The 141625-nt window shown below is 44.3% G+C and overlaps 2 protein-coding genes across 5 annotated transcripts; one reads left to right on the top strand and one right to left on the bottom strand.

The window, feature by feature from the left end:
• Nucleotides 1-22897: 22897 nt before the first annotated feature.
• On the bottom strand, nucleotides 22898-50674 carry LOC140728814 (sialic acid-binding Ig-like lectin 15). 2 transcript variants are annotated; one of them, XM_073047783.1, is made up of 5 exons: nucleotides 50544-50674; nucleotides 44676-45092; nucleotides 35349-35708; nucleotides 31421-31804; nucleotides 22898-24617 (listed from the first exon to the last, which is right to left on the bottom strand). In XM_073047783.1, exons 1-5 carry the CDS (start codon nucleotides 50590-50592, stop codon nucleotides 24610-24612), a joined length of 1218 nt encoding a protein of 405 aa, XP_072903884.1. In that variant the 5' UTR covers nucleotides 50593-50674; the 3' UTR covers nucleotides 22898-24609. The 2 variants fall into 2 exon arrangements, with proteins under 2 accessions (XP_072903884.1, XP_072903885.1); XM_073047784.1 differs by having other exon boundaries at nucleotides 44916-45092.
• A 7388-nt stretch (nucleotides 50675-58062) lies between these two features.
• Nucleotides 58063-134765, top strand: slc5a6a (solute carrier family 5 member 6a). 3 transcript variants are annotated; one of them, XM_073047788.1, is made up of 16 exons: nucleotides 58063-58228; nucleotides 85691-86426; nucleotides 89107-89172; nucleotides 100123-100174; nucleotides 105197-105264; nucleotides 107362-107516; nucleotides 109425-109565; nucleotides 110674-110803; nucleotides 113214-113302; nucleotides 117364-117476; nucleotides 123750-123817; nucleotides 123906-123992; nucleotides 126159-126337; nucleotides 127220-127323; nucleotides 130654-130769; nucleotides 132192-134765. In XM_073047788.1, exons 2-16 carry the CDS (start codon nucleotides 86079-86081, stop codon nucleotides 132366-132368), a joined length of 1893 nt encoding a protein of 630 aa, XP_072903889.1. In that variant the 5' UTR covers nucleotides 58063-58228; nucleotides 85691-86078; the 3' UTR covers nucleotides 132369-134765. The 3 variants fall into 3 exon arrangements, with proteins under 3 accessions (XP_072903889.1, XP_072903887.1, XP_072903888.1); XM_073047786.1 differs by lacking the exon at nucleotides 58063-58228 and adding an exon at nucleotides 79174-79310; XM_073047787.1 differs by lacking the exon at nucleotides 58063-58228 and adding an exon at nucleotides 79205-79299.
• The last annotated feature ends 6860 nt before the right edge of the window (nucleotides 134766-141625 follow it).

Below are 141625 nucleotides of genomic sequence, written 5' to 3'. Positions count from 1 at the left end.
CGGGGCCTGTTAGGATGGGAAACAGCCTCTCCCCCCCCAGGCCGTGAGACCACCAAACTCCCTGCCACCTCCCGGGTCTCATCACGTGTGAAGCGCCAGTAACGTTATACTGCGTACATTTTAACTTGTATCTTTTATACACCCTAAGATTTGTTTATTTATGGTAAGGTTACTTTATCTGTTTTGTGTGCGAGTTATACGTTGTGTGCATAGGTTCGGAGGAACGTTGTTTCGTTTGGCGGCGTTCAGTTGAAAGACTTTGAAGAGAAGATTGCTCTCCAGAGCGCATGTAAAAGCGTTCAATGGCAGCGTGCCTGTGTCTCATAACGCGAGGGCGCCAGGTCGGGAACTGTTTGTGGGCAACACTCTGCGCCTCCAGCAGTTGATGACATTCCCCGTTAGAAGAACTCCTAATCTCGATCTGCCGGTTTCCTGATTGCTTTTGTTTGGCGTCGCGACTCCCGAGTTTGGCAAACACTGCATGAGACACGCGGCGGGGCGCGCCTGAATGGGGAAACCCCAGTGAGGGGAAACCCCACTCATCAGCGACCCCAGCTTGGCTTCTGAAAGGCAAGCGGCGTGGATTCCCACCACTGCCCTCTCCCCCAGTTCCCCCGAGCCCAGGCGGTATTTTTTGTGTGTCAAAACCAATCTCAACAATAACATTATCCTCCCATGTACGTTCAGCTCGCCGCCTAACATTCAAATTTGGGTAAGTCCAGACAATTCATAGGCGTTAAGAAGTTTCTACAGACTTCAAATCACTTAAGAATCAATCAAATTTCTCTCGCAATATAGAAAACCAACAGGAAGCTGTCAGGTCAGTAGAAAAGGTCACTGCCTGCAGTCTACCGCCACTGAATGCTCAGGATAAAGAAACAGGCAGGAAAAATAATTACCAACACTGCACATCCAACAAGCTGCTTTTTCCAAATGCTCCCTATGGGAAAGTACTGTAGGGCTATTAAAATAAAAACTTTAAAAGTTTCTCCCTCAGACAGTTAATCTGAACAACCATTCAACTTCTGTACTTCACTGTGAATACTTTAAACCACTTCTTATTATGTTGTTTACATTGTAAACACAGTACATACTGGTATTTATGAAAAAAAATTCCATGTCTGTGGTTTATTGTCTAACTTTATTTTATATATTTTTAATATAATTGTTGAAAGTTGCCTTTGATGCATGTCGGGCCCTGACCAACACAGCCTGTCGGGACGGTACCCAGCCGTCTCTGACAGATAGGAGAGATGCCCGCGGGAGATATGGTGGGAGAAACGTTGCAGTGAGCACAGAAGCCGAGGCCCGAATGGAGCTTCTCTGCTATTTTATCATGGCTGATCTAATTTTCCTGTCAACCCCAATCTCCTGCCTTCTCCCAGTATGCCTTCAAGCCCTGAACAATTAAGAATCTATTCAACCTCTGCCTTAAATATACATAAAGACTTGGCCTTCACTGCAACCTGTGACAAAGAATTCCACAGATTCACCACTCTCTAGTTAAAGAAATGCCTTCTCATCTCCATAAAATGTCCTCCAATCTGGGGCTGTGTCCTCCCACCATAAGAAACATTCTCTCTTCATCCACTCTATCAAGGTCTTACACCATTAGATAGGTTTCAATGAGGTCCCCCTTCATCCTTCTGAATTCTAGAGAATACAGGCCCAGAGCCATCAAATGCTCTTCATATGACAAGCCATTCAATCCTGGAATCATTTTCGTGAACCTCCTTTGAACCCTCTCCAGTGTCAGCACATCCTTTTTAAGATAAAGGGCCCAAACCTGCTTATAATACTCCGTGAGGTCTCACCAGTGCTTTATAAAGTTTTAACATTACATCCTTGCTTTTATATTCTAATCCTCTTGAAATGAATGCTAACATTGCATTTGCCTTCCTCACCACAGACTCAACCTGCAAATTAACCTTTAGGGAATCCTGCACAAGGACTCCCAAGTCCCTTTGCACCTGTTTTTTTTTGTATTTTCTCTCCACTTAGAAAATAATCAACCATTTCATTTCTTCTACCAAAGTACATGGCCATACACTTCCCAACACTGTATTACATCTGCCATTTCTTTGCCCATTTTCTTAATCTAAGTCCTTCTGTAGTCACTACTTCCTCATAACTACAGACTTCAAATCACTTCCTCATAACTACCCGCCCCTCCACCAATCTCCATATCATCTGTATGCTTTGCAATAAAGCCATCAATTTCACCATGCAAATCATTAATATAAAACAGAAAGAATCAGTCCCAACACAGACTCCTGTAGAACACCACTAGTCACCGGCAGCCAGTCAGAAAAGGTTCCCTTCATTCCCAGTCTTTGCCTCCTGCCAATCAGCCACTGCTTTATCCATTCTAGAAACTTTCCTGCAATACCATGGGCTCATAGCTTGTTAAGCAGCCTCAAGTATGGCACCTTGACAAAGGCCTTCTGAATACCCAAGTACACAACATGAAGCGATTCTCCTTTGTCTAACCTGCCTGTTATTTCATCAAAGAATTCCAACAGATTTGTCAGGCAAGATTTTCCTTTAGGGAAACCATGCTGACTACAGCCTATCTTATCATGTGCCTCCGTACCCCATCATTAATAATCGATTCCAACATCTTCCCAACCACTGAGTTAAGACAAACTGGTCTATAGTTTCCTTTCTTCTGCCTTTCTCTCTTCTTGAAAAGTGGAGTTCCATTTGCAATTTTCCAGTCTTCTGGAACCATTCCCGAGTCTAGTGAGTTTTGAAAGATCATTTCTAATGCCTCCATGATCTCTTCAGCCACCTTTTTCAGAACCCTGGGGTGTACAGCATCTGGTGCAGGTAACATATCTACCTTCAGACTTTTCAGTTTCCCAAGAAAATTGTATCTAGTTTTGGTAACATCACACACTTCATATCCCTTGGCACCTGGAACTTCCACCATACTGCTAGTGTCTTCCACTGTGAAGACTGATGCAAAGCACTTTTCAGTTCATCCGCCATTTCCTTATTTCCCATTAATACCTCTCCAGAATCGTTTTCCAGCAGTCCAATATCCACTCTCACCTCTCTTTTACACCACATGTATCTGAAGAAACTTTTTGGTATCCTCTATTATTATCGGCTAGCTTACTTTTGTGTTCTATCTTTATCTTCTTAATGACATTTTTAGTTGTCTTTTGTTGGTTTTTAAAAGCTTCCCAATCTTCTACTTGTCACTATTTTTTGCTCTATTATATGCCCTGTCTTTGGCTTTTATGTTGGTTTTGACTTCTCTTGTTAGCCACGGTTGTATCATCTTTCCTTTAGAATTCTTCTTCCTCTTTAGGATGCATATATCCTGTGCCTTCTAGATTCATTTCAGAAATTCCAGCCGTTGCTGCTCTGTTGTCATTCCTGCCACTGTTCTTTACCAATCAATTCTCATGCCTCGGTAATCCCCTTTACTCCACTGTAATACTGATACATCTGATTTTAGCTTCTCCTTCTCAAATAACACCAAAAACTGGCAAATTTCTACAGATGTTCCATGGAGAGCATTCTGACTGGTCACGTCACAGTCTGGTATGGAGGGGCCACTGCATTAGATCGAAAAAGCTGCAGAAAGTATAAACTCAGCCAGCTCCATCATGGGCACTAGCCTCCCCAGCATTAGTCCCACTATTCAGGACATTTAGAAAGACAGGTGTGTAAAAAGGGCCTGAAGGATCATTGGGGACCTGAGTCATCCCAACCACAAACTGTTCCAGTTGCTACCACCCAGGAAATGGTACCACAGCATAAAAGCCAGGATCAACAGGCTCTGAAATAGCTTCTTCCACCAGGCCATCAGCCTATTTATTTCATGCTGACACAACTGTATTTCTATGTTAAAAGACACAAAATGCTGGCAGAACTCAGCAGGCCAGACAGCATCTATGGGAGGAGGTAATAACGATGTTTCGGGCCAAAACCCTTCATCAGGAGGGTTTCCTGATGACTCCTGATGAAGGGTTTCGGCCCGAAACGTCATTATTACTTCCTCCCATAGACGCTGTCTGGCCTGCTGAGTTCTGCCAGCATTTTGTGTTTTTTATTTATTTCCAGCATCTGCAGATTCACTCGTGTTGTATTTCTATGTTATATTGACTATCCTGTTGTACATAGTATTTATTATAATTCACTATAAATTGCACATTGCACAGTTAGATGGAGACATAGCATAAAGATTTTTACTCCTCGTGCATATGAAGGATGTAAATAATTAAGTCAATTCAATTCATCAAAAGGTGATGCCTGAAAAGGGTGGCATCCATCATCAGGGACCCAAACACCCAGGACTTGCCCCCTTCCTGTTGTTACCATCGGAGGGGAGGTACAGAAGCCTGAAGACACACAACCAATGATTCAGGAACAACTTCTTCCCATCCACCATTAGATTTTTGAATGGTCCATGAAACAATCCATACTATCTCACTATTTTGGTGGAATACAGCAGGCCAGGCAGCATCTATAGGGAGAAGCACTGTTGACAGTACTTCTCCCTATAGATGCTGCCTGGCCTGCTGTGTTCCACCAGCATTTTGTGTGTGTTGCTTGAATTTCCAGCATCTGCAGATTTCCTCGTGTTTGCTATCTCACTATTTTGCTCTCTTTTTACACTACTTATTTATTTTTAAAAATTATACAGTATTTCTTATTGTAACTTAGTAACTTGTTATGCATTGTATTATACTGCTGCTCAGTCATTATACTTTCTCATTTCATATAGACACCACTCTTTGTCTAAAAGGTTTGCCCCTCAAACTCCTAGAATGGTGGTTAGCATAACACTTCAGAGTACTAGTGACCCAGGTTCAATACCCACCACTGTCTGTAAGGTGCTTGTACTGTACATTATCCCCATGACCGCACGAGTTTTCTCCAGGTGCTGACGTTGCATCCCACAGTTTAAAGACGTACTGTTTGGTGGGTTAATTGGTTATTGTAAATTGTCCCACGATTAGGTTAGGGTTAAATTGGGGGTTGCAGCCAGTGTGGTTTGAAGGGCCGGATAAGACCTACTCCAGCTGTATCTCCATAAATAAATAAATAAATAAATAAGAAGAAATCTTTCCCCTCTCACCTTAAACCTATGCCCTTTATTTCTTTTAATTCTCCAGAGTGCAGCTTAGAAACATAGAAACATAGAAAACTTATTCCCAAACTTACTCAAGCTCAGGTGGCAAGAGTTACAGTCTTACGATGGTATGTAAGAAAGTTCAATTCAATGCACAGGTTAATTAATGTGAGATATTTGTAATCCAAAGGCGCATGTTGTGAGAAGGCAATTAAGTCAATATTCCACAGATTCCATGACAGCAATACAAAATAACAATGGCAGTAGGTTTTATCTCCAAAGTTGTTCCACTCCATACACGAAGTATCACCAACAGTGATCTTCAATGAATATCCTTTCAACACAAGTGGTATCACACCCGAATTCAGCTACAGGACATCCCACAGGATACTCAAACTGAATCCATGTATGGATTATCACAAAGAGGACCCTCTTCCAGGGAAAACTACCACCCAGGCAAGGGTAGACACACTGGTAGATTCCACAAGGTTACCCCAACCACACAACGTGATAGCCACTTATCACAGTTCCATGACACACGAAATAACTCCAACAGTGATTTGCCACAGGGGTGCCTTCTTCAGTGAAATACCACACCCAGACAAGGGTAAACACACAAGTGCTATTCACAAAGGTTTCCCCCTTACCAGAAAACCCACTCCTGTGGATTAACTATGTGACAATCACACTTTCGTATTCGAATGGAATCAAATTCACCCTTACGGGCTACTTGAAGAGAGCCCAAATAGTGATCTCTTTGTCACTAGGTTTCTTCTGTTTCAGACCTTCCTCTCCTCTCCTGTCTGCAAACTTCTTCTAGTTGCAGCACTTGTGAGAGTCATTTATCAATACTCTGGATCGATCTCAACTCACCCCTTTGAGCTACTGGAAATTTAAACCAGTGACCGACTCACTGGTGTCTTTCATTGACTGAAACCATCTTGACTGTGACTAGCAACACACACAAAATGCTGGTGGAATGCAGCAGGCCAGGCAGCATCTATAGGGAGAAGCACTGTCGATGTTTCGGGCTGAGACCCTTCGTCAGGACTAACTGAAAGGAAAGATAGTAAGAGATTTGAAAGTAGGAAGGGGAGGGGGAAACGCAAAATGATAGGAGAAGACCGGAGCGGGTGGGATGAAGCTGAGAGCCGGAAAGGTGATTGACAAAAGGGATACAGAGCTGGAGAAGGGAAGGGATCATGGGACGGGAGGCCTAGGGAGAAAGAAGGGGGGAGGGGAGCACCAGAGGGAGATGGAGAACAGGCAGAGTGATGGGCAGAGAGAGAGAAAAAAAGGGGGGAGAGGGGAAAACACCTAAATATATCAGGGATGGGGTAAGAAGGGGAGGAGGGGCATTAGAGAAGTCAATGTTGATGCCATCATGTTGGACACTACCCAGCTGTAGGAAATGGACCAGATAAATTTGAGGGCGGGGTATCAGGTAAATTTGAGGGCAGGGCTGAGGCCACACTCAGCTTGGAGGAACAACACCTTATATACCAGCTGGGTAGCCTCCAACCTGATGTTCCACCAGCATTTTGTGTGTGTTGCTTGAATTTCCAGCATCTGCAGATTTCCTCGTGTTGACTCTGACTATATGTGTCTCTCTGTCTGTGAGAGAATCATCTGACCTTGCTTATTCAAAACAAGCTGTGAACTTGTATAAACAATCAACTGTCCATCAAATGACTCCACCTCTCTTCCACCAAGGCAACCCAGAAGCCAACAGCAGTTCTGTAGTGCCCTTGTATAAGTCCAAACATGAGCTGCTCACCATAGCAACCCAGCAATTTTATATTCAGTAGAAATCCAACAGTGTCCAAAAGTCAGTCTCATTCCCTTAACATTTTAAAGTGACAGCCCACAGAAAAAACTGAACCCGAGGGGTATTTAACATTTTGAAACTACTAGGCTTACCCACAGTCCTCTATTATTCTAAGCTCCCTGTACCGATCCAGGAGTCTCTTACAAGACCCTATCGTATCCGCCTCCACCACCATTGCCAGCAGTCCATTCCATGTATTCACTATTCTTTGCATAAAAACTTACCCCTGACATCTCCTCTGTACATACTTCCAAGCACCTTAAACCTATTCCCTCTTGTGGTAGCTATTTCAGCCCAGGGGAAAAGCCTCCGACTATCCACATGATCAATGCCTCTCATCATCTTATACACCTCTATCAGGTCACCTCTCATCGTCCTTCACTCCAAGGAGAAAAGGCTGAGTTCACTCAACCTGTTTTCATAAGGCATGCTCCCCAATCCAGGCAAAATCTCCTCTCCACCCTTTCTATGGTTTCCACATCCTTCCTGTAGTGAGATGACCAGAACTGAGCACAGTGCTCCAAGTGGGGTCTGACCAGGGTCCTATATAGCTGCAACATTATCTCTCGACTCTTAAACTCAATCCCACGATTGATGAAGGCCAACGCACCATAGGCCTTCTTAACCAGAGTCAACTTGCGTAGCAGCTTTGAGTGTCCTATACACTCGGACCCCAAGATCCTTCTAATCCTCCACACTGCCAAGAGTCTTACCACTAATACTACATTCTGCCATGATATTTGACTTAACAAAATGAACCACTTCACACTTATCTGGGTTGAACTCCATCTGCCACTTCTCAGCCCAGTTTTGCATCCTATCGATGTCCCGCTGTAACCTCTGACAGCCCTCCACATTATCCACAGTACCTCCAACTTTTGTATCATTGGCAAACTTATTAACCCATCCCTCCACTTCCTCATCCAGGTCATTGATAAAAATCACGAAGAGTAAGGGTCACAGAACAGATCCCTGAGACACACCACTGATCACCGACCTCCATGCAGAATATGATCTGTTTACAACCACTCTTTGCCTTCTGTGGGCAAGCCAGTTCTGGATCCACAAAGCAATGTCCCCTTCAATCCCATGCCTCCTTACTTTCTCAATAAGCCTTGCATGGGGTACCTTATCAAATGCCTTGCTGAAATCCATGTAGACTACATCTACTGCTTTTCCTTCATCAATGTGTTTAGCCACATCCTCAAAAAATTCTATCAGGCTTGTAAGGCACAACCTGCCTTTGACAAAGCCATGCTGACTATTCCTAATCATATCATACCTCTCCAAATGTTCATAAATCCTGCCTCTCAGGATCTTCTCCATCAATTTACCAACCACTGAAGTAAGACTTACTGGTCTATAATTTCTTGGGCTTTCTCTACTTCCTTTATTGAATAAAGGAACAACATTCTCAACCCTCCAATACTCCGGAACCTTTCCTGTCCCCATTGATGATGCAAAGATCATTGCCAGAGGCTCAGCAATCTCCTCCCTCGCCTCCCACAGTAGCCTAGGGTACATCTCATCTGGTCCTGGCAACTTATCCAACGATGCCTTCCAAAAGCTCCAGCATATCCTCTTTCTTAATATCTATATCCTCAAGCTTTTCAGTCTGCTGCAAGTCATCACTCCAATCACCAAAATCCTTTTTCATAGTGAATACTGAAAAAAAAACTAAAGTATTTATTAAATGCCTCTGCTATTTCCTCCGGTTCCATACACACTTTCCCACTGTCACATTTGATAGGTCTTATTCTTTCATGTCTTATCCTCTTGCTCTTCACATACTTGTAGAATGCCTTGGGGTTTTCCTTAATCCTGCCCACCAAGGCCTTCTCATGGCCCCTTCTGGCTCTCCTAATTTCTTTCTTAAGCTCCTTCCTGTTAGCTTTATAATCTTCTCAATTTCAAACATTACCTAGTTCTCCGAACCGTTTGTAAGCTTTTCTTTTCTTCTTGACTAGATTTATTACATCCTTTGTACACCACGGTTCCTGTACCCTACCATAACTTCCCTGTCTCATTGGAATGTACCTATGCAGAACTCCATACAAATATCCCCTGAACATTTGCCACATTTCTTCCGTACTTTTCCCTGAGAACATCTGTTCCCAATTTAAGTTTCCAATTTCCTGCCTGTTAGCCTCAGAAATCCCCTTACATCAATTAAATGCTTTTCTAACTTGTCTGTTTCTATCTCTCTCCAATGCTATTGTAAAGGAGATAGAATTACGATCTCTATCTCCAAAATGCTCTCCCACTGAGAGATTTGACACATGACCAGGTTCATTTCCCAATACCAAATCAAGTACAGTCTCTCCTCTTGTGGGCTTATCTACATATTATGTCAAGAAACCTTCCTGAACACACCTGATAAACTCCATCCCATCTAAACCCCTTGCTGTAGGGAGATGCCAATCGATATTTGGGAAATTAAAGTCTCCCATCATGACAACTCTGTTATTATTACATCTTTCCAGGAACTGTTTCACTATTTGCTCCTCAATATCCCTGTTACTATTGGGTGGCCTATAAAAAACACCAAGTAAAGTTATTGACCCCTTCCTGTTCCTAACCTCCACACACAGAGACTCCATCGACAATCCCTCTATGATATCCACCTTTTCTGCAGCCGTGACACTATATCTGATAAACAGTGCTATGCTCCTACCTCTTCTGCCTCCCTCCCTGTCCTTTCTGAGCCATCTAAAACCCGGCACTTGAAGTAACCATTCCTGTCTCTGACCCATCCAAGTCTCTGTAATGGCCACCACATCATAGCTCCAAGTACTGATCCATGCTCTAAGCTCATCCACTTTGTTCATGATACTCTTTGTGTTAAAATAGACACATCTCAAACTGTCCATCAGAGCGCATCCCTCCTCTATCATCTGCCTATCCTCCCTCACACACTGTCTCCAAGCTTTCTCTATTTGTGAGCCAACCGCCTCTTCCCCAGTCTCTTCCGTTCGGTTCCCACCCCTCCAATAATTCTGGTTTAAACTCTCCTTTGCAAACCTCCCTGCCAGGATATTGGTCCCCCTGGTATTCAAGTGCAACCCGTCCTTTTTGTACAGGTCACACCCGCCCCAAAAGAGGTCCCAATGATCCAGAAATCTGAATCTCCGTTCCCCGCTCCAATCCCTCACCCACGCATTTATCCTCTACCTCATTCTATTCCTATTCTCACTGTCGCGTGGCACAGGCAGTAATCCCGAGACTACTACCTTTGTGGTCCTGCTTTTCAACTTCCTTCCTAACTCCCTGTAGTCTTCTTTCAGGACCTCTTCCCTTTTCCTACTTATGTCATTGATACCAATATGTACCACGACCTCTGGCTTTTCTCTTTCCCACTGCAGGATATCTTGGACGTGATCAGAAACATCCCAGACCCTGCCACCTGGGAGGCAAACTACCATCCGAGGAACTCAGCAGACCAGGCAGTATCCATGGAAAAGAGTAAACGGTTGAGATTTGGGCCCAGTTTCAGTCAACGTGGCCCAAAACATTGACTGTTCACTCTTTTCCATAGATACCGCATGGCCTGCTGAGTTCCTCCAGCACTCTGTCTGTGTCATGTATATTGCTGGTTGCCATTGTGTTGTCTGTTATGGTGGTGTCCCATGGTTTTATGCCTGGCACTGAACCACAATCAACTCTGGTATGTTTCACATACTGGCAATAAAGTGATTCCGATTCCCTGAGAGTGCATCAACTTCCTCCAACATTTCACCTAACTTTAAAACTTGTTCTGCTACATTTTCCAAAGAAAACAGCCAAAACCTTTCTGATGGGAAACAGTAAATATGATGATTAGCACACACAAAATGTGCTGGAGGAACCCAGCAAGGCAGGCAGCATCCACGGAGAGGAATAGAGTTGATGTTTTGGGCCAAGACCCTTCATCAGATTGTGAAAAGAAGGGGTCAGAATAAGAAGGTGGGGAGAGGGGAGGGACTGGCGGGTGATAAATAAGACCAGGTGAGGGGAAGGTGGGTGAGTGGGGGAAGGGGATGAAGTCAAGAGCTGGGAGGTGATAGGTGGAAGAGGTAAAAGGCTGAAAGAAGTTGAATCTGATAGGACAGGAGTGTGCACCATGGGAGAAAGGTAAGGATAAAGGGAAAGAGGAGGGGTTCCAGAGGGAGGTGATGGGCAGGTGAGGAGAAAATAACTAGTAAGAGGGGAGCCAGACTGGGAATTGATAATGAGAGAAGTGAAAGGGGAGAAATTCTCGGAAGTTGGAGAAATCGATGCATGTGCCATCAGGTTGGAGGTTACCCAAGTGGAATATGAGGTGATGCTCCTCCAACTCGAGTGCAGTCTCATTGTGGGAGTAGAGGAGGCCAAGGACCGACATGCTGGAATGGGAATGGGTGGCCACCAAGAAACCCTCCATGGTGCCTCTGTTGCTGGAAGTTAAAAGCCCAGAGGTGGGTTTGCCAACTAGACTCTGACATAAAGCTCTGATCCTGTTGCATCCCTGATATCTTCATTCACAGTTGGCAGGGAAATCATTGTGAAGTGCATAAAGGGGAGGCTGGTTGTTGTGGGCGCTGAGCTGTGACCACAACTTCTGCAGTTTCCTGCAGTCAGACACAGAGCAGATGGGAAGGACTGGAGGACATTGTGAGAGGCGGGTTTTTGTTACGCAGAGAATGGTGGGTGTTTGGAACAGGCTGTCAGGGGTCAAAGCAGATTTGACAGAGGTGTTTAAGACAGAGGCCAAATCATCGAGTATATTTAAAGCAGAGATTGATAGGTTTTTGATTAGTCAGGACATCAAAGATTACAGGGAGAAGGCAGGAAAATGGGTTTGAGAGATACAAGAAATTAGCCATGATGGAATAGCAGTGTGGATTCAATGGACCAAATGGCCTAATATGACTTTAATGTTTTATAGTGTTAAGAGGCTTTTAGACAAGACACATGGGGTGGGGGATATAGGTCATGTGCAGACAGAAGAGATTTTAATTTGGCATTGTGTTCAGCAGTGTTATCACGAGCCCAATGGCCTGCTCGTGTGCTGTAGTGTTCTGTGTAACCTCGGTAGACCAGAGTGAGGAAACCAGCACCCTAGTTGGTACTTGTGATGTCAGAGCTTTCCAGGGGCACGTTAGCACACAGCAAGAAAGTGGTTTCTATGGGACTAACAGTGGATTTAGTGACGCTGGCTGAGGTCAGGGTCACATGACCAGAAATGGGTACTCTGGGAGAGTTACATGGGAAGGAGCCACTAATCTTCTCTTTCCTCTCGACTATTGGTTCAAGCTTAAGATTGAAATTAGGAGAGCCAGAAGCGGCCATGAGAAGGCCTGTCAGAGGTTACAGCGGGGCATTGATAGGATGCAAAACTGGGCTGAGAATTGGCAGATGGAGTTCAATCCAGATAATTGTGAAGTGGTTCATTTTGGTAGGTCAAATATGATGGCAGAATATAGTATTAATGGTAAGACTCTTGGCAGTGTGGAAGATCAGAGGGATCTTGGGGTCCGAGACCATAGGACACTCAAAGCAGCTGTGCAGGTTGACTCTGCGGTTAAGAAGACATACGGGGTATTGAATTTAGGAGCTGAGAGGTAATGCTGCAGCTAAATAGGACCCTGGTCAGACCCTACTTGGAGTAGTGCTCAGTTCTGGTCACCTCTCTACAGGAAGGATGTGGAAGCCATAGAAAGGGTGCAGGGGAGATTTACAAGGATGTTGCCTGGATTGGGGAGCATGCCTTATGAAAACAGGTTGAGTGAACTCGGCCTTTTCTCCTTGGAGTGAAGGAAGATGAGAGGTGACCTGATAGAGGTATATAAGATGATGAGAGGCATTGATCATATGGATAGTCAGAGGCTTTTTCCCAGGGCTGAAATGGGTGCCACATGAGGACACAGGTTTAAGGTGTTGAGGAGTAGGTATAGAGGAGATATCAGAGGTAAGTTTTTTATGCAGAGAGTGCTTAGTGCGTAGAATGGGCTGCCAGCAACAGTGGCAGAGGCTGATATGATAGGGTCTTTCAAGAGACTTTTGGATAGGTACATGGAGCTTAAAAAAATAGAGGGCTATTTGTAAGCCTAGTAATTTCTAAGGTAGGTACATGTTCGGCACAACTTTGTGGGCCAAAGGGCCTGTACTGTGCTGTAGGTTTTCAATGTTTCTATGTTTTTGTCTGTGTTGCTTGGATTTCCAGCATCTGCAGATTTTCTTGTGTTTGTGCATTTACAAGACAAAAGTGCAAGCAGCTATGAGCAATTGGCAATTCGCAGAATGGTCACATGAACAAATGTTAACAATCAGACTTAAATAAATGTGAACATATGAACAGACTCAATAATTATCAACAGAACAAGGAGGGCAGGAGAGACGATTTAACGGATATTGTGCAGGGTCAGTTAGGGTATTACACCTGAGCGAGTTTTGTGAAGAAGCTGGATAGCTACAGGAAGGAAGCTTCAGAGATAATGTGTAGTCCTGGTGGTAATGGACTTGTAGCATCTCCCTGATGGCAATTTGATGAATAAGTGACTGCTAGGATGGGTGGAGTCAGCAGTAATTTTTTCAGCTCTTTTCTTGATGAACAGGTCTAATGTCGGTAGCTGACAATCAATGATCTTCTGCACTGAGTGGACCACGCACTGCAGCCTGGACTTGGAGAGGAAGGAACTAAACTTCCTGGATGTCATGACTCATGAACTAAAACTGACAGGCAATGAACCTTTAACGAAGGGGATATTTATAGATTAACAGACTTCACAGTGCACTCGTACAGCAGCAGTGAGCTGATGCTGTAATTAGGCAATCAGCTCGGTTTTGAACTGTAACACTTTTAGCATCAACTTTGTCAGTAACAGTCCTCCCACCACAGTCCACTGTTCTCCACCCCGTCACTAGATAGAATGTATGCTAACTGCAGGTCAGTGCCCAGGAGTGGTCTGCAGGGAGCTGCTCTGGGACCTCTGCTCTTTGAGAATTTAATCAATGACTTGGATGAGGAAGTGCAAGTGTGGGCTAGTAAGTTGCAGATGAGATAAAGGTTGGTGACGTCGTGGATAGTGTAGAAGATTGTTGCAGGCAACAACAGGAGACTGATAGGATGCAAAGCTGGGCTGAGGAGCAGCGGGTGGAGTTCAGTCTGGAAAAATGTGAACGTTGGAATGTCAAAAGATGACATGGTTGAGGTGTTTATGAATTTAAAAAGACATGATAGAGCCCAGAATATACTTAAAGTTTGAATCAACAAAGAATATCTTTGCAAGGCTGGTTAGGACCTTAACAGAATCTCAGTCGGTGCTTTAGACTGTAACGAGTTCCCCAGGATGTGAACAGATATGGTGCCTGGGGAAGGAATAGAGTTGGGATACAGCTCAGCCATCATCTCAATGGACAAAGGTGTGATTCGATGGCCCGAGTGGCTTGCCTTTAAGTTCCAGCCCTTACTCTGGCCTTTCTTGAGTTCCCTTTCCTACTCCTGTCAATGGCTGGCTCTATTTAACATTCAACCAGCAACCGTTATGGCTAGGAAATGTCCCTTACATTTAAAGTAATTTGGTTAAATGAAGATTGTACAGCCCAGTTTTTATTTTATTTTTTATTTACCGATACAGCACAGTAACAGGCCCTTCTAGTTCAATGAGCCTGCACTGCCCAATTGCACTGACGTGACTAATTAACCAACTAACCTGTAAATCTTTTGACTGTAGGAGGAAGCCAAAGCACCCAGAGGAAACCCAAATGGTCACGGGGAAAACATACAAACTCTTAACAGGCAGTGGCAGGGACTGAACCCATGTCACTGCCACTGTAATAGCATTACACTACCTGCTAGGCTACCGTGCCACCCGTTAAAAGGACTTTCTTAAAATCAAGGCTTTGCTTGGTATTGGGAAGAAGTATAATTATTACAGAGAGTGAGGGGTCGATGTGGAGTTGGGAGATAGTCACCACTCAGTGTGCGAGATTCGCATTAAAGAGCAAACGTGTTTATCTTCAGTTCCTGCACATTATGAGTCAGGACGTCCTGGTGCACAAGGGGTGCACGAGATGCCTGACAGAACTAGTAACCTGGAAACCTGGACTGAAAATGAACCCAGAGAACTGAGTTCAAGTTTCAGCTGGGCCGCTGTGGAATTTTCATTTACATTACATGGAATTTACAAAGGTCATCAGCATTAGAACCTTCACACAGGGGGATCTCTGAGTCACTGATCACCTGATTTACAAAAACCTGACTTTAGGCAAATTCTCTGATACATATTCAAAGCATTTTTCAAGCTTGTATTAATAATAAAAATGTTTCATGGTGTTTGTTAATGACAGGATATATTCTGTTAGGTTAATTATGGGGAGTGTTCATATGTTTTTTAAGTGAGAGATTTATAACATGTGTGTAATTTGATATGATAACAGTTACTATAGAACATGGAACACTACAGCCCTTCAGCCCACAATGTTGTGCTGACCCTTTAACCTACTCTAAGATTAACTTACTCTAAGATCCCTCCCATGTCATCAAAAATATATGGGTGAGTTGTGGGCAAGCTTTGTTGGCATTGGAAGCATGGGAAGACTTGCAGGTTCCCCCCCAGTAAAGCCCCAGTCTAGATAGATAGATAGATACTTTATTCATCCCCATGGGGAAATTCAACTTTTTTCCAATGTCCCATACATTTGTTGTAGCAAAACTAATTACATACAATACTTAACTCAGTAAAAAAAATATGATATGCATCTAAATCACCATCTCAAAAAGCATTAATAATAGCTTTAAAAAGTTCTTAAGTCCTGGCGGTAGAATTGTAAAGCCTAATGGCATTGGGGAGTATTGACCTCTTCATCCTGTCTGAGGAGCATTGCATCGATAGTAACCTGTCGCTGAAACTGCTTCTCTGTCTCTGGATGGTGCTATGTAGAGGATGTTCAGAGTTATCCATAATTGACCGTAGCCTACTCAGCGCCCTTCGCTCAGCTACCGATGTTAAACTCTCCAGTACTTTGCCCACGACAGAGCCCGCCTTCCTTACCAGCTTATTAAGACGTGAGGCGTCCCTCTTCTTAATGCTTCCTCCCCAACACGCCACCACAAAGAAGAGGGCGCTCTCCACAACTGACCTATAGAACATCTTCAGCATCTCACTACAGACATTGAATGACGCCAACCTTCTTAGGAAGTACAGTCTGTGTTGGTCATTGATGCAATTTTACTGTATGTTTTGATGGCTCAGTGTTCCAATGTGACAAGTAATCTTTAATACCTTCTGAGGAGGAAACCCGGCAGTGATGAAAGTTCAGAGTAAATTTCACTATCAGAGTACATATATGTCATCACATATAACCCTGAGATTCATTTTCCTGTGGGGATACCCAGCAAATCTATAGAATAGTAACTATATCAGGATCAATGAAAGATGGTACATGGTACATGGGAAATGGTAGGGCATTAAGGAATGCAGTAGAACAGAGTGATCTAAGAATAATGGTGCATAGTTTCCTGAAGGTGGAATTGCATGTGGATAGGGTGGTGAAGAAAGTTTTTAGTATGCTGGCCTTTATAAATCAGAGCATTGAGTATAGGAGTTGGGATGTAATGTTAAAATTGTACAAGGCATTGGTAAGGCCAAATTTGGAATATTGTGTACAGTTCTGGTCACTGAATTATAGGAAAGATATCAATAAATTAGAGAGAGTGCAGAGACGATTTACTAGGATGTTACCTGCTTTCAGCACCTAAGTTACAGGGAAAGGTTGAACAAGTTAGGTCTTTATTCTTTGGAGCGTAGAAGGTTGGGGGGGGACTTGATAGAGGTATTTAAAATTATGAGGGGGATAGATTGAGTTGACGTGGATAGGCTTTTTCCATTGAGAGGACATGAGTTGAGAGTTAAGGGGCAAAAGTTTAGGGGTAACATGAGGGGGAACTTCTTTACTCAGAGTGGTAGCTGTGTGGAACAAGCTTCCAGTAGAAGTGGTAGAGGCAGGTTCGATTTTGTCATTAAAAAAAAATTGGATAGGTATATGGACAGGAAAGGAATGGAGGGTTATGGGCTGAGTGTGGGTCAGTGGGACTAGGTGAGAGTAAGCATTCAGCACGGTCTAGAAGGACTGAGTTGGCCTGTTTCCATGCTATAATTGTTATATGGTTATATGTTATATCAACCAGGGTGCAGAAGACAACAAACTGTGCAAATACAAATATAAATAAATAGCAATAATTAATGAGGACATGAAATAACAAGATAAAGAGACCTTAAAGTGAGATCATTGGTTGTGGGAACATCTCTATGAGTGGGCAAGTGAGTGTAGTCACCCGCTTTTGTTCAAGAGCTTAATCGTTGAGGGGTAGTAACTGTTCTTGAACCTGGCGATGCAAGTCCTGAGGCTCTTGTACCTTCTACCTGATGGCAGCAGCAGGAAGAGAGCCTGGCCTGGGTGGTGAGGATCTCTGACAATGGATGCTGCTTTTCATGTAGATGTGCTCAATAGCTGGGAGGGCTTTACCCATGATGTACTGGGCTGAATCCACTATCTTTTGTAGGATTTTCCATTCAAGGGCATTGGTGTTTCCATACCAGGCCATGATGCAGCCAGTCAATACACTCTCCACTACACATCTGTAGAAGTTTGTCAAAGTTTTTGATGTCATGTTGAACCTGGTGGGAGCTCTCTTCGACTTTAGACCCACCAGTGCGGTTGTCTCTTAGTGCCATCTAACTGGCCAGCAGCCACTGTTCAAGGACCAACTTTATTCAGCATATAGATTTATATGTAGTGTCAGGAATTTGCTGTGGTGTGTTGTCAGGGCGTGACATGCAACAAAAATAGCATTCAGTGATTATACAGAATAAATAACTATAAAAATAAACATAAAGTACAGATATTGGAATAAAATGTCCATAAATACATAAATTCCAACATGTATAGAAACAGCATTACAAAAAGTAGTTTAAAGTGCTTCCAGTGCAGTGGTTGAGGTAATAGAGAGGGTAGGAGCTCAGATTAACTGCCTGGGAGAAATTTTTCAGATGGTGTGAAGTTTTTGTTTTAATTGCCCTGTAAAACTTTCCAGAAGGAAACTTTTTGAAAAGATAGTTTGCTTGGTGGGTAACAATGAGCAAAGAGCATTAATTCCCAACCTTGGAAGAGGTGCCAATGTCCTGAACAATGAGTAAATAAAAGAACGTGGCAGTGAAACATCACTCTTAGTGTCAATTGGGACCAATGGGGGTGTGTGGAAATCCAATCAATAAATAATAATATTAGCTATGGACAAAATTACTTGTAACACTAAGGCTGAGTATACGCGCCATTTCAGCAGCTGACAAATTTAATTTGCTCTTATTCCCCTCACTTCCCTTTTAACACATTACTGCAATTTGTCCCACTCACTTGGAAACCACTTCCACTTTCCCACTAAAACTTAGGTTAAGAGGTAAAATTCTCAATTCCTCTTTGGGACTTTTGGTAAATGTTTTTCCAGTGCCTGGTCTTGGAAACATTGAGCAATTATTAATCAATTCTATTGTTACCTTCTTTTATGTCCTGTTATTCTCTCAATAAAAGGCGTAAAAGTGACACATGATTGGACAAGGTGTAAAAACTACACATGATTAAACAAAAGTGTAAGAGCTACATGATTGGACAAGGAGTAAAAACTACACATGACTGGACAAAGATGTAAAAGCTACACATGATTGGACAAAGATGTAAACACAACGCATGATTGGACAAAGCTGTAAAAGCTGTACATGATTGGACAAAGGTATAAAAGATACACATATAACCATATAGCAATTACAGCACGGAAACAGGACATCTTGGCCCATCTAGTCCGTGCCGAATGCTTACTCCCACCTTGTCCTACCTACCTGCACTCAGCCCATAACCCTCTATTCCTTTCCTGTCCATATACCTATCCAATTTTTTTTTAAATGACAAAATCGAGCCTGCCTCTACCACTTCTACTGGAAGCTCATTCCACACAGCTACCAGTCTCTGAGTAAAGAAGTTCCCCCTCGTGTTACCCCTAAACTTTTGCCCCTTAACTCTCAACTCATGTCCTCTTGTTTGAATCTCCCCTACTCTCAATGGAAAAAGCCTATCTATGTCAACTCTATCTATACCCCTCATAATTTTAAATACCTCTATCAAGTCCTCCCTCAACCTTCTATGCTCCAAAGAATAAAGACCTAACTTGTTCAACCTCTCTCTGTAACTTAGGTGCTCAAACCCAGGTAACATTCTAGTAAATCTCCTCTGTACTCTCTCTATTTTGTTGACATCTTTCCTATAATTCGGTGACCAGAACTGTACACAATACTCCAAATTTGGCCTCACTAATGCCTCGTACAATTTTAACATTACATCCCAACTCCTATACTCAATGCTCTGATTTATAAAGGCCAGCATACCAAAAGCTTTCTTCACCACCCTATCCACATGAGATTCCACCTTCAGGGAACTATGCACCATTATTCCTAGATCACTCTGTTCTACTGCTTTCCTCATTGCCCTACCATTTACCATGTATGTCCTATTTTGATTAGTCTTACCAAAATAGACAATAGACAATAGGTGCAGGAGTAGGCCATTCGGCCCTTCTAGCCAGCACCGCCATTCACTGTGATCATGACTGATCATACACAATCAGTACCCTGTTCCTGCCCTCTCCCCATATCCCTCGACCCCGCTATCTATAAGAGCTCTATCTAACTCTCTCTTGAATGCATCCAGAGACTTGGCCTCCACTGCCTTCTGGGGTAGAGCATTCCACATATCCACCACTCTCTGGGTGAAAAAGTTTTTCCGCATCTCTATTCTAAATGGCCTACCCCTTATTCTTAAACTGTGGCCTCTAGTTCTGGACTCACCCATCAGCGGGAACATGCTTCCTGCCTCCAGCGTGTCCAATCCCTTAATAATCTTATATGTTTCAATCAGATCCCCTCTCATCCTTCTAAATTCCAGTGTATACAAGCCCAGTTGCTCCAATCTTTCAACATATGACAGTCCTGCCATTCCGGGAATTAACCTTGTGAACCTATGCTGCACTCCCTCAATAGCAAGAATGTCCTTCCTCAAATTTGGAGACCAAAACTGCACACAATACTCCAGGTGGGGTCTCACCAGGGCCCTCTACAGCTGCAGAAGGACCTCTTTACTCCTATAGTCAAGTCCTCTTGTTATAAAGGCCAGCATGCCATTAGCTTTCTTCACTGCCTGTTGTACCTGCATGCTTGCTTTCATTGACTGATGTACAAGAATACCTAGATCTCGTTGTACTTCCCCTTTTCCTAACTTGACTCCATTTAGATAGTAATCTGCCTTCCTGTTCTTGCCACCAAAGTGGATAACCTCACATTTATCCACATTAAACTGCATCTGCCATACATTTGCCCACTCACCCAACCTGTCTAAGTCACCCTGCATTCTCATAACATCTTCCTGACATTTCACACTGTCACCCGGCTTTGTTTCATCAGCAAATTTGCTAAAGTTACTTTTAATCCCTTCATCTAAATCATTAATGTATATTGTAAACAGCTGCGGTCCCAGCACCGAACCTTGCGGTACCCCACTGGTCACAACCTGCCATTCCGAAAGGGATCTGTTAATCGCTACTCTTTGTTTCCTGTCAGCCAGCCAATTTTCAATCCATGTCAGTACTCTGCCCCCAATACCATGTGCCCTAATTTTCCCCACTAATCTCCTATGTGGGACTTTATCAAAAGCTTTCTGCAAGTCCAGGTACACTACATCCACTGGCTCTCCCTTGTCCATTTTCAAAGTTACATCCTCAAAAAACTCCAGAAGATTAGTCAAGCATGATTTTCCCTTCATAAATCCATGCTGACTTGGACTGATCCTTCTACTGCTATCCAAATGTGTCATAATTTCATCTTTTAAAATTGACTCCAGCATCTTTCCCACCACTGATGTCAGGCTAGTGTAGCACCTCACACTTATTAGCATTAAATTCCATCTGCCATCTTTTAGCCCACTCTTCTAACTGACCTAAATCTCTCTGCAAGCTTTGAAAACCTACTTCATTATCCACAACACCACCTATCTTAGTATCATCTGCATACTTACTAATCCAATTTACCACCCCATCATCCAGATCATTAATGTATATGACAAACAACATTGGACCCAGTACAGATTCCTGAGGCATACCACAAGTCACCAGCCTCCAACCTGACAAACAGTTATCCGCCACTACTCTCTGGCATCTCCCATCCAGCCACTGTTGAATCCATTTTACTACTTCAATATTAATACCTAATGATTGAACCTTCCTAACTAACCTTCCATGTGGAACCTTGTCAAAGGCCTTACTGAAGTCCATATAGACAACATCCACTGCTTTACCCTTGTCAATTTTCCTAGTAACCTCTCAAAAAATTCAATAAGATTTATCAAACATGACCTTCCACGCACAAATCCATGTTGACTGGTCCTAATCAGACCCTGTCTATCCAGATAATTAATATATACCATCTCTAAGAATACTTTCCATTCATTTACCCACCACTAACATCAAACTTACAGGCCAATAATTGCTAGGTTTACTCTTAGAACTCTTTTTAAACAATGGAACCACATGGGCAATACGCCAATCCTCTGGCAACATCCCCATTTCTAATGACATTTGAAATATTTCTGTCCGAGCCCCTGCTATTTCTACACTAACTTCCCTCAAGGTCCCAGGGAATATCCTGTCAGGATCTGGAGACTTATCCACTTTTATATTCTTTAAAAGCGCCAGTACTTCCTCTTCTTTAATCATCATAGTTTCCATAACTACCCTACTTGTTTCCCTTACCTTGCACAATTCAATATCCTTCTCCTTAGTGAATACCAAAGAAAAGAAATTGTTCAAAATCTCCCCCATCTCTTTTGGCTCCGCACATAGCTGTCAACTCTGATTCTCTAAGGGACCAATTTTATCCCTCGCTATCCTTTTGCTATTAATATAACTGTAGAAACCCTTTGGATTTATTTTCACCTTACTTGCCAAAGCAACCTCATATCTTCTTTTAGCTTTTCTAATTTCTTTCTTAAGATTCTTTTTACATTCTTTATATTCCTCGAGCACCTCATTTACTCCATGCTGCCTATATTTATTGTAGATCTCTCTCTTTTTCCGAACCAAGTTTCCAATATCCCTTGAAAACCATGGCTCTCTTAAACTTTTAACCTTTCCTTTCAATCTAACAGGAATGTAAAGATTCTGTACCCTCAAAATTTCACCTTTAAATGACCTCAATTTCTCTATTACATCCTTCCCATAAAACAAATTGTCCCAATCCACTCCCTCTAAATTATTTCGCATCTCCTCAAGGTTAGCCTTTCTCCAATCAAAAATCTGAACCCTGGGTCCAGTCCTATCCTTCTCCATAATTATATTGAAACTAATGGTATTGTGATCACTGGACCCGAAGTGCTCCCCAACACATACCTCCGTCACCTGACCTACTTCATTCCCTAACAGGAGATCCAACACTGCCCCTTCTTTAGTTGGTACCTCTATGTATTGCTGCAAAAAACTATCATATGATTGGATAAAGGTGTAAAAACTGCCCGATTGGACAAAGATGCAAAAACTAATCATGATTGGACAAAGGTGAAAAAGCTATACGTGATTGGACAAAGGTGTAAATGCTGCACATGATTGGACAAAGGTGGAAAAACTACAAACAAGAAAAAATCTGCAGATGGTGGAAATCCAAGCAACGCACACAAAATGCTGGGGGAACTCAGCAGGCCAGGCAGCATCCCTGAAATGTCAACGGAACTTTTCTTCCATAGATGGTGTCTGGCCTGCTGAGTTCCTCCAGCATTTTGCGTAAAATCTATTCACGATTGGACAAAGGTGTAAATGCTGCACGATTAGACAAGAGTGTGAGAGCTATACGATTGGTCAAAGTCTGAGCAGGTCTCTGAAAAGGGAGATAATGCTTAAAGAATCTACTAGAACATTTTGAAGCTATATAAAGTTCAAAGTTCAAACTAAATTTATTATCAAAGTACATATATGTCTCCATACATTACCTTGAAATTCATTTTCTTGCGGAAATTTATGGGAAAAAATAAGTACAATGGAAAAAGCTATACATGAAGAGGCAAGGATTGATAAATATAAACACAGGATATTCTGCAGTTGGTGGAATTCCAGAGTAACACAAACAAAATGCTGGTGGAATTCAGCAGGTCAGGCAGCATCTATGGAGAGGAATAAACAGTCGACATTCCAGGCTGGGACCTTTCATCAGGACTGGAAGAGAAGAAGGAAGAGGTCAAAATAAGAAGGTGGGGGTGGGTTGGGAAAGAGTATAAGCTGGCAGATAAGTGAGACCATGTGATGGGGAAGGCAGTGGATGGGGATAAAGTAAGAATCTAGGATTAATAGGTGGAGGAAGGAATCTGAAAGGAGAGGAAAAGAAAGAGAAGAAGGGGAACCAGAGGGAGGAGATAGGCAGGGCAAAGTCAAAGTTGGGCTTTGAGAGGAAGATCATGTCAACACTAGAGCATTTTGAATCTGTACAAAGTTGGGAGTAAATTGGTAATCAAACTGCACATATATTACCATATGAACCTTGAGATTCATTTTCAGTGGGTGAACATGTTGTCTCTCAGATTTCTATTAAATCTCTCCCCTCTCACCTTAAACCCATGCTGTTTGGTTTCAAAAGCGAGTGTGTGCATTCACCCTATCCATAGCACTTGTGATACTCATTCATTTGTCTGTGGTCATTTACACATATCAACATGAGAACTGCAGTCATTTTGATGACTGAGTAACACAGGAAAATGCATGGCAGGGACAAGTTAAAGTGGATCAATTTGTGGTTATCCACTTCTGTTTTCAAAGTGGAAAGCTATTATTCCCAAAGAATTCCTTCTGATGAGTCCTGATGAAGAGTCTCAGCCCAAGTTATTGACTGTTTATTCCTGACATGCTGAGTTCCTCCAGTATTTTGTGTGTGTTTCTCAAGATTTCCAGTATCTGCAGAACCTCTTGTGTTTCAAATATTATTCTCTATGTGGTGGAAAGGGGAGGTACAACATCTGCATCAGGCAGAAGGTACCACAGTATAAAAACAAGGAGTGTTAGGCTGGGTCACAGCTTTTTCTTCTGGGCTGCGAGACTTCTGAACACCCTGCTGGGACTCAGAGAGCCCCTGTATGTATACTTGAATTTACAAATGCTATGGCAGCTTGTTCATAAGTATGTCCATAAGGTGTCCATAAGTCAATTATTTATAACCTAAGAACAATCTGTACAAAAAGGTGATATTCTTTTACATAGTGTCCTTATGCCAGGACACTTTTCAAAGTTTTGGTAAACATAATTAAAGTTCACTTGGAAAAGATTATACCATTCACAGTTACACACACAAAATGCTGGAGGAACTCAGCAAGTCAGGCAGCATCAATAGAGAGGTACAAAGAAACAGGCTGAGACCCTTCATCCAGACTCAATCTTCCAAACTTTTACAACATTTTCTAAAGTAAAACCCCTAAAATAGGTCAAAACGGAATTGCTTGTGTTCCAATGGATACTGTGTTTTCCATGGTCCGGAATTGCCAAGTCTTTTCAATTATGGCACGTCAGTAAGTAGAATCATTCCGTCAACATACAAGAAGCTGCTCTCCCCAGGTGTTCAAACTCACTGTGAATGGGGATTGTTGTAAATGTACACATCTTTCAGTTCTCTGGCAGGGAAACAAAAATTGGAAGACCAAGAGTTAATCAGTTAAATAAGGTGAAGATCTTACCTTCAAGACTAAAGATTAGCTTTATTTGTCACTTGTTCTTCGAAACATCAAACATACATATTGTACTTTGGTACCGGCAGCAGGGCGGCATTTGGTAGTTGCCTCCAGAACATGTTCAGACAGTGCTGGACGTTGATGCAAAAGGACATACTTCACTGTACGTAAAATATGTTGTTTTGCATCAATGATGAACACAGTCTGAACATATCCTGGAGGCAGCCAGCAAGTGTTGCCATGTTACCAGCATGACCAGAACTTATTTACCCTGACCTGTACGTCTTTGGAATATGGGAGAAAACTGGAGCACCTAGGGGAAACAAACATAGGGAGAGCAAACAACCTTAGAGGCAACGGACAATATTGACTGCAATCAGTTGCCATGTAAAACGGGTAAAATTGTGATAATCATGGGGATTTCAGTATATAAGTAGATTGAGAAATCAGGTTGGTGTCAGATTCCAAGAGAGGGAATTTCTACGAGATAGTTTTGTTAAAGCAATTTGTGGTTGAACCCACTGGGGGGAATGGCAACTGTGGACTGGGTGTTCTATAATGACCTGGATTTGATTGGAAAGCTTAAGGTAAAGGAACCATATGGAGTGTGAACCATAATATGATAGAATTCACCGTACAGTTTGAGAAGAAGAAGCTAAAATTGGATATATCAGTATTACAGTGGAATAAAAGGAATACGGAGGCAAGAGAGAGGAGCTGGACAAAGCGGTTGGAAGGGGGCAGGAGTAGGGATATCAGCAGAAAAGCAATGTCTAGAGTTTCCGGGGACAGTTTGGTTGGTGCATGATAGTTACATCCAAAACACGCTGCACACAAGGCTGCTTAACAGGTTAAGAGTCAATGGTATTACAGGAAAGATACTAACATGGATAGAGCATTGGATGATTAGTGGGAGGCAAAGAGTGCGACTAACAGGGTTTTTTTCTAGTTGGCTGCCAGTGACTAGTAATGTGCTCAGAGGTTGGTGTTAGGCTCACTTCTTTTCACATTATATGTCAATGATTTGAATGAAGGAATTGATGGCCTATTGGCTAAGTTCGCAGATGATACAAAGATAGGTGGAGGGACAGGTAGTGCTGAGGAAGCAGGGAACCTGCGGAAGGACTTGGACTGATTGGGAGAATGGGGAAAGTGGCAGATGATATATAACGTAGGGAAGTGCACGGTCATGCACTTTGGTAGAAGGAATAAAGGCATGGACTATTTTCTAAATGGGGAGTATATTCAAAAATCAGAGGTGCAAAGGAACTTGGGAGTCCTCGTGTACGATTCCCTAAAGGTTAACTTGGAGGTTGAGATGGTGGTAAGGAAGGCAAGCTCAATGTTAGCATTCATTTAAAGACAACTAGAATATAAAAGCAGGGATGTAATGGTGAAGCTTTTTAATGCATTGGTCAGACCTCACTTGGAGTATTGTGAGCATTTTGGTGTCCCTTATCTAAGAAAATATGTGCTGACATTGGAGAGGGTCCAAATGGAGAAGAGGATAATGAGAATGACCCCAGGAATGAAAAGATTAATGTATGAGGATTGTTTGATGGCTCTAAGCCTGTACCTATTGGAGTTTAGGAGAATGAGGAGGATAATTGAAGCCTATCGAATATTGAAAGGCCAAGACAGAGTGGATGTGTAGAGGATGTTTCCTATAGTGGGTAAGTCTAGGACCAGAGGGCACTACCTCAGCATTGATGGAGATCCATTTAGACCATAAGACAAAGGAGCAGAAGTTGGCCATTCATCCCATCGAGACTGCTCCACCATTTCATCATGAGCTGATCCAATCTCCCCTTTAGTCCCATTCCCCCGCCTTCTCACCATAACCTTTGATGCCCTGACTACTCAGATACCTATCAATCTCTGCCTTAAATACACCCAATGACTTGGCCTCCACTGCCGCCCGTGGCAACAAATTCAATAGATTCACCACCCTCTGGCTAAAAGAATTTCTTCTCATCTCTGTTCTGAATGGGCGCCCTGCAATCCTCAAGTCATGTCCTCTCGTACTAGACTCCCCCACCATGGGAAACAACTTTGCCACATCCACTCTGTCCATGCCTTTCAACATTCAAAATGTTTCTATGAGGTCCCCACTCATTCTTCTAAACTCCAAGGAGTACAGTCCAAGAGCGGTCAAACGTTCCTCATATATTAACCCTCTCATTCCCAGAATCATTCTAGTGTATCTTCTCTGAACCCTCTCCAATGTCAGCACATCCTTTCTTAAATAAGGAGCCCAAAACTGCACACAGTATTCCAAGTGAGGTCTTACCAGTGCCTTATAGAGCCTCAACATCACATCCCTGCTCCTATATGCTATTCCTCTAGAAATGAATGCCAACATTGCATTTGCCTTCTTCACCACTGACTCAACCTGGAGGTTAACCTTAAGGGTATCCTGCACGAGGACTCCCAAGTCCCGTTGCAAATCAGAACTTTGAATTCTCTCCCCATTTAAATAATAGTCTGCCGGTTTATTTCTTCTACCAAAGTGCATGACTGTACACTTTCTGACATTGTTATTCATTTGCCACTTCTTTGCCCATTCCCCCAATCTATCCAAGTCTCTCTGCAGACTCTCTGTTTCCTCAGCACTACCGGCCCCTCCACCTATCTTTGTATCACCAGCAAACTTAGCCACAAAGCCATCAATTCCATAATCCAAATTGTTGATATACAACGTAAAAAGAAGCAGCCCCAACACGGACCCCTGTGTAACATCACTGGTAACCAGCAGCCAACCAGTATGGGATCCCTTTATTCCCACTCTCTGTTTCCTGCCAATCAACCAACGCTCTATCCACGTATGTAACTTCCACATAATTCCATGGGCTCTTATCTTGTTTAGCAGCCTCACATGTGGCACCTTGTCAAAGGCCTTCTGAAAATCCAAATACACAACATCCACTGCATCTCCCTTGTCTAGCCTACTTGTAATTTCCTCAAAATATTGCACTAGGTTTGTCAGGCAGGATTTTCCTTTAAGGAAACCATGCTGAGTTCTGCCTATCTTGTCATATGCCTCCAGGTACTCCGTAACCTCATCCTTGACAATCGACTCCAACAACTTCCCAACCACCGATGTCAAGCTAACAGGTCTATAATTTCCTTCTTGCTTCCTTGGCCCCTTCTTAAATAGCAGAGTGACATTTGCACTCTTCCAGTCCTCCGGAACCAGACCAGAATCTATCGACTTTTGAAAGATCATTGCTAATGCCTCCGCAATCTCCACTGCTACTTTCTTCAGAACACGAGGGTGCATTCCATCTGGTCCAGGAGATTTATCTACCCTTAAGACTATTCAGCTTCCTGAGTACTTTTTCTGTCGTAATTGTGACAGCGAATATTTCTCTTCCCTGATACCCCTGAATGTCTGGTATATTGCTGATGTCTTCCTCAGTGAAGACTGATGCAAAATACTCGTTCAGTTCCTCTGCCATCTCCTTATCTCCCATTACAATTTCTCCAGCATCATTTTCTATCGGTCCTATATCTACTCTCATCTGTCTTTTACTCTTTATATACTTGAAAAAGCTTTTAGTATCCTCTTTGATATTATTTGCTAGCTTCCTTTCGTAGTTCATCTTTTCCCTCTTAATGACCTTCTTAGTTTCCTTTTATAAGCTTTTAAAAACTTCCCAATCCTCTGTCTTCCCACTAATTTTTGCTTCCTTGTATGCCCTCTCCTTTGCTTTTATTTTGGCTTTGACTTCTCTTGTCAGCCATGGTTGCATCCTTTTTCCATTCGAAAATTTCTTCTTCTTTGGAATATATCTGTCTTGCACCTTCCTCACTTCTCGCATAAACTCCAGCCACTGCTACTCTGCCGTCCTTCCCGCTAGTGTCCCTTTCCAGTCAACTTTGGCCTGTTCCTCTCTCATGCCACTGTAATTTCCTTTACTCCACTGAAATACCGACACATCGGATTTCGGCTTCTCTTTCTCAAATTTCACAGTGAACTCAATCATGTTGTGATCACTGCCTCCTAAGGGTTCCTTCACTTCCATCTCTCTAATCGCCTCTGGTTCATTACACAATACCCAATCCAGTACAGCTGATTCCCTAGTGGGCTCAACAACAAGCTGTTCTAAAAAGCCATCTCGTAGACATTCTACAAATTCTCTCTCTTGAGATCCAGTGCCGACCTGATTTTCCCAATCCACTCGCATGTTAAAATCCCCCACAATTATCATAACACTGCCCTTCTGGCAAGCCTTTCCTATTTCCTGTTGTAATTTGTAGTCCACATCAATGCAGCTGTTTGGAGGCCTGCAGATAACTGCCATCAGGGTCCTTTTACCCCTGTGATTTCTTAGCTCAACCCATAAAGATTCTGTACCTTCTGATCCGATGTCAACTCTTTCCAATAATTTAATATCATTTCTTATCATTAAAGGCACGCCACCCCCTCTACCTACCTGCCTATCCTTCCGATACACCATATATCCTTGGACGTTCAGCTCCCAGAGACATGCATCCTTCAGCCACGTCAGTGATGGCCACAATATCATACCTGCCAATTTGTAACTGTACAACAAGATCATCCACCTTATTCCTTATGCTGCGTGCATTTAAGTATAACACCTTAAGTCCAGTATTTGGTACTTTTTGCATTGATTGCACTGCAACTTTATTGCACTGCAACTCATCTCAATGGCTGCAAATTTGCTCCATCATCCGCCTGTCCTTCCTGACATCCTTACTGCTCACTACCTTAGATCTATTTCTGTTTTCCCTCTCCTCCGCTCCATCATTCTGGCTCCCATCCCCCTGCCAAATTAGTTTAAACCCTCCCTAACAGCTCTATTAAACCATCCTGCCAGGATATTGGTCCCTCTAGGATTCAAGTGTAACCCGTCCTTTTTGTACAGGTCACACCTGCCTCAAAAGAGGTCCCAATGATCCAGAAACTTGAATCCCTGCCCCTGCTCCAATCCCTCAGCCAGGCATTTATCCTCCACCTCATTCCATTCCTACTCTCATTGTCGTGTGGCACAGGCAGTAATCCCGAGATTACTACCTTTGCGGTCCTTCTTCTCAACTGCCTATATTCTCCTTTCAAGACCTGTTCCCTTTTCCTATCTATGTCATTGGTACCTATATGCACCACAACCGCTGGCTCCTCACCCTCCCACTTCAGGATATCTTGGACATGATCAGAAACATCCCAGATCCTGGCACCAGGGAGGCAAACTACCATCCAGGTCTCCCGACTACATCCATGGAATCGCCTATCTGACCCCCTAACTATCGAGTCCCCTATTACTACTGCCTTCCTCTTCCTTTCCCCTACCCTTCTGAGCTACAGGGCCGGAATCTGTGCCGGAGGCACGGTCACTGTTGCTTCCCCCAGGTAGGCTGTCACCCCCCCCCCCAACAGTACTCAAACAGGAGTACTTATTGTCAAGGGGTACAGCCACTGCAGTACTCTCTAGTACCTGACTCTTTCCCTTCCTCCTCCTAACCGTGACCCACCTGTCTGCCTCCTGTGGCCCTGGTGTGACTACCTGCCTGTAACTCCTCTCTATCACTCCTCACTCTCCCTGACCAGACGAAGGTCATCGAGCTGTAGCTCCAGTTCCCTAACATGGTCCCTTAGGAGCTGCAGCTCAGCGCACCTGGTGCAGATGTGGATGTCCGGGAGGCTAGGAGACTCCAGGAACTCCCACATCCGACACCGAGAGCAACAAGCTGCCCTCACACTCATGCTTCCCCTTTCCTCAAATAACAGGAAAAACTGAAACCTAAACCTACCTTGCCTCACCCATTTCTGCCTAAACCCGTTAAGCCAAAGCCCTTAAGCCTTCACTCTGCTCCTGGCTCACTCCGCTGCCCGCAAACGACACTGCCCGCTGTTTAAGACTGTGTCCTTTTTAAATCTTCCCCGCTTCACTGCCTGACGTCACACACCTGCGCAGTCCCGCCTCTCTTAACTTCGATGAGAATAAGAAAAAAATCAAAATGGTTCCCGCCGCACTCCCGTTCTGATCCTCCGACTTCCTACTCCAAAATTCTCCAAATTTAGAAGGGAGATGAGGAGGATTTTCTTTTGCCAGGGCATGAATCATCTGTGGAATTCATTGCCACAGGTGACTGTGGAGGCCAGGTCATTGGGTATATTTAAGGCAGAGTTTGATAGGCTCTTCATTAGCAAGGACATCAAAGGTCACAGAGAGAAGGAAGGAGAAGGGGCTGTGAGGGATAATAAATCAGACAGAGGGCATGTCCTGGGTGACAGGGATCCTCAATGATGGATGCCGCCTTTTTGAGGCATCACCTCTTGAAGATGTCCTCGATGCTGGGGAGGCTTGCGCCTGTGGTGGAGCTGGCTGAATTTGCAACTTTCTTCAGCATTTTCCGATCCTGTGTGGTGGCCTCTCCTGCATACCAGATAGTGGTGCAACCAGCTCTCTACAGCCCATAGGAGGGGGCATGATTTTAAGGTGATTTGTGATGATAGAGTTAAGTTTTTCTACACTTGCATGAAATGCCCTGCAGGGGGTGGTGGTAGAGGCAGAGACATTAGGGGCATTTAGGAGACTTAGGCACATGGATGATAGGGAAATGGAGACTATGTGGGAGGGAAAGTTTAGATTGATACTAGAGTAGGTTAGAAGATCAGCACAACATTGTGGGCTGAAGGACTGGTTCTGTGCTGTAATATTCTATGATGGTTAACTACCTCACTTCTCACTTGCTTTAAAACAGATAGAGAAGGCCTGAGGTACCTTTTATCTTAATGAAGAGAATGATGCCTGTTATCAGAAGGAGGAGAAACTTAATCAGTGGAATCAGGCACAGCATTCCGATGATGAAATTCGAGTAACTGTTATCGGTGGCGGACAGGTCAATCTCGCGCGTGTCTCTTCCGTGTTCATTCTCAGCCACGCAGCTGTAGCTCCCTCCCGTCCTGGGGTGGAAAAGCTTTCCAACTATCTGATGCCGCTCTGGATCTCGCGTGAATCTCATCTCACTACTGTTGAGGGGCAGTGCGCTGTTCTCAGGGCCGATCCACGTGATGCTTGCAGGGGGCTCTCCTTCAGCCCTGCACACAAGGCTCTCTTTGGTTACATCATCAGTCACAAGAGATAGCTCCAGGATGGTGGCTGGGACTCGAGGAGAAACAGAAATAAATTAAATTAGTGTGTGTGTGGTTTTAAATGTATTCAGTTTCATGTTCTCCAAACCCATCCATGGCAATGAATTCTACAGACTTACCACCCTTTGTCTAAATAGGTTCCTGCTCATCTCTGTTCTAAATGGACGTCCCTCTATTCTGAAGCTGTGCCCTCCACCACTGCAGGACACATCCCCTCTATGTCCACTCTATCTTGGCCTTTCAATATTTGATAGATTTCAGTGAGATCCCCCATCGTTACTCTACACTCCAGTGAGTCCAGGCCCAGAGGCATCAAACGAACCTCATACTTTAACCCTTTCATTCCCAGAACCATTCTCGTGAACCGCCTCTGGACCCTCTCCAATGCCAGCACATCTTTTCTCAGATAAGAAGCCCAAAACTGCTCACAATACTCCAAGTGTGGTCTGTCCAAAGCTATCGGAAGCCTCAACATTACATCCTTGCTTTTATATTCTAGTCCTCTCAAAATGAATGCCAACATTGGATATGTTTATAACTACCATTAGGGTCTTTTTACCCTTCCAGTTTCTTAACTCTACCCACAAGCATTCTACATCTCCTGATTTCACGTCTCTTCTTTATAAAGATTCGTTTTCAATTTTTACCTACAGAGAGAGTCCACCCCCTCTGCCTTCCTGTCTGTTCTTTCGATGGAATGTGTATCTTTGGATGTTAAGCTCCCAGCTATAATCTTCATTCAGCCATGATTCAGAGGGATTCAGGTTTATCATCCCCCTGCCAAGTTCATTTGAACTCTCCCCAACAGCTCCAGCAAACCTGCCTGCAAGGATATTGGTCCCCCTTGGGTTCAGGTCTAACCCGTCCTTTTTGTACAGGTCACTCCTTTCCCAGAAGGGGGAATCCTCATACTGTATATATCACATACATGTCTCACGATATACAAAAACTACAGTGATCTGTCAGGTCAGCAGTGCAGGTCACTGACTGCAGTCTATCATCACTGTAGGACTTGTACGTGTCGAGGACAAAGGAGCAGGCAGGCAACATTATTGAACACTACCCATCCTGCAAACTGCCTTCTCCAAAAGCTCCCTTCTGGAAAGCACCATAGGGCTAGTAAAACTTCACACCGTCTTAAAAGTTTCTTCCCCCAAGCAGTTAAACATTGTAGTTAGCACCTGTGGGTATTTATGTATTTATGCACCTTTTGTTCCATATGTTGTTTCTTTGTTGCATGTTGCGCCCTAACCAACACACCACAACAAATTCCTAGTATATATAAATGCATATGGCAAATAATGTTGATCCTTCACGCACTATCCTCTCGCTACGCCACTGTGTTAGTCAGCCTGAGGGAGCTGTGTGAATCTGACAGGTAAGTTTCCTGTTCATGCGCCGCTCCACAGCTTGTGGGAAGGAGAAGGAAACCCATCTGCTGAAGGGAGAATGAGCAAACTCCTTACGGATAGTGGTGGGAATTGAACCCTGGTGATCTTTGGCACGGTCAAGTGATTGCGTTAACTGATGTGCTACCATACAGTTTGTTTCTCCACCGTATCTCGGTTCAGTTCAGAACGCTATTTGCTTGTGTTTATTGCTTGCATGATTTGCTTTTCTCTCTGCAGTGTTTGACGGTCTGTTTTTAATGGGCTCTTTTGGGTTTCTTTCTTTCTTTATTTTCAGTATTTTTTTTCTCTCTTTTTCCCTCCTTGCCTGTTCTCCATCTTCCTCTGGTGCTCCCCTCCCCCTCCCACTTTCAAATCTCTTACTATCTTTTCTTTCAGTTAGTCCTGACGAAGGGTCTCGGCCCGAAACGTCGACAGTGCTTCTCCCTATAGATGCTGCCTGACCTGCTGTGTTCCACCAGCATTTTGTGTGTGTTGTTTGGGTTTCTTTGTTTAGTGGCTGCCTGTTAGGAGTCGAATCTCAAGGTTGTATAATGTATACATACTTTGATATAAATATATTATGAACTTTAAATCAGGTCAGAATCACTGATATTGTCATGAGATAAGGTGACAGTAAATTTGATCTTTATCTTTATGCCATTAGCTATGTGCTCAATGGGGAATGATTGTGGTGCTCTGCAGATGAAGCAGGGAGTGAGCAACACTTTCTAAAGGGCAACAGAGATAAACAACAGGCCAGATGGCCTTGCTCTGTGCTGTGAAATTCCACTATCTGCACTGAGGCTGCGGTTAACACCTTGCACAGTTTCTTCAGCAGCACCTGTCTGACCCATGACAACCTTTTACCACCTTTGAATGACAGGCACAGAGAAATACTGTCAAGTTTCCCAATTTCCACTATCCAGGCCAGGCCCTCTTCTTGCTACTACCATCAGGAAAGAGGTACAGGAGCCTTAGACCCCTCACACCACAACACTGAACTGGTTCTACGACCTACAGATTCTCTTCCAAGCACTCTTTACAACTCACATTCACAGTATTGTTTTAATTTACATAGTCTGAATTCCCTTATGCAGTGATTGTTTGTCAGTCTTCCTTTATGTCTGGTATTTAATAAATTTTATTGTATTCTTACAAACTTACGAGAAAATGAATCTTAAGGTAGTACAGTTTGTTTTCTTTTGCACATTGAATATTTGCCAGTCTTTCCGGGAGCCCACGGCATCCAATTACACCCATGTGACCAACTAACCTACTAACCGGTACATCTTTGGAATGTGGGAGGAAACTGGAACACTCGGAGGAAACCCACACAGTCACAGGGAGAACGTACAAACTCCTTACAGACAGCAGCGGGAATTGAACCCGTGTCACTGTAATAACGTGATGCTAACTGCTAGGCTACCGTGACCCACCCCACCCCCACCACTACCATTTCCTCCTGGAGTCCTCTGGGGCCCCTCCATGATGTTTATTTGGAGATAGAGCAGGGTAACAGGCTGCTCTGGTTCAAAGACCCAGTATCACCCGTTTACACCCATGTAACCAATTAACCTATTAATCCGGAGGAAAATGACATGGTCACAGGAGGAAGGTAGTAACTCCTTACAGACTGTGGCGGAATTGAACCCTGGTCACTGTTGCTGTAATAGTGTTACACTAACTTGCATAAAGTATTTTTTGTAAAATTCTATTGCATTTCTTTTTTCCTGTAAATGTCTGTAAGCAAATAACTCTCAAGTTAGTATACGGTAACATATACGGTTTTTAATGGTAAATTTACTTTGAAAGTTGAAGTTAAGTGAAATTAACTTAAAGTTGATGTGAAATTTGAAACTGTGTAACTTTGAAGTTCCACACCTCCCTGACTTGGAAGTAAAATGCTTCCAATTCGATCTAAATCATGGAAGCTTCTGCTCAGACATGCTGGGGGTGCACCGTCACCATAGGGACAGCAGCAGTTCAAACAAGGAGTTTCCCACCACTCTGCCGAGCAGAAGGGAGTACAGATGGGTAAGAAATGTTGGTGATAGCCACAATCTCCTTATGAATAAAGAGAAGCACCACCAAATCCACTCCAGGACAAATTATACTAAACCTCAAGAATTATGGCTGCTGTTCTCATAGACAAAGGTGTTTCCTTACCTATAACCTGGAGTCCTGTCTCATCCTGAATCACCGTTTCCCATGTGGAATTCCTGACCCAAACATAACAGAAATAATCGCCAGTGTCGTTCATTCTGAGGTCCGTCACCCTGATGGAGGCATTTCCCTGCTCTGGATCTCCCACCAGCTCATATCGGCCTCCTTCGGTTACAGTGATGGTGTAGGGAGGGCTGGCGGAGGAGAAACGAGTCTGATTGAAGAGAATGGACCCTTTCCAAGGATTCCCCTTCATCCAGAGGACAGTGATGGATGTAACTTTCGTCGCAAGGGGGCTGAAGGAGCAGAGCAGTCTGGCAGAATCTTCCCTCTTCCCAATCACCGATGTTGCTTTGAAACCACCTTGGATAGAGAGGTGTTGTAAAGAATTATGTTATTCAGTTATTGACTGTGCTGTCTTTGCAGTAAAACTGTTACAGATTACCATAAGACATAGGAGCAGAATTACACCTTTCAGCTGTTGAGTTGGTTCTGCCATTCCATCATGGATGATTTATTACACCTCTCAACCCCAGTCTCCTGCCTCCTCCCCATAAACTTTGCCACCCTGACTAATCATGAACCTACATCCGCTTTAAATACACCCATCCACAGGCATCTGCGGCAATGAATTTCTCAAATTCACAAACCTCTGGCTAAAGAAATTCCACCTCGTCTTAGTTCTAAGCAGATGTCTTTCTATTCTGAGGCTGTGCCCTCTGATCCTAGACTCCCCCACTATAGGAAACATCTTCTCCACATCCACTCAATCTAGGTCTTTCAATGTTAAATGGATACCAATGAGATCCACCTCTCCCCTCCGTTTTTCTAAACTCCAGTGAGTACGTGCCCAGAAATATCAAATGTTCCTCATGTGTTAACCCTTTCATTCCTGGGATTATGCTCATGCACATCCTCTGGAGCCTCTCCAATACCAGCACATGCTTTCTTAGATAAGGGGCCGAAAACTGCTCACAATACTCCAGTGCATCTGATCAAAGCCTTGGCAATACATCCTTGACCACAGTCCTTGAACCTGACAGGGACATTCGTGGTTCGGCTCAGAAGTCCTGAAGTAAATGCCAATGAGTAGGTGTGTAGATGTAGCCAAATGTCTCTACACAATCAAAGAAAATAGCCTGGACTGATTTGAATGTAAGGAATTGACATCATGACTTCACTGTGAGTTACTGTGAACATCTTTCTCCAAAAGGTCTTGAATTTGTAATCACTTAGAAACTATCAGAGCTTTGGGAAGCTACCTTAAGTAATTGGACTGCAAGTTATTTGCATAAATACATTCAAAATTGAAATAGAAACACAGGAGATCTGATGAAGGGTTTCAGCACAAAATGTGGGCTCTTTATTCTCCTCCACAGATGCCGCCTGAGCTGCTGAACTCCTCCAACATGTTACTCTGGATTTCCAGCATCTACTGAATCTCGTGTTTAAAATGATATTTCATTCTCTTTATCTGTGATATTGTGTACTTCATATTCATTTTTCAGAATGCATTTCTCAGTATCCCTTAGTAATTCAAGCGTTCACACGAAAGTTCTGTAAATGTTGTGACAGTCTCTGCCTCCGGCCTCCCTCAGCCAGTGCGTTCCTGATCCCAAACTGCCTCTGGGTGAAATAATTCTTCCTCGGATCCCCTGTAACCTCACCTTAAACCCATGCCCTCAACCTTAGGGGAACTGCTTCTACCCTGTCTAACTTCTTCTTAAACCTGTCACCTCCTACACCAGCTCACCAGAACGTTCAGTCCTAGGCCGATAGAAGCTTGATCAGCCCTGCGGTTTCTGCCTTCACCACATGACGTCGTATGTCTTCGAGGTGAAGATTCTCCGTCTCCCAGGGATGAGCTCTTTGGAGCTTCTGTTGGAATTTCTGTAGCTCTGGGGTGGGGTTGCTAGCCCCACCTCCTCCTTTTGCAGCTGAGCCTGGGAACGTCCGTGGAGGAGTTTTCCTTATCCCTGTATCTCATCATTTTGTACACCTCTCTCAGGTCTCTCCCCCTCCACCCAAATCGGTGCAGTCTTTCATTGATTCTATTTTAGTTTTTATTCTATTATGGATTTACTGAGTATGTCCGCAAGAAAATGTATCTCAGGGATGTATATGGTGACATATATGTACTTTGATAATACATTTACTTTAAACTTTGAATTCTTCACCCTCTTCTGCTCCAAGAAAAACAAACCAAGCCTCTCCGGTTCCTCTTTATAACTGAAATGTACCATCACTTTACTTCCCCATCTTCTTAATCCAGCTTCTTCCCCTTTCCTTCCCAATCCTGAATGGGGCGAGGGGGGTCTCAGCCCAAATCATTGCCTATTTATTTCTCTCTATTGATGCTGACTGACCTGCTGAGTTCCTTCAGTATTTTGTGTGTGTTACCCCAGGCAATATCCAGGAGTATCTCCTCTGGATCTTCTTCAGAACATTTAAGTCCATCCTATAGTTCTGTAACCAGAAGTGTGCACAACAGGTAATACGCCACTTACTCAATACTTTGATTTTGTCCTCATACCAGTCCTGAATTTCTTGTCTTGTAGTCTGGGATTGTGACACCTCCCTCCCCAACTATGGATTCCCCACTCAGGAGAAACATCTTCCCTATTATGTCTAGAGTGTAAGCTCTTGCTGGAATCTTGTAGATAAGAGATTTCTAGATGTTACTAAACTCAGGAATCAGTGTGCTGAACTGAAAGGAAAGGAGAATAGACCATACACCATAAGACATAGGAGCAGAATTAGGGGCCATTCAGCCCATTGTGTTATTGGTTGCAGAACCAGGACTTGTGATATGCACCACCTGCTCATATGACCATCTACTAGTGCAAGGTGCAGGCACTACTTGCCCAAAGGTGACCTGCAGGCTAGCAGAGGGAAGGAGCACATTACACTTCCTTTGGTAGAGATGTATCTCCATCCCACCACCCACCACTCTGTCTAGGCCTTCCAGTATTCACTATGTTTTAATGAAATAGCCCCTCATTCTACTAAACTCCAGTATTCAGGCACACAGCTGTCAAACACTCCTCATGTTTAACCCTTTCATTCCTGGAATCATTCTTGTGAACCTCCTCTGGACCCTCTCTATTGCCAGCACACCCTTCCTTAGATAACGGGACCAAAACAGCTCACATACTCAAAATGAGATTTCAGCAATGCCTTATAAGGCCTCAGCATTACACCCGTGTTTTTATATTCTAGTCCTCTCGAAAAGAATGCCTTCCTCACCACTAACTCAGCCTCCAAGTTAACCTCTAGGGGCAAGTTTCCACCAGAGATATCATTAGAACTTTGTGATTGGCTCTGCTAGAGGCGAGTAGCAAACACTGCCTTCGCCATAAAACCAAAAGTTCCTGTCAGTGTTTGTCTGAAACTATTAACTGAAAGAGAAAATGAGATCATTTCACACCTGGCAGGATGGTTATTCAACCTACTAACGAATAAAGGACCCTGAAAGCTGCTACTGAAAATCTTTGCAAGTACCGTCACTCTTTTCCTTATTGGTGGAAGAAAGTTGTCCCACCAGGATACAGGAGGACAGGACAAATCTGTTGGGTTTGGGAAAAATGGGAACTGAGCTCATTGAGATCTTCTAATTGCCTACCAAGGTAGATGGTAAGAGGATGTTCTCCTTGTCTGAAGGGTCTTGAATCAGAGTGTGGGGTCCCCCAACAGATGGGAGGATTGTTTATAACCAAAGACAGGAATAGTCTCTTTACTCAGGGAGCTGTGAAATCAGGGATACTGAGTATAAAATGAATAGATTTTTGGAGTCTGGAGGAGTCGATGGATATGAAGATCAGAAAATGATGAAGAACATTGAACAGTACAGTACAGGCCCTTCAGCCCACTTCATTGCGCTAACCTTTTAACTACTCCAAGATCAATCCAATTCTTCCTTCCCACATAGCCCTACATTTTTCTATCATCCATGTGTCTATCTAAGAATCTCTAAATGTCCCTAATTTATCTCTCTACCACCACCCCTTGCAGCACAGTCCACGCACTCACCACTGTCTGTGTAAAAATACCTTACGTCTGACGTCCCCCATATACTGTACTTTCCTCCAAAATCCCTTTAACATTATGCCCTCTTGCTTATCCATTTATGCCCTGGGGAAAAGACTCTGGTTATATACTCTACTTATGCCTCTTATCAATTTATTTACCTCTGTCAAGTCACTTTTCATCCTCCTTCACTCCAAAGAGAAAAGCCCGAGCTCACTCAACCTGACCTCAAAAAAACATACTCTCTAATCCAGGCAGCATCCTGGTGATTCTCCTCTGCACCCTCTCTAAAGCTTCCACACCCTTCCTATAATGAAGCGACCAAACCGAACACAATACTCCAAAGTCTAACCAGAGTTTTATAGAGCTGCAACACTACCTCACAGCTGTTGAATTCAATACCCTGTCTAATGAAAGCCAACACAACGCACACCTTCTCAATCAAACCTATCAACTTGCATAGGAACTTTGAGTAGTCTATAGACGTGGAACCCAAGATCCATCTGTTCTTCCACACTGCTAAGAATCTTGCCATTAACCCTGTGCTCTGCCTTCAAGTCCAAGCTTCTAAAGTGAATCACTTCGCACTTTCCTGATTGAACAGCATCTGCCACTTCGCAGCCCAGCTCTCTGTCCTGTCAATGTCCTATTATAATCTACAACAAACTTCTAAACCATCCACAACCAATGTACCATAAAGATGAGGCATTATATCATTGAATGGTGGAGCAGGTTCCAGGCTCCGTTAGGTTGACTCCTGACCCTCGATTTTATGATCTAAGGGACCAAAAAGCACAGCAGACTTTCAGAAAGTTTCCACATATAGCAATAAAGCAGCAACCCACGAAAAGCTGGAGGAACTCGGTGAGTCAGGAGGGAAACAGACAGGTGGTGTTTTGGGTTGAGACCCTTCATCGGGACTGGAAAGAAAGAGGAGAGATAGTCAGGATAAAGAGGAGGGGGAGGGATGGAGCAAGAGCTGGTGGGTGACAGATGGAAAGAGGTGTGATTGGCAGGTCATGATGGATATCACTGGCAATGATGCAAGAAGCTGGAGGTGAGAGGTAGAAATAATAAAGGGTTGAAAAGGATGGAACCTGTCAGTCAAGGACAGTGGACCAGGGAATCTGTTAGGAGAGGACAGTGGAGAATGGAATCTGTCAGGAGAGGACAGTGGAGAATGGAATCTGTCAGGAGAGGACAAAAGGAAGGGAGTGAGGAGGGGAACGGAAGAGCGGAATGTGCGAGTAGGCAGGAAGAGTGATGGGGTTAGTAAGGCTACTGATAAAAATGGGACAGAGGGGAGTGGTTACCAGAAGCTGAAGAAGATGATGTTCATGCTTCAGGTTGGAGACTACCAAGGCAAGATATGAGGTGTTTGTTCCTGGCAATAGTGGAGGTGATGAACAGACATATTGGTGTAGAAATGGGAATTGCAATTAAATTCTCTGGCTGCTAAAGGATCCTGGTGTGTCAGTAGTAGGGAAGAAAGTTCAGTGAAGTGGACCCCAATCTACGTTAGGTCTCCTCGATATAGAGGAGGCTGCATTGGATACAAGACATGATATTGATGCATTGCCATGTGAGGGACTGTTTCACCATCTCACAATAAAGTAAGGACAATATCAACTGTTTTATTGATGTTGCTTGAGATATTGGCCAAGTCGTCAGGAAGAAACCCTCTGCTGCTTTTGCGGATGGGGCCTTTCCTGATCACTTTAGTGAGCTAACTGGACCATAGTCTATTATCTCATCTGAAAGAAGTCACTTCCAATGGAGCATGACTCTGTTAGTGTCTTTCATTAAAACATCAGTGTTGAGAGTGGGGGTAATTCTTTAGGGCAGGATTTGACGATACGATAGCCAGTGTTCAGTGGTAGGACATCTTGAGTTGCATCATTTGTAGGGTGGGGATAGATAAGGGTAACTACAACTTAGCACTTTCAAAACAACTGGCAGCATGGTGGCATGGCGGTGAGCATAACGTTTTACAGTGCCAGCCAGTGGGAAACTTTGTCACATGGTGCGAGTAGAATCATCTGCAGCTTCATGCGAAAAAGACTAAGGAGCTAGTGGTGGACCTGAGGAGGGCTAAGGCACCAGTGACCCCTGTTTCCATCCAAGGGGTCAGTGTGGACATGGTGGAGGATTACAAATACCTGGGGATACGAATTGACAATAAACTGGACTGGTCAAAGAACACTAAGGCTGTCTACAAGAAGGGCAGAGCCGTCTCTATTTCCTGAGGAGACTGAGGTCCTTTAACATCTGCCAGACGATGCTGAGGATGTTCTACGAGTCTGTGGTGGCCAGTGCTATCATGTTTGCTGTTGTGTGCTGGGGCATCAGGCTGAGGGTAGCAGACACCAACAGAATCAACAAACTCATTCGTAAGGCCAGTGATGTTGTGGGGGTGGAACTGGACTCTCTGATGGTGGTGTGTGAAAAGAGGATACTGTCCAAGTTGCATGCCATCTTGGACAACATCTCCCATCCACTCCATAACGTACTGGTTAGGCACAGGAGTACATTCAGCCAGAGACTCATTCCACTGAGATGTAACACTAAGCGGCATAGGAAGTCATTCCTACCTGTGGCCATCAAACTTTACAACTCCTCCCTCGGAGTGTCAGACACCTGAGCGAATAGGCTGGTCTTGGACTTATTCCCACTTGGCATGATTAACTTATTATTTAATTATTTATGGTTTTATATTGCTATATTTCTTCACTATTCTTGGTGCGACTGTAATGAAACCCAGTTTTTCTCGGGATCAATAAAGTATGTCCGTCTGTATTCGCAACTACAGTTCAATTCCTGCCACTCTCTGTAAGGAATTTAATGTTCTCCCCTTGATCACCAGTGCTTCCTCCTGGTGCCCTGGTTTCCTCCCACATTCCAAAGGTGTTCAGGTTAGGGTCAGTAAGTTGTGGGCACTGTACTGTTGATGGTGGAGGCATGGCGACACTTACAGGCTCTCCCAGCACATCTTTGGGCTATGTTGGTTGTTAACAAATGTTACGAATGTGCCGCAACTCTGAGGGGCCGAAGGGTACAAAGTCACCCCCTCCTTTTTGAGAATCGCAAGATTGCTATTAATTCGGGTCTGAGACCCAGGAAATGAGAGAGAATCCACATGGTTTGGAATGTGTCCTGGCCTCAGCGAAACAAAACCCCTGATAACGGCTATTGTCTCTTGGAGACGGAATTGTGTATTGAGTACTGTACTATTCATTGAAGCCCCTCAGGGGACGACCAGAGTGGGCTGGTTGAGGGATTGCATCATCCCAACCTGATTGACATCTGAGACCCCGTGAGTAAGGATAAAAGAGGGTCTGGGGAACAACCCCTTCAGACGCACCAGGAGAAACGCTAGAAATCCTGTGACAGCGTTTAATAGCGACAACCGGTGGGGGGCTCGTGTGCGTCCTTCCCTTGCCTGGGATTGGCGGGCTCACCACGGAAGAACGGCTTTGCTAAAGGAGAGGCCACGAGTGAACGGCCACACCAACGAGACTCCGACGGATCGAAATCATAAAATTAATCGGCAAGTTTTTCTCCAAATCTCTCTCTCTCTCCAACCATTGCAAACCCAGCGGTCCCCAAAGGCTGCAGCCTACATGAACTGAGTGACTTTTATATTTCCATCGGACAATACATTATCCCCTAGACAACGATAGAGCTATTTCTTATTGATTATTATTATACCCGCACTTTTAGATTTAGTATTGACGACGTATATTAACTGTATATTTGCATTGATATTGTTTTTGTGTATTTTTACTAATAAATACTGTTAAAAATAGTATCATCAGACTTCAACAGACCTCTCTATCTTTGCTGGTAAGTGACCCAGTTACGGGGTTCGTAACACAAAATTAGGACAATTGGCCCATCAAGTCTGCTCCACAATTTCACCATGGCAAATCCATTTCCCTCTCAGCCCTAGTCTCCTATTTTCTCCCCGTAACCCTTCATGCCCTGACTGATCAAGAATCTATCAAACTCTGTCTTGGTGTTGGCCTCCACAGCCAATTATGGCAACAGATTCACCACTCTCTGGCTTAAAAGATTCCTCCTCATCTCTGTTCTAAAGGGATGTCCCTCTATCTTGAGGCTGTGTCCTCTGGACCTAGACTCCCCCACTATAGGAAATATCCTATCATAAATCCACTCCATCGAGGCCTTTCAACATTTGATAGGCTTCAGTGAAATCGCCCCTCATTCTTCTGGATTCCAATGAATAGAGGCACAGAGCCATCAAGTGCTCGTCATATGATAAACCTTTCTATTTCGCTGTATATTTTGACAAATTAAGTTAATCTTCTTACTTATGAACTGTTGGCAGCATTCCAAAGAAAAATGTTAAAGTGGTGTACAATGTACTGTGTATGTTAATCAAACTGGCTTCTTTGTTTTGTTAAGAGTAGGAATGCTTCTTTGTATGATAAGTGCTTTCTCTCGCAGTTGTTTAGTTTTAGACTTGCTGATATGGGGATTGTATTCATTTGTTAACCAATGGGGAATGTTATTTTGTCTTGTGAGGCTGGGAGCTTGGGGGGGGGGTTTCGCGGTCTTTTCAGGGAGTCGGGAAGAAGACGTCGAGGAAGATGGACGTGCTCTGCACTGCTCGGTCGACCACCAGGGGTGGTCCCAGGTGCGAGGATGTGGAGGTCGGAGGAAAGTGACGAAGGGTCGAATGGTTTGATGGTTGAGCTCCAACGATGTGCACTAAACTGACTGAACTTTGATAAGTTGGCGCCTTTTACTTTATTTTCTTTTCCTTCATATATACTGTATTGCATAGTACACTTTTAGTTTTAGTAAAATCTTTAAGGTGTATTCCATAACGGTATCTGGTGTGAGTTTGATATGGTGTGTGTACGCGCGGTATAAACTTGATTCTCACAGCATCTGCATGTACGGGAGGCGGGGTTGGTGAGTGGCTGGATCTCCTTTTCCCCTAGACATATACCAGCCTGTTGGGTAAGTGTTACAGTGGGATAGGAGACTTCACAGAGGATTGGACAATAACCCTAAGGAGAATCCTTAAAGAAGCTGGACATTACAGAATGCCTGAAGCAGAACTGGACAAAGGACCAGATAAGGAGGGAACAAAAAAGCAGGTGGCAGCTCAAAGAAGGGTGTTCCCGTGATTGGGTTTGGACTTGGATGGGTTCCAATCCAGGGGAGGACAATGGGGATGTGAAATTAATTGTATACTTTCAATGAATCAGTGCAAGCTTGTTGTTAAGTGATCCTTTGTACTGAATAATCCACAGGCCAATTAAAACAATTCTTCACCTGTTACCATGAGAAGTGTTTGGGAGAAGTTTTGGGCTGTTTGATTCCCGTGCCCCTGCAGCTCCACAAGGCAAGTATACTGCGTATGGTCATCACAAGGTCTCAAACTCCTGATGATTATGGACACGTCGTTCTGCCGCGGGCTCCCCAATAGTTGGTAGCGCTCCCCTGCACTCTCATGGACCCAACTGGCAAACCCATTGCCCGAAGGGTAATTGGTGTAATTGAGAAACCACTTGCCCGTCTTCTCTTCCCTCCAGCTGACGCTGATGTTGCCTCTGTATCCATGGTGAGGGTGAGTGAATGTGCAGAATAGAACCACTGGCTTCCCTTCCCTCCCTATCACCATGTCTGGGCTCTCCACACTCCCTGTCACCACATCCGGTCTCTCCAGACTCCAGCCATTACGATGGAGGCCTGCAAATTTTAAAGTAAATTAAATATTGTCAAATTATATATATATATATGTATATATATTATATATTTAATTATATATATGTATGTCATCTTTATTAACCTGAGATTCTGTTTGTTTAATTTTATTTAGAAAGACAGCGTGGAACAGCACTTTCCGATTTAGTGAGCCACACTGCCCAGAAATCCATCCATTTAACTCTAGCCTAATCACAAGACAATTTACAATGACCAATTAATCTACTAGCCAGTATGTCTTTGGAATGTGGGAAGAATATTCTTACAGGCATTCTCAGTGAATACAAAGAAGCAAAAGAGAATCAATGAAAAACTACAAACAACCAACTACATGTATGTCACCATATATGATCCTGAGATTCATTTCCTTGCAGGCATACTCAATGTCCATAATAGAATAATAATCATAATTGAAACAAAGAAAGAGCACACAAATTTGAGTGTTCCACCAGTGTGCAAAATACATAAATTATTCAAATACGAAAAAGAAAGAAATAATTATAAATAAGCAACAAATATCAAGAACATGAGATGAAGAGCCCTTGAAAGTGAGTCCATACTGTAAGTTGTGCAAACATTTCAAAGATGAAATGAAATTGAGTGAAGTTATCCCCTTTGGTTCAAGAGCCTGATAGCTGAGGGGTAATAATGATTCCTAAACCTGGTGGTGAGAACCTTGACGCCCTGTACCTTCTTCCTGATGGAGCAGTGGGAAGAGGGCATGTCCTAGACAGTGGTGACCCTGATGATGGATACTGCTTTCCTGCAACAATGTTTCATATACAGTAGATGCGCTCAATGGTGGGGAGGGCTTTACCCGTGATGGACTGGGCTGTATCTACTTTTTGTAGATGTTCTGTTCAAGGGCATTGATGTTTGCTCACCAGGCTGTGATGCAACCTGCCAATATACTGTCCACCACATATCCATAGAAGATTGTCAAAGATTTAGATGTCATGCTGAATCTTTGCAAACTCCTAAGGAGGTTGAGGCGCTGCTGTGCTTTCTTCGTAATTGTACTTCCGTGCTGGGTGTAAGACAGGTCATCCAAGATAAAAACACCAAGGAATTTAAAGTTGCTGACCCTCTCCACCCCTGAACCTCTGATGGACATTTGGTTTCCTCCTCCTCAAGTCAATGATAGGTTCCTTGGTCTTGATGACTTTGAGTAAGAAGTTGTTGTGCTGGCACCACTGAAACAGATTTTCAGTCTCCCTCCTATATGCTGGTTCGTCACCACTTTTCTTTTTGTGCAAGTACAAAAAGATGAACAAAATAAGAATAATAATAGTTAAATAAGGAATAAATAATATTGAGAACATGAGTTGTAGTGACTGTGAAAGTGAGCTCATAGTCCTTCGGCAGAGCAGGAGAGGATTGGCACCAACTTTCAAACCATTGAGTTGAACTTCAAATGATGTACTCCACCCTCTGCACAGTGTCCTGGAATCAATGCCATCCATTGCTGCATCAGATAGTCGTCCCAGAGTCTCTGGTGGGGCACTTAAACCCACTGCATTCAAACTCAGAGGCAAGAATGAAACCCACTGCTCAGAACTAACTTCCTCTTATAACAGCAGCAAAACACAAGAGGCTGTTGGTGCTGAATCAGCAGCAGGAACTCAGCATTGGTGGGGGTAATCAAAGTTCAAAGTGTATTTATATCAAAGTCTCCATTGTGTATACAATCTTGAGATTCACCTCCTTACAAGCAGCCACAAAGCAAAGAAACGCGATAGAACCTATTGATATGAAACTGTCAAACACCCAAAGTGCAAAAAAAAGAAATCATGCAAACAATAAAAAGCAAATAACTGAAGTTCACAAAAATGAGCAACACACATAAAATGCCGGAGGAACTCAGCAGACCAGGCAGCATCTGTGGGGAAACTCTTTGGGCCGAAACCCTTCGGCAGGACTGAAGCATGGTCTCAGCCCAAAACATGAACTGTACTTTTTATCCACAAAGGTTGCCTGGTCTGCTGAGTTCCTTCAGCACTTTGTGTGTTGCTCGGCTTTCCAGCATCTGCAGATTTTCTCTTGTTCACCACAGTGAATTCACAGCCACAAAGCCAGTTGTCACTGCGGTTGGTCCAATGAATTGACCATAAGGCCATAAGGCATACTGTAGGAGCAGAATTGGGACATTGGGCCCATCGAGTCTGCTCTGCCATTCCATCATGGCCGATTTATTATCCCTCTCAAACTCATTCTCCCAATAACCTTTACTAATCAAGTACCTGTCAAGCCCCTCTTAGAATATGCCTCTTGACAGCCTCCACAGCCATCTGCAGCAATGTGTTCCACAGATTCATGACCATCCGGCTAAAGGAATTTCTCCTCGACTCTGCTTTATGGGGACACCCTTGTATTCTGAAGCTGTGCCCTCTGGTCTCACCCACTATAGGAAACATCCTCTCCACATCCACTCTATCTAGATATTCGGTAGGTTTCAATGAAATTTCCCCCCTTATTCTTCTAAACCAGCAAGTACAGACCCAGAACCATCAAATTAACACTTTCATTATCGGAATCATTCTCGTGAACCTCCTGTGGATCCTCTCCAATGCTAGCGCATCATTTCTTAAATATGGGGTCTAATACTGCTCACAATAGTTGAAATGCAGTCTGACCAATGCTTTATTTATATATAAACACACACACACAAACACACACACATGCACACGCACACACGCTCGCGCACATGCACACGCACGCACACACTCACTCTTCTTCTTCGATTGTCCATTGAAATCTGATGACAATGTCCACTCCTTTAACGGTGAGATCTTTAATGACTATACAGTCCTATCCTGGACCCACAAGCTCTATTGCAGATGGGACATGTACATGTGGTAGTGGTGGCAACCATGGCTGCATTTCTCCTGGCTCTCTTCTGTTGTCTTCTGGTTGTTCTTTCCATCTCCAGAATACGAATACTGTCCCTACACAGCTGTCGCGAAGTGTTATGGTCAGCAGCAACATCCTCCAGGTCCTCGGGTCTGATCTTGCAATTCCTTAAAGCATTCCTCATCTGATTCTTATAGTGCTTCCTCGGCCCTCCAGCTGAGTGTTGACCATGATGTAGCTGGCTGTATAACACTTTGCGGGGTAGCTGACATGGGGGCATCCTTATCATGTGCCCCAGCCACTGCAGCTGACGCTGGGTGATCATGGCCTCAATACTTCTGCAGTTGGTCTTTACAAATATTTCAGTGTGAGGCACCCGCTTACGACAGGTAATTCCCAAGATGCGCTGACGGCAGCTTATGTGGAAGCGCTCCAAGGACTTGATGTGATGACTGTAGGTTACCCAAGCTTCACAGCTATAAAGGAGGGTGGTGACACTGATCGCTTGGTATACGGTGACCTTAGTGGAGGGACAAAGGCTCCTGTTCTGAAAGACTCTACGCCGAAGTCTCCCAAAGGCAGCTGATGCCTGTTTAATGCGGCTCTGGATGTCGTCGTCAATGCTGCTGTCCTCATAGAGAATGCTCCCCAGGTATTTGAAAAATGGCACTACTGACAGCTTTTCATCACCAACAGTGAAGGTAGGTAGGGTGGGTGGGACACTGATACTCCATTGGCAAACCACTTCTGTCTTGGTGGTATTGACGGTCAGCCCCATCCTGCCTAAGAATAACAAGTCCCCTGGCACTGACAATATCCCTGCTGAGTTACTGAAGAACAGAGGGTACATGTGTATGCGCACCCTCCACCAGTACATCACCAAGGCCTGGTCTGATGAGAACATCCCACAGCAATACAGAAATGCTAACATCATTGTCATTTAGGAGAACAAGCATGACAAGGCTATCTGCGGCAATAGTAGGGGCATATCGCTCCTTTCTGTTACTGGAAAGGTCTTGGCTAAGGTGATGCTTCAGAGGCTCATCAGCAACATCACCGAGTCAATGCTGCCTGAATCGCAGTGTGAACTTAGGAAGAACGGGAGCAAGATCGACATGATCTTCACAGCCCAGCAGCTTCAGGAAAAGTGCCGGGAGCAACATCAGGACCTGTTTATGGCCTTTGTTGACCTCTCCAAAGCATTCGTCGCTGTGCAAAGTGAGCTCTTATGGGATTTCCTCCTCAGGTTTGGCTGTCCCAATAAATGTATTAACATCCTTCGTCCAGTTCCACGATGGGATGACTGCTCGGGTGACCATAGGAGGACAAGAGTCCGAGCCCTTCCTTGTACGCACAGGGGTGAGGCAGGGGTGTGTGCTAGAGCCAGTTCTCTTTAATATCTTCCTCTTGTGTGTTACCAAGCTTCTACACACACACACACACACACACACACACACACACACACACACACACACACACACACACACACACACACACACACACACACACACACACACACACACACACACACACACACACACCCCCCCCCCCCCCCCCCCCCCCCCCCACCCGATACTGATCCTGATTTGGAACACTGCGGGTACTGGGTGTATGGAAAGAGCTGCCAGAGGAAATGGTAAAAATAGATACAATTACAGTGTTTAAAAAACACTTGGACAGGGACACGGGGACAGGAAAGGGTTGGAGTGACATGAATCAACTGCAGGCAAAAGCGACTAATTCAGACAGACATCTCAGTCGGCTAGAACAAGTTGGACCAAAGGGCTTGTTTCAATGCTGTTTGCTTCAGGGAGAAAAGGAAAGAAGATTCTGTGATTGTGTTTGATGAAACTAGTAGAGCAATGACTGAATGGTTTGTTTCATTGCTGTTGTTCCCCAGCCCCTCGATTATCAGTCATAAACCATTGTGGATTCCTCAGCCTGATTGCCAGTGAAGCAGGGTGTATAATCATTAACCGGCTCCCAGTACGTTTATCGCTGGTTTGTTACCAGAATGCTGTCAAACAAAAGGACACGAGAGAAACAAGAACCTGAAGTGCGAATAACCTTTCCATCCCCTCGATTCCGACCTCCTGTTCAATAATATCATAGCCCATCTTTTATTTCTGCCCCGCTCTCTTGCTCTAGCCCCATACTTCTTAATTACTTCCACATCCAAAAATCAATTCATCTCTCTCTCTAATGCTCTTGAATCCCTCTGCCCTCTGGTAGAAAGACTTCTGAAGTTTCTTCCCACTGGGAATGACGGAGTTTCTTCTTACCCCATCCCTGTAAAGTTGAGACCCTTTCTCGCCTGCAGCTGAAGGTCTCTGCAGTATCTCAGTTTTCCCTCCACTGCTGCATTAGAAAGGCAAGAGACTTTCAAATCTCAGCACAGATTTCAAACGTTGGACTGCCCAGCTCGCCAAAGGGATTTGATCGGACCCAAACACAGGAGGTTCTCAGCAAGTGAGTGAGCTGATGGGTGGGCTCAGTGCTAACATAGTCTAGGATAAGAAGGTGAAACTCTGACCAAATTCACTCTGGAGTGGAATAAGTTTGTGCCTCACACCGTGAGATACTCACCCCCAGTAGAAAAATCACAGATGATTATGCAGAGCAGGACAGCCAGCATTGTCCACTACCGCCCACCTCCAGGAGTCTGATCCTGGCTGCATTCCCTCTGCTTCCACCTGAGCCACTCCGTCAGTCATTTCTCCGCCTCTGTAACCCTGTAAGTGCCAGGCTGATGTGTGAACCGAACGCTGTACACTTCAGCACCCATAGCTTCTATGTACAGATGCACCACCGAAAGCTCTCTGTCTGGATGCTGGCTTGGTTCGACAGCAGCTCTGCCCGAGACCACAAGAAACTGCAGAGTTATGGCCACAGCTCAGCACATCACAGACACCAGCTCCCCTCCATGGACTCTCTGTTCAAGTTTACTGCCATCTGACTACATGTATACAACCAAACAAAACAATGCTCCTCTGGACCATAGTGTGCCCACAAAACATAGATCGCACACACAGCACATAAAATAAAATACTACCACAAATGTGTTCATAAAATATATTTCAAAATGCATGTAATGTGCAACACAAGTTTACATTAAACATCTCACTGTCCCAGTGACAAGACCTCGATGGTGTCAGGATTTTCGTTAGTCTCACAGTCTGAGGGAAGCAGCTGCTACCCAGTCCAGAAATCTAGGTCCTAATGTCTAGTACCTACTTCCAGATGTAAAAGAGATTGTGGGATGGGTGGTAGGGATTCTCAACAATTCTTCAGACCCTTTGATTACAATGCTCCCGGAAAATGTCCCAAACTGGGGGGAGGGAGACCCTGGTGATCCTCTCGGCAGTTTTTACTGTCCTCTGCGGGATCTTCCAGTCTGATGCCTTGCAGCTCCTGTACCACAGACTGGTGCAGCCTCGATGGTGCTTCTGTAGGACGTTGTTAAAAAGGGGTGGGAGCCCTGCACACCTCAGTCTTCTCAGAAAGTATAGATGCTCCTGTCCCTCCTTGACTAGTGAAGAGGTGTTGTGGGTGGTGGGTCAAGGTTAGATTGTCCATTATATGCATGTCGAGGAACTTCACTCTCTCCAGGGCAGAGCTATTGATGTGCGATGGAAAATGGTCAATCTGAGCCTTCCTGAAGTCCACGATCATCTCTTTTGTCATGTCCACGTTGAGACTCAGATGGTTGTTCTCACACCATTTGAGCAGTCTCTCTACCTCCTCTCTGTAAGCCTCCTCATCGTTGTTGCTGACCACTGCTGGTTGCTGGCACTGTAGTAGTGTTACTCTAACTGTTGCACTACCTTGCCAGACCAAGATGTGTAACATTTTAGATGGGTTTGACAAAATGGCAGCAGGGCAGATGCTCCATATGTCTCCTTTAAAGTGGGCAGGAGGCTTGTGGGGGGATATGGACAGGTGAAGTGAGTGTGCAAGAGCATGTCAGATGGAATACAATGTGGAAATATGTGGGGTTATTTGTCTGAGTGAGCAAACCAGAAAAGAGGAGTGGTGAGAAACTGAGCACTGGGTGTATCTGAAAGTCACGATGCAGGTACAGCAGCCACTAAGAAAGCAAATGGTATGTTAGCCTTCAGTACACAAGCAAATGAATGCAGGAGTAAGACACCTTTTCGGCCATTTGATAGGGCTTCGCTGAGAGCCTGCCAGGATATTGTGTACAGTTTTATTCCTTTAGGAAGCACTTTCTGCAGAGGAAATGCAGCGAAGTTTCACAATCCTTGTTCTAGGGATATTGGGTTCACTGCAGGAAGAGAGAATGAGTAAAACAGCAATGCATTTGTTAGGATCAGCCTTTTTAATGCCATAGACCCCTACCATTAACCAAGAGGTCCATGCACCCCAGGGTGGGAAACCTTGGTTTAGAAGAATGAGAAAAGGTCTCGTTGAAACGCACAAAGATCAAATTCAGATTCAGATTAACTTATTTATCACATGTATAGTAAAGTGCTTCATTTGCATTAACAGCCAACACAACCTCAGGATGTGCCGGGGGCAGCCCACAAGTGTCGTCACACATTCCAGTGCTAACATAGCATGCCCACAATGTTCAGCAGAACAGCACAAGCAAGAATACCCATAAGAACAACAGCAACACAACAACAACAGTAAGACAAGTCCTTTTCTCTCTCTCACACACACACACACACACACACACCAGGACAAGCTGCCTCCAGGTCTTTGACCTCCGGTTTATGGCCCAGAACTCATAGGTGTTGAGCCTCCAATTTCCTGAGACAGCAACCTTGGTGCTTTGACCTCCTCTGGGACCTTCAGACTCGCCAACTTTGATCTTCAACCTTTGATATTGAACCCAGGACTTGCCAGTCACAGGATTTTGCACTTCAGGCTTGCATAGACCTCCAATCCTGAGACTCAAGTTCAGGCTGAAGTTTATTGTCATCTGACTGTACAACCGAACAAAACAACATTCCTCTAGATCACGAGTCCAAAAACCATATAACCACAAAATTACCATAAATAAGTTAATAAGATATAATTCACTCACTCACCTATGGCTCAACAACCCTTTGTCCTTGGAACCCACTGACCACTGTCCTTAAACACCAGAATCACTGGTTTTGAACTCCGTGCCTGCAGACCAGACCCTCGGGTGTCTGTAGCCTTCAACATCACAACACTTCTGCCTGGACTCTGAAAACTGGCTCCTGCCCCTGACTCTTCATTTATAGCCCCTGACCTCCAACTCCCCCTCATCCCTGCCCCTAAACCCCACACTTCATAAACGGCTTGGCAGGTGGAAGCAGGAAAAATGTTACAAAAATCCATAAACACTTCTGTTAATGCCATCCTTTTATTCCTAATTAAAATTAATTCAAATTCCCCAGTTGCTATGGTGGGATTTGACCTTGTGTCAATTGTTGTTCCTGCCAGGGAGAAATAATAACACCAGTAACTTTGTTTTATTGTACCTGGCCTGGGAGTAGTCACTCAGTAACTTTTATTAGCTTTCTCAGCTTAAAGCAGGTATTTCAAAGGCTTGCTGAGTGTTAGAAGGTTCAGGCAGAGGCCATTATGCCCATCAATACTATGGCAGCACAGTGATAATTCCAACCAAATTCCATTGCGTGGGTTTCCTCCCTTAGTCTGCTCTATCTCTTAACCACCCTTGCACACCCAACTCCTTATTCAACAATGAGTGAATCAGATGGGATGGTTCCCCACTCAACTCAGTTTCCAATAGGTGGGCATGCCAGGGAAAGCAGACACGGAATCATAATATTGTTACAACATAAGGAGAGGTTCCAGGTCATCGAGTCTGTCAGTTCCCGATAGAACAGCTCTTTGTCTGTCTCCATTACCCTGCTAATGACTTTCACCCGGATCTATCTTATCCGCTAGGAATTTGCAAACCCCTCTTGAACATTCCTTGAATCACAGAGTCACAGAGCAATCCAACATGAATACAGGCCCTTCGGCCCAACGAGACCATGCTGACCACCCTTCTAATCCCAACTTCCTGCATTCAGCCCACACCTCTCCAAGCCTCGCCCTTCTCTGTACTAAAGTGCTTCTTAAATGACTCTACTGCAGCTGTTCTAACCATTTCCTCTGGCAGCTCGTTCTATATACATCAACCTCTGGGTGAAAACATGACCCCTCATCTTCCCCCTCTCACCCTAAACTGATGCCCCACATTTACAGTCCAGCCAGAGAAGAACTTTCCAAAGCATGTTGTAATTGTGGATACCAGAATCACTCAGTGTACCCATCCCTAACACACCCACACATTCATCTGCATCCACACTGGGCAAGAAGCAAGTTTCTGTTTTTATGTTAACAATTTAAAAGATTAGCTTAATTTGTCACGTGTACATTGAAACATATAGTGAAATGCGTCGTTTGCATTGACGACCAACAAACCCCGAGGATGTTCCACAGGGAGACCACAAATGTTGCCATGTTTTCTGCATCAACTTAGCGTGCCCGTAACTTACTCACCCTGATCCGTACGTCTGTGGAATATGGGAGAAATCCAGAGCACCGGAAGAAAACCCATGCTGTCTTGGGGAGAATGTACAAAAGTTCATGTTATCGTGTGTTTCTGCTGTCTGATCGCTCCTTGTTTTGTTGCTGTTTTGTGCGATTTTGATCGGGGCGGACGGCCGCTGTCGCCTGCAGATAGCGGTGCGAGATTGAAGTGAACTGAATACACCTGGACTCTCTGGATGTCTTTGTGGTTTCGTGTTTTGTATTGTAAAAGCGTGTCTCACTCTTTTTTTGCCATTTGCGCGACTTGTTCTTTTTTTGCGCATGGGGGTTTGATGGTTTTCTTTAAATGGATTCCTGGGTTTTTTTGTTCCGTGGCGGGGAGGACGAATCTCAGTGTTGTATACTGAATACATACTTTGATAATAAATGTACTCCTTACAGACGGCAGCGGGAATTGAACCCTGATCAGTGATCACTGGCGCTAAAACTGGTTGCCCTAACCACAACACTCTTCAACACAACTCTGGGTCTTTTTGCTGGACTGTGGCAAAAATGGAACCCGGGTCGCTGGCGCTGCAAAGTGCACCCTCGCTACTATACTCGCGTGCCATCAATCATTCGGAGAGTGGCAAACGTTGGTCGGTTAAGGTACAGTCTGTTCATACAGTTCGGCTGCCTCTAGTTCTCCGCTTGTTCTCAGGACATTGACTCAATGTTCTGCTGCACTTGAGTCACATGTCAGACCAGGGCAGATCAGGCAGTCACCTTCCCTGAAGGACACTTAAAAATCACCGAGGTTTTACGGCAATACCACAGATTCACATGGTTGCTTTTTTTTTTAAAATCAGATATCAGCGGACGGACGGGTTACTGCACTATTTAGTTTTAATAGCAGTAGTAAAATGCACACCTGGATTGTTTAAGATTAGCCGAGAGCACTTCCACAGGTGACTTGGTCTGACTTAAAGGGTTACGTTCTCAGCGGACTGCAGGAGAAGCTGAGACAAACCCGTTTTGGAAACAAAGACCTGTACTCAAATAATTTACCAATTCCTGATGAAGGGTCTCGGCCCGAAAAGTCGACTGTTTATTCATCTCCATAGATGCTGCCTGATCTGCTGAGTTCCTCCAGCATCTTGCGTGTGTTGCTCTGAATTTCCAGCATCTGCAAAATCTCGTGTGTTTCTATCTTGTACTCAAATGGTGCCTTTCAGGAATTTCCCTTGCATACTCCAGCCAGTGAAATAATTTACAAAGTGTACTCATTGTAAATACTGGAATTGTTCTGCATATCTGACCATAATCCCAACCTCAATAACCTTTATACAAATAATCTCTCACCCCTTCTCTTCTCCTCACCTGCCCATCACCTCCCTATGGTGCCTCTCCTCCTTCCCTTTCTCCCATGGTCCACTGTCCTCTCCTATCAGATTCCTTCTTCTTCAACCCTTTACCTCTTCCACCTATTCCACCCCTCCGCCCCAGTTTCTTACATCATCCTCCCTTCTCCATGTTATATTTTGTAACTTATATTTATATCTTCCAATCTTTTTTTACGATTGCTATGAGGAGTTGTAATTTCTTTCTGATCATTGTATATATAACAGCATAATATATTACCTATTTGATTTTGATATTATATACCTTCTGTTTTTACTACTGGTGTTTATATGTCTTTTATATTATCTACTTGTTAAACTCCTCTTTCGATTTGTATATTCTTTATTTGAAAATCAATAAAAAAGATTGAAAAATGAAATGGAGAGATGGGTGAGTAAATTTGCTTTTGACACAAAGGTTGGGAGTGTTGTGGATAGTGTGGAGGGCTGTCAGAGGTTACAGTGGGACATTGATACAATGCAAAACTGGGCTAAGAAGTGGCAGATGGAATTCAACCCAGGTAAGTGTGAGGTGGTTCATTTTGGTAGGTCAAATATGGTGGCAGAATATAGCATCAATAGTAAGACTCTTGGCAGTGTGGAGGATCAGAGGGATCTTGGGGTTCGAGTCCATAGGACACTCAAAGCTGCTGTGCAGGTTGACTGTGTGGTTAAGAAGGCATCCGGTGCATTGGCCTTCATTGATCGTGGGATTGAGTTTAAGAGTCGAGAGGTAATGTTACAGCTATATAGAACCCTGGTCAGACCCCACTTGGAGTACTGTGGTCATTTCTAGTCACCTCTCTACAGGAAGGATGTGGAAACTGTGGAAAGGGTGCAGAGGAGATTTACAAGGATGTTGTCTGGATTGAGGAGCATGATAGTAGGTTGAGTGAACTCGGACTTTTCTCCTTGGAGCGATGGAGGATGAGAGGTGACCTGATAGGATGTATAAGATGTTGAGAGGCATTGACTGTGTGGATAGTCAGAGGCTTTTCCCCAGAGCTGAAATGGTTAATACAAGAGGGCACAGGTTTAAGGTGCTTGGAAGTTGGTACAGAGGAAATGTCAGGGGTAAGTTTTATATGCAGAGAGTGGTGAGTGCGTGGAATGGGCTGCCGGCGACGGTGGTGAAGGCGGATACTATAGGGTCTTTTAAGAGACTTTTAGATAGGTACATCGAGCTTAGAAAAATATAGGGCTATATGTAACCCTAGGTAATTTCTGAATTAAGGACAAGATTGTCACAGCTTTGTGGTCTGAAGGGCCTGTATTGTGCTGTAGGCTTTCTATGTTTCTAATATTATTCACATATTAATGAAATGTTAAATACACTACCCAGCTCCCCTCACCTGCTTTTACATACCACTTCCCAGGTTGTAGTCCCCACCCCCAATCTTCTTATTTCGACTTCTGCCCCCTTCCTTCCCATTCTGAAGAAGGTCCCCTGCCCCTATAGATGCTGTCCGACCTGCAGAGTTCCTCAAGCATTTTGTGGGCGTGTTCAACATGTCTAGCATCTTGTATTTATTGCGGCTTCACTGTCCCATGCAATACACTGAACTCAGTGGGCCAGGCAGCGTCAGTGGGGAGGAGGAACAGAAACCGTCGACATTTCACGTGGAAACCTTGCACCAGGTTTGAACCAGATAGTGGATAATTCCTTTTCCCACCGCGCTCCGCTGTGCTTGTTAAAGGCACAAGATTGGGCATTGTTTGTCATACCTACATGGAAATTTGTAGTGAAATGCTTCAGTTGTGTCAATGACCGACACAGTCCGAGGATGTGCTGCGGGCATGTCACGCTTCCAATGCCGACATGGCGTTCCTCAACTTTTAACCCTCAACCCACCCGTCTTTGGAATGTGGGAGGTGCCGGGGCACCCGGAGGAAACTCACGCGGTCACGGGGAGATGTTGTAAACACTTTACAGATAGTGGTGGGAATTGATTCCTAGACTGGAACTGCTGGCGTTATGCTAGCCGCTACTCTACTGTGCCATTCCGTACTGGTGCTGACTTCTGTGTTTATATTCGAGGCTCTGAATTCCGGCCTGTTCAGAGCTGGATTAATGACAAAGGCGGGTCGGACACCCGAATGCTTTTGCTTAGCAGGTTTCTGTAATAATATCGGTCTGGCACTAGAGGGCGCCGTCTGTCTAACTTCACTCAACACGGGCTGAGCGCAGAATGGAAATGCAAACGGCGGATTCACCCCGGCAACACCACAATCTCACCGCAAAATCTCATTCATGTTGGTTCTCGCCTTCATTGACAAACACAACACTTCAGGTCACACCCATCGGAGGAGAAACGGAGACACAAGAGATTTCTGCAGATACAAGAAACTTCGAGCAACAAACACAGAAATGTTGGAGGAACAGAGGAGATGTCAGGGGTAAGTTTTCACTCAGAGTGGTGAGTGCGTGTAATGGGCTGCCGGCGACGGTCGTGGAGGCGTATATGATGGGGTCTTTTAAGAGACTCTTGGACAGGTACATGGAGTACGGGTAACCCTAGGTAATTTCTAAAGTAAGGACATGTTCGGCACAGCTTTATGGGCCGAAGGGCCTGTATTGCGTTGTACGTTTTCTGTGTATCTATGAATAAACAGTCGACGTTTCGGGCTGAGACCTTTAACAGCACTGGAAAGGAAAGGGGCAGAAGGTGGGGGGAGGGGAAGGAGTACAATCTGGTAGGTGGTAACTCAGACCAGGTGACGGCGAAGAAATAAGAATTGGGGAGGTGTTGGCTGGAAGAGGTAATCAGGTAAAGCAGGAATCTAATAGCAGAGGACAGTGGACCATGAAAGAAAGTGGGGCACCACATTTTTGTTCTGGCTTCTGCCTCTCTCCTTTTCAGTCCTTATGAAGGGTCTCAGCCCAAACTAACAACTGTGCCTATCACCACAACAGGTCTACAGTGGACAGAATCTCAATGGCTCTTTACACGGCCTTGGATCACCTAGACAATACAACCACCTATGTCAGGAGGCTTTTCATTGACAGGTCGTTACAGGTCCCACAGACCTGATTGATAAGCTACAGAACCTTTTGTCTCTGCAATTGGATCCTCAACTTCTTAACTAGAAGACCACATTCTGTGCAGATTGGTGATATGTCCTCCTTGCTGACGATCAACACTGGTGCACCTCAGGGATATATGCTTATCTCACTGCTCTGCTCTCTCTATACCCATGACTGTGTGGCTAGGTATAGCTCAAAAGCCATCTATAAATTTGCTAATGATACAAAACACATTAACGAAGGTAGAGCAGTGGATGTGGTGTACATGGATTTCAGTAAGGCATTTGACAAGGTACCCCTTGCAAAGCTCATTCAGAAAGTAATGAGGCATGGGATCCAAGGAGACCTTGCTTTGTGGATCCAGAATTGGCTTTCCCACAGAAGGCAAAGGGTGGTTGTAGATGGTTCATATTCTGCATGGAGGTCGGTGGCCAGTGATGTTCCACAGGGATCTGTTCTGGGACCCTTACTCTTCGTGATTTTTATAAATGACCTGGATGAGGAAGTAGAGGGGTGGGTTAGTAGGTTTGCTGATGACACAAAGGTTGGGGGTGTTGTGGATAGTGTAGAGGGCTGTCAGAGGTTACAGCGGGTTATTGATAGGATGCAAAACTGGGCTGAGAAGTGGCAGATGGAGTTCAACCCAGATTAGTGTGAAGTGGTTCATTTTGGTAGGTCAAATATGATGGCAGAATATAGTATAAATGGTAAGACTCTTGGCAGTGTGGTGGATCAGAGGGATCTTGGGGTCTGAGTCCATAGGACGCTCAAAGCAACTGTGCAGGTTGACTCTGTGGTTAAGAAGGCGTATGGTGTATCGGCCTTCATTAATCGTGGAATTGAATTTGGGAGCTGAGAGGTAACGTTGCAGCTCTATAGGACCCTGGTCAGACCCCACTTGGAGTACTGTGCTCAGTTCTGGTCACCTCTCTAGAGGAAGGATGTGGAAGCCATAGAAAGGGTGCAGAGGAGATTTACAAGGATGTTGCCTGGATTGGTGAGCATGCCTTATGAAAACAGGTTGAGTGAACTTGGCCTTTTCTCCTTGGAGTGAAGGAGGATGAGAGGTGACCTGATAGAGGTGTATAAGAAGATGAGAGGCATTGATCGTGTGGATAGTCAGAGGCTTTTTCCCAGGGCTGAAATGGTTGCCACAAGAGGACACAGGTTTAAGGTGCTGGGGAGTAGGTACAGAGGAGATGTCTGGGGTGAGTTTTTTACTCAGACAGTGGTGAGTGTGTGGAATGGGCTGCCAGCAACGGTGGTGGAAGTGGATACGATAGGGTCTTTTAAGAGACTTTTAGATAGGTACATGGAGCTTAGTAAAATAGAGGGCTATAGGTAAGCCTAGTAATTTCTAAGGTAGGGACATGTTCGGCACAACTTTGTGGGCTGAAGGGCCTGTATTGTGCTGTGGGTTTTCTATGTAATCCACAGAACATGAGCTGCAAAATGCACAGGCCAGGGTCAGTAGGGTACTGTGTTCCCCTAGCAGAACTCTGCAAGGATCCTGTGCACTAATACATCCTGTTTCTGTGGACTGGGTGCTAAATATGGCCTCCAGCTCATAACCACATACACGCAAATTCTCTGAAAAGAGGCGACCTGTGGTTTTGGCTTCATTCAAGGTGCCAGTGCCAGTGGCCACTTTAATAGGTACACCTGCTCATTAATACAAACATTTAATCAGCCAGTCAGGTGGCAGCAACTCAATGCATAACAGCATGCAGACACAATCAAGAGGTTCAGTTGTTCAGACCAAACCTGAGAACGGGGAAGAAATAAGTGACTTTGTCCGTGAAATGGTGCCAGATGGAGTAGTTTAAGTATCTCAGAAACTGTAGATGTCCTGGGATTTTCACGCACAACCATCTCTGGAGCTTACAGAGAAAGGTGTGAGAAAGTAAAAACACCCAGTGAGCAGCAGCTCTGTGGCAGTTCAGGTGAAAACGCCTTGTTACTGAGAGAGGTCAGAGGAGAATGGCCAGACTGGTTCAAGCTGACAGGAAGGTAACATTAATTCAAATAATCACAAGTTACAATCGTGATGTGCAGAAGCGCATCTCTGAATGCACAAGTGTTGAACTTTGAAATGGATGGTCTACAACAGCAGAAGACCATAGCAGGTTTCATTCCTATAGTCACTTTATTAGGTACACTCCTGTACCTAATAAAGTGGCCACTGAGTGTATACTACCTTGAGATTAATTTTCATGCAGGCATTTACAGGAAAATAAATAAATACTATATAATTTATGAAAATAATTCATAAACAAAGACTGACAACCAATTTGCAAAAGATAAATTGTTGAAATAAAAAATAAATAAGTAATTAATACTGAGAAGATGAATTATAGAGACCTTGAAAGTGAGTATATCAGTTCAGAGTAGTGGTGAGGATAGTTACCTATACCGGTTCAAAGCCTGAGAGTTGTAAGGTAGTAACTCCTGCTGACCTCAGTCCTTCCTGACTGATGGTGGTGCTGAGAGGAGAGCGTGGCGTGGATGGTGGGGATTTTTGATGATGGATGCTGCTTTCCTGTGGCAGAGCTCCATGTAAACGCACTCAATCGTAAACGTCGCAAGCGAGTCCACGGCCACGAAGCCAGTTCAGCGCTGATGCGAGCGCAGCTGGTCAGGACTCCTGCACCTTGCACCCAACGGGAGTAGTGAGAGGAGAGGCAGATGGATGGGCTCCGGTGGGGATCCTGCCTGACACGGAGCAGGGAGCTCAACACCCGCTTGTCGTCCTCCATCAGCTTTGACACCTTAATTTTTAAAATCTGAGTTGGCCCTTCAGTCAGCTGAACATCATTTCGTTTTCACTCTCGGGCCTGGGCCGTGCCACACACGGCTGGGATTCGCAGGAAACACTATCCAGGGGAAACCCTCACAGTCACAGGGAACCCTCTCCCCTCTCACAGTTCCAGAGGACACAGCCTAAAAATATATTGGCAAATAGATAAGGAGGAATATCTTTACTCAGAAGATGATGAATTTGTAGAATTCTTTGCTACAGGCAGCTGTGGAAGCCAAGTCTTTATGTATGTTTAAGACAGAGGTTGATAGATTCTTGATTGGTCAGGGCATGAAGGGAATTCGGGGAGAAAGCCGGAGATTGGGGCTGAGAGGGAAAAGGATCAGCCATGATGATACGGCAGAGCAGACTTGATGGACCAAATGGCCTAATTCTGTTCCTATATAACCTATGGTCTTGTACTAGTGAAGCATTTAATAGTCTTACGACAGCAGGGAAGAAGCTGGCTGGCACTTGCCTGGTGGTAAGAATCTGTTCTGGACACACTTAACAAATTCCATCCTGTCTAAACCCTTTGCTCTATGGGTGGGCCAAGTCAATATTAGAGAAATTAAAATTCCATGTGTTCCTACTGCTTCATAACTGTAGATTCTTTCAAAACCCACATCCTCTAACTCATTGGCAAGGCAAACCCATTTTATGTAGAAACAGAAAACCTACAGCACAATACAGGCCCTTCGGCCCACAAAGTTGTGCCAAACATATCCCTACTTTGGAAATTACTAGGCTTACCCATAGCCTTCTATTTTTCGAAGCAACATGTACCTATCCAAAAGTCTCTTAAAAGACCCTATCGTATCCACCTCCACCACTGTTGCTGGCAGCCCATTCCACACACTCACCACTCTCTGAGAAAGAAACTTACTCCTGACATCTCCTCTGTACCTACTACCCAGCACCTTAAAACTATGTCCTCTTGTGGCAACCATTTCAGACCTGTGAAAAAGCCTCTGACTATCCACATGATCAATGCATCATCCGTCGCTCCAAGGAGAAAAGGCTGAGTTCACTCAATGTGTTTTCATAAGGCATGGTCCCCAATCCAGGCAACATCCTTCTAAATCTCCTCTGCACCATTTCTATGGCTTCCAAATCCTTCCTGTAGCGAGGCAACCAGAACTGAGCACAGTACACCAAGTGGCGTCTGACCAGGGTCCTATATAGATGCAACATTACCTCTCGGCTCCTAAATTCAATTCCACAATTAATGAAGGCCAATACACCGTGTGCCTTCTTAACCACAGAGTCAACCTGCGCAGCTGCTTTGAGCGTCCTATGGACTTGGACCCCAAGATCCCTCTGATCCTCCACACTGCCAAGAGTCTTACCATTAATACTATATTCTGCCATCATATTTGACCTACCAAAATGAACCACTTCACACTTATCTGGGTTGAACTCCATCTGCCACTTCTCAGCCCAGTTTTACATCCCATCAATAACCCGCTGCAAATGCTGACAGCCCTCCACACTATCCACAACACCCCCAACCTCTGTGTCATCAGCAAACCTACTAACCCATCCCTCCACTTCCTCATCCAGGTCATTTATAAAAATCGAAGAATTAGGGCCCCAGAACAGATCCCTGAGGCACTCCACTGGTGACTGACCTCCATGCAGAATATGACCCGTCTACAACCACTCTTTGCCTTCTGTGGGCAAGCCAGTTCTGGATCCACAAAGCAAGGTCTCCTTGGATCCCATACCTCATAACTTTCTCAATAAGCCTTGCATGGGGTACCTTATCAAATGCCTTGCTGAAATCCATATAAACTACATCTACTGATCTTCCTTCATCAATGTGTTTAGTCACATCCTCAATAAATTCAATCAGGCTCTTAAGACACAATCTGCCCTTGACAAAGCCATGCTGACTACTCTTTATCATATTATACCTCTCCAAATGTTCATAAATCCTGCCTCTCAGGATCTTCTCCATCAACTTACCAACCACTGAAGTAAGACTCACTGGTCTATAATTTCCTGGGCTATCTCTACTCCCTTTCTTGAATAAAGGAACAGCATCTGCAACCCTCCAATCCTCCAGAACCTCTCCCGTCCCCATTGATGACTCAAAACTCATTGCCAAAGGCTCAGCAATCTCCTCCCTCGCCTCCCACAGTAGCCTGGGGTACATCTCATCTGGTCCCAGCGACTTCTCCAACTTGATGCTTTCCAAAAGCTCCAGCACATCCTCTTTCTTAATATCTACATGCTTAAGCTTTTCAGTCTGCTGCAAGTCATCACTACAATCACCAAGTTCCTTCTCCATAGTGAATACTGAAGTATTCATTAAGTACCTCTGCTATTTCCTCCAGTTCCATACACACTTTCCCACTGTCACACTTGATAGGTCCTATTCTTCCATGTCTAATCTGCTTGCTCTTCACATACTTGTAGAATGTCTTGGGGTTTTCCTTAATCCTGCCCGCCAAGGCCTTCTGATGGCCCCTTCTGGCTCTCCTGATTTCCTTCTTAAGCTCCTTCCTAGTAGCCTTATAATCTTCTAAATCTCTAACATTACCTAGCTCTCTGAACCTTTTGTTAGCTTTTCTTTTCTTCTTGACTAGACTTATTACAGCCTTTGTACACCATGGTTCCTGTACCCTACCACAACTTCCCTGTCTCATTGGAACGTACCTATGCAGAACTCCACACAAATATCCCCTGAACATTTGCCACATTTCTTCTGTACTTTTCCCTGAGAACATCTGTTCCCAGTTTAAGCTTCCAATTTCCTGCCTGATAGCCTCATAATTCCCCTTACTCCAATTAAACGCTTTTCTAACTTGTCTGCTCCTCTCTCTCTCCAATGCTATTGTAAAGGAGATAGAATTATGATCACTATCTCCAAAATACTCTCCCACTGAGAGATCTGACACCTGACCAGGTTCATTTCCCAATACCAAATCAAGTACAGCCTCTCCTCTTGTAGGCTTATCTACATATTGTGTCCAAATCCTTCCTGAACACACCTAACAAACTCCACCCCATCTAAACCCCTTGCTCTAGAGAGATGCCAATTGATGTTTGGGAAATTAAAATCTCCATTCACAACCTTTCCAGGATGTTTCCCTATCTGCTCCTTGATATCCCTGTTATTATTGGGCAGCCTATTTAAAAAAAACACCCAGTAAAGTTATTGACCCATTCCTGTTCCTAACTTCCACCCACAGAGACTCCGTAAACGATCCCTCCATGACGTCCGCCTTTTTTTTGCAGCCGTGACACTATCTCTGATCAACAGTGCCACACCCCCACCCCTTTTGCCTCCCTCCATCTTTTCTGAAAAATCTAAAACCCGGCACTTGAAGTAACCATTCCTGTCCCTGAGCCATCCAGGTCTCTGTAATGGCCACCACATCATTGCTCCAAGTACTGATCCACGCTATAAGCTCACCCGCTTTGTTCACAAAACTCCTTGCATTTAAATAGACACATCTCAAGCCATCGGTCTGAGTGCGCTCCTTCTTGATCACCTGCCTATCTTCCCTCTCACACTGTCCACAAGCTTTCTCTATTTGTGAGCCAACCGCCTCTTCCCCAGTCTCTTCCGTTCGGTTACCACCACACAACAATTCTCATTTAAGCTCTCCCTTGTAGCCTTAGCAAACCTCCCAACCAGGATATTGGTCCCCCTGGGATTCAAGTGCAACCCGTCCTTTTTGTACAGGTCACACCTGCCCCAAAAGAGGTCCCAATGATCCAGAAATCTGAATCCCTGCCCCTGCTCCAATCTCTCAGCCATGCATTTATCCTCCACCTCATTCTATTCCTATACCCACTGTCACAGGCAGTAATCCCGAGATTACTATCTTTGCAGTCCTGCTTCTCAACTTCCTTCCTAATTCACTGTAGTCTTTTTTCAGGACCTCTTTCCTTTTCCTACCTATGTCATTGATACCAATATGTACCACGACCTCTGGCTGTTCTCACTCCCACTGCAGGATATCTTGGATGTGTTCTGAAACATCCCGGACCCTGGCACCTGGGAGGCAAACTACCATCCAAGTTTCTTTCCTGCATCCTCAGAATCGCCTGTCTGACCCCTCACTATAGAGTCCCCTATCACGACTGCCTTCCTCTTCCTTTCCCTACCCTTCTGAGCCACAGGGCTAGACTCTGTGCCAGAGGCACAGCCACTGTTGCTCCCCCCAGGTAGGCTGTCTCTCCCCACCCCTCCAAACAGTACTTAAACAGGAGTACTTATTGTTCAGGGGGACAGCCACAGGGGTACTCTCTAGTACCTGACTCTTCCCCTTCCCCCTCCTGACTGTTACCCACTTGTCTGTCTCCCGTGGCCCCGGTGTGAGCACCTGCCTATAACTCCTTTCTATCACTCCTCGCTCACCCTGACCAGACGAAGGTCATCGAGCTGCAACTCCAGTTCCCTAACACGGTCCCTTAGGAGCCGTAGATTGACATACTGGGTGCAGATATGGCCGTCTGGGAGACTCCAGGACTTCCCACATCTGACACCGAGCACAGAAAACCGGTCTCATACACATACGATTAACACAGGTAAACCTACCTCGCCTCATTACAGCCTAAGCCTGTTGAGCCAAAGCTCTATCACTCTGCTGCCCGCTGGATATGACAGTCTTCTTTTCAAACTTTTCCCGCTCTGCTGGCTGACGTCATGAGCCTGCGCACACTTGCCTCTCTTTTACCCCGAGAAGTAAAATGCCTTCGCTCTGGAAATCCTTAGCCATTCCACTCTCAGCCTTCTTGCTCCGAATCTTACAATGAGGCATAGTGTTTGACAGTGATTTCTTCATCCCTTTACACTGTTGGTGTTAGATAGATAGATAGATAGATACTTTATTCATCCCCATGGGGAAATTCAACATTTTTTCCAATGTCCCATACACTTGTTGTAGCAAAACTAATTACATACAATACTTAACTCAGTAAAAATATGATATGCATCTAAATCACTCTTTCAAAAAGCATTAATAATAGCTTTTAAAAAGTTCTTAAGTAGTTTACTTAAATACATTAAATACAATCAACCCCGGCACTTTAACATATCTTACTCCTGGCGGTTGAATTGTAAAGCCTAATGGCATTGGGGAGTATTGACCTCTTCATCCTGTCTGAGGAGCATTGCATCGATAGCAACCTGTCGCTGAAACTGCTTCTCTGTCTCTGGATGGTGCTATGTAGAGGATGTTCAGAGTTATCCATAATTGACTGTAGCCTACTCAGCGCCCTTCGCTCAGCTACCGATGTTATACTCTCCAGTACTTTGCCCACGACAGAGCCCGCCTTCCTTACCAGCTTATTAAGATGTGAGGCGTCCCTCTTCTTAATGCTGCCTCCCCAACACGCCACCACAAAGAAGAGGGCGCTCTCCACAACTGACCTATAGAACATCTTCAGCATCTCACTACAGACATTGAATGACGCCAACCTTCTAAGGAAGTACAGTCGACTCTGTGCCTTCCTGCACAAGGCATCTGTGTTGGCAGTCCAGTCTAGCATCTTGTCTAACTGTACTCCCAGATACTTGTAGGTCTTAACCTGCTCCACACATTCTCCATTAATGATCACTGGCTCCATATGAGGCCTAGATCTCCTAAAGTCCCCCACCATCTCCTTGGTCATGGTGATATTGAGATGCAGGTAGTCTGAGTTGCACCATATCACAAAGTCCTGTATCAGTTTCCTATACTCCTCCTCCTGTCCATTCCTGACACACCCCACTATGGCCGTGTCGTCAGCGAACTTCTGCACATGGCAGGACTCCGAGTTATATTGGAAGTCTGATGTGTACAGGGTGAACAGGACCGGAGAGAGCACGGTCCCCTGCGGTGCTCCTGACCACCGTGTCAGACCTACAGTCTCCCAACCGCACATACTGAGGTCTATCTGTCAAGTAGTCCACTATCCAATCCACCATGTGAGAGTCTACTCCCATCTCCGTTAGTTTGTGCCTTAAGATCTTGGGCTGGATGGTGTTAAAGGCACTAGAGAAGTCCAGGAATGTAATCCTCACAGCACCACTGACCCCATCTAGGTGAGAGAGGGATTTGTGCAGCAAATATGTGATAGCATCCTCCACTCCCACCTTCTCCTTATACGCAAACTGAAGAGGATCCTGGGCGTGCCTGGTTTGTGGCCTCAGATTCTGTATTATCAGCCGCTCCATGGTCTTCATCACGTGCGACGTCAAAGCAACAGGTCTGAAGTCATTCAACTCCTTTGGTTGTGGTTTCTTCGGTACCGGGACAATACAGGATGTTTTCCACTGTCTGGTTACTCTTCTCTGCTCCAGGCTCATGTTGAAGATGCGCTGTAGTGGTTCTCCCAGCTCAGTCGCACAGGCCCTCAGTAATCGTGGGGAAACTCCATCCGGTCCCGCCGCCTTGCTGGTACAGATCTTCCTCAGTTGACCTTCCACCTGTGCAGCCGTAATCCTGGGCGTGGGCAAGGTCTCCTGTGAGTGGCTATTTTCCTGTGAGGGAAGTAAGCCTGGTGTGGAGTTCTGCGGTGAGGATGAGATTGTGCTGTCGAACCTATGGAAGAAGTTGTTCAGCTGGTTCGCTTTCTCCACATCTCCACTTATGTTTGCCCCCCGCTTTGCACCGCATCCGGTGATGATCTTCATCCCATCCCACACCTCCTTCATGCTTTTTTTCTGCAGCTTTTGTTCTAGCTTCCTCCTATACTGCTCCTTTGCCCCCCTTATCTGTACTCTGAGTTCCTTCTGAACTCTTTTAAGCTCCAACCGATCACCATCTTTAAAGGCCCTCTTCTTCTGGTTTAGGAGGCCTTTGATGTGACTAGTGATCCAGGGCTTATTATTGGGATAGCAGCGAACAGTTCTAACAGGAACAACGGCATCCACACAAAAGTTAATATAGTCCGTTGTGCATTCAGTGACCTCCTCAATGCCCCCACAGAGCCCCCCTTGCAGTACATCCCAGTTAGTAGTACCGAAGCAGTCTCTCAGGGCCTGTTCTGCTTCAGGAGTCCACTTTCTAAAAGAGCGTGTGGTAGTGGGATGCCTCATCACACTTGATTTATATCTGGGCTGTAACAAAACCAGGTTGTGATCAGCTTTCCCCAGTGAAGGCAGCGGGGATGCACTATATGCATCCTCTACGTTTGCATACAGTAGGTCAATAGTTCTATTACCCCTGGTGTAACAATCCACGTACTGGGAGAAAGCAGGTAGTGTCTTGTCCAAAGTCACATGGTTGAAGTCCCCTGTAATTATCACCAGTATCACCAGTGTTGTCGATGCAACAGTGCAGCCTACATAGCCATGAGGAGAAGGTGATGTTAGTGCACAGCTGCAGACATCCCACCGCTCCCGGAAATTCTGGGAGTCTCCTGCACATTGATAGCGGCTTGCTGACGCCCGCAAATTATATACAATATCCTGGAAGTAAGAGAGAGAGAGAGAGTGTGTGTGTGTGTGTGTGAGAGAGAGAAAAAAAGAAAAATATGAATCCTGATTGGTCTCTCTTTGTACTAAGTAGACCTATAAGTTTTCTCTGTGGGCGGGTCTGCACAGTCGACCACTCTTTCTCTTTGATTGTACATCAGTTCAGTTTGGTGTTATGCAGCACCAATGGCACAGTGTTCCAAAAGAACAGAAAATATAAGACATACTTCACCCCAGACTACACTAAAGTGTACCCCCGCCTAATAGAGGTCAAAAATAATGACAGTGTTGCTCACTGCACTGTTTGCAACAGTGACTTTTCTATTGCCCATGTTGGGTTAAAATGTAAAAGACATGTTGAGGTGAGTTTAACAGGTGTCATTCGTTCATTAGCATAGCTAACGTTATTTAAACTAGCTGGCTAGCTGCTACTGTATTGATTTGAGTACAATTAGAACTCTACTCAAATTCTAATTGTGATGTGGAAAGGCATTCAGCATGGTGCATCACATTAAGACAGAACTCAGAAGTCAGCTGTCTCACAAAACACTGGTGAATCTGATGTCTTGCAAAATTAACAAGTTCATTGACAGACTGCTATGAGGTTGAGACTTCTGACAAAATGCTCAAATCTGGCAAGCAAGCCACCTCACAGTACAAAGAAAGTTTGCAAAAGAAATAGAAAAGCTATTTGCATTAGCATTTAGCTATTAGCATTGAGACCGCCAACAAAATACTCAACAAGGAATGTGTGTGTGTGTGTATAAATAGTTTCAATATGTGATCAAATAAATTGTTGTGTTCTTTCATAATCAAATGTCCTATACACATAGACCCTTGGAGGTCGACCGGGGCATTTGTGGTTGCAGGGGGCGGGGGTGGTGGTGCTACCTCACTGAAATGAGTTTTTGCAGGGTGGGATGTCCGCAGCGAGAGACTACACTGTACTTTGGTATTAAATTTACCTTGAACTTTGATCTCTGACTTGGACAGAAATCGGCTGACATACAGGAATGGAATCTGGGGACTCCACAAACAGCAGAACCAGGTTCCCCTCTTTCTACTTTAGTAATGATTCTTATCAGTTTTATGTGCTTTGGTTATGCCATGCATGACAATACTTTGGAGGTGCAATAACTGAGTTCAGTGATTTATGTGCATTTTCCAAATCTGTGGATAAAACAAACTTATGAACACCCGTAAAAAACAGAACCGGTTCATTTCCCTGGTGCAGCTCACCTTTGCCTGATGAAGCAAGAGAGAATTAAGATTGTAATGTGAGCATTTCACTGTGTGTTTCAATGTTTGTGACAAATAAAGCTAATCTTTCATCTTTAATAAATAATATGTTTATATTACTTGACTGATTAACTCCTGGTCTTCCAGTTCCTGCCAGAGAGCATATTTTGTTATAAAATAAGCTGATTCTGAAATGTTCAGTTTCACAAACAGCACTCAAATAATTCACACCACATGCTGCTTTGAAAGTGTTACAACTGTGGCTTGTGGGTTTTTTTTGGTGAAGCCACATCTGTAGTTTCAGTAACTCTGGGTTGGAAGAAAGGAAATAGGAGATGGAGGCTATTTGGCCCTTCAAGGCTATTCCAGCTTCAAACATAATCATGGCTGATCATCCACTTCAAGACCCTGGCCCTGTCCCTCCCCACTTCCCATGATCCTTTTTGCATTAAGCAATATGCCTACCACAAATGACTTGATGTCCACAGTCTCCTTTGGTATTTCTGATATTGTTGATGTACAAGGGGGTTTTGTGTCTGAGTCCATTGTTGCCTACAAATGGCTGCTCAGGTTGATTGGTGGTGAAGAAGGCATATTGCATGCTTGTGCTTATTGGCCAAGGCACTGAGTTTAAGAGACAGAAAGTTACGTTGCAGCAATGTTAAACACTGGTTAGGTCACACCTGGAGTATTGCATACAGTTCTGGTCGCCTCATTACAGGGAGGATTTGGAGAGGGTACAGAAGAGGTTCACCAGGATGCTGCCTAGATTAGAGGGCATGAACTACAAGGAAAGGTTGGACAAACTTCAGTTGTTTTCTCTGGAGCGGCAGAGGCTGAAGGGAGATCAGATATAAGTTTATAAGATTGTAAGAGACATTAGATAGCTGGTATCTTTATCCCAGAGTAGAATAGGGCATGTATTTGAGGTGGGAGGGGGCTAAGTTTAAAGGACAGATATTTATTTTACACAGAGAGCGATGGGTTCATGGAACATGCTTCTAGGGGTGATGGTGGAGGCAGATACGATAGAGGATCATAGGTAAATGAACGTACAGAAAATGGAAGCAAATGGACCATGTGCAGGCAGAAGCAATTTGTTTAATCGGGCATTTTTAGATTAACAAACTCAGAATATCGCTGAAGGATTGTACCTGTTCCTGTGGCATACTGCGCTCTTTTTTAATGACCGTCCCAGTATCCCAAGGCTGTGAGTTCTGATTCCAGATACTCCAGTGGGAAAATTCTCTCTGTGCAGTCCTGTCAGAACCTGATGGGTTTCCTCGGCATACCCTTTCATTCTTTAACACACACACATGACTGTCTGTAAAAGCTCAGTTTCATTATCCCATGTACATCGAAGCATTCAAAGTACATGTATGTCACCATAAACAACACCCAGATTTGTTTTCTTGTGGGCATTCACAATAAATCCAGAGAACAGAATAGAATAAATGAAAGACTGCACACAACAGGCCGCACAAACAACCCACGTACAAAAGATAACAATCTGTGCAAGTACAAAAGAGAAAAATAAATAAATAAATAAATAAGCAATAAATATTGAGAACGAGAATCATGAGATGAAGAATTATTGAAGGTGAGTCCAGACTGTGGAAACAGTTCAGTGATGGGATGAGTGCAGTTGAGTGAAACTTCCCTTCTGGTTCAGGAGCCTGATGGTTGAGGGGTAATAACTGTTCCTGAATCTGATGGTGTGGGGCCAGAGGCTCCTGTACCTTTCTCCTGATGGCAGCAATAAGAAGAGATGGTTGGGGCTTCAGATGATGGATGCTGCTTTCCCGTGACAACGCTCCATGTAGATGTGCTCAATGGTGGGGAGGACTTTCCCAGTGAAGGACTGGGTCATATCCACTATTTTTTGTAGGCTTTTCCATTCAAGCGTATTGGTGTTTCCATACCAGGCCATGTGGCAACTACTCAATATACTCTCCACTATACATCTATAGAAGTTTCTCAAAGTTTTAGAAGTATTGATGCAAGGACTCACTGAAGACAAGTGCCTGAACTCCAGACTGGACGACTCACATATCTGGTGTTTTGGGGGGGGGGGGGTCACCACCTATCATGCCTGCTCCCCGCATGGACCTCCAACCTCTGAACCCACTGAGCTGGGGAACTCAGTGGCTGATCGTTGACAAAGAGTTTTTCAGCATTAAACTTTAGTCATGAAGCAAGTCTGGCTGCATTGGTAAACATAAAGTACACTGCAGATGCTGTGGTCAAAGCAACACATACAACACGCTGGAGGAACGTCAGGACAAAGGGTCTCGGCCCAAAACGTTGACTGCTCGTTTCCACGGATGCTGTCCGACCTGCTGAGTTCCTCCAGCATGTTGTACGTCTGGCTACATTGGTGCAGCTCACACCCATCTCTGAACTGTTCCCACAATCTCAGGACTCATTTTCAAAGACTGTTCATCTCATGTTCTTGATATTTATTGTATATTTATTTACTTTTTATTTGCACAGCTTGTTATCCTTTGCACGTGGGTTGTTTGTCTGCGCTCTTGGCTTTCATTGATTCTATTGCATCTCTTGGATTTACTGTGTATGCCTGCAAGAAAGTGAATCTCTGGGTTGTACACGGTGACTTTGTACTTTGGTAATGACTTCACTTTCAACTATGATCACTTTGGAACAAAGGAGGCTGAGGGAATGTTTCAATTAAATTGTATAAAGTGACAAGAGATGTGAAAGGGGTTTAAAAATAAAGCAACATTCACAAAGGGTTGAAGGGCAGAACATGGGATGGCACACCTCACCATTATTAAAAATATTTGTACGTGCGCTTGATGTGCTTTGACCCAGGAGGAGTTTTTTTAAAAAAATCCTGCCTGCATCCTTCCCCAGTTCAAGCAGCTTTTCCAGTTTCTCAGGATTCCTCTTTCCATCCCCAGCTCAAATCTATGGTCATGCACTTTGGTAGAAGCAATAAAGGCATCGACTATTTTCTAAATGGGGAGAAAGTTCAGAAATCAGAGTTGCAAAGGGACCTTGGAGACCGCTGCAGGTTCACTGACTGGTGAGTCAGTCATGAGGAAGGCAAATATAATGTACACACTAGCTGTGTCGTGAAAAAGGCACAACAGCACCTCTTTCATCTCAGACAGATGAGGAAGTTTGGTATAAGCCCCGAAATCCTAAGATATTTCTACAGGGGCACAATTGAGAGCTTCCTGACTGGCCGCATCACTGCCTGGTATGGGAACTGTACCTCCCTCAATCACAGCACTCTGCAGAGAGTGGTGAGGACAGCCCAGCGCATCTGTAGTTGTGAACTTCCCATGATTCAGGACATTTACAAAGCCAAGCGCGTATAAAGGGCCCGCAGGGTCATTGGGGACCCGAGTCACCCCAACCACAAACTATTCCAGCTGCTACCATCCGGGAAGCGGTACTGCAGCATAAAAGCCAGGACCAACAGGCTCCAGGACAGCTTTTTCCACCAGGCCATCAGACTGATGAACTCACGCTGATTTCAGTGTACTCTATATTACGTTGATTGTTCTATTTATTATTATAAATTACTACGATTGCACATTTAGACAGATGCAAAGAGTTTTACTCCTTATGTACGTGAAGGATGTAAGAAATAAAGTCAATTCAGTTCGATGCAAGCATTCATTTCAAGAGGACTAGAATATAAAAACAAGAAAGCAATGCTGAGGCTTTATGGGGCATTGGTCAGGCTGCATTTGGAGTATTGTGAGCAGTCTTGAGCCCCTTATCTACAAAAGTGTTTACTGGCATTGAAGAGGGTCCAGACGAGCTTTAGGAGAATGATCCCGGCAATGAAAGGGTAATTGTAAGGTGGGATGTCTGGGCCTGTACTCACTGGAGTTTAGTAGAATGGCAGGTTGAGAATGTCATTCCAACCTATCGAATTTTGGAAGGCCTCGACAGAGTGGATGTGGAGAGGATGTTTCCTATAGTGGGAGAGTCTAGGACAGGAGGGCGCAACCTCAGAAAACACTTTAGAACAGAGACGAGAGGAGTTTCTCTTGGCAGAGAATGGGGCAACTGTGGAATTCATTGCCAACGATGGCTGTGGAAGCCAAATCATTGGGTGTATTTGAAGCGGAAGTTGTTAAGTTCTTCATTAGTAAATGTTCAAAGGTTATGGGGAGAAGGCAGGAGAATGGAGTTGAGAGGGACAATAAATCAGCCGTGATAAAATAGCGGAGCAAATTCAATGGACTGATTCGGCTAATTCTGTTCCTATGTCTCATGGTCTAATCTCTCCCTCACAGACACGAATGCCATCAAGATGACAAATACTTGCCCACACCTGACAGCACCTCCTCATCCTAGGGGTTTGATCAAGCTTTTCATCACCTGTCACCTATCTTGGTGTCACATTTCATTTTACAGCTCTCTCATATAGTTTTTGCTTGGTCACTACCTTTAATTAGGACTCTGTATCCAGGATTGACTTGTGATTCAGTAATTTTACTTGGTCTGGGCCTTGGCAGCTTCTGCTTCCCCGTTCCTGGAGCCTTGCTTCTTCAGTGAGGTGCATACCCTTCTGTGCTGAAGGCAACCAGCAGAGTCCCCTGGGAAATTCACTCTCCTTATCCCTTGAAGAAGATATGTCTTCACATATCTTCACTATCCAAAACATCTTCTCAGTTGCAGGAGTCTAAAAGACACAAAAGACAAAAAATCTTGAAGAACTTTTTGGACCAAGTCTTGTGAACCCTCCACTTGATCATGGCTGATTTATTATCCCACTCAACCCTATTCTCCTGCCTTCTCCCTGTATCCTTTGATGACCTGACTAATTAAGAACCTATCAGTCTCCACTTTAAATATACCCAATGAACTGGCCTCCACAGCCACCTGTGGCAATTAATTTCACGATTTACCTCAGTCTGGTTAAAAAAAATCCTCCTCATTCTAAAGGGACATACTTCTATTTTGAGGCTGTGGCTCCTGGTTACAGACTCCCCCTCCCCCTACCTACGGAACATCGTCTCCATCTAGGCCTTTGAATATTTGATAGGTTTCGATGAGCCCCTCATAACTCTGAACTCCAGTAAGTACAGACCAAAACGATCCTCATACCATAACCCTTTAATTCTTGGGATCATTCTCGTGAACCTCGTTTGGACCCTCTCCAATGCCAGCACATCTTTTCTTAGACAAGGGGCCCATCTGCTCACAATTACTCCATGTGCAGCCCGAGTCCTCAGCATTACATTCTTAATTTTATATTTTAGAAATGAACGTTAACAAATCATTCGCCTTCCTCACCATGGACTCAACCTGCAAGTCAAATCTGCTGGAGGAACTTAGGAGATCAAGCAGTATCTGTGGGAGGAAAGGGATTGTCCATGTTTGAGGTCAAAAACCTGTTTTTAGGGTTGTATCTCTTCTGACTCCAGGACCAAGAAGAAATCAGAGTAGGAGGAATTCATCATTTCAGAATTTTTAGGATTCACCATGCCAAAATGCTGTGGAGAAAGTCTGCAAATTTATTGATTGAGATAGAGTGCAGTATAGTTCCCCCCCACCTCACCAACGCCCCAAGCTGTACCACCCAACAACTCCCAATTTACCCCTAGCATAATCACGGGACAATTTGCAATGGCCAATTAACCTCCATATGTCTTTGGACTGTGGGAGGAAGCTGGAGGAAATGCACATGGCCATGGGAAAAATGTACAAGCTCCTACAGTCAGAGGCAGGAATTGGGCCCCAGTCACTGGTACTATAAAGTATTGTGCTTTTTTTTTTCATCTTTTATTGAGCGAACATGACCAAGAAGCAAATATTCGTTGTCTGGCAAAGCTGACTTCTCTAACTGGTTGACTTATCTTTCTTTCTTTATCAATCTTTTTATTCGTTAAATAAATAAAGTGTGTGTGTATGTGTATGTGTGTGTGTGTGTGTACACACACTCACACACACACAAAAGAGGAGAATTGTCTCAAAAATCTGTATCAGTAACAATTCAAATAAAAGGAAAAATACAAATTATCACGATCATGCATAGAATTAATCTAATAGTATATAATTAAAAAATGGATTCTCCTCTTAAGAAGAAAAAAGAGTAAAGAAACTTTTATAATTGAAATGTACATTAAAAAACCCCACAAAAAAACAGAAAAAGAAAAAAAAACTGGGCAGTTCATCTTGAGAGTAAAAGCAGGAAAAAAGGAAAAACTTTCTGATCAAATCCAAAACTTCAAAAAGGTAACTGGAAGGGCCATAAGTCAGAGCCTATGAAAATAATGAATAAAGGGTCGCCAAGTTTCCTCAAATTTAAAGGATGTATCCAATGTCCAACTTATTTTCTCTAAACTTAAACAGGACATAATGGAGAAAAGCCAAAAAAAAAAGACAGTACGTGGATTAGAATCCGTCCATTTATGTAAAGTGGCTCTCCTAGCCGATAAACTTGTAAAAGCTATCATCCATAGAGCGGAAGCAGGAATATCTCCTGCTTCCGATGGTATAATCCCAAAAATTGCTGTTAGTAGATTCAGTTGTAAATCCAAATTCAAGACTTTGGATAAAGTTTTAAAGACTTCTTTCCAAAAATTATCTAACTTGATACAACATATGTTAAAGTAGCCACCTGAATATTACATCTATCACAAATAGGATTAATATTGGAAAAAATACGGGCTAATTTATCTTTTGACATATGTGCCTGATGCACTACCTTGAACTGTATCAAGGAATGACGGGAGCAAATGGAAGAAGTATTTACTAAATAAAAATTTTTATCCCATTGATTATCTGAAAGAGACTTCTGAAACTCCAATTCCCACGCAGCTTTAATTTTATCATTAGCTAACATACGGAAATTCAATAGCCATTTATAAATTATAGCTATCGGTCCTTTTTGAAATGGTTTGACCTGAAAAAGAGTATTGGGTGAATAAGCCGAGGGAAAATCTGGAAGCAAACTATGTAGAAAATTCCTAATTTGTAAATATCTAAAAAAGTGTACATTAGATAGATCATATTTATCCACTAACTGAGTAAAAGACATTAAACAGTTGTCCATGAACAAATCTAAAAAAGTTACTATTTGGATTTCCAAATTGAAAAAGTCTGATCGAAAATTGAAGGTTTAAAAAAAGTTAAGATGAATTTTACTGGAAAGAACAAAATTATTAAAATCAAAGGATCTACAAAACTGAAACCAAATTCTTACTGTATGTTTAATAATAGGATTAAAGTCTCGACTACCAAACTTAGAAAGCAAAAAAAGAAGAGCTCCCAGTAAAGAGATTGTGCTAATCACAATGCTACCGTGCCACCCCAAGGCTGCGATAAATGGATGGATAACTGAGTCAATATCACCAAGACCAAGGAGATGGTGGTGGACTTTAGGAGATCTAGGCCTCATATGGAGCCAGTGATCATTAATGGAGAATGTGTGGAGCAGGTGAAGACCTACAAGTATCTGGGAGTACAGTTAGACGAGAAGCTAGACTGGACTGCCAACACAGATGCCTTGTGCAGGAAGGCACAGAGTCGACTGTACTTCCTTAGAAGGTTGGCGTCATTCAATGTCTGCAGTGAGATGCTGAAGATGTTCTATAGGTCAGTGGTGGAGAGCGCCCTCTTCTTTGTGGTGGCGTGTTGGGGAGGCAGCATTAAGAAGAGGGACGCCTCACGTCTTAATAAGCTGGTAAGGAAGGCGGGCTCTGTCGTGGGCAAAGTACTGGAGAGTATAACATCGGTAGCTGAGCGAAGGGCGCTGAGTAGCCTACGGTCAATTATGGAAAACCCTGAACATCCTCTACATAGCACCATCCAGAGACAGAGAAGCAGTTTCAGCGACAGGTTGCTATCGATGCAATGCTCCTCAGACAGGATGAAGAGGTCAATACTCCCCAATGCCATTAGGCTTTACAATTCAACCGCCAGGAGTAAGATATGTTAAAGTGCCGGGGTTGATTGTATTTAATGTATTTAAGTAAACTACTTAAGAACTTTTTAAAAGCTATTATTAATGCTTTTTGAGAGAGTGATTTAGATGCATATCATTTTTTTACTGAGTTAAGTATTGTATGTAATTAGTTTTGCTACAACAAGTGTATGGGACATTGGAAAAAATGTTGAATTTCCCCATGGGGATGAATAAAGTATCTATCTATCTATCTATCTAAGTGATTATGGAGAAAGGAAGCTGTTAGAGGATCTATATTGAATGGCAGAGTCACTGAATCTCCGACTCCTTTTATTTTGTTACGGACAGTATTTATCTGTTCCAGCTTCCGGACATAAATTCAAACTAGGGTTTATTGTCATATCGACACGTACACGTGTGTACGGGTGCAATGAAAAACTTATTGCAGGCTCAGGAAATCACCCCCAACCCCAGCCACTGCAGTCCCAGGAACACTGGATTGGCCATGCCTGTACGGGGCAGCGACTTTGAAGGTGACACGTTGAGCCCCGTCCTGGCATTGCCATGATTGTGCGGGGCAGCTCAGGGACATGTCTTTCTACAGGTACTCCGGGACGTTTCAGAACATTAAACTGGAATAGGGGGAGGGTGTCGATGGCAAAGATTAGACATAATCAGTCAGTTACAGTCAGTTAGTTCATCTTCCGTCGGAATAGCTTCATCATCCTCATCCGTCGCAGCGTGATTGGTTAGACTGCTGGTCTGACATCGCCCCATCCTGTCATACAATCGACAGTCTGATTAGTTGGTGCAACATCACGCCGTGCGATTGGTTGAGCGTTATTTTCCGGTTTCCGGCGTATGATTGGTAGACGTATCGTCGCTCTCCGCTGTTTGATTGGTCAGAGTCCGAGCCTCCAGCTTTTTTTTGCAGTGTTGATTGGCAGGCAGGTCTTCGCCTGCCGTTTGTGATTGGCTGAGGGAGCGGCTAGCCGCTCGTACCTGTCAGTGTAGCGAGGCACGTTGTGGTGGCTGGCCGGCCGGCTGGCGTGGTAGCTACGGTTGTGGAGACGCCGGCGAGGAGGCAGTGACGATAAGGACGGTCGGTACAAGGTGTGCAGCAGGGCTGTTCTATGGTCACCCAAAGATCGGGTTAGAAAGGCAATGGTCTTCAGGCTACGGGTTTCCTGGGAGCGGACACACGAGGTCAGAAGTCGATGGAAGGAGGGAAATGGGAGCAGAGGGCTGTGAGGCGGAAAGTGGGTGAGGAGGGATCGGGGAACTGAGGACGGGGGATGGAGGAAAAAGGTAAAGAGGGAGGGAAGTGGTTGGAGATGAGGGATGGGACGGGTCAGGGGATAGGAAAGGGAGGAAGAGGAAAGGAGAAGTGAGAGGAAGGTGGAGTGAAGCTGGAGGGACAGGAGAAAGGGAAGCCAGTGTGTGGCAGTGAGGAGGGAGGTGATGGGGAAAGGGGGAATGGAGGAGAGGATGGGAGTGATGCTGGAGGGTAAGGAGAAAGGGAAGGGAGTATGGGAATGGGGAGGGAGGGAAGAGGATGATGAAGAGGGATGGGATGGGGAAGGGGGAATGGGGATGGGAGTGAAGCTGGAGGGACAGGAGAAAGGGAAGGGAGTATGTGCGAATGGGTAGAGAAGGGGGAGGGAGGGAAGGAAGAGGATGATGAAGAGGGATGGGGTGAGGGAAGGGAGGAGAAGAGGAGGGAGGTAAGGGGGAAGGGAGGATGGGAGTGATGCTGGAGGGCAGAAGGAAGGGGAGGGAGAGTGTGGGAGGAGGAAAGAGGAAGATGATGGTGAGGGAGGAGATTAGGAAGGGAGAAGTGGAAAGGGGGGATGGGGGAAGAGGGGTAGGAGTGAAGCCAGAAGATCAGGAGAAAGGGAAGGGAGTATGGAGGGAGGGGAGAGACGGGAGGACAATGATTGTCGGAGCAGAGTAGTAAGTAGAGATGGGAACTGGGAGGCAGAGAATGAGGGTGATAGAGGAAGTGAGTGTGGTGGTGGAGAAGGATGAGATGAAGGGTGTTGACTGATAGAATGGGAAATATCACTGACATGATGTGAAATTTGTTTTTGTGGGAGCAGTACAGTGCAGAGATGTAAAGTTCTATAAATTGTGAAACTAGTGCAAATAAAGGAAGGAATAGGAAAGGAGAAGTGAGAAGGGTGGAGTGAAGCTGGAGGGACAGGAGAAAGGGAAGGCAGTGTGTGGGAGTGTGTAGGAAGGAGGAGGGAGGTGATGCGGAAAGGGGGAATGGAGGAGAGGATGGGAGTGAAGCTGGAGGGACAGGAGAAAGGGAAGGCAGTGTGTGGGAGTGTGTAGGAAGGAGGAGGGAGGTGATGGGGAAAGGGGGAATGGAGGAGAGGATGGGAGTGAAGCTGGAGGGACAGGAGAAAGGGAAGGCAGTGTGTGGGAGTGTGTAGGAAGGAGGAGGGAGGTGATGGGGAAAGGGGGAATGGAGGAGAGGATGGGAGTGAAGCTGGAGGGACAGGAGAAAGGGAAGGCAGTGTGTGGGAGTGGGTAGGAAGGAGGAGGGAGGTGATGGGGAAAGGGGGAATGGAGGAGAGGATGGGAGTGAAGCTGGAGGGACAGGAGAAAGGGAAGGCAGTGTGTGGGAGTGTGTAGGAAGGAGGAGGGAGGTGATGGGGAAAGGGGGAATGGAGGAGAGGATGGGAGTGAAGCTGGAGGGACAGGAGAAAGGGAAGGCAGTGTGTGGGAGTGTGTAGTCTTCATGGTGCATTCAGAAATCTGAAGGTGGAAGGGAAGAAGCTGTTCCTAAATCATCGCTTGTGAGCCTTCAGGTTCCTGTACCTCCTCTCTGATGGTAGGAATGAGACAAGGGCATGTCCTGGATGGTGACAGACAGGAGTGGAGGTGTGGCTGGGGAAGAGATTATTGGGAGACTGAGGGGTGGGGCAGAAGAAGATGGGAGAGCGTGGGCTGAGGGAGGTAATTGGGCAAATCATTGCTCTGCAGTGACTCATTTCCTCCTCTTGCAGATCTTAGCTGGCTCAAGAGAGGGGGTGTCCCTTTGTAAGACAGCTGGCTAACTTCCTCCAGAACTTTGTGGTGGCATCATTGTAATAACTTGTGTGGTAGCTATTAACTGGTTCTGGGAGACTTTCACAACACAGAGGCAGAATAGGTGGATTGAACAATAATTAAAGTGAATCTAAGAGGAAACCTCCACTCAAGATGCTGCAGTTACCAACTGAAGTGGGAAATGCATGTTCAAAGTAAATGTTATTATCAAAGTACAGTTGGCCCTCCTTATCCACGGGGAATTGGTTCCGGGACCCCCCCGCGGATACCAAAATTCGCGGATGCTCAAGTCCCTTATTTAACATGTATCAGTGCGGTGGTCTTTAGGACCCAGCGGAACCCCAGACTTTCTTTAGCGTGTCTCCGTGCAGTGGACATTAGGACCTGGCGTCGCAGCTTTGAATCCGCAGTGTTTCTGTTGACGAAAATGATCACGGTCGTGATTGAAAATAAGGTGGAAATAATAAAGCGATTGGAAAGAGGTGAAATGCCATCGATCATTGGAAAAGCGTTAGGCTGCAATTGGTCAACAATCAGAACAATTTTAATGGAGCATATGAAAGGCCCTGCCCCGATGAAAGCTACAATTATTACTAACAACGCAGTGGTTTAATTATTGGAATACATACATTTCTTAAGTGTTTTATATGCATAGAAAGTTAAAACATATGCTATATACTAAGACAAACGTTTGACTAACTGACGCTAAATAATACTGGATGTACTTGTTCCGACTTGCATACAAATCCGACTTAAAGACGGACTCAGGAACGGAACTCATTCATAACTCAGGGACTGCCTGTAAATGAGCAAGGGATATGCATCGGGTGCAGGTAGATGGGAGTAGACAGAAGATCAGGTCAGGATGGACTAGGTAACACCGCATGACATGGGAACAGAATCAGGCCATTCGGCCCATTGAGTCTGTCCTGCCATTCCATCATGGTTGATTTATTATCCCTCTCAACCCTCCTGCCTTCTCCCAGTAACCTTTGATGCGCTTGCTAATCATATTCAAAGTAAATTTATCATCAAACCTGAACCCTGAGATTCCTTTTCTTGAGGGCATTCACAGTAAATGCAAGAAACACAATAGATTCAATGAGAGACCGCACCCAGCAGGATGGATAAGCAACTAGAGCGAAAAAGACAGCAAAATGTGCAAATACAAAAAGAAACAGGCAAATAATAATAAATAAACAATAAATATCAAGAACATGACAGAAATGAGCCCTTGGTTGTGGGAACAACGATGGGGCAAGTGAAGTTATCCCCTCTGGTTCAGGATGCTGATGGTTGAGGGGTAATAACTGTTCCTGAGCCTGGTGATGTGCATCTCGAGGCTTCTGTACTACCTTCCTGATGGAGGCAGAGAGAAGAGAGCATGGCTTGGATAGTGGGGACTTTGATGATGGACTCCACTTTAAATATACTGACTTGTTCCACAGCAATGAATTCCACAGATTCACCACCCTCTGGCTTAAGAAGCTCCTCTTCATCTCTGTTCTAAAGGGATATCCTTCTATTCTGAGGTTGTGCCCTGTGGTCCTGGACTATCCCAGTATTGGAAATATCTGTGATGGGCTGAAGGGCCTGGTTCTGTACTGGAGTACTCCTGTCTCTAATCAAAAATTGTTAATTAGAACATGGCTAAACATGAATTAAATGGCAGCCGGCTGTTCAGATCTTGATCAGTCTGTCCTTGGTCTCATTTCCACTTTCACGTACAGTACTTTACACAAGACTATAGATGCTGGAACTGGAACTCAGTCGGTCTAGCAGCATCAGCATTGAGGCAGGGGCAACAGGTTCTTACCGCCAAGTACCCCCAGCACCTTTTTTCTTAATTTGTCTGTGCTGTGCATAATGCTTTGTAGTGTTAAACCGAAGCAGCCATACAGACAAGTCAACTGCCAGTAAGTCCAGCAGAGAGAAGTTTTTCCAGAAGCCAGAATAAGAAGGTGGGGGGAGGGAGGGGAAGGAGAACATACACTGGTGATATTAAATCTGTTTTTGAGCTGACAGGTGATGGGCAAGACCAGTTGGGCGGTCGATGAAGTGAGAAGCTGGGAGAGGATAGGTGGAAGATGCAAAGGGCTGAGAAGGAATATGATAGAGGATAGTGCAGGATAGAAATCAGGAAAGGATCTGATAGGCAGGACTGGAGAAGAGAGAGGGTAAGGGGGTTGAGACCCTCCAGCATTTTAGGTGTGATGCTCTGTATTTCCAGCATCTAATTTAATCTAATTAAGGCTGTGTCAAATTGACAGTACGTATAGATTGGCAAGTAGGTCAGGGTGATTAAGACTGGGCTAGAGGTAGGATTTGGGAAGTAGTTTTGGATAACCTCAGTTTCACAGAGGGCAGACCATGGAGTGTGACAGAAGCTTAATGTTTTGAGACGTCAGGGATGTCACTGATATTTTTAGCAGCAATTTCACTGATACTGGTTGAATGCTGTTCTGGTAACGGACAGTCCTCTACTCTTCAAGATAGGTCCTTGACATTCCTAGGGCGTACAGGGTCCTTGTTTATCCTTCCAAATGTATCACAGTTCAGCAGTCAACAAGGTCATGGGAAATTCATTTTCATTGATCTTGGTTGTAGACGGGTCATATTCTGCATGGAAGCCGGTGACCAGTGGAGTGCCTCAGGGATCTGTTCTGGGACCCCGCCTCTTTGTGATTTTTATAAATGACCTGAATGGGGAAGTTGAGGGATGGGTTAGTAACTTTGCTGATGACACAAAGGTTGGGGATGTTGTGGATAGTGTAGAAGGCTGTCAGAGGTTACAGCGGGACGTTGATAGGATGCAAAACTGGACTGAGGAGTGGCAGATGGAGTTCAATCCAGATAAGTGTGAGGTGGTTCATCTTGGTAGGTCAAATATGATGGAAGAATATAGTATTAATGGTAAGACTCTTGGCAGTGTGGAGGATCAGAGAGATCTTGGGTCCTGAGTCCATAGGACACTCAAAGCTGCTATGCAGGTTAACTCTGGTTAAGAAGGCATACGGTGCATTGACCTTCATCATTCATGGGATTGAGTTTAAGAGCCGTGAGGTAATGTTGCAGCTATATATATGTGTGTGTGTGTGTGTGTGTGTGTGTGTGTGTGTGTGTGTGTGTGTGTGTGTGTGTGTGTGTGTGTGTGTGTGTGTGTGTGTGTGTGTGTGTGTGTGTGTGTGTGTGTGTGTGTGTGTGTATAATATATATATACAGGCTAGATGCAGGAAGATTGTTTCCGATGTTGGGGAAGTCCAGAACGAGGGGTCACAGTTTAAGGATAAAGGGGAAGCCTTTTAAGACCGAGATGAGGAAAAATTTCTTCACACAGAGAGTGGTGAATCTGTGGAATTCTCTGTCACAGGAAACAGTTGAGGCCAGTTCATTGGCTATATTTAAGAGGAAGTTAGATATGACTCTTGTGGCTAAAGGGATCAGGGGGTATGGAGAGAAAGCAGGTACAGGGTTCTGAGTTGGATGATCAGCCATGATCATACTGAATGGCGGTGCAGGCTCGAAGGGCCGAATGGCCTACTCCTGCACCTATTTTCTATGTTTCTATAGGACCCTGGTCAGACCCCACTTTGAGTACTGTGCTCAGTTCTGGTCACCTCACTACAGGAAGGATGTGGAAACCATAGAAAAAGTGCAGAGGAGATTTACAAGGATGTTGCCTGGATTGGGGAGCATGCCTTATGAGAATAAGTTGAGTGAACTCAGCCTTTTCTCCTTGGAGCGACGGAGGATGAGAGGTGACCTGATAGAGGTGTAGAAGATAGTGAGAGGCATTGATCGTGTGGATAGTCAGAGGCTTTTCCCCAGGGCTGAAATGGCTAGCATGAGAGGGCGTAGTTTTAAGGTGCTTGCAAGTAGGTACAGAGCAGCTGTCAGGGGTAAGTTTTTTATGCAGAGAGTGGTGAGTGCGTGAAACGGGCTGCTGGTGGAGGCGGAAACGAGAGGGTCTTTTAAGAGGCTCCTGGATGGTTACATGGAGCTTAGAAAAATAGAGGGCTTTGGGTAAAGCCTAGGTTGTTAGGTAGGGTCATGTTCAGCACAGCTTTGTGGGCCGAAGGGCCTGTATTGTGCTGTAGGTTTTTTATGTTTAGACAATGGCTGCATTGTCTGTAAGAGTGTGTAAGTGTCTGAAACCTTTTGACTCTGTTGAGAGTGGGCTTAAATCTTCCTTCACTTAGTGACACCTGCTGGCTGAAGGAGAGTGAAGTGTCCTCAGGAAAACAATTAAAGAGAATTTATCATAGACAGTATTTGTTCATTTTCTAGAACTACGAGCTGAAGATTTTCAATTGAAATTCGCAGTGTACATTTCAGACTGTTACCACTCTATTCAACATTAGGTTGTAAAAAGATCAATATTTTCTCTGTTGGAGGTTAAATGAGTTCTCTTTCTCTCTCTCTCTCCCAATCTTTAGGTTGAATGGATGGCTTCCAAGAGTTTATCTTTTAAACAGCCTTGGACACAGTGTTTATCCTCAGCTGGGGATATTATTGGTTAAGGCCTGGTGAACTCTGATCCATTGCTGTGTGGCTTTGTTTCAGTGCGTGCTGGCAGCCTGTTGGAGGCAGGATTGACAGACGACGCTGCACAGGAGTTCAATCATGACTGCTGCGCTTCATGTCCGAGACTGGGCTTTGTTGTAGGTAATAATTTTATATCCTCGGCTGGAAAGACATGGAGTTCACAGTGATGTGCTAAGCCTACAATCTCCCCTGTCCCAAGATCCATAATTCCAGTGCCACTTCCCCTGGAGGGATCGCAAGGACTCTGTGTGGCAGGAGGACAGCTTCACTGGAGAGAAAATGTCCCCCAGAGCACTGATGCGCTTCTCTATGGCGGACTACATCATCTTTGCCCTGCTTCTCATCTTCTCCTCAGCCATCGGACTCTTTTACGCACTAAGTGGCGGGCGGCAGAGGACCACCCAGGAGTTTCTGCTGGCTGGGCGCAGCATGACCTTCGTGCCGGTGGCCCTGTCCCTCCTCGCCACCTTCCAGTCAGCCGTGGCCATCCTGGGCGTTCCGGCTGAGATCTACACTAACGGCACTCAGTACTGGTTCCTCGGATGTTCCTACTTCCTCGGACTCCTCATCCCAGCTCACGTCTTTCTCCCGGTGTTTTACCGGCTTGGCCTCACCAGCACTTATGAGGTAAGCAAACCAGAAAGACATAAAACAGTCTTGAATCTTGAATTGAAAGTTTTATACAGGGAGTTCCGAGTCATTATTTTGAATTTGATTTTGAATGACACTCCCCACGCTGCAAACTGCTTTTTCCAAAAGCATGCTTCTAGAAAGCACTGTAGAGGATTATTAATACAAAAAACTTCATGCCATCTTAAAAGTTTCTGATCAGCCATTCTAATTAGCCCTGTCACTGTAAACACTTTAAATCAGTTTTATAATGCTGTTTACGTTGTAAATGCATGTTGATATTTATGAACATTTTATTCCATATCTGTACTTTGACTTCTAAGTTTATATTTTATATAATTATTTATTATAATTGTTGAATTTTTGTGTTGCTTGTTGCACCAACATACCACAGCAAATTCATAATACGTGTTAATGGCAAATCGCATTATACACACAACTTCTGCAGATGCTGTAAGTCCAGAAAACACGCACAAAATGCTGAAGGAACTTGGCAGGTCAGGCAGCATCTAAAGCAGGGGGTTCTCAACTTTTTCTATGCCATAGATCTCTACTATCAGCCAAGCGGTCCATGCACCCCAGGTTGGGAACCCCTGATCAAAAGAGAGGAGTTAATTTCAAGCCAAGACCCATAATCAGGCTAATATAGTTCATCCTTGATGAAAGGTTTTGTTGGAAAAGAAATTGAAGACATTTATTTCCTGATCTCCTTCTCACATTCCAAGGTTAACAGCCTTTTCTGAAGTGTATCACTGTTATAACAACAGACAACGGTCAAGTTGCACATAGCATACTCTTGCAAAACAACTTTGTGGCAATGGTTAAATCTTTTTATGGTTATAATTGCAGGATGCGTATTGGGCAGGTTGCAGGGATAACTTGGCCATTTGTAGGAATGCCAAGGAATCTTTTTCATTTTAAAAATAGATGGGGTCTTTTTGTTTTATAGAAAAGATTTAGCCTCTGACACTTAACCTCATTTTGGAGTTGTGGTGAGATAATAGAGCTGGCAAATATACGAAGGTTTAGAATTCATGTCCCAGTGAGGATGAAAGCATAGGACATGTCATGACAAGAAGTGGTTGAGCTGAATAGACATTTGTTTCCAAGGGAAGCTGGAAGAGTTCATCAGGAAGACAGGATTAAAGATCAGCGTGGATTGAAGGGTTTTAAGAGGCTAGTGTGGATGTTAACGATGGCAAAGACCAGTTGAGCCATGTATTTGCCTTTTGTGCAATGAAGACAACTTTTTTAACTTCAACAACACAAAGCTCTGGATCTGTGTGTAACCTCCGTGCCCCCAGTTGACCCCTGTTCGCCTAGGGTAAACTGCTGTCACCCCGCCAGTAGTACAATACTTTGGTGTAAATATGTTGTAATGCCCCCCCCCGTACATGCTCACAATACGAATACCGGACAATATTCAAAAGCGAGTAAATAATTGCAACTTTATAGTGATTTCTTAGTAATGGGTTAGTAGAAACAGATAGCCTACATATGGAAGGAAATTAACTGTCGATATTTCAGGTTGAGACCTTTCGTCTGGACGTGTATAATCAGAGTTACTTGATCCCTCGCTGTTATATGTCCAGCGAAATTGGCTCAGTACTTGTATGAGTTTTGACTGCACATTGTACCTGTGTGCATGAGTACTGATAGAAAACGCCTGTATTTTTTTTAAAGGTATTCACATTCTGTTGAGAAAACATTTGAGCTAAATGCTGACTGGAGAATTTATAGTTTAGTTTGAAGAATAGACGGAAGGTTAGAAAGCTGGCATGTTGCAGTCTAAATGCCCCGAAGTATAATGCGTAATCAGTAAGGTGGTATCCAACTAGTGCACAACAGTGATTAAAAAAAATCACAGAATGCTGATTCCTGTAACTTCTAGTAAGCACTCCCATCTGTCTTCACTCTTTTCTTTCCCTTGTCTCTCTGACCTCATCACCTCTTGTGTCCACTCTCTTCTCATCCTACCCATTGCCCACACCATCCTCCTCATGTCCTCCCTATCACATTACATCATCTTCAACCCTTCAAGGGTCTCTGCTCGAAATGTCAACTGTTTATTCCTCTCTATAGATGCTGCTTGACCTGTTGAGTTCCTCCAGTATTTTGTGTGTGCAGAATCTCTTGGCTCTCTGTCACTTCCATCTAACACCTCCCAGCTTCTTGTATAATTCCCACCCCTCCGCACCCTTACCTGTCACCCACCCCCCACCTGCGTCCATCTAATACCCACCAGGTTTTGCTCCATCTCTTTCTCCCCCCCCCCCACAACATTTTTATACAGGCTGTCTCCCCTCTTTCAAATTTTGATTAAGGATCTCAAAAGGACACTTCACCTTTCCGTTGATACTTCCCAATCCACCAAGTTCCTCCAGCAATTTGAGTGTTTCTTGTGATAATTGAATTGTTTATAATATTGACCTGGTGTACTGGGCAGGACTTCCCCAGCCCATCTTACCATGGGATCTTTTAATTTGACCTCAGCGGGAATAATGTCTCCTCAGTTTCAGTGAATCCTCAGCTGAGGTCGCAAGGGGACGTGGACCTATGACCCTTTGATTTGCCGAACCTGTGCTGACATTATAGCCAGAAGATGGGGACTGTGTTGTATTCTACAGTTCTGTAGCCAACTAACCTGCAGCTTGAAGTGGGTTTGTGTTTGTTTCAGTACCTGGAACTACGGTTTAATAAGGCGACAAGACTGTGCGGGACGCTGACTTTCATCTTTCAAATGGTGAGTTTGATTTCTGAATATTTTGTGGTTTAAATGCAACTGAGATCAAGTTTTCTTTTTAACATACATGAAGAAAAAAATTAACTTGCTTTTCTGCTCTCGAATATAAATCAGTCGCTTTAACCAATCAGTGCCAGAATTCAGTAAGTGTCAGAATTTATGTTCTACTGGGGAATCTTCAGATTTGTTTATTTATCATGTGTACATTGAAGCTTAGTTAACAACCCACATTACAGAGACGTATGGGTTAGTAGGTTAATCGGTCACATGGGTGTAATTGGGCCTGTTACCATGATTACCAGCGCAACCCATGGATGTGCTGTGGGCAGCCTGCAAGTGTCACCACACGTTCCGGTGCCGTCATAGCATGCACACAACATCCAGCAGATCTATACCTGTAACAACAGATCAACAGCAAAGCTAGACCCTTACCTCCCTCCCACCCACACACGTATGCAGTCCTGTACGCCGCGGTAACGAGGAGGTTAGCGCGACGCTCTGGAGTTCATTTCCAGTGCCACTCTGTAAGTAGTCTCTGTGCATCCTCCCCGTGGAATGTGCGGGCTTTCCACGGGTTCTCCGGCTTCCGCCCACGATCATGGGTAGGTTCATTGGTCATTGTAAATTGTCCCGTGATTAGGTTAGGGTGAGTCGGGTTTGTCAGGGGTTGCTGGGGTAGTGTGGGTCAAAGGGCAGGAAGGTCCTACTCCGCACTGTATCGCTAAATACATAAATAAAAATGAACACTAGGCTTCGAACTCGGGTCTTGCTGCCTCATACACATAGGGGCTCATTGGCCTTCGTGCCTGTTGCCGAACATCTCCACAAAACCTTCATACAGACAACACCTGAGGTCAGCGTCAAACCCGGCTTGCAGGAGCCGCCAGGCAGGCGCCCTGTTCTCTGTCCCGCTGTAGTCACTTCGTGTTGTAATAAAAAACTTTAATATTCATACGTTTACAGTGATCACACAAATTGGTATGCCCTTCCTGTGGGTTTGGGAGGCATCATGCGGTCTGGGTTTGTTTACTTATTTAGCGATGAGTGGTGGTTGTTCATTGTGTCCGACGCTGAGAGGAAACCTGTGTGGGAGACTTTTTAAAATGGAAAAACTTTTGCACTGGGGCAGTTCCACTCTCCTGACCTCAGCGGCCTGGGTCCGGTGGTACGAGCAGGTGTCATAAACTGGGGTCTTCCTCGGTTACAGTGGATGACCGTCAATTCTTCTGTGCCTTGTCTTGCGCTTTGCTCTCCATGAAGCATTGCAGAAGCACCTTCCTAGCCATTAGATCTCACTGTAGATCTCATCCGGCCAGCCCACTGGAGCTGACTTCGTGTGCTAGGACAGAAATGTGTCTTAGCGATACAACACCTGCCCAGCTCTCTGGAGCTGACTTTGTGTACTAGGACAGGCATGTATCTAGTGGTACAGTATGGTAACAGGCCCTTCCGGCCCACAGAGTCAGTTGCACCCATGTGACCGACTAACCCGCTAATCTGTGCTACTTTGGGATGTGTTTCAGGAAATTGGAATACCTAATCACAGGGAGAACGTACAAACTCACTGGTGCTGTAAAGCATTATGCTAACCGCTGCGCTACAGTGCCGCCCCTAATTTATTTCCATCCATTCCATGTCTCCTTTTCTGTCCTGGAAACATGAGGTGCCAGCTGGAATACAAAGCATTGCCTGTTCTGAAGTTCTTCATTGTCCCGATGCCCAGATACAGTTGAGTATGAGACCATAAGATGTATGAGCCGAGTTAGACCATTTTGGCCCATCAAGCTTGCTCTGCTATTCCATCATGGCTGTTTTGTCATCCCCCTCAATCCCGTTTCCTCCTTTCTTCCCATAATTTTTGACACCCTTCTCTGTGATAAGCTCAGAGTGATTGTTTAACTGGAGGGAAACAATCACTTTGCCAGAGGCAAGCATTAAAGTTTCTAGTGTATTAGTGCACATGTGAATTTGGTGGTATTTGCATTGTGCTTACCATTGTTCACAGAACTCATTGCATTTCTGAATCATGGTGTTCAGGGGTATCTGAGCCAGATAAACCAATTTTGGTTGTAAATGCTATTTTATCTGCTGTCTCTGAAAACGATCACACTTTGGAGGTGTATTATTCCCAGGTAATGTATCTATGAGATCTTAATCAAGTGGAAAGGAACTTTTACGTTTATTTTATATACTTAAACATGAATTTTATCTTCAGTACATCCCGTTGTGATGCAGGGCTTCTGTTGCAGAACCATATTCTGGTCCAATACAAGGGTTCCAATTCATTCTGGTGGAATAAATGCTGCAGCGGCAGGTTTGGTGTTATCTATAGAGAAAGTTTTGTTTCCCTTCCCAGTCTCCATGACCACATTCCTGTCCATGATAACCCGGGTAACGAGACAAGGAACTTTTCAATTGGGACGGAAACTAGGTTTGCAGTTATTTTTAATGGAATTTGTTCTCATGGACCCATTCAGATTTTTGTGGTATCCATGCTTCCTTGTCAGGATCTTTTGCTCTCTCTTGAATAAAACCATGGAACATAGAAGCACAATTAAGCCATTCGATACATCGAGTCTTCAACGCCATTCCATTATGGCTTATTTATTTTCCTTCTCAACCACATTCGTCTGCCTTCTCCCTGTAACCTTTGACGGTCTGAATAATCAGGAACCTCTGCTTTAAATATACCCGATGACTTGGCTTCCATAACTGTCTGTGGCAATGAATTCCACGGATTCACTACCCAGTGGATTAAGAAATTCTTCCTCATCTCTGTCCTAAAGAGGCGTCCTTGTATTCTGAGATTGTGCCTCCGGTCCAAGGCTTTCAACTATGGTAAGCATCCTCTCTACGTCCACTCTATAGAGGCCTTTCAATATTCGACAGGTTTCAATGAGATCTCCCTCATTCTTCCAAACTACAACAAGTACAAGTCTAGAGACATCAAATGTTCCTCACATGTCCACCCTTTCATTCCCGGGATTAATTCCCGGTATACTGGTTACTTGACCGGATATTTTCACTCCTTCACCTCTGCTCCTGTTGCCAGTTGCACTCTTCCTTCCTGTATATCTTCTGATGAATGCAAAATATTGAGTTGATTAATTAAGCTTCTATCCTGGTTCAGCCCATGGACAGGCATGGTTTGGAGCAGGGGTTCCCAACCTTTTTTATGCCATGGTGCTTTCCCATTAACCAAGGGACCCATGGACCCCAGGTTGGGAACCCTTGGTGTAAAAGGATATGGGGCAAATGTGAAGAGATGGGGCATCTTGGTTGGCAGGGACCATTGGGCTGAAGGGCTTGTTTCCATGCTTATGACTCCATATGATCATTGAGTTGTTAGAGTGGATGTGGAGAGAAAGTTCCTTGAGGACCAGAGGGCACAGTATCAGAAGAGAGTGATGTCCATTTAGAACAGAGATGAAGAGGAATTTCTTTGGCCAGAGGGTGGTGAATCTGTGGAATTCATTGTTACCTTTGGCCACGGAGGCTGTGTCATTGGGTATAGTTAAAGTGGAAGTCGATGTCAGGGCATCAAAGGTTACTGGAGCTGAGAGTTTAATAAAATCAGCCATGTTGGAATGGAGGAGTAGACTTAATGGGCTAATTCTGCTGCTACGTTTGATGGTCCTGTAACCATAAACGTTCAAGGAGTGACAACCTTGAGAGATGGAGATCGAATCAAATTAGTGTGATTCAGATGAACAAAACCGGGTTGATCGGGCTACTTAATCCTTAAACTCGATGCGTTGAGGCAAGTATATAAATTAATCAGGTTGCTTTGTCTCTTTTGGCCCTCTGCCACTTTGTCTTAGAAAAATGCAGCACAGAAACAGGCCCATTGAAACTGCCTGCACCCGGACCATAGCCCTCCATAACCCTGCCATTCAAGTACCTATCCAAACTTCTCTTACACATTGAAATCGAGTTTGGGTGATGTACATGGGTTAAATAAATGTGTATCTAAGTCAGTGGCCAATTCTGAGCCTGGCTTCGGTGACTGAAACATTGAAGGGGGTGAGGCAGAGTTGCAATGTGAAGAGAGCAGGAGCAAAAATGTTAGATGGAGGACAAATCTCACTCTCCTGGGTCTGGTTTATTTAATACGTTGTTGCTATGCATGAGACCATGTGACATAGGAGCAGAATTAGGCCATTTGGCCCATCAAGTCTTCTTGCCATTCCATCATGGCTGATTTATTGTTCTCTTCTCACCATAATCTTTGACATTCTTACTAATCAAGAACCTTTAAAGATACCCAATGACTCAGCCTCCAGAGCTGCCTGTAGCAATGAATTCCACAGGTTCACCATCTTCTGGCCAAAGAAATTCCTCCTCATCTCTGTTCTAAAGAGACGTTCTTGGCAAAGGCAGTACTTGTTGCTTGTTGCTAATTGCCCTGGAAAAGATGGTGGTGAGCTGCCATTGTCAACTGCAACACTTGATCTTAGAAGATCAACACTGCAGTGTTGGGAGTTCAAGAATTTAGAACCAGTGACAGGAAAAAAAAAGCATTAATATATTTTAAAACCAGTAATACAAGAAATTCTGCAGATGCTGGAAATCCGAAGCAATATGCACACAAATTGCTGGAGGAAATCAGCAAGTCGGGCAGCATGTAGGGAGGGGAAGTAATCTAGGGGTGGCCAACCTTTTACATTCCACGCGTCAATTTTTTTCACGCATGAGTTCCGATGCGCCATACAACTCTTGTACCCTCATTCAATTCTTGTAAAAAATGTTAATATAGACATATTTAGCATTTTTACATGATATATTGATTTAATATAAATACAAGATAAACATTATTTACCTTAATGAAACTTTTAACAAATATATTTTGTCTTCTTTTGATTTTTTCCTTTTTCTTAATCACATATTCTATCCGTAACTCAGACCCAAGCACTAGCTTCAGTTTTCCTTCTATTTCCGTCTGATGTGTTTTATAGTGTCTATTAAGATCATGTCTTCTATTATGTGAGAAAGTGTTTTCACAAACAATGCTCAACGGTTTTCCTGACGGACCGGCTATAAATAAGAACTCATTTTCCCACTGTTCATTGAATTCACTCTTACTATCACTTTCTACTTTTCTTTTGCACTGTGATGGGTAACTGAATGTAAAAACGAGGTTTAATTTTTGAAAAAGTACAACACTACAAATGTTCACAAAGGACGAACAAAGCACAACTCTGTAGCGCACGAGTGTCAATTGTAAACTGACTGGCAAAAACCTGCGATGCACCGCTGGTGCAGACGCCTGGCGCCTCAGGATCAAACAAGCATCAAACGTGTATGGAACAGTTATGGAACGACTGCAGAACAAAAGTCCTTCTTCCCTAGTTTGACTCATTGAACTTTTTTTAAAATTGAAAACAGATTAATGTGAAAGAAGATAACAATTGCCAAAAGATGTGCAAGAAATAATAAAATTGCTAAAAATAATTGCTAAGTTTTAGATTTATTCAGTAAAACCTATTTCTAGCTCTAATCTACTTGAATTCCTGTTAATTTTTTTCTACAAATGGGTTTTTGGTTAATACTTTTTGCATGAGTAGGCTTACTTTTTTTAATTATCACTGTGGTGCAATGTACCACTTCTAGCCAACCATAGGTTGGCCATCGCTAGAATAAACGGTTGGCATTTTGGGCTGAGACAGTTCATCAGGATTGGAAAGAGAGGGGGAAGAAGCAAAATTGTAGGAAAGGAAGGGATATCATTCAGGCTTCTTGCCCTTCCCGACCTGATGAAGGGTCTTGGCCTGACACCTTAACTGTCTGAAAAGCCTGACCTGCTGAGTTCCTCCAGGATTTTGTGCATGTTGCTCCATTTCCAAATCAGTATTGCTTTCGAACTGGAGGGGATCATACAGGTGTCTCCTCCTTCTCTCTGCCTATAAATATGGCAGATTTGCGAGGTACGTTGGGATAGCCCAGGTGAGAAATTATAACGTACTGTATGGTGCAGCCACTGGGTGCTGTGGTACAGGGAGTGGATGTTTGCAGGAGTACCAAGTTGGTGTGCTGACGTGCCCAAGCTTAGTCTGTTTAATTGTTATTTTCTTTGCATCTTAACAATTAATTATTTGCTAATAGTTAACTACTTGTATACATGTAGTTGTTTAATATGTTTCCTAGTGGCCACAGTATGTATATGCAGTTGTAAAATGGTCCCTAGTGGTTATATTTTATCATCTGGAAGCTTCTCAGGTGTTGCATTACTTGAGTAGGGGCTCTCTGATCTTGTATATGAATTAGAATGGAATGTTTCTTACCTGTGGGGTGTAAGAAGGGCAGAACACGTGGCCCTGCTATCTTCCTTTTTTCTGTTCTCTGTTTTTAGTTACTGGACTCTTTGAGTTCTGTATTTCCAATTTTCTTTGCGGTTAATAAAGTGATCATAAAGCACCAAGTTTTATGCCTCTTTCCTGACTTCTGAAAGAGCATTGGATTCAGGACAACTGAATCCAACACTGTGAGTCCCATGCGTTTGTGTACCGAGGTTTGGATGGATGGGAGAGATGTGGAGGGCTATGATCCAGGTGCGGGTCAATGGGACAGGGCCCAATAACAGTTCAGCATGGACTAGATAGGCCGAAGGGCCTGCTCTGTGCTTTATGACTAAGTGATCTGGTTAATTTTTTTAAGCTAATTAAAGGAATTCCAAAGCAAGAGATAAAGAAAGCCCAGCCTTTGGTAAATTTTTAAGCATGAAAACTGGAGTTGGTCATCATCACGAGGCAGTACTTCACATGCACGTGATGGGAATCTAGATATTTCCCCCTCAATGTTGAGGCAGATGAACAAATTCAAACCTGAGCCTGAATAAATTTTGTTAGATTAGGGTATTGAGAGGTGGGCAACTGATGTAGATAAATTGAGTCACCTTTCACCTGTACATGGGACTACACGGTAGTATACTGGTTAGCACACACTTTACACTGCAGGCGACCCTGGTTCAATTCCCGCTACTGCCTGCAAGGAGTTTGTATGTTCTCCCCGTGACTGGAGATGCTCCGGTTTCCTCCCACAGCCCTGTTGGTAGGTTAATTGGTTATTGTCAATTGTTTCATTAGGCTAGGGTTAAACCAGGGGCTTGCTGAGTGGTGTGCCTTGAAGGGCCCTCAACAAAAGGGGAAGAAGGAGGGGCACCAGGGAGAGGTGATGGGCGGCTGAAGAGGTAAGAGGCCAGAGTAGGGAATAGAAAATGAGGGAAGAGGGAGGGGAAAAATCAATGTTCTTGCCATGAGGTTGGAAGTTACCCAGACAGAATGTGAAGTGTTGCTCCACCAACCTGAGAGTGGCTTCATGCAGGAGAGACCATGGATCGCCATATTGGAATGGGAATGAGGATAGGAATTAAAATGGTTGGCCAACGGGTATTCTGTTTCATGCAGATAATTTAACCAGTCTTAAATAGAGAAACATCTGCAGCAACTTTTCCCTTTTCTGCCCTGTTATTTTCTGGTGTTGGAAGTACACTTGGAGGGTGGGGGGTGATATGTGTGTTGAGGTGCAGGGACTCCTAGACTGAAATAAATATAAGGAGGTGATCCTGGAGGAGGTCAGGCCATGGGAGATCAGGAGGATGGCCATGACTGTTAATTGGAGCATTTATACGGACAAAGAATTTTTAAAGATTAGAAAGACTTTTAAAGATTAGTTTTATTTCACATCAATCAGCAAGGATTGTGCTGAGCACTCTGAAAGCGTCTGCACACTTCCAGCTCCAACATAGCATGACCACAGCTCACTAACCATATGTCTTTGTGCGAGGAAACCGGAGCGCCTGCAAGAAACCCATCCGGTTAAAGGGAGAACAAACAATCTCCATACAGGTGAAGCCCTGATGGGCTTGGGAGTAGTACGTTGGTGTGGAATGTGTGACAACACATGCGGGCTTCCCCAGCACACCCTCAAGTGTGTTGGTTGTTGATGCAAATGACTCTTTTCACTGTACGTTTCGATATATATGTGATAAATAAACTTTAATCTTAAATCTGTGGGCAGTTGCTGGTGCTGTAAAGTGATGTACTAACTGCTACAGTACTGTGCTGACCGTACTGTTAAACAACGTTTCCTCTAAGGTGTGCGCGCATATCTTTAGTTACGAGCGCACAAAGGAATTTAAACTGCTCACAGAAGTTTGTCACACTGTACCTCGTTGGCACGTTAAGTATATTTCACAATCGTACACGATCACATTTCCTTTTCCAGTTTCTGATGTGGATGGTGTTGACAACGTGGAGTTTCTAATGATTTGTCTGCAGATTGTAGAACTGGTTTATTTATGCTGTTTTTATTTGAAGAAATTATTCAGTGTGCACATGTGTGAAATTATTCAGTGTGCAATGGGCAAAGAATTGCTCAGCACAAGATTTTTGCGCACACTGGTCATTACAAATGCTGTTATGGGAGGCAAGTATGGCAGTGAACTAGTCAGTCGAATATGAGCGGTTGTTGAAAGTATAAGTTAAAACCGCCTGAGGATAGAAAGCCCTTCAGCGCAGAGACTGAGAGACAGAGACAAGTAATAAAAGGCTGGAGTCATGTGGGAGATGTGCAAACATGTTAAACATTTCATCTTTAAGCTACAAATCAGGAAAACACACACTCTTTGTGTGATGTTCCTTTCTTAGGTTTCAAAACCCGTTTCATTTAGAAACGTGTTTACCCTGTTTCAACAGAAGATTGCTTTTTAAATTGGGCAATCCGAGATGACGCCAAACACTTTATTCTGTCATCTGCACGGAAGGAAATTGTCTCACCTTTGCTGCCTCAAAAGACCTTTCTGATTAATCCAACTTCCCTGTTTTATTCCCATAAACCTACAGGCATTCCATCCAAACCCAAATAAATTTATTATCCAAGTATGTACGAGGGGTGATTGATAAGTTCATGGCCTAAGGTAGAAGGAGTCAATTTTAGAAAATCTGTAACATTTATTTTTCAACATAGTCCCCTCCTACATTTACACACTTAGTCCAGCGGTCGTGGAACATACAGATCTTGGACCTCCAGAAAGAGTCCACAGATGGGTGATTGATAAGTTCGTGGCCTAAGGTAGAAGGAGATGAGTTATACAGCTCTGGTTACATGCACATGCAGGTCAACTCTTTGAGTGATTATGCAGAAAGTTTTAAGTTAATAACTCATCTGGGGTGATTGATAAGTTCATGGCCTAAGGTAGAAGGAGATGAGTTATTAACTTCAAACTTTCTGCATAATCACTCAAAGAGTTGAACTGCATGTGCATGTGATGAGAGCTGTATAACTCATCTCCTTCTACCTTAGGCTACAAACTTATCAATCACCCCTTGTATCTGCCTCCATGCTGGTACTTAGGCACATTTTATTTCATATCTGTACTTCTGACTTTATATAATTCTTCGCAATTATTGAATGTTGTTTTCTGTTTATGTCACGCCCCAACACGTCACAGCAATTTCCGAATATATGGAAATGTACATGACAAATAAAGTCTGTGCTGTGTACTACCTGGAGATTCATTTTCTTGCACTTTTACAGGATAAACAAAGAATGCAATATAATTCATGAAAAACTATAAATTCAAATAAAAATAAAAACTGACAAACAACCACTGTGGAAAAGAAGACAAATAGTGCAAATAAAATAAGTGATACTGAGAGCACGGGCTGTCGAGTCCTTGAGAGTGAGTCCATAGGTTGTGGAATCAGTTCCGTGTTGAAGTGAGTGGTTCAGGAGCCTGATGGTTGAGGGTGAAACTTCCCAAACCTTGTGGTGTGGGACCTGAGGCTCCTGTACCTCCTGCCTGATGGTAGCAGTGAGAAGAGAGCATGGCCTAGGTGGTGGGGTTCCTTGATGATGGATGCTGCTTTCTTGGGGCAGCACTCCTTGAGAATATGCTCATTGTGGGGATGGTTTTGCCTGTGATGGACTGGGCTGTATCCACCTCCTTCTGATTCTCCATTCAGAAATTGCTAAATGGGAACTTGAGTTTAGCAAGTGAATTTGAGCCACACTAATTTTTGAGAGGTGTATTTTGGGGAAATAGTGCTCTGGCTTGGCAGAAGACCAACACAACAAGCTCTCCAGAAAACTATTTGATAAAAATTCCACTTGAAAAGCTGCCCTGGGACCTCAAGGGAGCAGTATCTGTGGTATAGTATTCATACACAAGATACTTGAAAAAAGAGGAAGTTTAGCTTTGTGTTGCATTTACATTGAAGCATACAATGAAATACGTTGCTTGCATCAAATCAAATCACAGATGGTTGAAGGACAGGCTAGATGCAGGAAGATTGTTTCCGATGTTGGGGAAGTCCAGAACGAGGGGTCACAGTTTAAAGATAAAGGGGAAGTCTTTTAGGACCGAGATGAGGAAAAACTTCTTCACACAGAGAGTGGTGAATCTGTGGAATTCTCTGCCACAGGAAACAGTTGAGGCCAGTTCATTGGCTATACTTAAGAGGAAGTTAGATATGGCCCTTGTGGCTAAAGGGATCAGGGGGTATGGAGAGAAAGCAGGTACAGGGTTCTGAGTTGGATGATCAGCCATGACCATACTGAATGGCGGTACAGGCTCGAAGGGCCGAATGGCCTACTCCTGCACCTATTTTCTATGTTTCTATGGTTGTGTTGGGCAGCCCACAAGTGTCACCACACTTTTGACACCAACATAGCATGCCAGCAGTGTACTAGACCTGGCCCGTGTGGAAACCTATGTGATCATGTGAACATACAGACTCCTTTCAGCAGTGGGAATTGAACCCTGATCAGTGACTGCTGGTACTTTAAAGCGATTGCACTAACCTCGATGCTCCTTCAGTAAAACTCTGTGACTTTGCTGCACCTGCTGCTTGCTGATCAGAAGTGGTGATGCTGATACAGAATTCATTGCGTTAGATACATGTGCAGGGAGAGTGGTTTCTGTTCAGTAACTTTCTTCTCTTCTGATTTCAGGTAATTTACATGGGAGTAGTCCTCTATGCACCTGCCCTGGCCCTAAATGCAGGTATGCTGAATCATTCTCAGGTTTATTGTACCCGGCATATAGAACCATAGAACATTACAGCACAGAAACAGGCCTTCTGGCCCTTCTTGGCTGTGCTGAACCATTTTTCTGCCTAGTCCCACTGACCTGCACCTGGCCCATATCCCTCCATACACCTCTCATCCATGTACCTGTCCCAAGTTTCTCTTAAATGTTAAAAGTGAGCCCGCATTCACCACTTCATCTGGCAGCTCATTCCACACTCCCACCACACTCTGTGTGAAGTAGGCCCCCCAAATGTTCCCTTTAAACTTTTCCCCCTTCACCCTTAACCCATGTCCTCTGTTTTTTTTTTCTCCCCTAGCCTCAGTGGAAAAAGCCTGCTTGCATTCACTCTATCTATACCCATCATAATTTTATATACCTCTATCAAGTCTCCCCTCATTCTTCTACGCTGCAGGGAATAAAGTCCTAACCTATCCAACTTTTCTCGGTAACTTAGTTTCTCAAGTCCCGGCAACATCCTTGTAAACCTTCTCTGCACTCTTTCAACATTACTAATATCCTTCCTGTAATCCGGTGACCAAAACTGAACACAGTACTCCAAATGTGGCCTCACCAATGCCTTATACAACCTCACCATAACATTCCAACTCTTATACTCAATACTTTGATTTATAAAGGCCATTTGTGGTGACATTTGTTGTCTTGTGGCAGCAGTCGAGTGCAAGACACAAAAGAATTAGAAGTTATAATAAAAAAAACCAAGTGCAAAAGAGGAATAGTGAGCTGGACTATTCAGAAATCTGATGGTGGAAGGGAAGACGTTGTTCCTAAAATGTTGAGTGTAGCTTTCCAGGTTCCTCTGTCTCTGGTAGTAGTTTGAAGAGGGCATGCCCCAGATGGTCAGGGTCCTTCCTGACAGTTGCTGCGGTTTGAAGATGCCCTCCATGGTGGGGTGAAGCTAGTACAGTGATGGAGCTGGCTGAGTCCACATTCATAGCAATAATGTGTGCTAAGATCGCTCCTGGACAAATGGAGTCTGATAGACAATAGACAGTAGGTGCAGGAGTAGGCCATTCGGCCCTTCTAGCCAGCACCACCATTCACTGTGATCATGGCTGATCATACACAATCAGTACCCCGTTCCTGCCCTCTCCCCATATCCCTTGACCCCGCTATCTATAAGAGCTCTGTCTAACTCTCTCTTGAATGCATCCAGAGACTTGGCCTCCACTGCCTTCTGGGGCAGAGCATTCCACATATCCACCACTCTCTGGGTGAAAAAGTTTTTCCGCATCTCTGTTCTAAATGGCCTACCCCTTATTCTTAAACTGTGGCCTCTAGTTCTGGACTCACCCATCAGCGGGAACATGCTTCCTGCCTCCAGTGTGTCCAATCCCTTAATAATCTTATATGTTTCAATCAGATCCCCTCTCATCCTTCTAAATTCCAGTGTATACAAGCCCAGTCGCTCCAATCTTTCAACATATGACAGTCCCGCCATTCCGGGAATTAACCTTGTGAACCTACGCTGCACTCCCTCAATAGCAAGAATGTCCTTCCTCAAATTTGGAGACCAAAACTGCACACAATACTCCAGGTGGGGTCTCACCAGGGCCCTGTACAGCTGCAGAAGGACCTCTTTACTCCTATACTCAATTCCTCTTGTTATAAAGGCCAGCATGCCATTAGCTTCCTTCACTGCCTGCTGTACCTGTATGCTTGCTTTCATTGACTGATGTACAATTGACTGATTCTGGATAATGGATGGTAAAAGCTTTTAACAACACCTTCAGCCAGGAGGCTTGGATCTGATCTGCCTGTCATGAGTTCTGTATTAAACTGGTCTCTGCACTTGGCAGCAGATGTGTTGGTTGGTTTCGCATCGGGTCAATCTAAGTTGAAGTAACACAGTGCATGTGATACCAGGTGTGGTTTTTCATTGCTTGCTGCTGCAGAGGGAAATAGAAATTGTACAGAATTTGTTTTTTTTCCTTGTTGGATCTCAAATTCTCCTGTTGTGTCCGTGGTTGCCAGGGGCTGCAGCAATAGGCCAGAAGGAAGAGAGGTACCTGGTTCCTGCCTTCTCCCCTTAACTTTTAACACCCTTATTAATCAATAACCTATCAGCCTCTGCTTTATATATACCCAGTGATTTGGCCTCCACTGCCTTTGTGGCATTGAGTTCCACAGATTAATCATCCTCTGGTTAAAGAAATTCCACCTTATTTACAGTCTATCTAAAGTAGGTGTTCCCAGCCTTTTATATGCCCTTACCATTATCTGAGGGGCCCGTGAGCCCCAGGTTTGGACGTCCTTCTATTTTGAGACCTTATTGTTGAGTGCCGTCCAGTTGCTGGTGACTCATGGTGCATAGGCATAGTGTAGTTGTCCATCGGGTTTTTGTGCGAGACACAGAAGTAGGTTGGCAGGCCTTTCTTCTGATTTGGAGACCTGGATTCCCCCATTATAGGAAACATTCTCTCCATCCACTCACTCTAAGCCTTCCAATAATTGATAGATTTGAATGAGATTTCACCCCCCCCCCCCCCCATTCTTCTAAACTCCAGCGAGTACAAGTCCAAAGCCATCAAACACTCCTCATATGTTAATCCTTTCACTCCTGGGATATTTGAACCTCCTTTGGACCCTCCAATACCAGCACATCTTTTCTTAGATAAGGGGCCCAAAATGCTGATTTTGCTGCAAGTGCGGTTGGACGCATACCTTGTAAAGCCTCAGCATTATATCCTTGCTCTTTCTTCTAGTCCTCTGGAAATGAAAATTAACATTGTATTTGCCTTTCTTACCACTGATTCAACCTGCAAGTTAACCTTTGGAGAAGTCAACACGAGGACTCCAGAGAACCTTTGTACCTCTTGGCAGGAGTTCGTGCAAGCATATAATGTTAGGGCCAGTGCTGATCTCATCAATCTCTCTGATACTCAGCGAAGCAACAAATTGAAATATTTCTAGGTCTGTCAACGGTCAAATTGGAAACTCGGGTACTTGGCTGTGTTAAATTGCTGTTAAGTCACTTCAAAGTGGCACTGGCATTAACAATGTACCAAGATTTTTTTGTTTTTGCTTAACCAAATCCTATAAAATTTAAGGTCCTGTGTAAAACCAGAATAATTCATAATAAGAGATAGGGGATTAATCAAAGCGACCTAGAAAAAATTGAGTAGGCTAGGTACTGTTCGTTGGACCTGATAAGAAATGAGTTTTCGGATTGATGCTTCCCAAGTTAGGACCATAAGACAAGGGAGCAGAATTTGGCCATTCAGGCCATCATGTCTGCTGTGCCATGGCTGATTTATTATCACTGTCAACATCATTCTCCCACTTTCTCTGCTTAACCTTTCATGCCCTTACTAATTTAGAACGTATCAACTTCCACTTTAAATATATCCAGTGACTTGGTCTTCACAGCCGTCTCTGGCAATGAATTCCACAGCTCATCACTATTTAGCTAAAGAAATTCCTCCTTGTTTCTGTTCTAACGTGACATTTTTGTATTCTGAGGTTGTTTACCTCTGGTTCTAGACTCCCCCACAGTAGGAAACATCCTCTCCACGTTCACTCTGTGCAGAGTTGTTTAAGTTACTGTGGCAGGATTATTTTATTTTTAAACGTGGTTAAATATAGTATTTGATTATAGAGCAATATAGCTCTCAGGCAGTTTTCACTTCTTATTAACTGGGAGTAACTGTCCTTCAAAGATGGCTTTGAATCATTAAAACCAGGGTTTCTTTGTTCTCGGCACTATGATTAGAAGAATGCTGAGTGAATGTTATTGCGTAGACTGCAGGTCATGAGGTGGAGCTGATCCGAGGCTGGTTTTGGAATAAAACGATTCACAATGAGGAAGTAAAAGCCTGCACCTGAACAATGGCTCTAAAATCTCAATGGAATTGGGCTTTGTGCCAAACCTGAATCACTTCAGAGCAACGCAGACAAAATGCTGGAGGAACTCAGCAGTCAGGCGGCATCTATGGAGGAGAATAAAGAGTCGACGTTTTGAGCTGAGGACTCTTCATCAGGACTGGAAAGGAAGGTGGGGGGGGGGGGGGGGGGGGGGGGGGGGGGAGATGCCAGAATCTTGTCCCTTCCTTTCTAGTACTGATGAAGGGTCTTCGCCCAAAACGTCAACCATTTATTAATTTTGCATTGATGCTGCCTGAATTACTGAGTTCCTCCACATGCAAAATGCGCTGTTACTTTGGATTTCTAGCATCTGTAGAACCTTTTGTTTGTGAATAACTTCATCAGCTTTATCTGTGAATCTTGAGGTTAACAGGTTCTTGATTGAGCATCAAAGTTTACAGGGGGAAAGACAGGAGAATAGGTTTGAGAGATGATATGTCAGCCATGAGGTGAAGCTGACTCAATGAGTTGATTAGCCCAGTTCTACTCCCATGACTTTTGGTCTAAGTATTCACTAGACACTGCAAAGCTGATGAAATGATGTTGAGGAAAAGTTAATTCTTACGCCCAAAGTGGAAGAAATGAGTAGGTAGGAGTAGTGGGGTTAACAGGTGCGAAGACAGAGAAGGAAACAGATTTTCTTTTGATCAGTCAGCTGACTGCCATTACTAAAGTCACCGTTCCATTTAGTATGGAGATAATTAGTGTTGCTACTTTGAGCAGGTCTTATGAGGATAGGTTGAGCAAGCTAGGTCTGTTTTTCTTTGGAGAGAAAGAGGTTGAGAGGTGACTTGATAGAGGTGTACAAGATGATCAGGGATATAGATAGTGGACAGTCAGAGAGACTTTTTCCTAGGGTGGAAATGTCTAAAATGAGGGACTATAATTTTAAGGTATTTGGAGGAAAGTATAGGTGGGGTATTTCAGATATAAACTCTTGACACAGAATACTGGGTGCGTGGAACACCTTACCAGAGATGAAACAAAAATGTGGGAGGGAAGGGCTAGATTGACCTTAGAGCAGCTTAAAAGGTTGGCACAACATTGTGTTCTATGTTCTATGATTTGATCTTTGCTGCTCAAGAAATTGAGGCTTGTATCTTGTCTTCACAGTGACTGGCTTTAACTTGTGGGGAGCAGTACTAGCTATGGGCCTGGTCTGTTCACTCTATACAGCAGTGGTAAGTAATCAGTGGTCAGAATTACACAACTTTTCCAAATGTTTATTCAGCAGTTTCACGATTTTGTGATTTCCCCATGAAGTGTAGTTATGGTTGCTGTTGCAAAATGGGGAGCGCACGTCAGAATCAGGTTTATGATCACTGATAAATTTTATTGTTTTGTAGCAGCAGTATAGTACAAAGGCATAAAAATTACCACAGGTTACAAAAATAGACTGCTGAAAAAGTTGCTGAATAAGAAGGGTTAATGGACCGTTCAGAAATCTGATGGTGAAGTGTAAAAAGGTGTTCTTAGAACATTGAGTTTAGATCTTCAGGCTCCTGTACCTCCATTCCTGATTGTATTAACCCTGATAGAGAGGGTATTTAATGGTAGGCATTGCCTTCTTCAGGCACCACCTTTGAAGCTGTTGTGCAGGATGCTACGGTTCCCCAGAGCTTCTGTCGATCCCAGGGGATCCTGTGTCCTCTCCAGGGAGCAAGCCTGGGCGGGAAGATTTGAAGAACTGGCTGATGCCCACGCTGCGGGTTCCCCATCTCCACGTCACTGATGTAGTCCCAGGGAAGGGCAAGTGCCGATACAGCCTGGCACCAGTGTCGTCGCAGAGTTTGCCAGAGTGAAGTTGAAAACAACATCAAACTGCCTGGGGACCCCGGCTCTGGATTTCTTCCTCAGGGTTTACTCCCGAATCCTTTCCCATGGGGGTGGGGGTATGGCCGCAGGGCAGCAGAGTTTTCCTTCTCCTAGGCGGGCTGCCATCCAAGGCTGATGAGCCCCGTCTGCCCAAAGCAGTTGATTTTGAGGTGCCGGTGGTCCGTATTTGCCCCTTCTTTTGTCAGTAGAAACAGTTCTGCAGGGCCTAGTAACTAAGCCACAGGCGAAGGCCAAGACTTGTTTGTCAGAGGCTGTTAGAGTTGCACACCATTTGGAACACTTTATAGTGAGAGCTTATCCCCACTACCACCCCCGGCTATGACAACCTTAGGAGCCCGATGATCATAATGTGTGAGACTACTCAGCCCCTCTACAAATGCCATCGAGTAACATATGATGAACTGCATCTATGACTATTTACCCACTAATAATCTGCACACTTGACCCAAGAAAAATTCATACGTATTGGTCAGGAATTTTCAGGCGGCCCTTGCAATTAACAAGCCGTCAAGCTATTGTGGTTTTGCTCCTAATCTGAGGCTGAAAACTGCCATTCTTACCAAGTGGTGCTGCATCTTTTTTACCTGCCTGCACAGAAAAGAGGAACCTCTTTAGCATCTCATCAGAAACACAGGACGGCTCCTGAGGTGCTGCACTGTTTGGACGTCCAGAGTACAACCCAGGAATTTCAGATCCAAACAGCAGAATCCTGAGTCGGGCTAGTGCCCAAGTTTAACCTGAGCCTGACTTCCCCGTTCTTGTCCCATTCAATGTCTCCTCTCTCTCCTCCACCCCTCGTAAGAAAACATTTTAAAATTCATTCCTTGTTTTTTTTTCCTAATTCAGCAGCAAGAGGTATCCAGAAAGGAGGTACTGCACACATGTTTAAGATTGTACAAAATTACTTTATTACAGTTATATAAACTATAAACTACAGAAACATAATCAAAGTAGCAAAAGAGACAAAGTACTACTTATCAACTAATCATTAAGCGATTCTACACAATGTACTGGCAGTGAGAACCACAGATGTCCGACCACTTTTCCAGTCTTTCTCTTTAATCTCCCCTCCTCTCCTTCTCTTTAATCTATCTTTCTTGCTTCTATCGTCATCTCTACCAAGTCTAAAAGAAAATTCCACTTGCACGAAGAAATTGCCTCTTTTATATCCTTGAAGATTATTTATCCTAGTACTTTCCCTTGGGACTTTATCAACAGAATCATTCTCCTCTTCCCAGGCAGATATACTTCCCATCGTATCTACACTCAGAGCTATACTCTGCTACTCACACTAAGTTCTCAAAAAATGGCTGTGAATTGGCCCTCTTGTACCTTCTCAAAGTGTCCTCATGGTATAAACTGACACCATTTTATTTTACAAACTTCCATTTTTGTGATACACCTATTTCTTTCCTCTCACCCACCCCATTTCTGTCACTTAGGGTGGGCTAAAAGCTGTAATTTGGACCGACGTGTTTCAGACGCTGGTGATGTTTTCTGGGCAGCTGGCTGTCATCATCATCGGTGCAAAGCAGGCAGGGGGCATCGGAGAAGTGTGGCAATCCGCCGTGAGGGGTGGCAAGATATCGGGAATCGAGTAAGTGAGCCATATTTAATAAAACAAAAAACAAGAATTCAGAAAAAATATCTTGTTGGAGTGACCTCGCTGGAGAACCAGTAGTAGGGAAGTTAAGTAACCAGGCAAGGATTTAAGGAAGGCTGGGATTTTTCTGTTATTTGTCTGGAGGCTTATGATCAGGAATGCACTGCCTGAAGAAAAAAGGAAATATTTGCTTGAATCATTGTAAAAGAGAAACAATCGTGAAGCCCTATGGAAAGGGCTGCAGACTGGGCCCTTTGCAGAACAAGTTGCTAAGGGTCATTAAGAAGTCGTATGGTGTGTTGGCCTTCATTAATCGGGGGATTCAATTGAGGTAATACTGCAGGGCTATAATACTCTGGTTAGACCACACTTGGAATATTGTGTTCTGTTCTGGTCACCTCATTATAGGAAGGACGTGGAAGCTTTAGAGAGGGTGCAGAGGAGATTTATCAGGAAGCTGTCTGGATTAGAAAGCAGGTCTTGTGAGGATGGGTTGAGTGAACTAGGGCTTTACTCTTTGGAGTGAAGGAGGATGAGGAGAGACTTGATAGAGGTGTACAAGATGATAAGGGTTATGGATAGTGGGCAGCCAGAGACTTTTTCCGAGGGTGGAAATGGTAATACCAGGGGGCATAATTTTAAAATGTTTGGAGAAAAGTATAGGAGGAGTTGTTAGAGAGTAGGTTTGTTTTGCACAAAGTGGTGGGTGAACGCTCTGCCAAGGGTGGTGGTAGAGTCAGACATTAGGGATCTTTAAGTTACTGTTAGATAGGTACATGGATGGTAGAAAAATAGAGGGCTATATAGGGGGGGGAAGTATGAGATTGATCTTGGAGTAGGTTAAAAGAGTTGGCACTGTGGTTTGAGCTGAAGGGCCTGTACTGTGCTGTATTGTTCTGTGTTCTCTTCATGAAAAGCCAAGCTTTCACCAATGCAGACAAGTCAGCGAAGGAAAATTCCAGAAAAGATCACAGATGTCATTCAGCATCTGTGGACAGATAAACAGGCTGTGGATTTCCATTGTTAACTTGCGTCAGACCAGAACATTAACTATGGCGAGAGAAACACTTAATGCTGAATTTCAGTATTTACATCAGCATTAGAGTAGTTTATCGGAGCCACAAGATACGGCAGATGGAGCAACAAACAATCTGCTGGAGCAAGGGAAAGGGAGTAGCGAAAGGATTCTGAGGTGATTGATGGACTGAGGAGAGGTGAATGACAATAGAGGAGGTGAATGTGCGGAGTTGGAAGATGGTTGCAAGTGATTGGTAGATGAAGGACGTACACTACACCAGAGTTCAGTAAAATTCCTTGTTCGCAAGTAGCTTACACAGTTTCATACAATCTGTATTCATGACAACAATTAGTACATCAACAAGCAAAAGAGCTCAGTGGTACAAAAATTCTGATGCATAACCTTCTGGAGAGTAAAGCCAAGCCAACCCAAAAAATCCAACAAATCTAAATGAGGTTCTGCAGATGCTGGAAATCTGGTGGAACACACACAATGTACTGGGGTAGCAGCATCAATGGAGAGATATAGAGTTGACATTTTGGGCTGAAACCCTTCATCAGGACTGGAAAGGAAGGGGAGGAGGAAATAAGAAGGTTGGAGAAGGGAATGGAGTGATATGTTTCAGTTAAGAGGAGAGACTGGAGAGGGCAGGTCCCGAGGGAGGGGGTGGCGACCTGAGGGAGGGGTACAAATTGATGAGATGTCTGTTTATTCCTCTCCAGAGATGCTGCTTGACTGCTGAATTGGTCCAGCGTTTTGAGTTTGTTTTCTGTTGACCGTTGAATTTACTTACTGTGTTCCACCTTGCAGAGAATCCCTCCAGTGGGCAGTAAGAGTTGCTTTGTGCTGTTCACTGAAGTAATTGTTGTCCTTGCCCTCTGCAGCCTGAACCCTGACCCTTTTGAGCGCCACACCTTCTGGACGCTGGGCTTCGGCGGCGTGTTCATGATGCTGGCGCTGTACGGAGTGAACCAGGCCCAGGTTCAGCGGTACCTCAGCTCGCGCTCCGAGGTGCAGGCGAAACTGTAAGTTACTGTACTAAGCCATTCTGGGTCGCCAGCCATTGCAACAACAGAATCATTTGAATTTTTTTTATTAATTCCGCATGATTTAAAGATCTGAAGAGTGGGAAACACAGAGTGAAGTGTGTCATTTGTGTCAACGACCAATACAGTCCGAGGATGAGCTGGGGGCAGCCCGCAAGTGTCACCATGCTTCGGGCACCCAAGTAGCATGTCCACACCTTTCTAACCCTAATCCATGTAGTCATGAGGTGAACATACAAACTCCCAACAGGCAGCAGCGAATTGAAGCCGGATTGTTAGCTCTGTGAAGCATTACGCCGATCGCTCTGCTACTGTGCTGCTGGTCTCCTCCCACTTTGCAAGGACGTATGAGTTAGTTGATCACATGGGTATACTTGGGAGGTGTGTGCTCATTGGGCCAGAAGGGCCTGTTACTGTGGTATATCTCTGTATAAAATGAAATAAAAAACCATGGGCGAGCCTCTGAGGATTCTGGGAGTAATCAGGGGGCACGGCAGCCTGGCCATCACAGTGCCTGTGTCCCGGGTTCAGTTCCCACCCCGCCTGCAAGGAGTTTGTGCATTCTCTAGTGACCACATGGGTTTCCCCCCAGGAGCTCCAGTTTCCTCCCAGATTCCAAAGACGTGGGTTAGTAGGTTAATTGGTCACATGGGTGTAGTTGGACAGCACAGGCTCGTTGGGCTGGAAGGGTGTGTTACTGTGCTGTACCTCTGAGTAAGTTGGTTGTCACGTTGCCGATCGTTGCCAACTGTGAGTACTCTGAGAAAAGTGAGGTGGTCTGAATTGTAGTGCGGGGAGAGATGAGTGGAGTCCTTGACCTCAGCAGTCCTCTTCTCACGGGGTGACAACACTCAGTGACTGGTGTCATCACTGAAGAATGCCTCGGTCTAATAGGGCTCCTTGTGGATTCAAGCTCCGGGTTTGGGGGTGGTATCACCTTTTGGTTTAAGTGCGTTACTGGGAGAAATCTTCAAACACAAAACAAGGGGATTGATTATAAATGAACTTGGAATGCGTAGGGTGATTTCTTCTTTCGCCACTAACCTCTCGCTGCCTTTGATTATTTCCCCCTCCCATCCCTTGGTAGGTCGTGCTATGCAGTGTTCCCATGCCAACAGATAGTCCTGGCCATGGGATGTCTGATGGGCCTGGTCATGTACGCTCGCTATGGAGAAAACAATCCGCTGCAGCAGGGTTACGTCAGTGCCTCTGATCAGGTATCACAGCGGCCTCTCTCTAAACCAGATTATCTCAAGGAGAAAAAGCTTTGCATTGCAATAGCTGTGTTGAATTGGGTGATGTTAATCCAGGTGTTCTTCAGAAGCCAAGAGTAAGGCATAAGACCTGTTAGTTATAGCAAGAGCGAAAATGAAAAGACAAAGTAGTTGTGTTTGTCTTGTATTCAGGCAGGAGGTAACAGCGTTCCAGTGATGGCGTCATCATTATGCGCCGCCTGGTATGATGTGGGTGATCATGGTCTCATGACCATGATTGTTCTTGGCAAATTTTTCTCCAGGAGTGGTTTGCCATTGCCGCCTTCTGGGCAGTATCTTTACAGGAACGGTAACCCCAGCCATTATCAGTACGACCATCCACCTTCTGCTCCCATGGGTTCACTCTGCTCTGATTGGGGTTGTGGGGGGGGGGGGGTGGGGGGGGTGCGAAGCGGGTGCTACACCTTACCCAAGGCTGACCTGCCGGCTAGCAGAGGGAAGGAGCACCTTACACCTCTTTTGGTAGAGATGTATCTCCATCTGCTGCCCATGTGATAACAATAACCCATAAAATAGCTAGATTCAGGTAGTGGAACACCTGTTGTAGAATGTCTGCAAAGCTTCTAGAAAATAATAAATCAGCTATCCTACAATGGGTAGAAAATTTACTAAACAATTACACCTGTATAGGTGATTGTATGTAAATTATAAGCAGGCATAAGAAAGTTAAACTACAAGGAAAATATTAGGAAAATAACAGTTCTACACCCTAATCCAACAGGTGCCTTTCATGGTCTGAGCACATCTGGAGAACTTTGTACAGAAGTTGACGGTAGAGGACGGGGTTAATGGCAGGATTCTTAGCACTGTGGATGGCAGAGGGATCTTGGGGTCCATATCCATAGATCCCTCAAAGTTGTCACACAAGTTGATCGGGTTTGTAAGAAGTCAAAGTTTCAAAGGTACATTTAATGTCAGAGAAATGTATACAGTATACATCTGGAAATGCTTTCTCTTCACAATCATCCACAAAAACAGAGGAGTTGCTCCAAAGAATGAATGACAGTTAAATGTTAGAACCCCGAAGTCTCCCCCCCCCCCCCAGCTCTCCCCTCTCGTGTGTAAGTGGCAGCAAGCAACAATCCCCCCCCCCCCCCCACCAGCAACAAAAAGCATCGGCACCCGGCTCCGAGCACTCAACGTGAGCAAAGCGACAGCAAAGACACAGACTTGCAGTTACCCCAAAGACTCCACGTTTTACTCGGTATTCGACATAGCACAGGTTCTCTCTCTCTCCCTAATAAGAGAGAGGAGGTGTCTCCGTTTTCCCAGCGAGTGGGGAGACGTAACAAACAACTCACTGGTTTACGATGGTAAAAGACTGTTATGTTGCTTTTTTTTTTTAGCTCTGTGCCTGAAGATAGCAAAGATCCTGGGTCTCTAGTTACACAGCAGATACCCCGACTCCCCCGAATGCACGCGGGTCTCTTGTTGAAACACCGACCCTTAATCCGCCCGTCTCCAGAGCCCCGAGATCCTAGGCTTCCGAATTCGAGCCGGCCCCTTGGGCCGAGCCTTCTGCATGCCAAACAACGGCCAGTTGTGGAACACCGAGAGCGTGTCCCATTCCCGCAAAGCACAGTAGTCAGCGTGTAACTCCAGGTCAGGATCTTCCAAAGAACCCTGAAAGGGAAAAATAGAGATATTAAAGATGGAAATAGAGCTGTTTCTGAAGAGGCGTCATTAACCCTCCTAAGTTCCACCTTCAATGGTGGATGGTGTCTTGACCTTCATTAGTCATGGGTTGAGTTGATGTAATGTTGTCGTCTATAAAACTCTGTTTGTACCACACTTGGAATATTATGTTCACTTCTGGTTGCCTCGTTATAGGAAGGATGTGGAAACTTTAGAGAGGGTGCAAAGGAGATTTAGCAAGATGCTTTGGAGAGTATGTCTTATTAGGATTGAGTGAGCTTGGGTGTGAAGGAAGATGAGAGGTGACTTGATAGAGATATAGAAGATGATAAGGTGCATAAGTAAAGTGGATAGCCAGCTGCTTTTTCCCAGGGCAAAAATGGCTAGTATGAGAGGATATAATTTTAATGAGATTGGAGGAATGCTGGTGGGGGGGTAGGTGTTGTGGAGAGGTGTCTGAGGCAGCAAGAAATGTAGATGGAGCCCTTGTAGAAGAGACTGGGTTCGACCTGAAATGTCGATATATCCTTTGTCCCACAGATGCCATTTGATCTGCTGCAACCCAGAGATGGTTGAGGCAAGAGAGCTACTCAAACAGGGGCCTTTAACAACGGAAGGGAGGCTGGGCGAGCTTGAGGGCAAGACTGTGATTTTTGTTTTTTGTATATCAGTGCCGATTTAACCTAATCGATTGATGTTAATTCTTGTACAATTTCAGATGGTCCTATATTTCGTCATGGATGTTCTTCAGGATTATCCTGGTTTACCAGGGCTCTTCATCGCCTGCTTGTTCAGCGGAGCACTCAGGTACTTAGATAGATAGATAGATAGATACTTTATTCATCCCCATGGGGAAATTCAACTTTTTTTTCCAATGTCCCATACACTTGTAGTAGCAAAACTAATTACATACAATACTTAACTCAGTAAGAAAATATGATATGCATCTAAATCACTATCTCAAAAAGCATTAATAATAGCTTTAAAAAAGTTCTTAAGTCCTGGCGGTAGAATTGTAAAGCCTAATGGCATTGGGGAGTATTGACCTCTTCATCCTGTCTGAGGAGCATTGCATCGATAGTAACCTGTTGCTGAAACTGCTTCTCTGTCTCTGGATGGTGCTATGTAGAGGATGTTCAGAGTTTTCCATAATTGACCGTAGCCTACTCAGCGCCCTTCGCTCAGCTACCGATGTTAAACTCTCCAGTACTTTGCCCACGACAGAGCCCGCCTTCCTTACCAGCTTATTAAGATGTGAGGCGTCCCTCTTCTTAATGCTGCCTCCCCAACACACCACCACAAAGAAGAGGGCGCTCTCCACAACTGACCTATAGAACATCTTCAGCATCTCACTACAGGCATTGAATGACGCCAACCTTCTAAGGAAGTACAGTCGACTCTGTGCCTTCCTGCACAAGGCATCTGTGTTGGCAGTCCAGTCTAGCTTCTCGTCTAACTGTACTCCCAGATACTTGTAGGTCTTAACCTGCTCCACACATTCTCCATTAATGATCACTGGCTCCATATGAGGCCTAGATCTCCTAAAGATATAAAGATAAGGTACTTGGATATTAGCAAAGTTTAGTGTTTATATGGCCATAAGACATGGGAGCACATTTAGGCCATTTTGAGTACTCTCCACCATTTCATCATGGCTGGTGTATTATCCCTCTCAACCCCAATTTGTCTGACTTCTCCCCATAACATTTGATAACCTAACTAATCAAGAACCTGTCAGCCTCTGTTTTAAATATACCCAGTGTCTTTGCATCCACAGCCATTCGTGTCAATGAATTCCACAGATTTGCCCACCACCCTCTGGTTAAAGAAATTCCTAGTCACCTCTGTTCTAAATGGATGTCCTTCTATTCTGAGTCTGTACCCTCTGCTCCTTGACTCTCCTACTATAGGAAGCATTCTCTCCATCTCTAAAGGCTTTTCATTATCCGATAGGTTTCAATGAGATCTCCCCTCATTCTTCTAAACTCCAGTGAGTACAGGTCCAGAGCCATCAAACACTCCTCATACATTAACCTTTTCATTCCCGAGATCATTCTTGTGAATCTGCTCTGGACACTCTCCAATGCCAGCACATCCTTTCAAGTTCAAGTTTAATTGTCATTCAATCATACATGAATACAGCCAAACTAAGCAGCATTTTTCTGGGGCCAGGGTGCAAAACACAGTACCAACAGTTGCACAAAAAAACAGTCCTGGAGTCATGAATGGTGCAGCAGTCTGCAGTTGAACACAATATATCTTCTGCCCAGCAAACACTGGAGAGGCAGCACCACACCATCTTAGACACCACATCGCACGCCCTCAGTGGAGCGCACGGACTCCAATGCCTGTCTCCTGGATGGCTGAAAACAGAGAGCTCCACCACTTGATGCCTAAACCTTGCTACGAATGAGGCCACGCAGCTCCCCCGGCTTCCGCCAACAAATCAGAGGATCGGACTTGCAGGATTCCATGTTAACAATGTTCAACAGGGTCTTGTGATCACAGGAAAAGCAACACCTTTGATTGGCCCTGTAAGAGCCTTTGTGATCAAACATGCTGCCACCTTACTGGAAATACCGTTAAAATAAGGGACGCAAAACTGCTCACGGTACTCCAAAGAGTAATTTGACCAATATTTTTTAAAGCCTCAGCATTACATCCTTGCTCTTATATCCTAGTACTTTCAAAATGAATGTTAACATTGCATTTGCTGTCCTTACCATCGATTCAACCTGCAAGTTAACCTTCAGGGAATCCTGCACGTGGTCTCTCAAGTCCCTTTGCACCTCTGATTTCTGAATTTGCTCTCTGTTTATGAATTGTTGCTAGTGTTATTGAAATACCACATTCGGCAGATAGTGTGACCCAGACCGAAATAATCAACCTTAGCATTTTTATCATTTGTCCTTGATTTTATTGCATACATTGTGTCTGTCTGTCCCAACAAGAAGCTAAAAAAAAAGAGAACTTACGATTCTAAGCCCAAGTTGTCTGAGGTTGGAAATTCTTTCTGAGGAGATGCTGTTGAGAATTGACTAATTTGGAACAATAAACAACATATAATAAACTAATTGACGCACTATCTAAAAGCTTCTGAAGACACAGCCAGACACCCAAAATTAATGTTGTCAGGGCTGTCTCTGAGTACACAGATATCCTGAGTAAACAAAAACGTGATTGCCTTTATCTGTAACAATGTTTGTTTCCTCAGTGACAATATCTGCCTGGTCTGTCAGCTTGAACCCAAGTCATAATGGTGCAAATAACTTGGACATGTTCCCTGGTTTGATGCTGGCGAATTAACACAATCCCATTGCCTTAAAGTAATGTCTCTTGGTCACTGTCTTGCAAACCATCTCTCTTAATCTTTGGACCAGCCTGTTTATTTCCAAAGATGTGCTTTTAACTTCTATTTCCTGCTTGCAATTTACAATAAGAACTGCAGACTGGTTTTTACTGGAGTTAATATAACATAACTCCAAAATACTCGCCAGCATTATGTTAATATTCACATAACTCCAAAATACTCGCTAGCAATGACAATGATGGATTGTTATTAAAAACTTATCACAAGTAACCTTCAGGGAGTGAAATCTGCCTTCTGTTACATACAGTGTACACTCAGTGACTGCTTTATTAAATACCTCCTGTACCTAATGATGTGCTGACTGAAATCATGTTTGTAGTCTTCCGTTGCTGTAGCCCATCCACTTCAGTGTTCAACGTGTTGTGCGCTCAGAGGTGCTCTTCTGCACATCACTGTTGTAACACGTAGTTATTTAGATTAGTGTCACCTTGAGCCAGTGTGGCCATTCTCCTCTGACCTATCAGTAACAAGGCTTTTTCACCCACAGAACTACCGCTCACTGGATGTGTTCTGTTTTTCACGTCATTCTCTGTAAACTCTAAAAGCAGGGGTTCCTAACCGTTGATTTTGCCAAGGACTGTACCATTGACCAATGAATGCATGGACCCTGGGTTGGGAACCCCCGCTCTAGAAACTGTGGTGTGGGTGATATTCCCAGGAGATTATCATTCTGACATACTCAACCACTAGCAATCTTTCATGGTCAAAGTCATTTAGATTACATTTCTTCACCATTCTGATGTTTGATCAACTGAACCTCTTGACCATGTCTGCGTGCTTTATGCATTGAGTTGCCGCCACATGATTGGCCTATTAGATATTTGCATGAATGAGCAGTTGTACCTAATAAAGTGGCTCTACATCTCCCCTTCCCCGCAACCCCTTAACTTAAGTTCATCCACAATTTGGCATGGTTAAATTTTGTTAGTGTCTCTCGTTCCTATGATTGAAAATGGCATTACCCTGTCACACCTCCAACCTGCACGAAATTCAGCAAATGCTGGAAATCCAGACCAACACACACTAGATGCTGGAGGAACTCAGCAGGTCAGGCAGCATCTGTGTAAGGGAATAAACAGTCGATGTTTTGTGCCGAGACACTTCATCAGGACAGTTTATTTTTCTCCGTAGATGCTGTCTGACCTGTTGAGTTTCTCCTGCATTTTGTGTCTTGTTTCTCTGGATTTCCAACATCTGCAGAATCCCTTGTGTCTATGACAACTTTGGAGATGACATTAAAATAGTTGTTGTCATTGACAGTAAGAAGGTTATGAAGAACTCCGGCCAAGGAAGGGCAAATGCAGTTTAATTCAGTAAAATGTGTGGTACGCCTTCATATTTTGGCTCAACGCATTGACTTTCCTTAGATGCTGCCTGACCTGAGCTCCTCCAGCAATTTGTATGTGTTGCTCTGGATTTACAGCATCTGCAGCATCTCTAGTATTGGCTATGTTACTAAAGGCTCTCCCTAATGATGAACCATTGCCTATTCCCTCAGCACTATATCATCTGCATTCAGTTCACTGGCTGCTGTGACCATGGCTGACCTTATTAAACCTCACTACCCAGACATGTCTGAGCGTCGAGCCACACTCATATCCAAGGGTCTCGGTAAGTACTGGTGAAAGATAACCTCGCCTAAACACCATGTATCAAAATCAGGTGTTTAATTCTGGTCGCCTCATTTTAAGAGGGATGTGAAAGCTTTAGAGAGGGTGCAGAGGAACTTTGATACTGGGATGAGAGAGCATGTCTTAAAAAGATTGGTTGAGCATGCTTGGGCTCTTCCTTTTGGAGAAGAGGACGATTCAAAGTGACAGAATAGAGGTTTACAAGATTTAAGATTAGTTTTATTTGTCCTATGTATATTGAAACATACAGTGAAATACATTGTTCGTGTTAATGACCAACGCAGTTTGAGGATGTGCTGGGGTCACCCTACAAGTATTGTTGCCAAGCTTCTGACACCAACGTAGCATGCCCTCAACTTACTAACCCTAACTCTGCACCAGTTACTAAGGGCAGAAATAGTATGGCTAGCCAGAGGTATTTTATCAGGGCATTAACTTTAAGGTGTTCAGGGGAAGGTATGGGGAGGATGTCAGAGAGAGATTATTTTTTTTAAACACAGAGAATGGTGGGTGTGTGGAACGTGCTGTCGGCTGGTGGTAGAGGCAGATACATTAGGGACATTTAAGAGACTCTTAAATCAGCATAGGGATTACAGGAGGATTGAGGGCTATGAGAGAAGGAAGGGTTAGAATGGTGTTGGAGCAGATCGATAGTTCGTCTATAGTTCCCAGTTATTTTTTTAAATTTAGAGATACAGAACAGGCCCTTCTGGTCCAACGAGCTGCACTCCTTCCTCTTCACCCTAGCCTAAACACAGGACAATTTATAATGATCTAACCAATATGTCTTTGAAATGTATAAAGGAACTGGAGCTCCCAGAGCAAAGGCACATGTTCACAGGGAGAAACATGCAAACTCCTTACAAACGGCACTGGAATTGGAATCCAAACACTGATACCCCGAGCTGTAATAGTGTTAAACTGATCTCTGCGCTACCATAGCACCCAAAAAACACACAGTTTTCTGTATCTTTTAAGTAAAGGGGGTTTGGAGAAGGAATTTCAGGGATTAGGATTTTGTCTGCCAGTGGTTCATCAATGAATGGATGAGAGGCCAGATTTGGGGATTGGATATCGCGAGCCTGTGGCTAAAGGCAGAGATGTAGGATGAGAATTATAATCATGATGGTGATATTTGGCAGCTTCATGAGCACGTGGGCTTGTTGGGTGAACAAAATCCAGAAAAGTTGAAATGAGGGCAACAGGGATTGTCATTTGCTAATTTTAGACACCAAATTGCATGTTGCACTCTTTATTATTGCTTGTATTTGATATTTATTACTTATTTATTTATTATTGTTTTTTTTCTTTCTGTATTTGCACAGTTTGTTACTTTTTGCATGTTGGTTGTTTGTCCATTTTGTTTTGTGCAGCTTTTCATTGATTCTATTCTGTTTCTTTGAATTAACTGTGAATGCCTGCAAGAAAATTAATTTTAGAGTAGCAAATGGTGATATGTGTGTACTTTGTTCATAAATGTACTTTCAACTTTGGTCCACTAACAGTCAGGACTTAGGAAAATGTGTACACTTTGTTCTGTAACCTCTCTCATGTTGTGCTTCTTAAAGTATTTGATCACTAAATCTGGTTTAATTAATTTTTAATCTGCCTCTACCTTGTGATATATTTCTTTTGATGCAATTAATCCTATTTTGGAATGCAACTGAGCAACAGCAGTGGTAATGCCCCCTCACCTACCTATTAAATCTTGAAAGCACCAAGTAACAGGTTACAAATACATACAAGAGTCTTAAGAGATAGGAGAGACTTAAAGTTGTCTTTCAAAATTATTGCTTTTTGGTTTTTTGGTTTATGAAATCTTGAACAATAGCAACCTTTGTAAACAGCATTTGGGGTGAAATAACCTCTTATGCTGTACTGGCTAATATTTGACTAGAGGCATGAGAAGTATCTAAAACTTCATTTAGTCATACAGCACAGAAATAGGCTCCTCATCCAGACCATATCCCTCCATACCTGTCCCATCCATGTACTGATTGAAACTTTTCTTAACTGTTGAAATTGAATCTGCATCTGACCACTTCATCTCATTCCACACTCATCCCTCTGAGTGAAGAAGTTCTCCCTCATGTTTCCCTTCAATATTTCACCCTTTGCCCTGGACCTATGACCTCTAGTTCGAGTCTCACCCAACCTGTATGAACAAAGCCTGCCTGTATCTATAACCCTCATAATTTTGTATCCCTTTATCACATCTCCCCTCATTCTCCTACTCTCCAGGGAATAAAGTCCTAACCTATTCCACCTTTCCCTATAACTCAGGTCCTCGAGTCCCGGCAACATCTTAGTAAATTTTCTCTACCTTCTTTTCAATTTTATTGATATCACTTGAGATCTGGCAGCCCATTTACACTCTGTAATGATGACTGTGGGTAATTCTAAAGACATGGCAGGAGGAAAACCATCTTGTGCTTCCCAGTGTGTGAGATCTTTTGTACCAATTAGACAGGACCTTGGTTTAATATCCCTTCCTAAAGCACTTTATCCCTGTGTCCCTACTGGCATCCTTGTTCCCCTTCAGTACCAAGGGTTTTTTTTAAACCACATTCCTCCACTCTGGAATTTCCACCTCACCTCTCTACCCAAACCATGTGTCTTTCTGCATAAGACAGCAGAAATGACTGCACCTTCTAGTTGCTGTCCATAATCCTTCAGCCTGCTTATCAGTTATACCTTGGGCCTTGTTGTGTAAGGGGAGGTGATAGGAGGAAGATTTTTAAAGATTACCTTTATTTGTCACAGGTATATTGACACAACGTACAGTGTGCAGCTTGTGTCACTGATTAACACAGTCTCAGGATGTGCTGGGGCAGCCTGCAAGGGTCACCACACATCTGGCACCAACATAGCATGCACACAACTTAATAACCCTAACCTGTACATCTTAGGAACACCCGGAGGAAACCCACGTCGTCACAGGTAGAACGTACAAACTCCTTACAGACAGTAGCGGGAATTGAACCCCGATCTCTGATGCTATAAAGCATTTCACTAACCACTACGCTACCATGCTGCTGTGCCATATGTTTATGTTAGAATTTAGAGGTGGTGAGTTACTGGTGGAGGAAGGAAGGAGGATGGGACTTGTTTCTACCTGTCACCCTCCAACAGCAGTCACCACATTCACTCTCCCCTCCTTTTATTGTCTGCCTCCAGTTATCATTCACCTTTCTCTGTCTCCTATCTCCACTCCTCTTCCGCCCCTCTCTGGCTTCATCTGCCCGATGTTCTTCACCCATCCTTGATCCACCAATCACATTGCTCCCTGTCTCATCCCTGCCCCTCTTCTACTTGCCAGCTTCTATATCCTATCTTCTGTCTTCACATCCTGTCCGTGCAGGATCTTGAAATGTCCACAGTTTAACAGATGCCTCTTGACCTTTGACAGACAGACATACTTTATTGATCCTTAGGGAAATTGGGTTTCGTTACAGTCATACCAACCAAGAATAGTGTAGACATATAGCAATATAAAATCATAAATAATTAAATAATAATAAGTAAATTATTCCAAGTGGAAATAAGTCCAGGACCACCCTATTGGCGCAGGGTGTCTGACACTCCAAGGGAGGAGTTGTAAAGTTTGATGGCCACAGGCAGGAATGACTTCCTATGACGCTCAGTGTTGCATCTCGGTGGAATGAGTCTCTGGCTGAATGTACTCCTGTGCCTAACCAGTACATTATGCAGTGGATGGGAGACATTGTCCAAGATGGCATGCAACTTGGACAGCATCCTCTTTTTAGACGCCACCGTCAGAGAGTCCAGTTCCACCCCCACAACGTCACTGGCCTTACAAATGAGTTTGTTGATTCTGTTGGTGTCTGCTACCCTCAGCCTGCTGCCCCAGCACACAACAGCAAACATGATAGCACTGGCCACCACAGACTCATAGAACATCCTCAGCATCGTCCAGCAGATGTTGAAGGACCTCAGTCTCCTCAGGAAGTAGAGATGGCTCTGACCCTTCTTGTAGACAGCCTCAGTGTTCTTTGACCAGTCCAGTTTATTGTCAATTCGTATCTCCAGGTATTTCTAATCCTCCACTATGTCCACACTGACCCCCTGGATGGAAACAGGGGTCACCGGTGCCTTAGCCCTCCTCAGGTCCACCACCAGCTCCTTAGTCTTTTTCACATTAAGCTGCAGATGATTCTACTCACACCATGTGACAAAGTTTCCCACCGTAGCCCTGTACTCAGCCTCATCTCCCTTGCTGATGCATCCAACTATGGCAGAGTCATCAGAAAACTTCTGAAGATGGCAAGACTCTGTGCAGTATTCGGAGGTGTAGATGGTGAAGAGAAAGGGAGACAGGACAGTCCCCTGTGGAGCCCTAGTGCTGCTGACCACTCTGTCTGACACACAGTGTTGCAAGCGCACGCACTGTGGTCTGCCAGTCAGGTAATCAATAATCCATGACACCAGGGAAGCATCCACCTGCGTCACTGTCAGCTTCTCACCCAGCAGAGCAGGGTGGATGGTGTTGAACGCACTGGAGAAGTCAAAAAACATGACCCTCAGTGCTCGCCGGCTTGTCCAGGTGGGCGTAGACACAGTTCAGCAGGTAGACAATGGCATCCTCAACTCCTAGTCGGGGCTGATAGACGAACTGGAGGGGGTCAAAGTGTGGCCTAACCATAGGCCGGAGCTGCAATTGGAACAAGTCTCTCCAGGGTCTTCATGATGTGGGAGGTCAATGCCACTGGTCTGTAGTCATTGGAGCCACTGGGGTGCGGCGTCTTTGGTACACGGACGAGGCAGGACGTCTTCCTCTGGAGACTCAGGCTCAGGTTGAAGACATGCACAGGCTTTGAGCACCCTGGGGCTGACACCATCCGGGCCTGCAGCCTTGCCTGGGTGGAGACGTTTCAGCTGTCTTCTCACCTGTTTAGCTGTGAAGCCCACCGTGGTGGTTTCAGGTGAGGGAGGGGTGTAGTCATGAGAGCAGGGTGGGGAGCTGTGAGGAGAGGTAGGAGGGGAGAGTGGAGTATGTGTTGGTTGGGAGCCGACAACAGATGAATCATGTGGGGGATGGGCAGGGGCCACAGTGTCAAATCTGTTGAAGAACAGGTTAAGTTCGTTGGCCCTGTCCACACTGCCTTCAGCTCCTCTGTTGCTGGTTTGCTGGAATCCAGTGATGGTCCTCATCCTACTCCAGACCTCTCTCATGTTGTTCTGCTGGAGTTTGCACTCAAGCTTCCTCCTGTACCTGTCTTTAGCCTCCCTGATCTTGGCTTTCAGGTCCCTCTGTATTGTCCTCAGCTCCTCGCTATTTCCATCTCTAAACGCCCTCTTTTTAGCATTCAAGATTTCTTAATGTCCTTTGTTACCCATGGCTTGTTATTTGAATAACAAAGGACAGTTCTTGACGGAACATTGCAGTCCACACAGAAGTTGATGTAACCAGTGATGCACTCTGTGAGCCCATCAATGTCCTCTCCATGTGGCTCACAGAGGGCCTGCCCGGGAAACTTCGGAGTTTCTCCTGCATTTTGTTTGTTGTTTCATGTTTCCAACATCTGCAGTCTCTTGTCGCTCTATCATGCTTATCGGGCAAATTTGCAGTTTTCTCAAACTCCCTCGGGGAGTTTTTATTCCTACTATACCTGAGGCATGATAGCATAGCAGTTAGCATGGTGCTTTACAGTGCCATTTCTAAGATCGGGGTTCCACTCCCACCGCGGTCTGTAAGGAGGTTGTACGTACTTCCCCATAACTGTGGGGACTCTTCCAGGTGCTCCCACATTCCTAGGACATTTGGGAAGGGTTAGTGATTTGAGGGCATGCTGTGTTGGCGCTGGAGGTGTGGTAGCCCTTGTGGGCTGCCCCCGAGCACGTCCCCAATGCAAGCGATGTGCCTTGCTGTCTGTTTTGAAGTACGTGTGACTAATAAGGGTGGCATGGTAACATAGCAGTTAGAGTAACACTATTACAGTGCCAGTGATCCAGATTCAGTTCCACTGCTGCCTGTAAGGAGGAGTTGGTATGTTCTCCCCAAGTGGGTTTCCTTCATGTGCTCCGGTTTCTGTCCACATTCCAAAACCTACGGATTAGTTGGCCACGTGGGTGTAATTAGGTTGTGTGTGCTCATTGGGCCCAAAGAGCCTGTGCTGAATCTCTCTAAGTAAAAATATAAAAGCCAACCTTGATAAGAATCTCATCTTAACTCTTTTTTGCTGGTGGGCTATTTTATTTGCCTCTTACAGTTCATTCTCCTCTGTCTTTCCAGCCTTTGGTTATGGAATACTCTGCCTTGGAATGTCGTACATCGCATCGCTGATGGGCTCAGTGCTGCAGGTGTTGTATGAAAGCCTCTCTTTTACATTATTTCCACGTTCTCCCAATGCTTGGTTTCTTTTAACCCACACTTCTCCTTCAACCTCAGGCGGCTTTGAGCATATTTGGAATGATTGGCGGCCCCTTACTTGGCACCTTCTGCCTGGGAATGTTCTTCCCCATGGCTAATTCTATGGTGAGTTTCTTTCTTTTTTTTGCAGAATTTTATAAGGTGTCAGTTTATCAGCTCATCTAGTAGTGTGACGGTATTAACAAAGTCTTCAGAATCATGTACCCTCTCGTTCACATTGTACTAATAGAGCAGGGATTCCCACCTTTTTACGCCATGGACCAACACCGTTAACCGAGGGGGTCTGTGGTCCCCAGGTTAGGAACCCCTGCCTTAGAGCAAAGAAAGTTGAGAGAAGCAACAGCCAGTCTACTGGGGAATTGTGGGGCAGGAATGATTGTCGATGTCTCGGGTCAAAGCTCTGCAGCAGGGCTGAAAGTAAGAGACGACAGGGGGAGCAGATCTCAGATCCTCCAGCAGGTTGCTTATTGCTCAAAGTGACACCATCTGAAGTTTCTTGTAAAGAAAAAGATTTGCTGTATTTGTCACGTGTCCATCGCAGCGTGAGTCGTTTGGATGTGCTGGGGCAGTCTGCACGTGTCGCCATGCTTCCAGCACCAATAAAGCATGTCCAAGGCTCACTGACCCTAGCCCGGGGTTCCCAACCAGTACCATTAAGCAGTGTTCCCTCTAATTTGTAATGACCAGTGTGCACAAAAATCTCGTGCTTTGCAATTTTTTGCCCAGTGACAACAACATGTGCACACTGAATAATTTCTTCAATAAAAACAGTATGAATAAGCCAGTTGTAAAATCTGCAGACAAATCATCGCAAACTTCACGTTGTCAACACCGTCTGCATCAGACACCGGAAAAGGAAATGCGATTGTCTACGATCGTGAAATATACTCAACGAGGGTGACAACACCTTGTGCACTAGTAGCAAAAGAATGTGCGTGTGCACACTGCTTGGAGAAAATATTGCCATTAAGCAAGGGCTCCATGGATACCAGATTGGGAATCCCTGCCCTAAGCGATACGTCATTGGAATGTGGGAGGAAACCAGAGCATCCAGAAGAAACTCACGTAGTCACAGGGAGAACGTACAACCTCTTTATAGACATTGGCGGAAATTGAACACCGGTCACTGGCACTGTAAAGCATTACATTAACTGCTATGCTATCGCTGTTTGTCTCTTCAAAGTTGAGAGGAGAGACTTTTCAATCAACCTGAAAAAGATGACCACTTTTCACTGCCTGATGTGCTGAGTATTTCCAGCAGTTACTGTGTTAAGGTCATGATGGGTTTGAATGGGTTAAATTGTTTAATGATCTGATGTGCTAAGTCCTGGAGAATGTTAGGATGTTATGCAAGATGTTAATGATTTAAGAGTATGGTGGAAGCAGATTTATTGAAAAAGGTGCCAGATTTGCAAGGATTGCAGAGAAGAAGACTAGCAGAACAGATTGTGTTTGATGAGCTGAATGACCACCTCTGTGGTAGTATTGTGGATAATTAAGTGGACCAGTCACTGAAATATCAGGATTTCAAATCCCGCAACACTGGTCAAGAGCAAGAATTTGTTTGAAGTAAAAAAATAAAGGGAACAAAAGTTGGTGAAACACTTGAATCGTCACCTGAGACCATCTGGTTCAGTAATACATTTAGGGAAGAAATCGGATGTCCACCCCCGTTAGGCCTCTGTGATTCTACTCTCGTAAAAAAACTAATTCCCAAGTAATCATAACATATTGGAACAGAATTAGGCCATTTGGCCCATTGAGTCTGGTTCACCATTTAGTCATGGCTGATCAGAATCAAGTTTATTCTCATGAAATGAGCAGTTATATGTCATGAAATTCATTGTTTTGTGACAGCAGTACAGTGCAAGACATCAAAATCACCAAGGTACAATAAAAATACTTAAACAGTACAAAAGATGAATAAGTTCATGGACTGTTCAGAAATCTTATGGGTGGGGAAGAAACTATTCCAAAAATGTTTTTTAACCTCATTTTTAAAGTGTATGTTTCAGGTTTAAACCTGATGAAAGATTTCGGCTGAAAACCATCTGGGTCTTTATTCCTTTCCGTAGATGTTGCTTGACCTGCTGAAAGCCTTAAATCCACCCAAAGACTCAGCCACCACAGGCCTCTGGCAACGAGAAACCTAACGTGTCCTTCAGTCTAGTGACAGTTGTATCAGTTTTTGAGTAAAGTGTAATCTTGTAATTGCAATGATGTATAATTCCTCCACAATGGTCATTTTTGCTGATCTTTCTCTACGTGCAGGGTGCAATCTTGGGCTTGGTGGTTGGTTTGATAATGGCATTTTGGATCGGAATCGGCAGCTTTATTTCCAAACCAACGCAGCTCTCATTCGTAAACACTACCAGTGTCCCAAATGTCACCATCTCCGTGACATCCACTGCCGTAACAATGGCCAATGCAACACTGGCAGTGAGTGCAGGGTAAGTGTGAGACCCACCACAGCAGTGAATTTCACAGCCTTTACTTAGAGCAGGGGTTCCCAGCCTGGGCTCCACAGACCCCTTGCTGAATGGTATTGCTCCATGGCATAAAAAAGGTTGGGAACTTTGATGTAGAGATACAACACAATAACAGGCCCTTCTAGCCCAAGGAGCCCATGCTGCCCAATTACACCCATGAAACCAATTAACCTGTACACCTTTGGAATGTGGAAAGAAATCAGAGCACTCTTGAAGGACGTCCCTTTAGCCAGAGGGTTGATAGTCTGGAATTCCTTGACACAAACAGCTGTGGAGGAAACCCATGTGGTAACAGGGAATTCCCTCTCCTTTCTTCCCTTTCCAAATCACTACAGGTCCACTCAGTCTAGGTCCAGAAGATTAAAGATTAGTTTATTTCTACAATGGAAAGGCAATAAGAGAATGCAGCAGGACAATACCAGCTGTATCCTAGTGTTTAGCGTAATTCTTTACATTACAGGCGACTCGGGTTCAGTTCCCACCACTGTCTGTAAGGGGTTTGTACATTCTCCCCGTGACCAAGTAGGTTTCCTCTGGGTGCTCTGGTTTCCTCCCGCAGTCCAAAGACATACCAGTTGGTAGGGGTTGATTGGTCATTGTAAATGGTCCTGTGATTAGGCTACGATTAAATCGGGGTTATTGGACGGTGCAGCTCAAAGGGCCCAAAGGGCCTATTCAGCGCTCTATCCCAATAAATGAATGGTAGACAATAAGGTGCAAGAGCCACAATAAGGTAGATGGTGAGGTCAAGAGTTCATCTTTAACAATTCAATTCTGAATGATCTAATCGCAGTTTTGGGTCAGTCTTCCACTACCTTGTGTAAATTGTCTTCCGTTCTACAGTCCCACAGGCCTGAAGAAGTTCTACAGTCTCTCGTATTTATGGTACAGTGGGTTCAATGCCGCCATCGTGGTTATCGTGGGACTGCTGGTCAGTTTCCTAACAGGTAGAGTACATGATTATTCAAATCAAAATGGTGAGCATCGAGTCTCATTTCTAACCATCACCTTTCAAGTTTTATCGTAGGATCCACAGAGCAGGAGTTCGGATCCCATGCATGTTTAATTCCTGACAAAAGTCACCAGGTAGATTGTCTGTTCAGAAAACTGTCTTTGTGCCCACTTTGTTTACGGGACTCCAATCCCACATCAAATTGGTTACTTCAGAACAGCCTCCTGGTGAGAATGAAGTTGCTCATCAAAGCTCTGCAGTATCTCCACCCAAAACATCGACCATCAGAATCAGTTGATCACTGATTTATATGTCGTGAAGTTTGTTGTTCTGCAGGAAGATTACAATACATTTACGAAAACAGCGCAAAGAAATAGTGGGGACATAATGTTAAGGTGATTGGAGAAAATCAGATTTTGTGTGTGTGGAGTGTTGACATGTTGACCTTCACTAGTCGGGGATTGAGGTAATGTTGCAGCTCTATAAAATGCTGGAGTATTGAGTTCAGATCTGGTTGCCTCATTATAAAAAGGATGTAGAAGCTTTAGAGAGGGTGCAGAGATTTATTAGGATGCTGCCTGGACAGAGAGCATGTCTTATGAGGACAGACAGAGTGAGCTAGGACTTTTCACTTTGGAGTGAAGAAAGATGAATGATGATGATAGAGGTGTACAAGATGATGACAGGCATAGATTGAGTGGACAGCCAGAGACAATTTCCCAGGCAGAAATGATTAACACCCCGGTTCGGAGAAACCTTGTCTTGTTTCTATATACATTATAAGGTTATATACAGTAGCATGCAAAAGTTTGGGTCAGGCTTGTTTAGATGTTCCTTTGCAAACTTCTGATGCTGAATTTTGTGGTGAGGATGCAGGAAAGGTTTTCTTCTGATGACTCTTCTATGAAGGTCATATTTGTGCAGATGTCGTTGCACAGTAGAACAGTGCACCACCACTCCAGAGTCTGCTAGATCTTCCAAAAGATCTTCTTTTGCTGTCAAACGGAGGTTTTGATTTGCCTCCCTAGCAATCCTAAGAGCAGTTCTCTCAGTAAGTTTTCTTGGTCTTCCAGACCTCAACTTGATCTCCACCATTCCTGTTAACTGCCATTTCTTAATTACATTACGAACTGAGGAAACAGCTACCTGAAAACGCTTTGCTATCTTCTTATAGCCTTCTCCTGCTTTGTGGGCATCATTTATTTTAATTTTCAGAGTGCTAGGCAGCTACTTAGAGGAGCCCATGGCTGCTGATTGTTGGGACAAGGTTTGAGGAGTCAGGGTATTTATAAAGCTTTGAAATTTGCATCACCTGGCCTTTCCTAACGATGACTGTGAACAAGCCATAGCCCTAACAAGCTAATTAAGGTCTGAGACCTTGGGAAAAGTTACCTGAGAGCTCAAATCTCTTGGGGTGCCCAACCTTTCCTTTTTTTCACTCTAAAATTGTACAAAACAAAAATAATACACTAATCTTGCTTAAAATGTTGAAAAGAATGTTTCATCTTTAACTTTATAATTTTTGGAGATCAGTTCATCTTCTACTCACAGTAACAGAAATTTTGACCGGGGGCCACTGTATGTTATATACATGTATATAGTTAAATGACAATAAACTTGACTCATTATAGGAAGGATGTGGAAGCTCTAGAGAGGGTGCAAAGATTTACCCCGATGCTGCCTGGATTAGAGAGCATGCCTTGTGAGGAGAGATTGAGCAAGCTATGGTTTTTCTCTTTGGAATGAAGGAAGATGAATGGTGACTTGATAGAGGTGTACAAGATGATAACAGGAATAGATCAAGTGCATAGCCAGACTTTTCCTCAGGCGGAAATAGGTAATTTTTTAAGATGATGAAGGGAAGGTGGGGGGGGGGGGTGAATGTCAGAGGTGTTTTTTTTTTTACACAGAGTTGTGGGCGCATGGAACATACTGCCAAAGGTGCTGATGGTCAGCTACAAGAGGGGCACTTAAGCATCTCTTAGATAGGAATATGGTTGATCAAAAAATGGAGGGTTATGTGGGAAGGAAAGGTTAAATTGACCTTAAAGTAGGCTACAAGGGCGTGTACTTGCTGTGGTGTTCTATGTTTTAACAAAAGGAATAATAAATTAGTGTTCATAGACTGATTAGGAATCTGATAATGCAGGATGCCTTTTAGCCGCTGCAGATGATGCCTGACCCGCTGAGTTCCTTGAGCAGTTTTTGTTTTCTCTCCAGCTCACAGTATCTGCTGATTTATGTCTATAAAAATTCTGATACCACCAAGGCCTTCTCCACTGTTTTCAAGAATCAGCTCTTATTTGCCATAAACATGTACATGTATTAGGAACTTGCTGTGGTTTGTTGTTCAGGGCGCGACATGCAACCAAAAAAAAACCAATGTTCAGCAATTATAACGAATTCTATACAAAATTGGGTCGCGGGTTGGTGAGGTGTCTCTACCAAAGGAGGCGTAAGGCCTTCCTTCCTTCTGCTCACCTGCCGGTCACCCTTGGGCAAGGTGTAGCACCTAGTTAGGGTCACGTGAAACTATGGGAGCAGGTACTATGAGCAGCTGGTGCAGATCACAAGACCTGGTTATGCGACCATTGACAGCAGGCAGACAATCTCTGAAGAGTATTGATAATAGCTAGGGTCTCCAGCTTTGCAAAGACACTGTCTAGAAGGTGGCAATGGCAAAGCACCTGAAGAATTTGCCGAGAACAATTGTCGTCTTAGACCATGATCACCCGTGTCGTTTGACACAGCATAAGAATGATAATATAAAATCAAGTTATAGGTTAAAGTATGGATATGGAATAAAATGTGCATAAATACCATCACGTGTTTACAATGTAAACAGCTTTAGATAGAGGGATGTGGAGGGGCTCTAACTAGAATAGATGATCAGACTAACTGCCTGGGGAAAGGAACTTTTAAGATGATATTCAACTACTACCTGAGCCTCCGCATCCAGCACAGCATTCTCCGCAACTTCTACCATTTTCAACAGGACCCTGCCTCCAAGCACACCTCTACCTTCTCCCACCGCACTCTCCCCTTTCCGCACACTAATCTCCCTCTTGGCATTTCCATAGATCCAAATTCATTTCCATAAATGCTGTCTGACCTGAGTTCAGTTCCTCCAGCATTTTGTGTGTTTTAAGCTGATGTGTAATTTTTATTTAGCGTTTTCCAGAAGGGTACTTTTTCCAAAATGCCCTACAAAATGAGGCTTGTAATCCAGAACTATTAAAAGGTATTGAAGTGAAGAGGCAATAGCATTTGCCACACTTCTAGTTGTATATGTTTGACAGTGTGTGTTATCTTGCTTCCTTTGTAGGTCCAATGAAAGGAGAGGATGTGAACCCTTCTACTGTGTTTCCTGTTCTCCATTATCTGCTCTTCTTCTTGCCTAAACGATACAGGGAGAAGCTGACCTGTGGAGTCCGATATCAGGTAGGTGAAGAAAGCCAAAAGGTTTCCCTCTCCTTCCTCTCCTTTCCCAGATGCTGCAGGTCTAGGTCCAGAAGATTAAAGGTTGGTTTTTATTTGCTGCAGTGAAATGTCGTTTACGTCAATAACCAACACAGTCCAAGGATGTATTTGGGGGCTGCCTGCAAGTGTTGCCATGCTTCTGGTGCTAACGTAAGACCATAGACATAGGAGCAGAATTCCACCTTTCAGCCATCGAGTCTGCTCTGCCATTCCACCATGGCCTATTTATTTTCCCTCTCAACCCCACTCTCGGCTTACCTAGCATGCCCACAGCTCACTAACCCTAACCCATATGTCTTTGAAACGTGGATGGGAAACAAGAATATGCACATGGTCAAGGGAAGAACTTACAAGCTCGATACAGACAGCGGTAGGAGTCGAACCTAGGCTGCTGGCTCTGTAAAGTGTTACACTAACCACTATGCTGCTGTACCAATTCCAAGGGAATGGTAGAGTCTGGGAGCTGTTGGCGATTATTGCCGCACCACTGAACTGTTCCCACAACATATGGACTCACTTTCAAAGACTCTTCATCTCATGTTCTTGCTTGTCAGAGTTCTCTGTCCTAGGCCAGTCTTTCAAGATGTCCCCAAGTCTAGCCATCTTCCTATCCCAGGGATAAGATCTTTGTGGGCATTTCTGTAGCTCTGGGTTTTTATGGGATGGGGTTGCCAGCCCCATGGTTAACCCTCCTCCTCTTGCAGCCGGGCTTGGCAGAGTTAATGACAATGTAGAGTAAAGTGTAGACATTACAGAGAAAGTGTAGTGCAGATAACAAAGTGCAAAATCATAATGTGAGATTGTGAAGTCGCGAGCCCATCTTATTGTACAAGAACAACACACACAAAATGCTGGTGGAACACAGCAGGCCATGCAGCATCTATACGGAGAAGCACTGTTATTATTGTACAAGAGGTCTGTTCAAGAGTCAGATAGCATTGTGATAAAAGCTGCCCTTGGGCCTGGTGATACACGCTTTCAGGCTTTTGTATCTTCTGCCCAATGGGAGAAGTGGGAATGTGGGGGCCTCAATGATTCAAGATTGTTTAATGCCATTTCCAAGTGTAAAGGAGAACAAAATAATTGTTACTCTGGATCTGATGCAGCACAAAATAATAATTTTTTAAAATACAGTAAATATAAACACCTAAGATAGCTTATATATGTATGTTGTATGTCCATGAAGTGACGCTAGCACAGGAGTGTCTGTACACAAGGAGACTGAGTAGAAGTGATAAGGTAGTGGTGGTGGGGGTTAGTGGGTGGAGGTGTTGATCAGTCTTGCTGATTGAGGAACGTAGTAATGCAGTTCTGTTGCTCTGTGAAATGTCAGTTCCTCGAGAGGCTGCTTTGCCTGATGCCTTGTTACTCTTGTCGACACAGAACACCGATCCCAGCCTCCAGCATTCACTCGTGGTGCACAAGGAGTTGAATGGAGTGGTGAGCCACGACACGAGTTGGGTGGATCAGAAGCAGGGGCTCAACGAGGAGTTGGACGAGGACCTGGAGATAGTCAAGAGGGATCTAGCGGTGGAGGTCCTCCAGGAAACACCTTTGTAAAACTAAATCCTGAGCGGCATTGGTACCCAGGCACGTAAAAGGTTTCCACATTGTGTCTTCCAAAACTCCCAACTTAAAATGACCCAAGCCTGCAGGACCAGAAACGGGGTCCTTTGAAGTCTCGCCCCTACCTCCCGAACCCGTGCAGGGTCTGTCCACAGCCTGGATGAGTAATACACAGGAAAAGGGGGTTGGCGGGATGAACTGGATATGGGAGGTGGAGACTGCCTGGAAAATCTGCGAATTGTGCTGAGCTGAGGTGGCTCTTAGCACAGCTGGTGCTGCTGTGATAACCACTGCATTCAGCCTTGGTGGACAAGTGGTGATGTACCGCTGGCCACCTCGGGCTATCGGAGCAGTGTTTTAGCCATTGCCAATCTATGCTTTTAAACTTTTCATGAATTGCACTCAACAAGTTTCAGAGATTATGGAATCAAATATAGGGTTGCGGATGAGAGCAGGTTTTGTTTTTGTTTCTGGGTGAATTATTGGCTCGTTTAAATTTACTTTCCAGTTGTCTGATTGTAATCAACTTCCACAGGGCCTCGAACATAGGGGCATAATTTTAAGATGATTGGAGGAAAGTATAGGGGGAATCTCAGTTCTTTACACAGAGTGGTGGGTGTGTGGAATGCTGAATGGTGTGGTAGTAAAGGTAAGATGTGTTAGGGGCTTTTAAGAAACTGAGATGGGTACATGGAAGGAAAGGGTTAAATTGATCGTAGAGTAGATTAAAAGGTTGGCACAACATTTTGGGCCGAAGGGCCTGCCTGTATTGTAATGTTCTATGTCTTACGTATAAAGTACTAGCCACACAGTTTGATGGGTTCGATGGGTACCCATCTCTTCATCCAGTCAAAGAATGGTTACCATACAGGAAGAAGCCACTTGGCTCAACCCATTCTCTCCCCACACACAACCTTGCAAATCCTTTCCTTTTAGAAGCTTGTCGAGCTACCTTTGAGCCTGTCGTTGAATCTGCTTCCACTGTTTTCCCCCATTGACCTACATTCCACATTTGCTGTGGTTGTGTGGTTAGTGAAAGAGGTTTTCTTGTGTTTTGATCCCATCTGCTCTCTTTCAATGTCCTCTTGTTCTTGACTTTGCTGATAATTGAGCAGTCTTTCTCTATCAACTGTCTATAGTTGCTACAAAGTTAAATATCTCTGGGACCCCTCATAACCTGTGCTGATTCAAGGAGAACAACTTCAGACTCTGGTTTGTCCATGTCTCTGCAAACCCTCATTCCTGGAATCCTTTTCTCCATTTCATTTGCCATCTCATCTTTCCTAGAAACTGGCATCCTGAACTAGACGGAATACTCCAGTCATGGTCTGACCAGTGTTTCGTAAATCTTCTTGATCTTTTTCCTCAGGGTTAAATCCTTCTGCTCTACCAAGCTCTGAAAATAAATCCCATGCCCTTTAATTAGACCATAATTCACAGGAACAGAATTAGGCCATTTGGCCCATCAAGTCTGCTCCACTATTCCATCATGATTGATTTATTATCCCTCTCAACCCCATTCTCCTGCTTTCTCCCAGCAACCTTTATACCCTTACTAATCAAGTACCAACCAGTCAACATCCACTTTAAATATACCCAATGACTTGGCCAGCACAGCCATCTACAATATTGAATTCCACAGATTCTCCTCCCTCTGGCTAAAGAAATTCCTCCTATTCTCTGTTCTAAAGGAACGTCCTTGTACTCTGAGGCTGTGCCCTCTGGTCCGAGATTTCCCCATTATTGGAAACGGTTTCTCCACGTCCACTCTTACCTAGGCCTTTCAATATTGAACTTCATGCCTCAGTTCTTCCCGTCACTGAGGTCGAGCTCCCCCAACATTTCTTCTTGCTGCTGTTTAATCCGAAACAAAACGCACAATATGGGATGAGCTTCCTCTTGCCTCCTCACTTCTTTTCCCAAACCTTCTGCCACTGAGGGCTAGAATTACAGGTGCCCCAGAGCGTGGAAAGTTGGCCCAACCTCCCTGTCCAAGTTTCATATGCAGTTGCATAGAAGTGTATATATATTTATTAGTTGTCAACTATGGCTTTGTAAAGTTTTACTGTTTTGTTGACACAGTTCCCCATTTCCATTCCTAATAAACTATTTGGGTTAGGGTTAGATTGATCTTTGGAGTAGGTTCAAAGGCTGGCACACCATTGTGAGCCGAAAGGCCTGGACTGTACAGTTCTACGTTCGGTATTCCATCTGCTTACCCTGAAGGGTATGATTGATCCAAGTGTTGAAAGGAACTGGAATTGGCACTCAGTCCTATTTTGCTGAACTTACCGGAGTAGGACTCAGTGACCAATCCCAGTTCCACTGGAGACAAATACTTTTTACTTACACCATCACCCCTACTGGGGCATACGTTGCCAACAGCAGCTTGCCAGAGCCCTCTGACCTGGGCCAGTCCTTCCAAGTTATCCCAGGTGTAGCCCATCTTCTCCTTGCTCTCCCAAGCCTGAGGTCTTTTGGAGCCTCTGTTGGCATTTCTACAGCTCTGGAGTTTTTACAGGATGAGGTCATCAGCCCCATGCTTAGCCCTCCTCCTTTCGCAGCCGGGCCTGGGACCATCCATACCAGAGTTTTGGAGACAAATAAACCCCATTAAGTCTGAGCCTAGAACAGCTCCACTCCTTTTCAATTCCAGCAACTGGGTTATTCCTTTCTGAGTCATTGCCCCTCCCATTCCAGCCTTCATAGCAATTTTCTTGGACAAATGCAATTATGCCAGGTGCCCAGGAGGACCTGCTAACTGTTATAAATTCATGCTCATCTAAGATTGCACCCAGCTGTATTCATTTGTTCAGACTGTCCTCTCAGTCTCTGTCTTCTGGCATGTCCGGCATTTGCAAACTCCCTCGTGATCTGCCCCACTTGGTGCTCCTTGAGACTATTTGGAACCAGCCCAGGTGGCTTCTCTTGCAAGTTACAGCGGGTTCTGTGCTGACAGAACACAACAGGTCACTGAGTTTAACCAGGTTCATGTGGGGCCATTTGTTTAAAGTTTAGCTTGTGTGCAGTTTTTTTTAAAAAAAAAGGCATAAATCAGCTCAGTGTGTGAACTTAACCTTTTCCCCAGCCAAAGCTGGAAGTTCCAATTAGCAACTTGACTGCCTCCTGAATTTTAATCAGAATCTGGTTTAATACCACTGGCAAATGTTGTGAAAAATGTTGTTTTGTGGCAGCAGTACATTGTAATAACTAATAAAAAAAACTAAATTACATCGAGAAATATATAAGTGCAGTGCAAAAAAAAGAAAACTGAAATATAAAAGTGAGGTACTGTACAGGTTCATTGTCCACTCTGAAATCAGAGGGCGGAGGGAAAGAAGCTGTTCCTAAAATGTTGAGTGTGTGTCTTCAGGCTCCTGTACCTCCTCCCTGATGGCAGCAATGAGAAGATGGTATGTCCTGAGTGATAGGACCTTCATGACAGATGCAGCCTTTTCAAGATACCCTCAGTGCCGGTTAGGTTCCCAAGGGTTAGGGGAGTTGCTCATTGCCAAAGGCTTAAATATTGGTTTGAGTTGGTCTTTATCTGAGATCTGTCTACGTAACTACCCACCCTAAACAGAGTCACATAAGCTGCACCAACGAAGGTTATTTTGTGAGCTTTCAATATGCAAAAGTTTAGCCTTGATTTGAGCTTGGGGCATAACAGGCTGGCCTAAATTCCATCTACAGCATCAAAGTCCAGGAGTTGTTTACCTTCCTCATGAGCAACCAAAAGCTCATTAAGGAATTCATCAAACAACCAGCTGTTGTTTCAGCTGTTTAACTGAGCCTAGGACTGCAGTGCTCGCTGCCCGTCCTATGAATGTCCTAAATCCTCACTCCTTCAGAATGTTTAGTGCTGAATATCAGATATAAAACGGAGAACTCTGGGCGGTTAGCACGAGACTTTTACAGCTCGGGGCATTGGAGGTCGAGGTACAATTCCAGCGTTCTCTGTAGGGAGTTTGTATGTTCTCCCTGTGGCTGTGTGGTTTCCCCCGGTGCCTGGTGCTCTGGTTTTATTTATTTATTTAGAGATACAACTCCAGGCAAGCCCTTTCAGCCCTCTGAGCCACGCTGCCCAACAACCCCCCCGTTTAATCCTAGCCGAACCACGGGACAACTTACAATGTCCAATTATCCTACTAACTCGTGCATCTTTGGATTGGGGGAGGAAACCAGGTCCCCCCCCTCCCCCCAGGTGGAAACCTATAGGAAGGAGCATATAAAGTTGCTTACAGTGGGAAGGAGGGAAGATATAAAAAGGAGAGAAGGAGTGAGGCAGTTCTCTTTTGGAAGAGGACAGCGAGGCTGAGAAGAAGTGCGGCGGCGGCCATTTTCAAATTGCTTCTCAGATCGGAGTTCTGAGAGGCGGGACTGCGCAGGCGCGTGAAGGAGGCCTGGGAAGGAGGGAAGATATAAAAAGAACGCAGCCTTAAGCAGCGGGCAGCTTCGTTTGCGGGCAGCGGAGTGAGTCGGGAGCAGAGTGTAGGGCTTGGGCTCAGAGGGCTTAGGCGGAAGAGGGCACAGTAGGCTTATCTTTTAGTTCTTGTTATTTTCAGTTATTCGGGAGGTATGAGTGTGAGGGCAGCTTGTTGTTCTCGGTGTCGGATGTGGGAGATCCTGGAGTCTCCGAGCCTCCCGGACGTCCACATCTGCGCCAGGTGCGCCGAACTGCAGCTCCTGAGGGACCGAATTAGGGAACTGGAGCTGCAGCTCGATGACCTTCGCCTGGTCAGGGAGAGTGAGGAGGTGATAGAGAGGAGTTACAGGCAGGTGGTCACTCCGGGGCCACGGGAGGCAGATAGGTGGGTCACGATCAGGAAGGGGAAGGGGCAGGTACTAGAGAGTACCCCAGTGGCTGTACCCCTTGACAATAAGTACTCATGTTTGAGTACTGTTGGGGGGGACAGCCTACCTGGAGGAAGTGACAGTGGCCGGGCCTCCAGCACAGAGGACGGCCCTGTAGCTCAGAAGGGTAGGGATAGAAGAAAGAGGACCATAGTAATAGGGGACTCGATAGTCAGGGGTTCAGACAGGCGGTTCTGTGGAGGTGATCGGGAGTCCCGGATGGTTGTTTGCCTCCCTGGTGCCAGGGTCCGGGACGTTTCTGATCGCGTCCAAGATATCCTGAAGTGGGAGGGTGAGGAGCCAGAGGTCGTGGTACATGTAGGTACCAATGACATAGGTAGGAAAGGGGAAGAGGTCCTGAAACGAGAGTATAGGGAGTTAGGAAGGCAGTTAAGAAGAAGGACCGCAAAGGTAGTAATCTCGGGATTACTGCCTGTACCACGCGACAGTGAGAGTAGGAATGGAATTAGGTGGAGGATGAATGCGTGGTTGAGGGATTGGAGCAGGGGGCAGGGATTCAAGTTTCTGGATCATTGGGACCTCTTCTGGGGCAGGCGTGACCTGTTCAAGAAGGACGGGTTACACTTGAATCCTGGGGGGACCAATATCCTAGCGGGGAGGTTTGCTAGGGCTACGGGGCAGACTTTAAACTAGTAAAATGGGGGGGCGGAAATCAATTTGAGGAAACTATGGGAGAGGAGGATAGTTCACCAGTAGAGCAAGTAAGTAGACCGTGTGTGAGGGAGGACAGGCAGGTGATGGAGGAGGGATGCGCTCAGCCCGAAGTTGTAGGGGAGAAGAAAGAAAAGGATAATAAATTTGAATGCATTGCTAGGGATGAAAAGAGAGGAGGAGGTGGAGAGTATCTTAAATGTATCTATTTTAATGCTAGGAGCATTGTAAGAAAGGTGGATGAGCTTAAAGTGTGGATTGATACATGGAATTATGATGTTGTAGCTATTAGTGAAACATGGTTGCAGGAAGGGTGTGATTGGCAACTAAATATTCCTGGATTTAGTTGCTTCAGGTGTGATAGAGTAGGAGGGGCCAGAGGAGGAGGTGTTGCATTGCTTGTCCGAGAAAATCTTATGGCGGTGCTTTGGAAGGATAGATTACAGAGCTCCTCTAGGGAGGCTATTTGGGTGGAATTGAGGAATGGGAAAGGTGTAGTAACACTGATAGGAGTGTATTATAGGCCACCTAATGGGGAGCGTGAGTTGGAAGAGCAAATGTGTAAGGAGATAGCAGATATTTGTAGTAAACACAAGGTGGTGATTGTGGGAGATTTTAATTTTCCACACATAGATTGGGAAGCTCATTCTGTAAAAGGGCTGGATGGTTTAGAGTTTGTGAAATGTGTGCAGGATAGCTTTTTGCAACAATACATAGAAGTACCGACTAGAGATGGGGCAGTGTTGGATCTCCTGTTAGGGAATGCGATAGGTCAGCTGACAGATGTATGTGTTGGGGAGCACTTCGGGTCCAGTGATCACAATAGCATTAGCTTCAATATAATTATGGAGAAGGACAGGACTGGACCTAGAGTTGAGATTTTTGATTGGAGAAAGGCTAACTTTGAGGAGATGCGCAGGGATTTAGAGAGAGTGGAATGGGTCAAGTTGTTTTATGGGAAGGATGTAATAGAGAAATGGAGGTCATTTAAGGGTGAAATTATGAGGGTACAGAATCTTTATGTTCCTGTTCGGTTGAAAGGAAAGATTAAAGGTTTGAAAGCGCCATGGTTTTCAAGGGATATTAGAAACTTGGTTCGAAAAAAGAGGGATGTCTACAATAGATATAGGCAGCATGGAGTAAAGGAATTGCTCGAGGAATATAAAGAATGTAAAAGGAAACTTAAGAAAGAGATTAGAAAAGCTAAAAGAAGTTACGAGTTTGGTTTGGCAAATAAGGTGGAAGTAAATCCGAAAGGCTTCTACAGTTATATTAAAAGCAAGAGGATAGTGAGGGATAAAATTGGTCCCTTAGAGAATCAGGGTGGTCAGCTATGTGTGGAGCCGAGGGAGATGGGAGAGATTTTGAACGATTTCTTCTCTTCGGTATTCACTAAGGAGAAGGATATCGAATGGTGTAAGGTGTGGGAAACAAGTAAGGAAGTTATGGAACCTATGACAATTAAAGAGGTGGAAGTACTGGCGCTTTTAAGAAATTTAAAAGTGGATAAATCTCCGGGTCCTGACCGGATATTCCCCAGGACCTTGAGGGAAGTTTGTGTAGAGATAGCAGGAGCTCTGACGGAGATCTTTCAGATGTCATTAGAAACAGGGATTGTGCCGGAGGATTGGCGTATTGCTCATGTGGTTCCATTGTTTAAAAAGGGTTCTAGAAGTAAGCCTGGCAATTATAGACCTGTCAGTTTGACATCAGTGGTGGGTAAATTAATGGAAAGTATTCTTAGAGATAGTATTTATAATTATCTGGATAGACAGGATCTGATTAGGAGTAGCCAGCATGGATTTGTGCGTGGAAGGTCATGTTTGACAAACCTTATTGAATTTTTTGAAGTAGTTACGAGGAATGTTGACGAGGGTAAGGCAGTGGATGTAGTCTATATGGACTTCAGCAAGGCCTTTGACAAAGTTCCACATGGAAGGTTAGTTAAGAAGGTTCAGTCGTTAGGTATTAGTGCTGGAGTAATAAAATGGATTCAACAGTGGCTAGATGGGAGATGCCAGAGAGTAGTGGTGGATAATTGTTTATCGGGATGGAGGCCGGTGACTAGCGGGGTGCCTCAGGGATCTGTTTTGGGCCCAATGTTGTTTGTAATATACATAAATGATCTGGATGATGGGGTGGTAAATTGGATTAGTAAGTATGCTGATGATACTAAGGTAGGAGGTGTTGTGGATAATGAGGTGGGTTTTCAAAGCTTGCAGGGAGATTTATGCCGGTTAGAAGAATGGGCTGAACGTTGGCAGATGGAGTTTAATGCTGAGAAGTGTGAGGTTCTACATTTTGGCAGGAATAATCCAAATAGAACATACAGGGTAAATGGTAGGGCATTGAGGAATGCAGTGGAACAGAGAGATCTAGGAATAACAGTGCATAGTTCCCTGAAGGTGGAGTCTCATGTAGATAGGGTGGTGAAGAAGGCTTTTGGAACGCTGGCCTTTATAAATCAGAGCATTGAGTACAGAAGTTGGGATGTAATGTTAAAATTGTACAAGGCATTGGTAAGGCCAAATTTGGAATATTGTGTACAGTTCTGGTCACCGAATTATAGGAAAGATATCAATAAATTAGAGAGAGTGCAGAGACGATTTACTAGGATGTTACCAGGGTTTCAGCACTTAAGTTACAGAGAAAGGTTGAACAAGTTAGGTCTCTATTCATTGGAGCGTAGAAGGTTGAGGGGGGATTTGATCGAGGTATTTAAAATGTTGAGAGGGATAGATAGAGTTGACGTGAATAGGCTGTTTCCATTGAGAGTAGGGGAGATTCAAACGAGAGGACATGATTTGAGAGTTAGGGGGCAAAAGTTTAAGGGAAACACGAGGGGGTATTTCTTTACTCAGAGAGTGATAGCTGTGTGGAATGAGCTTCCTGTAGAAGTAGTAGAGGCCAGATCAGTTGTGTCATTTAAGGTAAAATTGGATAGGTATATGGATAGGAAAGGAGTGGAGGGTTATGGGCTGAGTGCGGGTAGGTGGGACTAGGTGAGATTAAGAGTTCGGCACGGACTAGGAGGGCCGGAATGGCCTGTTTCCGTGCTGTGATTGTTATATGGTTATATGGTTATATATGGAAAACTGGAAATGATCCCCAATGCTCCAAACCTGGGATTGGGAAAGGGGGTGGGTAGGTGAGGTGAGAATGAGTAGGTTAGGCAGCTTCTGTGGAGAGAAACTGGTTAATGTTTTGAACCTTGACCTGAAACTTTATTTTTGTCCCTGAGAGACTCCTGAGAAGTCTTCGCTTTGTTTCTTATTCCCATTTCACTCGTGTAAAGTTTACCGTGGGTTCAGTGAGCTGGTTCATCATGGCAGCCAGTGAAGGATTCCGAATGGAAGCAAGATCGCGACTCCTGTCGTGTGAGCTTCAAACAGGCTTGCTCTGTAAGCTTTACTCCCCACTCTGGCGTGAACTATCTGATGATGAAATAAAATAAGAAAAGTATCTGCACTGGCAATAGACAATAGGTGCAGGAGTAGGCCATTCGGCCCTTCGAGCCAGCACTGCCATTCAATGTGATAATGGCTGATCATCCACAATCAGTACCCCGCCCCTGCCTTCTCCCCATATCCCTTGACTCAGCTACCTTTAAGAGCTCTATCTAACTCTTAATTGAAAGCATCCAGAGAATTGGCCTCCTGCCTTCTGAGGCAGAGCATTCCATAGATCCACAACTCTCTGGGTGAAAAAGTTTTTCCTGAACTCTG

The sequence above is a fragment of the Hemitrygon akajei genome, chromosome 6 (genome assembly GCF_048418815.1).
Source record: "Hemitrygon akajei chromosome 6, sHemAka1.3, whole genome shotgun sequence".
In the NCBI taxonomy this organism is placed as follows: Eukaryota; Metazoa; Chordata; class Chondrichthyes; order Myliobatiformes; family Dasyatidae; genus Hemitrygon; species Hemitrygon akajei.
This window is presented reverse-complemented; position numbering and strand designations above follow the sequence as displayed.

Excerpts from the sequence above, each read along its gene's own strand:
- slc5a6a (XM_073047788.1), top strand. The coding sequence starts at position 86,079 with ATGTCCCCCAGAGCACTGATGCGCTTCTCTATGGCGGACTACATCATC. Across the intron at positions 127,324-130,653 it reads GCTGGTCAGTTTCCTAACAG|GTCCAATGAAAGGAGAGGAT; the intron begins GTAGAGTACATG and ends CTTCCTTTGTAG. Across the intron at positions 130,770-132,191 it reads CCTGTGGAGTCCGATATCAG|AACACCGATCCCAGCCTCCA; the intron begins GTAGGTGAAGAA and ends TTGTCGACACAG.
- LOC140728814 (XM_073047783.1), bottom strand. The coding sequence starts at position 50,592 with ATGCTGGCTGTCCTGCTCTGCATAATCATCTGTGATTTTTCTACTGGG. Across the intron at positions 35,709-44,675 it reads AACACTTCTCATGGTAACAG|GTGGTTTCAAAGCAACATCG; the intron begins GTGAAGAATTGT and ends TCTCTATCCAAG. Across the intron at positions 31,805-35,348 it reads GACAGGACTCCAGGTTATAG|TCCCAGCCACCATCCTGGAG; the intron begins GTAAGGAAACAC and ends TTTCTCCTCGAG.